This window comes from Mauremys reevesii, linkage group 4 (assembly GCF_016161935.1).
Source record: "Mauremys reevesii isolate NIE-2019 linkage group 4, ASM1616193v1, whole genome shotgun sequence".
NCBI lineage: Eukaryota > Metazoa > Chordata > Testudines > Geoemydidae > Mauremys > Mauremys reevesii.
In genome coordinates, this window is record NC_052626.1 from 125,180,645 (window position 1) to 125,320,592 (window position 139,948).

General features: G+C 53.1%; 5 protein-coding genes across 6 annotated transcripts; 2 read left to right on the forward strand and 3 right to left on the reverse strand.

The window, feature by feature from the left end:
* The first annotated feature begins 5,798 nt into the window (after positions 1–5,798).
* On the forward strand, positions 5,799–18,617 carry LOC120404742 (glutathione S-transferase 2-like). Its single transcript, XM_039537699.1, has 8 exons — positions 5,799–5,972; positions 8,886–8,964; positions 15,511–15,575; positions 16,089–16,170; positions 16,410–16,510; positions 17,120–17,215; positions 17,339–17,449; positions 18,378–18,617. The coding sequence occupies exons 1-8, from the start codon at positions 5,937–5,939 to the stop codon at positions 18,471–18,473; spliced, it is 666 nt and encodes a 221-aa protein (XP_039393633.1). The 5' UTR covers positions 5,799–5,936; the 3' UTR covers positions 18,474–18,617.
* Positions 18,618–21,862: 3,245 nt separating this feature from the next.
* Positions 21,863–31,489, forward strand: LOC120404743 (glutathione S-transferase Mu 1-like). The gene is made up of 8 exons (XM_039537701.1): positions 21,863–21,912; positions 25,632–25,707; positions 28,256–28,320; positions 28,535–28,616; positions 28,721–28,821; positions 29,215–29,310; positions 29,391–29,501; positions 31,184–31,489. Exons 1-8 carry the CDS (start codon positions 21,877–21,879, stop codon positions 31,277–31,279), a joined length of 663 nt encoding a protein of 220 aa, XP_039393635.1. The 5' UTR covers positions 21,863–21,876; the 3' UTR covers positions 31,280–31,489.
* A 2,387-nt stretch (positions 31,490–33,876) lies between these two features.
* On the reverse strand, positions 33,877–54,077 carry EPS8L3 (EPS8 like 3). Of its 2 annotated transcripts, XM_039537681.1 has the most exons (20): positions 53,964–54,077; positions 52,069–52,130; positions 51,571–51,644; positions 48,928–48,992; positions 48,374–48,532; positions 47,930–48,079; positions 47,505–47,581; positions 46,833–47,014; positions 46,398–46,483; positions 45,608–45,722; positions 44,330–44,394; positions 42,818–42,898; positions 41,941–42,089; positions 41,173–41,281; positions 40,158–40,189; positions 38,833–38,929; positions 37,630–37,749; positions 37,211–37,296; positions 36,409–36,541; positions 33,877–35,323 (listed from the first exon to the last, which is right to left on the reverse strand). In XM_039537681.1, exons 2-20 carry the CDS (start codon positions 52,107–52,109, stop codon positions 35,306–35,308), a joined length of 1,839 nt encoding a protein of 612 aa, XP_039393615.1. In that variant the 5' UTR covers positions 52,110–52,130; positions 53,964–54,077; the 3' UTR covers positions 33,877–35,305. The 2 variants fall into 2 exon arrangements, with proteins under 2 accessions (XP_039393615.1, XP_039393616.1); XM_039537682.1 differs by lacking the exons at positions 52,069–52,130; positions 53,964–54,077 and having other exon boundaries at positions 48,928–49,038; positions 51,571–51,641.
* Positions 54,078–56,353: 2,276 nt separating this feature from the next.
* Positions 56,354–75,777, reverse strand: LOC120404002. Its single transcript, XM_039536017.1, is given in 11 exon segments — positions 56,354–56,407; positions 58,807–58,954; positions 59,329–59,483; positions 61,732–61,832; positions 66,588–66,885; positions 67,669–69,497; positions 69,500–69,668; positions 70,455–70,586; positions 71,350–71,447; positions 75,350–75,443; positions 75,703–75,777. Coding segments are annotated over 11 exon segments (3,153 nt in total).
* A 4,938-nt stretch (positions 75,778–80,715) lies between these two features.
* On the reverse strand, positions 80,716–109,515 carry LOC120404003 (maestro heat-like repeat family member 5). Its single transcript, XM_039536018.1, has 16 exons — positions 109,460–109,515; positions 105,946–106,041; positions 104,622–104,701; positions 103,096–103,219; positions 102,379–102,465; positions 100,305–100,409; positions 99,009–99,144; positions 95,914–96,014; positions 94,707–94,856; positions 93,932–94,074; positions 93,394–93,538; positions 87,640–87,824; positions 86,546–86,660; positions 85,695–85,835; positions 82,066–82,221; positions 80,716–81,146 (listed from the first exon to the last, which is right to left on the reverse strand). The coding sequence occupies exons 2-16, from the start codon at positions 105,976–105,978 to the stop codon at positions 81,015–81,017; spliced, it is 1,833 nt and encodes a 610-aa protein (XP_039391952.1). The 5' UTR covers positions 105,979–106,041; positions 109,460–109,515; the 3' UTR covers positions 80,716–81,014.
* Positions 109,516–139,948: the final 30,433 nt, after the last annotated feature.

Consider the following 139,948-nt stretch of genomic DNA (forward strand, 5'->3'; position numbering starts at 1 on the left):
CTATTCCCCCCCCCCCCGCAGAGTCCTTCATGGGGATGTTTGGGCATGAAAATAAATGAATGGCTACACAGGGCTGGCTGTGGTTAAGTTACTTTAGCACCTGGCCAAGGGTAAACAGATGCTGGGAACTGGCAACAGAAACTCGCAGCCAGCTCTCAATGTTTCTGTAGAGCAGGTGGGAGTGTTCAGAGCAGCACGGCTCAGGGCAGATCGTGTGAGGGGGATGAGGATATTTCAGATGAAAAAGAGGAACAAGCCCCTTCCCCAGCCCCAGTGCAGAGCTGCTAGCTGTCTGGGATATCGTGACACACGCCACGCTCCCCCAGGGCTGGGTGCCCCCAGCTCCTCCTTGTGTCCCAGAGGCGATCACAAACCACACAATAGTGGATGTAACTCGCCAGCCCTTGGGATCTGTTTTGTCAAGTCAAAACAAGGAAACATTCACACTTTGCTCTGGCTGCCCAAAGCAAACTCTGCTCCTGCCTCCAGTGCCAGAGCTCCACAGATCAGTGCTCCCTTCCTAGCACTCACCCAGCCCTGGCCATTCACGGAGAGTCTCCCAGAACAGCCTGCTCCTTGCAGTCCTCTCTTCCAGGCCTTCCCCTGGTGGACGTGGGGACACTCCTCCCAGACTGTCACTGACCCCCAGGGTCTCTCCTGGTTTGAGAGCAGCAAACCCCTTTCCTAGCAGGCTCTGCTTCCAGCTGAGCCTAATTCTGTAAGCCTAGCCCTGGTCAGGGCTTCACCAAAGCCCAGGAGGAGCTGAGCCCAGACTCCCTTAAAAGTGCCAGATTGTGCTGAGACAGATGTAAGCTCAATCCCCTTCTCTTTCCCCACAACGTGGATGGAAGTTGTAATAGACAAAGTGACTCCTCTCCGCTCCTGGGTGATGGGTAGTGGTGGGTCAAGCTCACACGTTTCTGACGTTGGGATGAGCCCCTCAATGTCTGAGAGGCTTATTCCACCCTTATTAGAGCCTTTGAACCTCTTGATGCTCTTTCTCCAGTGAGGTACTGCCTGGGCGTAACTCCAGCGATCACAACAGCGCGACCCTGGTGTAAAATGGGTGTAACATAGTGGAGATTCGGGCCCCCCTGTCTGCAAATTAAGCCAATGCTTATCCATGGGCAGGTTTCCAAAGCAGCCTAGGTCCCATTCTGGCACCAAACGCAGAATTTCCAGCAGCGTCAAAGTGACTTGTGTTGCGAGCACGAGTTCCATTGACTCGTCCTTCCTGAAAGTCTTGGCCTCTGTCTCTCAAGGTATGTCTGTGGAGCAGTGAGTGGGCGCTTCCCAGCATGGGGAGACATTGACACCCACTAGGTCTGCACGAGCTAGCATGCTAGAAATGGCAATGTGGCTGTGACAGCACTAGCTGCCATGTATATCATAGAATATCAGGGTTGGAAGGGACCTCAGGCGGTCATCTAGTCCAGCCCCCTGCTCAAAGCAGGACCAATTCCCAGCTAAATCATCCCAGCCTGAGCTTTGTCAAGCCTGACCTTAAAAACTTCTAAGGAAGCAGATTCCACCATCTCCCTAGGTAACCCATTCAAGTGCTTCACCACCCTCCTAGTGAAAAAGTTTTTCCTAATATCCAACCTAAACCTCCCGCACTGCAACTTGAGACCATTACTCCTTGTTCTGTCATCTGCTACCACTGAGAACAGCCTAGATCCGTCCTCTTTGGAACCCCTCTTCAGGCAGTTGAAAGCAGCTATCAAATCCCCCCTCATTCTTCTCTTCCCAAGGGGTCAGGCAGGTTTGTATCCAGGTGGCTAGCCTGAGCTGCCAGCGAGGCTAACTTGAGCAGAACAGTGTGTCTGTTCGCCCATGCTGGGAAGCACCCTTCTCCCTGCTCTGCCAACATATCCTGAGGCACTTCTGAAATCCCTACCCTACAGTAGCTGGCTGATTTCCAGAAGTGCCCAGTAAGTTGGCAGCTGAGCTCTGGAATATCTGGCCCCATCTATGTAAGCTAAGGGTAGATCAAGCCACAGAAGCAGTCACCTACTCTTAAACCTACAAGAGTTCTCTTCTTTCTGGATGTGTGAGAAACTTTGGAGTAAGAGTGCAGAGGATTGTGGGTCATGGAATCCTCACTATTGGATGGTTCTGGGGTCACGTATGGAGACAGTTCGGGATCCCCTGCTCTATCCTTGCAAAAGACGGAGGAATGTGAATCAATAGGATCCTCTGACAGTCCTACTAACCCTGTCAGCAGCACTGCAAACGGGAGCCAGAGAAGCCATTGGGAATCAAAGGGCTTTCTGTGACCCCTGAAGGTCTTAGAAGGCTGCTCTGGGGTAGGATAGGATCTGGCAGTGGTACTGGAACAATGTTTATAGTGGGGCTGCTGAGAGCCATTGAACCAAACTGTAAATCCTGTATATAATGGAAAGCACTTCAATCAGGGGTGCTGCGGCACGCCCAGGGCCCCTACTTCCAGCACCCATGGGATCTGAACCCTCCATTAAAGTTCAGTATTAGGAAAACTTCATTTACCCCAAACACAGTCAATTATTCTCCCTTGGGAGAATCGTTAGTTAGTTTTCAGTTCAGCTGTAGCAAGCTGCCTATTACAATACCACCCACTACAGCTGGCTTAGTGTGGCAACAATGTCCGTGTCAGGTTTGACTCTGACAGAGCAGGGGGCTTGGATTTGTCTCTGGAAGAAGCTGAGCCAAGGAATTGAGTCCTAGAGAGATTGGAGAGAACTAAATACCTTTAGTCTGCAGAGCGTTAGAATCTGAGCAGAGTTAGGGTATGGCTACACTTGCAGCTGTACAGCACTGGGAGTTAAAGCTGTCTTCATACAGCTGAGTAGGGAAAGTGCTGCAGTCTGTCCACACTGACAGTTGCCAGCTCGCTGTCGTGGCCACATTTGCAGCATCTGCAGTGGCATTGGGAGCAGTGCATTATGGGCAGCTATCCCAGCGTTCAAGTGGCTGTAACGTGCTTTTCAAAAGGGGGGGGTGGAGTGTGACAGGGAGCGTGGGGGAGAGAGAGAGTGGATTTTTGAAGCACAGCAGCTGCAAGTTCTGTCCCCCTCCCCTACCACTCTCTCACTCACTGAAAGCACCAGATAAGCAGCCTCCCTGAAATGAACCCCACCCCCCGCTGCACTGCTTCTCTCCTTAAGCCCCCTCTCTTCAAGCAAACACTAGCTGTGAGCGTTCCTAAGGCAGCTCCCTGCCTGTTTGCTCATTCACAGCAAACAGTAGCTGAGTCTGTTTTTTTGATAAGCAGCTTCGGGAGCCTGGAGTTCACAACAAAATAAACAGAGGCATCACAACAAAACAAAGAGCGGCACCTTCACTTAAAAGGATTATGGGAAGCTTCCGGAGATCAGTCACTGCATACTAAGTTTATTCCCTGTTTACACTGGCACCCCAGCGCTGCAGCAGCAGCGCTATTCTCTTTATTCCTCTCGGGGAGGTGGAGTACATGCAGCTCTGTAGCCACGGAGATACAGCGCTGTATGTGCCTTGCCAGTGTGGACGGGAAGTGAGTTACAGCGCTGTAAAGCCACCACCAGCGCCGTAATTCTCAAGTGTAGCCAAGGCCTTAATATCTTAGCTCTAGAAGAGTTTAGACTAGGAAGCAGGGCTTCTCACTGCCATCTACGGAACCTGGACTCCAGGTCAGAGTCTTGGCTTTGGAAGTTGTACTATTTGATTTCCATTCCAGATACAACAGAAGAGTCTTTGGGTGAAAGTTCTAGTTCTCCACTGTTCCCCTGGCTCTTCACTTTATAGTTGTTGGTGTTCTGAACACCCTTCCACCCCTTGCCTTGGAAATCCGGGGTCAGGGCAGAAGGAGGCACTAGGATGTGGGGTTTTCCAATGGGCAGGATCAGACCCGTGAGCCATCTGAGCCAGTGTTCTGTCTGTGACGCTAGCCAACACCAGACATTTCAGAGCAATGGGGACAGAATCCTGAGCTGAGCAGTTCTGGAACTGCTCCAGAGGCAGTTTCTTCTCCCCCCTCAGTCAGAGGATGGTCTGTGCCTAGAAGCCGGAGGGAGTCACCCTGTGTAACGTAATTGTGGATGTTCTCACTATCCACAAAAATGGATAACCCTGGTTTAGGTCCTTCTGCAGTCTTGGCCTCAATTGCACATTGTGGCAATGAGTTCCATAGACTCATTATGCACAGTGTAAAAACACTATTTCCTTCACTCAGTTTCACATTTCATGCCTTTCAATAATAATTTTTAAAAGGTTGGGGGGGTGGAGTTTTAGGCAGAAAGTGGGGATGGGGGAATGAGATTTCAAAATCCCAGAAGGGAAGTATTAGGGAAACCTATATTATTTCATATGTAGTTGCCACTGGGGCAAACCATCTTCCACTGATGGCTGGCTAGGACAGACACCAGTGTCGGGGCTTAGCTGACATAGCAAGGCCTTAAATTTCCCACTGCAGAAACCGAGCCAAAGCCAATCAGATGAAGTTCTAACCTCAGGAAGGGGTAAGCAGGGGTCCCCTTCATTCATCCACGTTCACAGAGAGCCCAGGCTCCACATCAAAACCCCCTGGATTTTCTACACGTTCCTTCTCCATTTCATTTAAAGCAGAAAAAAGCCTCTTCTGGTCCTGGCCCAGAGGCTGCATGTTCTTCCATGCATCCCTGGCTAAAAGACTGTGTTGATAAATGCAAAGTAAGGCACATTGGAAGATATAATCCCAATGACACATATAAAATGATGGAGTCTAAATTAGCTGTTACCAAGCAAGAAAGAGATCTGGGAGTCATTGTGGGTAGTTCTCTGAAAACATCCACTCAATGTGCAGCAGCCATCAAAAAAGCAAACAGAATTTTGGGAACCATTAGGAAAGGGATAGATAATAAAACAGAAAATATCATAATGTCTCTATATTAATCCATGGTGCACCCACACCTTCAATACTGACCCAACAGAAATGAACAAGTAACAAAAAGCCTTCTCAGGGGCTCCAAACCACCATATTCCTTCGACCGCTACACTAAGGCCCTTTTCAGCAAGAGGTAAGGACCTAGTGCCTGCGGTGCCCCCTCTTCTCTGGTGCCAGTCTCACCACCACTCCTGTCTGCGATAGGAAAGGGGGCAGTGGTCATGGATGCCAGAGCCCCAAACAAACCCTCCAACAACCCGTGCAATGGGTGTGAGGGGCCGGTATCTCTGGCCAGCTCCCACCCTGAGCAGAAACATGGGGGGGGGGCAGAGAGGGGGAAAGTGTGCCCCGATCCAGTCGTGGCCTGCCAGACCCTGCCGAGCCAACTTGGCTTGTGCATGCCAACCATTCCTGCTACGCTTTGGCCCAGGAAGCCCGGATTTGGCCTTTGCAGGTTTGGTGACCGAAGCTGCCTCCTGGGGCTCTGTTTTCCACACCCAGATGAACCGAGCAAAGCTACTGCCCGAACCTGGATGGGCAGGGTGCGAATGATGGGGCCGAGGTGACCAGGGAAGGAAAGGTCACTCACACCAGGTCAGAGTCCTGCCAAGTCAACCCCCCCCCAAAACACAGACACTGCCCCACCGACCCCCAAGTACATGATGGAGAGGGCGCACCATCCTGGTGCCCGGAGTTCCGCAGGTTGGCTAGCACCAGGGCATAACACTGTAGGGAGCAGGCAGCTCAGCAATGAGCTAAATTAACCTCCAAGCCCCCCAGAGATAGTGGGAGGTCGGTCCCCCGCGGGGGACGGGGCAGGGGCGGGGGGGGCACAGGCGAGGGGTCTGTGGGGCTGCAGGAGTGCAGACAGCCAGGACAGGGTTAACAGGTAGGGTCCGCAGCCTTCGAGATCCGCCCCCCGCGACCCGCCAGGGCCTGGGGAAGCGAGTTTGGCCGGACGGGCAAGTATTCCGGATTCCGGGGCGGGAGCTCAGATCTCCGCCCCCGCAGCACTACCCGAGCCCATCGAGCCGCGGCGGGACCGGAGCGCAGGGGCAGCATGGAGATCACTCTGGGGTACTGGGACATCCGCGGGGTGAGTGCGGGCAGCGCCGGGCCAGCGCGCAGTGGGGCAGCGGCCCTCCAGCTATGGAGACGGGGTGGGGGTGCAGGAGTGGGGCAGTCGGCCCCCCCGAATATGGGGCAGGGTGAGGGTGCAGGAGTGGGGCAGGCAGCTCCCCAGCTATGGGGATACAGGAGTGGGGCAGGCAGCCCCCCAGCTATGGGGCGGGGTGAGGGTGCAGGAGTGGGGCAGGCAGCTCCCCAGTTGTGGGGGAGGGGTAAAGGAGAGGTGCAGTCGGCCCCCTAGCTATGGGACACAGGAGAGGGGCAGGCAGCCCCCCAGCTATGGGGGACACAGGAGAGGAGCAGGCAGCCCCCCACCTATGGGGTGGAGTGAGGGTGCAGGAGTGGGGCAGTTGGCCCCCCAGCAGTGGGGCTGGGGCGGCAGCAGGGCAGGCGGCCCCAGCTATGAGGGAAGGGTAAAGGAGTAGGACAGGCAGCCCCCCAGCTATGGGGGAGGGGTGGGGGATACAGGAAAGGGGCAGGCAGCCCCCTAGCTATAGGGGAGGTCTCTGTAGAGGAATGTATGGTTTGGTCCTATCAGGTTTGCTTGGGATCACATGTCATGGTAGCCAAGATTTGCCCGGGGCGGGGTATGGGGATGAGCTCTTGCAAACAGGTCAGTTGACAATTCAGCTGTGAGCCCTGGGAGCGCAGAGCTCCATCACCTGAACGTGTCTGTCCCCCACCCTTATCCCCTCCCCAAGGGTGGGGCTGGGGGAAGGTCATCCCTGTCTGGCAGCCAATGCCCATGTGCGTCCTTGCAGAAAGCCCTACACACTCCTGGCCCCTGTCCCTTTCTGCAGTGAAACTCCGATGGACCCATCCCACTGCCAGGCCTTGACTGGGCACTTTATTTGTAATCATCTTTAAAAGTTTTGTTTCCCAACAGCAGGTGTCTGGGGAGAGGGGAGGCATGCCATTGGTGGGTGTAGCCCCCCCCAGTGGCTGGTGGCTTGAAGGTCAGGAGCCCCATTGCAATTTTCCATTAGTTGCCACGTGGTCTCAGCAAGAAAGACCCTCTTGGGGTCCACAGTGCAATGCAGGGTTCCTAACTCAGGCTACTAAAACTCTCAGGAGCATGTGTAATGCTATGGGGCAGGTGTGTTGTCGGTCTCCCCTCACACACACAATGTGCGCTCCATGGTAGATTTGAGTCTGTTAGAGCTTTAGCTCAAGCTGCAGCAGCTTGTACTATTACAGTCCCACATGGGAAATTATTTGTTAAATTGGAGAAGATGGGGATTAATATGAGAACTGAAAGGTGGATAAAGAACTGGTTAAAGGGGAGACTGGAACAGGTCATGCTGAAAGATGAACTGCCAGGCTGGAGGGAGGTTACTAGGAGCGTTCCACTCAGGGATCGGTCTTCAGTCCAATCTCATTTAACATTTTCATTCATGACCTTGGCACAAAAAGAGGGAGTGTGCTAATAAAATGTGTGAGTGACGCAAAGCTGGGAGGTATTGCCAATATGGAGGAGGACTGGAATATCGTACAAGATGATTTGGAGGACCTTGAAAACTGGAGGAATAGAAATGGGATGAAATTTAATAGTACAAAGTGCAAGGTCATGAATGTAGGCACTAACAAGAATATTTGCTATAAGCTGGGGCTGTATCTGTTGGAAGCGACAGAGGAGCCAAAAGACCTGAGTATTGCATGATCACAGGATGTCTATGAGCCCCCAATGTGATGTGGCTGTGAAAAAGGCTAATGCCTCGCCTGATGCATCCTAGGACTGCATTTCTATTAGAGCCAGGGAAGTGTTAGTACCATTATACAAGGCACTGATGAGACCTCATCTAGAATACCGTGTGCAATTCTGGTCTCATGGTTAAGAAAGATGAATTCAAACTTGAACTGGTGCAAAGAAGGGCTACTAGGATAATCAGAGAAATGGAAAACTTACTGCGCAAGAAGCGACTTGAAGAGCTTGGCTTGTTTAGCCAAACCAAACGAAGGTTGAGGGGAGATATGATCGTTCTCTGTTAATACATATAGGGAGGGGGAGGAGTTATTTAAATTAAGTGCCAGTGTGGACACAAGAACAAATGGCTATAAACTGGCCAAAAACAAGTTTAGCCCTGAAACTAGATGAAGATTTCTGACCATCAGAGGAGTGAAGTTCTGGAACAGCCTTCCAAGGGGAGCAGCGGGGGCAAAAAACTAACTGGTTTCAAGACTGAGCTTGATGAGTTTATGGAGGGAATGATGTGATGGGAGTGGCTACAATGACATGTGGCCCATCTGTGACTGCTAGTAGCAAAAATCCCCAATGGCTGGAGACCGGATGTTCAATGAGGAGGGCTCTGAGATATTCCAGAGGATTCCTTCCCAGGTGTCTGGCTGGTGGGTCTTGCCCACATACTCAGGGTTCAACAGATTATCATATTTGGGGTTGGGAAGGAATTTCCCCCCGGTCAGATTAGCAGAGACCCTGTGGTTTTTTTTACCTTCCTCTGCAGCATGGGTCACAGGTCACTTGCAAGTTTAAACTAGTGTCAGTGGTGGATTCTTGGTAACTTGAAGTCTTTAAATCATAGTTCAGTTACTCAGCGAGAGGCTAGGGGTCTATTACAGGAGAGGGTGGGGGAGGTTCTGTGGCCTGCGATGTGCAGGAGGTCAGACTAGATGATAATGATGGTCCCTTCTCGCCTTCCACTCTGAGTGATGGAGGTTCCCTGGTTCAATCCCCTGTGCAGTGTTTGGCTAAGGTAGAAGCTGTCACGCGTGATCTGTGTATAGTCTTGGGCTCCAGCAGCTGTGAGCAGAATTGGGAGGAAGGTCAATTTATATTGCTTTCTGGAGAGGGGCAAGCTCTGGGCTCTCCCAGTGGAACTGGAGGGATCCTGGCATGTAAATGCTCTCATGCTCCTCTTTGCAGCTTGCTCATGCCATCCGACTGCTGCTGGAATACACGGGCACTCCCTATGAGGACAAGCAATACAGCCCCAGCGGGGAAGGTAAGGTGTCATGGCTGGAGATCACGCCCCGGGCTGCCTTGGCTTCTGGAGCGTGAGACGGGCACTTGCAAGGTGCATTGTCTTTTGCAATCTTGGCAGGGAACCTGTGTGAAGATCAGCACTGTGTTGGGGAGGGATACAGAAGTGGCTGGGTCTGTACCAATGCACTAGAGATCACATTGTGAGAGAGGGGTGCGCTGTTATCGTTAGGGCTAAGGAGGGTTTTAAGATCCATGCTCAACAGTGTTAAATAGCAATAAGTCTCCAGGTCATTTAACAGCACTGAATGGTCCCCTTGTTGACCTGACATATTGGCTCCCAAGTCACCGTAGAGCAGGCCCTTCACTTAGGGTCTATGCTTGTTGAAGGCAATAGAGAGGCTGATGCTGGATCAAGGCCAGATCGCAGTTGGAAATTGCAAGGAAATCATTGACTCGGGCCAGATTTTTTTTCACTGCAAAAATCAATCAAGTTGCAGTTTACAGATCACACCAGGCAGGAGAACAGCAGCTTTTGCTGCCACCCCTGAAATTTTCCAGGACAACTCTGCAGGACGAGGGGTAGAAACCAGTTCTGCGTAGGCTGTAACCTTAGACAATGAGCTCCCTGGAGGTGCTCAGGTTTCAGCAGCTGTGTTAGAAACTGCCTTTTACTCTCTGGCTGGGGATGGGATGTGAGGATTAGTCAGCTAGCGAGGTCAGTTCTGGAGGGCCGGCTGTACAGCCCCTCTGCATTAACGGGGAGGAGGGTCAGCCCTGTTACCTCTGTTCCCCTAAAAACCAACCCAGGGTCACACTTGTATTAGTTTTATTACGATGCCTCTGTTGGGTCAGATAGGAAAGAGATGGAGCTTATTCATACACGCACACATTCACTGCATTCATACCCTCATGCACCCCCCCACACACAGGCGGCGAGTTACCGGAGACAGCATGGAGGCCGAGAAGCCGAAGCGTGGTAGATCTGGTGTGTCCGCCTGCGGTCACGAATCCAGGCTGCTGAGCAGGTCAAGGAGCAACAGCTACTTGTGTGCGTGGCTGCTTCCTTTTGCTGGGTCTGGGCGGCTCCTGTCACGTACTCTGAGTTTTCCTTCTGTGTCCATCACTGAGAAGCATTCCCAGACCAGTTCCTTTCATGCATACCAGGTTCCTCTTTTCTTTACAGCAGTTCATGATTGCCTTCTCAGGGCAGATTATATCAGACACTCCTGGCTCTTCTCTCCTTGCAAAAAGAACAGGAGTACTTGTGGCACTTTAGAGACTAACCAATTTATTTGAGCATAAGCTTTCGTGGGCTACAGCCCACTTCATCGGACACATGCAGTTCCTCTCTGCCCAGTCCCACATATACTCCCTTGTTCACACTCCCTCATCTTCCCCACACACTCCCTTGTTCACATTCTCTCTGATTGCGTGATGGGATATTACACAGCTTGGAAGTTCGTACAAGTGGTAACTTGAAAAGGTTACAGAGTTTGCAAAGGTTACAAAACTCAAAAGGCTATGCTAACAATAACTGAAGTTACAAAGTCTGCAAAAAGGTTGCAGAACTTAGGCCTGGTCCACACTAAAAAGGGGGTTCGAATTAGGGTACGCAAATTCAGCTACGGGAATAGCGTAGCTGAATTCGAAGTACCCTAATTCGAACTACTCACCCGTCCAGACGCGGCGGGGTCAAACTCCGCGGCTCCCCCGTCGACTCCACCACCGCCGTTTGCAGTGGTGGAGTACCGGAGTCGACCGCGGCGCTTCCGGAGTTCGAACTATCGCGTCTAGATCAGACGCGATAGTTTGAACTCCGTGAAGTCGAACTCACCGCGTCGACCCGCGCGGTGAGTAGGGACCTGCCCTGAATGATACAAGTTACAGATCTTACAATTGCATTTGAGCGAAGGCTTTACATAACAAGACCCCCTGCCCCCTCCTGCCTTAGGTCACTCCTCCTCCAAAGTCTGGTTCTACCGGGCCTGTATCAGCTTCTATTTGCTGTTGCTTACAGGGCCCGGTCCCGCTCCTGTGGCAGTTGATAGCAGAACTCCCATTGCTTTCAGCGAGAGCAGGGATCTGTCCTATATTAAGACAACGCCCTCTGTCCGGAGCCGGCCTTTCTGCTGCTGTAAGGGACGGACTTTGAGGGGCCCGACGCCAGTTGGAGTCCATGGGAGCTGCGGGCATTGCTCAACCCTGGCCGGCCACTTGTAACAGCCACTTCCTATCTCCACTCTCCCAGGGGCTTGGGTTAACTCTTCCATGATTGTAGAGAGACTCTGTGACTCTCTTGGCTTGGACTAATTTCCCACCTTGTGGGGTTGTTTTTTTTGCTGAGTCATGCATCCCAAGATTTGGTTATATAATTCTGAAGGTCACGGGGCTGCTGTTTGTCACAGTGAGCGATAAGAAACCCCAGCTGTGTCAAAGCAATGCATTCTCCCCAAGCAGAAAGTGCAGCCAGATTAGTGCACGGGCAGGAAGTGGCGAGGGAGGGGGGTGATGAGGTCAGATTGCTTTTGGGCATGGATCCTTTATTACAATGACATTGCACATTTCTATCCCTTTAGAATCACGATAAAATTCCACCTCACAACTTCCCATGGCACCATGAAAGTAAAATTCCCCTTTTGACTGAGACTCAGAAAGGGTGAGTGACTTTGTGTTAAGGTCACCCCGGCTTTGTCCTCACTGCAAAAAGGTGTTTTTTACATAGTTATTTCTCTCTGTGTAAACTCATGGTGGAGACGAGAGACTGGAGTTTTTACCTTGATGCAGCTAGTTGAGGTCTCCCCTATCAATCAGCTACATCGGTGGTTCTCAACCTGTTTACCATTGTGGGCCACATCCCAGTACTACCTGTATGGCCCTGAGGATGGCACATGGGACACAGCTCTGTGCTGATTGGCTGCAAGCGGCCTGCGGGCCGCAGGTTGAGAACCACTGAGCTACATCAAGGTAAGAACCGCAGTGCCTTGGCCCCACCAGAATTTTACATCAAGATAGCTATCACAGTGTAAACACACCCTTTATTGCAGTGAAGACCAAGCCCTGGTGAGTGAGTGACAGAGCTGGGAGTGAAACCCAGGTGTCCTTATGCCAAGCCCGTGCTCTAACCACTAGACTATGCTCTCTTTATGGAAAAGAACTAGCTGTACACTGGACAGGGAAGTCCAGTTCCGGCAGATTGTCCTTACACTGGGCACAATCACAGAGCCGATCGTCTGGCTGGGACTCAGGACCCTGGCTGGAACCTGTACCAGGAGGTGCTTGTCACAAGCAATAGCATCATTTGTCTTGCTTAAAGACAGTAAGAATTACAATTCCTGCCTTTCATGGCTGGTAGAGGGAGATTCTCAGCTGGTGTAAATGGATCTGCCTGGATTTACAGAAGCTGAGGGTAAGACCTTAGGTTTGTATCAGGGTCAGGGGCGGCTCTAGCCATTTCGCTGCCCCAAGCACGGCGGAACGCCGCGGGGGGCGCTCTGCCGGTCGCCGGTCCCGCGGCTCCGGTGGACCTCCTGCGGACGTGCCTGCGGATGCTCCACTGAAGCCGCGGGACCAGAGGACCCTCCGCAGGCACGTCTGCTGGAGGTCCACCGGAGCCGCCTGCCGCCCTCCTGGCGACCGGCAGAGCGCCCCCCGCGGCATGCCACCCTAAGCACGTGCTTGGTGTGCTGGGGCCTGGAGCCGCCCCTGATAAGTGGCCCACGGGTACCTATGAATATTCTCAGGAACTCGTGCCCTGCGCCTCTCCTCTGATTCTGCTGGGTTTATACTCTCTCTGCCCTCCCAGTAAATCCTCTCAGGGTCTGTCTACACTGCAGTTGAGGTGTAACTGCAGCAAGCCTCTAGCTAGTTTGCATGCCAATAGCAGTGCTGGCTATACAAGCTCACCTGGGACCCTGGGTATGTACTTGGGCAGCTGGCCCATGCTGACACAGCTTCACTGCTACCGGTACCTGCACCATCCAGATCAAAGCTAGCTCAGGTGTGTCTACATGTGCTGCAATTACACCCCTAGATTGCACTGCAGAGCAACCCTATGTCCCCGGGGTTGGAGGACCCTGGGCTTATATCACAGTTCAGGCTGCACTAGTGGGGATGGATTTGCTGCACGTTTATTTCATAGCCAGCATGGCACCTGCAGGCAAACAGACCTTTGAGCACTGATAACCGAAATCAGATTGCATATGGCCAATGACACTTTGCTTATCGCCCTGTGTCAAACAGAAGTGGTGAGGATTTCATATAATTGGGGCTTGTGTGCGCCCTGCCTGATTTTAAAGGGGACCTGAGCCAGCAGGGAAGCAGGTAAATCCAGACACCGAGCATAGCAGTGAACTGGGCTATTGACACTAGCTGCCAAGTCCTAGGAGGAAAGTGCAGATTTAAGGTGGGCTAGAGCAAGGTTTCTATGGGGTCCAAACACAGCCGAGGTTTCTGTAGGATCCATAGAAAATCCCCGTTGATACCACCTATCCTAGGGGCCTATATGGCCCCCAGAATCGTCGTATCTGAGCACCTCACAGGTTTTACTGTGTTTAGCCTCACAATCCCCCAGTGTGGTAGGGAAGTGTGGTTAGTCTCGGATCCCGGTTTTACAGATAGGGAACTCGGGCTCTGAGCGACTTCGTGATTTCCCCAAGGGAACCCAGGGAGTGTATGGCAGAGCAGAGATTTGAACTTCAGTCTCCCAAATCCCCAAGCTCATGCTCTTAACTACTGGCCCATCTTATTAGAGACGGGCTTCCTGGCAGGAAAGGTCTTTGATTCTGTGTTTGTCTGACACCCAGCACCCCGTTCTTAGCTGGCCTCAGGCACTCCAGTAATAAACCCCATTTTGTGATCATGGGGTCTAGCCTTGGCACTGAGCTGTTTCATTGTGTTTCTGCAAGGTCGGTAAATGGAACCGTCAGGGAACGAGAGGCCAGCGTGGGCAGGAGTGTTGGCCAAAAGGATCAGATGTGGGGGCTTGATGTTAGCCATGTAAATGAGCAGCATGGCTTTCCTCAGAGGTGCTGAGCAGCTGCGGCTCCTAGGGATTTCGACAGGAGCAAGGGGTGCTTGGTACTTCTGAAAATCAGGCGTCTGTGGCCAGGTTTGGCATCTAAAATCAGAGGCCAGTGGTGAAAATTGTGGCCATTAAGTATCTATTGCTGCAATACTGCTCCTTTGTGTTTGGATATGAGGACGCTTTTACCTGTTTTTTTCTAGGCCCGGATGCCAAGCTGCATGTCCAGAATGGCACAGCTCAGGAACGAGAGGGGGAACACAGGTGGCTTTCAAAGTGGCCTGGCCCAGTGTTAGAGCAGCCCAGAGGGTGCTGTAAGCTACCACAGCCTTGAGTGGCTGCTCTGCTATGTCAGAACAGGCATGCCCCATGCCAGGAGCTGAGCAGAAGTGTGGTATAGGGCAGGGGTGGCGAGTTGTATGGGTCTATGGTGCCTGTGCTCCAGGAATATTCAGGGTCTGTGGTGCCCGTGCTCCACCAGTGTTCGGGGCCGGGTCTCTCCTCTGGCCCTGCCTGCTGCCCCCAGGTGATTTAAAAGAGCCTGGGGTGCCCTGGCTGCTGCCGTTGCCACCACCACTGACAGCGCAGTGGGGTTAAGGCAGCTTCCTGCTTGGCTTTGGTCCTTGCCACTCCTAGAAGCAGCTGGCATAGCTCCACGGCCCCGGTGGAGGGGATGGGGGTGGTCTCCGCGTACTGCCCCCGCCCCAAGCACCGACTCCGCAGCTTCCATTGGCCGGAAACTGTGGTATAGGGCTGTCCAAGGGTTTTGCTGGTGGGAAGCTCTGGGTTCTGGCCCTTTTCTGCTGCTAGAGTGGTGCAAAGGGGCCAGTATGTGGCCAGCATGGGGACCCAAGTTTTTTTTCCAGCCCTCCCCTCAGCTCCTGGGGTGTGGGGAGAGGGAGAGAGTAGGGGACTCAATCTCCAATTCTACCACCAGTCACTGTTTCCTTTCTGACTAAAAGTGTGGACTCTTGGCTTAAAGGCGATGGGGGTTGGGCAGGGGAGGGGAATGGGGAAGGAAGTAGATGGTGGAGGGAAGATGTAGGGTGGGGGATGAAGAGGATGGGAGGGAAAGGGACACAGTGTGTGGGTGGCGGGGGAGAAATGCAGTGGGGTGGGTGTTTGTGGGGTGACAGTGCTGGTTAGATATGCAGTGGAGGGTTTGGGATACAGTGCGGGGGAGTGGGGCTGGAGATGCAGTGGGTGGATGCGGTGAGGGTGGCAGGGGAGAGATGCAGTGGGGTGGATGTTTGTGGGGTAGCAGTGATGGTTGGAGATGCAGTGATTGGGGTAGGAGATGCAGTGAGTGGGTGTGGGGAGTGGGGAGGGAGATGCAGAGGGTGGGTGCGGGAAGGGTGGCAGGGGAAAGATGCAGTGCGATGGGTGTTTGTGGGGTAGCAGTGGTGGTTGGCGATGCAGTGAGTGGGGAGGTGATGTTGATTAGGAGGTGCAGTGGGGTGGGATTGGAGGATTGGTGGTGAGGGAAATGCAGTGGGGGGCAGATGTCCATGCCATAGGACTTACCATCCTGTTCTTTACCTCCAGGTCCTGATTATGATAGAAGCCAATGGACTAACGAGAAAGAGAAGCTGGGGCTGGATTTCCCGAATGTACGTAGCAGCCTCCTTTGCCGTTACCCATGTGTCACTGGGGAGGACAGGGTTAGAGAGGGAAGTGGTTGGAGACTAGCAGCTTTCACTGCTGGCTCTGAGGTGGAGCCAGGCTGTTGGCTGGGGAAGGGCTCCCAGTTCTCCAGTGCCCCCTTGGCTGGTGCAGGAGTCTCAGGCCTTGCTGTCTTTGCCGCAGTGAGCACGTGGCTATGCCCAGCCTGAGTGTGATCGGTGGTTGTGCATGGCCATAAGGTTAACTGCTAGGCACTGAACACTGAATCTGGGGCCCTGCTGTCCATCTGCTCCCCCAAGCAGGGTAAAAAAATGGGCAGGGAGAGGCTGTGTCTGAGTACAGGTGGACTCCAGCAATGTGCAGGGCCTGCTCATGAGACACTTAGCTCTGCTCTTTGACCTCCCGCCGACTAGGAGGCACAAGTAGCTTGATGCCCTCCGAGAGTAGGATAAATGGGTGGGGAGAACTTATCCCCTGACATCCTCTCTTTGCCCTCCCAGCTCCCCTATCTCATTGACGGCCAGACAAAGCTCACGCAAAGCAATGCTATCCTCCGCTACATAGCGCGCAAACACAAGATGGGTGAGTATTGCTGCGAGTCGAAGGCTTGTCTGCACGGGGAAATTGACTGGCCCCGCTCCTCTGGAATAGGTCCCTAGTCCAGAGTAAAAGTGATGGGCCATTATTCTAGAAGACCTAGGTCATTCCAGAATAGCTGTGCTGGTCAATTCACCCCAGTGAAGACAAGCCCTTAGAGTCTAGTTGAGATTTAAACCAGGGTTGCTGAGCCTCTCTGCCCCTGTGTGTTTTCTGGCTCCCAGCTGGCGAGAGCGAGGAGGAGATGCAGAGAGTGGACATGCTGGAGAACCAGGTGATGGATTTCCGCCTGGCCTTTGCAAGGATCGTCTACAACCCTGACTTTGTGAGTGCATCCCTGCTCCCCTGGGGGTGTGGGTCAGAGCTGGAGTGCAACAGATAGCTCAGGAGGGTCACATGGAGTTAACAGGTGTAGATATAATCCAGAGCTTTACAAGCCTCCATTAATTACCTGGGAAGAAGAGTAGTTATCCCCATTTTAGAGAGGCGTGGGAGAGAGAAGTGATGTGACTTGCCTGAGGTCCCATAGTAAACCAGTAGCAGAGGTAGGATAGAATTTGAGCCCTCCCTAGATTCAAAACTGCCTGTTCCCCCAACCCATGCTGCCTCCCAGACAAAGAGAGGTGGAATTGGTCAGGGATTATGTGTCAGAACAGACCAGTCTGTGAAGTCTATTACAGCTCCTCTTTAGCTACAGCCTCTTCCTTCAAAGGAAGGTGAATCATTTCTATCATGCACCAGACTAGTTACCTGATGCTGGCATGGCAGGGAGGAGCGTGTCTGGGACGGGAGTTCCCTTCAGATGATCAGTTTATGCCCCAAAGGTTGGGACTGAATTACCCGTCACTGCCTTGGGCCACCTGAGAACTCTGGGTGATGGGGATTGCGAGGATTTGACCCACAGCTCCCTTGCTTCTGTTTTCCCTTTTTGCAGGAGAAACTGAAGCCGGAGTACTTGGAGCAGCTGCCCGGGAAGCTGAAGCTGTTCTCCCAGTTCCTGGGGGACAGGAAGTGGTTTGCTGGGGAGAAGGTATGTGACTAGACGGGGACTGAGGACGTAGCTGCTCTGTGCTAAAGAGAGGCCAGAGATGGGAAGTGCAGATCGGGATGGTTCTGATCTGACGCTCTGCTTATTTTCATTCTGATTTCCAAGCTCACCTATGTCGACTTCCTCATGTATGATGTCCTGGATCAGCACCGCATGTTCGTGCCCAAATGCCTGGATAAGCTGAAGAATCTGAAGGATTTTCTTGACCGATTTGAGGTGAACTTGGCCCTGACTCCCCTATGACATGCTGCTCTCTGGATCTCCAGGGATGGCCAAGCTAGTTCCAGTTCTGCAGTGTCTGCAGCATGTGACCCTTGGTCAAGTTACTTTTGCCAATTAAGGTTGATAGATGGTTTCCATTCTAAGCCTTCTGCACCCTTTGTCTTGTCAAAACAATAACCTACCTCTTGGTCCTTTTCACAATATATGGAATCGGAGTTCACCTTAAACAGGAGCTGTTCACTATAGAAGACAATCATACAATAAAGACATACAAACAAGTTCCCACACAGCTCAAGTTCCAGCACTGACTCCCTTGTGAAGAGCTCCAGACAGGGAACTGGTGAACAGCACATAGTCACCTAGTAGCTGAATAATATATTACAAGTGCACATCATTACAGTCCTGAATTTCTCAAGCTTGGTTCTTGGGCAGAGGAGATTTTGAAGAGCAGACTGAGTTTGGAACCGAACAAACTTGTTTTTGAGAGATGGAGCTTTGAGAAGTTACAGGACTTCCGGCTTTTAGAAAGTGCTTTATCTGCTCCTAAATGTAGAGCAGCTCGGCAATGTAAGGGCCTGGCTTCCAGAAGTGCTGAGTGAAATCGATCGGAGCAGTGAGTGGTCAGCAGCTTTGAAAAATCACATCCTTGGGCCTGATCCAAAGCCTTTTGAAGTCTGTGTCAAGGCTCCCACCGATTTCAGCAAACTTTGGATCAGGCCCTTGGTCCTCCACAAGAACTGGGCCATAGGACATGTCTGACAAGACGTGGCTGCATGCCTTTCTGGTTTGCAATGGGGAACGATTCCCAAGCAGCTGTTTGGCTGCGGCCTGTGCTGAATTTCTGGCTGTGATGATGGGTAGGGGGCATGTGAAGAGCTGATGATGTCTCTTTACATTGATGGATCTTTTGCTTTCCCTGTAGGCCCTGGAGAAGATCGCTGTCTACATGAGTTCTGGCCGCTACATGAAGGCTCCCATTTTCTGGAGAGCTGCCCAGTGGAGCAACAAAAAGGAGTAGGCTCAAGTGGAGCTCAGCAAATGTCAAACAATTCTGTTGGCATTGACCTACTGCAGAATCTGAGAAGGAGACGGAGACCCCTGGGACCCCTCTAGCTTGCAAAGTCTCATTAAACAGCAAATAAGTAATAGCTGAAATCCGCAAGCCCTGTTGTAATCCTTCCTGCTAAACTAGCTGTGATTCCCACTTACTGGCTAATGGTGACTGTATAGTCATCTCAGCTTTTTGACTTTCCTGGTTTCTATTTGTTTTTTAAATATAGATCTCTAGGGAGTTCTGATTAGTAGACCCTTAGTTCTACTTTAAACCTCTTCTGAGTTTCAGCCTTTATCCCAGCATGCAGGCCAGTTCCTGCTTCCATTGGTGCTCTTCAGATGGCCAAGTGGCTCTTTGACAAAGGGCTCTGAATTTCAGAGGTGTTGAGCACCCACCACTCCTTTGAGCCCATGTGCATATGAAAATATAAACAGAAGGATAATTCTCCCCTCCCCTTAAACGTGCTCTCTCCTGAAGCACCCCCCACACACTGGCTTGTGATCATACATGCAGAAAGAACATCATGTTTCAAAGGGGACGGAAGATTTTCCTTTTGTAACTAGAGACGTATAAGAAGTTGGCTAGTTCCTGAGGGCCATCGGGAGAAAGCCCTGATGTCATATCCAATGCATAATCAAGGTACTAATTAAATCACCATCCTCCCCTCCGAAAGGACAGCTCAGCCAGGTAGAGGGGAGAGAAAGTTGGATGCACCCAATCAGGTTTCTAAGTGTGCTGCACCCTGCAGCCCCTCTTCTGATCCCCAAGAGAACTCAGTCTGGCCCCTCCATTTAGGTGCCTACAGCAGAGCTGAGCTGTCTGGAAGCTTGGTCCCAAAGCACTGAGCTGCTGGAGCGTTGCACACAGCTGAGAGAGCAAGTAATGCAGTGCTTGTATGTGCTGGGAGCCACAGCTGCGAGCAGGTTTAGGGAGAAGAAGTCTGGATTTGTGCAACTGCAAAGAACCCCTAGGGCATTAGTGGAGAATAGCAGAGAGGGACCCAGTCATTCCAATCGGGTGGAGGTTTTGAGGCTTATGAAAATCCCTGGCCTTTCAATCTCCAAAGCCACAGGCCTCTGCTGTGTAAGCTAAAGGAGATCTCCCTTAGCTGGCAGATGTAATAGGTCCTTTATCTACCTTGTGGGTTCAGCTACACGCTCAAGGGCGGGCAAACTTTTTGGCCTGAGGGCTGCATCGGGTTTCGTAAGTTGTATGGAGGGTTGGTTAGGGGAGGGGGTTGTGGCCCGGCCCCCACCTCCTATCTACCCCCCTGGAACCCCTGCCCATCCAACCACCCCTTCTCCCTGCCCCCCCCCCCCCATCCAACCCCTCTTCTCATTCCTGATGGCCTGCCCAGGACCCCTGCCCCATCCAACCACCCCTTCTCCCTGCCCCCTGCCCCCATCCAACCCCTCCTCTCATTCCTGATGCCCCCCCGGGACCCCTGCCCCCATTCAAACCATTCCCACCCCAACCCCTATCCATACCACCGCCCCAAACTCCCCTGCCCTCTCTCCAACCCCCCCTTGCTTCCTGCCCCCTTACCGCACTGCCTGGAGCACCGGTGGCTGGCGGAACTACAGCCGTGCCGCCTGGCTGGAGCCGGACCATGCTGCCACCGTACAGAGCAGGTCAGGCCGGGCTCTGCACCAGCAGCAGGGTGAGAGAGCTGAGGCTGCGGGGGAGAGGAGGGGCCGGGGGCCAGGCAGGATGGGGCCAGGGGCTATAGTTTGCCCACCTCTGTACTAGAGGACACCATCACACACTTGCTCCTATGTACACAGAGCCAGTACATTACACAGTGAGTGCCACTGTTCATGGCAATGTCTGTGACTATATCTCCCTTGCTGAGCAGCATGTGAGCCAGGGGCTCCCTGTGTGTCTTCCTCCAATCTCTGGCAAGCTAGGAGTGTATGCCCTTTGTTCCCCACAACGGTCACACAACACAGCTTTCCCCTGCACCTAAACCCAAGGGCCAGCTACCCTGACACGAGCATGGAGAAATGGTGACCCCAGGGGGGTCGAGGGTGAGGTGCCGATGGGGAACGAGATGGGGAGCAGCAGGGTGAGACAATGGGAGAATGGCTGACAGCACAGGAGAAAAGCTGGTGAAATGTGGCTAAGGGGTGGGATGGCAGGGGACCAAAGGGCAAGTGGAGGTATACAGGGGACATGCCCCCTGTCAGAGCAAATACAAAGATGTGATGATGGTGCGAGGAGGAGAAAACCCTGGAGGACTTAAGTAGGGCCTGGGCCTTTTGGAAACCCCTGCATGGGGAGGAGGAGGTAGCGATTGCCCACCCAGAGTACTGTTCCTGGAGTACTGCATTGGAAGGTTGCCAGCTCAGCCCAATCCCCTCTTTGCCCCTGCAGCTGATGCTCAGTGCAACCATGGCTGATGCCTGCAGGCAGTGCCCCTCTCAATTTCAGGAGCACTTCTTCATCTTGCATCTCCTGTTTGCAACACATGGTAGAGTCATCTCCCCTGGCAGGGAAGCAGGGGCCTGATTCTGATCGTACCCTGGTGTAAATCAGGAGTAACCCCACTGGGCCCAGTTCCTGTCTCACCCAGATGTAAATCAGGAGTAACTCCATTTAGGTCAGGGGAGCTGCACTGGTGTCAAACTGGGGTGAGTAAGAGGAGACTCGGACCCGTTGTTTTCTGGGAGGCTGAGCGTGAGCTTTGCTTTGGATTAAATCTCTTTGCGACCCCTTTGCTTAGACCAACATTTCCTAGAAACGTCTCTAGCCGTTTTCCAGCGGGTCCCTCCTCCTTCCTTTCTGCACAGGCTCCACCGCGCAGTCCGCCGGGCGGTGATTCATTTAAAGAGGCACTGCCCGGTTGAAAACAAAACCCGGGCTAGAACGAATCCGGGCCCCGGCCCGTGTGAATAGCACCTCGCACGCGAAACCGCTTTACTTGGGCACCTTCCCCCCCGCAGCGCCAACACCCCGCAAGCGGGCCGGGCTGCGCTGCTGGTCGCTTCTCAGCGGTGCATGTGCCCGGCGCTGCAGCGTCCGCCGTGCAAACCTCTGCACCGCAGCGCCGCGGGTTCGCCCCCCGCTGGGAGTCTGGGGCGCAGGGATTTGGGCTTCGCCTAGAGCCGAGTAGCCAGAACCTGCTTCCCCGCAATCGCCCGTTCAAATAAAACACCCCTGGGGGCGGGTCTATGGGTTTGGGCGGCGCGGCCCCTTTAACATCCCCCCCCCTCCCAATTGGGCTGTGCTCGGCAGGCGCGCCCTCTTGCCGGGCAGGTTATAAACCCGCCGCCGCGCTCTGGTCTGGACTCCCCGCCAGGCGCAGTCGCTGGAGCAGTTGCGAAAAGCACCAGGAAAAGCAGCGCAGCGCAGCGCAGCGCAGCGCACTATGCCGGTGGTTCTCGGGTACTGGGACATCCGCGGGGTGAGTCTGAGCTGCAGCGTAGGGGGCGCGCTGGCTGCTCGGCCCGTTCCGGCCTGGGCTAGGGCTGGCAGGAGCTGGCTAGCAAGCGCTGCTGTTTTCACTTCCCCCTGGGCTCGACTCTCTAGCCGAGCAGGGTCATGTCTCTGCAGGCTGCTGAGGCTGGGCGGGAGGGGCCCTACCAAATTCACAGCCCTGAAAAATGTGTCACCTATTGTGAAATCAGGTTTTGTCTGTGCTTTTACCCTCTGCAGATTTCAGGGGGGAGACCCCCATTTCTCAAATTGGGGGCCCTGACCCAAAAGGGGGCTGCAGGGGGTCATGCAGTAACTTTAGGGGTTTGTGGTATTGCCACCCTTACTTCTGTGCTGCCTTCAGAGCTGGGTGGCTGGCAAGTGGCAGCTGTTGACTAGCCACCTAGCTCTGAAGGCAGCTCCCTGCTAGCAGCAGCGCAGAAATAAGGGTGGTAAGACCATACCATGCCAGTCTTACTTCTGTGCTGCCGACTGACTCTGAAGAAGCAGTACTGCACCCTCCCCGCCAATAACCTTATAACTGCCCCCCCCAACTCCTTGTTGGGTCAGGACCCCTACAATTACAGCACCCTGACACTTCAGTTTTAAATAGCTGAAATCATTAAATTTGTATTTTTAAAAAATCCTAGGACTGTGAAATTGCTCAAAATGGGCCATGAATTTGGTTGGGCCCTACTGATAGACCTTGCCTGCCAGGCAACCGGCCTGCCAGGCAACTGGCCTGCCCCTCCTTGCAGCAAAGGCGGTGTGTGGACCTTGCTGCTTTCCTGCATTGTTTTCACCTGAGCCCTCTGCTATTGCAAGAGTCTCTGTAGAACAGTACGCAGAAAAACAAATTAAGGGTCCCCCTTGCTTTTGTCCCAGGGGGTCTCTAGGGATCTGTAGGTGGCTTCAGGGCTATGGGACAGGCACTGGGGAAGTGTCCTGTGTCAAGAGGCAGTGAGTTATATGGGCCCATGGTGCCCGTGCTCTATCAATATTTAAGAACGTGGGCCTGGCAACACCAATGTTTGGGCTTACCGTGCTTTGGGGAGGCACCACGCTTCAGGGGGACACAGGCCCCAGGGCAGCCTGGGGGGCTAGCGGGGAGCCTGGCGCCGGCAGCAGCAAGTGATTCGGCCCTGGCCCCCAGCGTCGCTTGCGGGAGGGGGCAGAAGTCGGAAAGAGGCCTGACGGGAGTTGGGGAAAGGGAGGGGATGGAACAGGGGTGGCTTGGGCTGCTGCCAGCGCCAGGCCCCGCACTAATCTCTCAGGCCGCCCTGGACCCAGAGCTATCCTGTCCACAGGATGGATTGGGGCGACTGCCCCAGGCCCTGTTCTTTGCGGTGCACTGCACTTCATGGGGACACAGGGTCCAGGGTAGCTTGGGGCAGGGGTGGGTGGTCAGTGGGAAGCCTGGCGCCAGGAGCAGCAACCTGGCCCCAGCCTGCCCTGCCCCACTCCCTCCCCGCCCCTATTCCACTCCTTCCCCAAGCTCCTGCCCTGCCTCTTTCCAGTTTCTGTTCCCTCCCCTGAGTGACACTGGGAGCTGGTGGGGTGGGCTGGGGCCGGGTCGCTCGCTGCAGCCAGCGCCAGGTCCCCTGCTAACCCCCTAGGCCACCCTGGACCCTGCATGCCCCTGAAGCACAGGTCCTGGGATGGTCGCCCCAGTCTGTCCTATGGATGTTCTGAGTGCCACCAAAAATTATACAAACCTGGCACCCATGCCTGTGTTAGCTCACCACAGTGAAGAGTGAGGAAGGGGCAGGTAGAGGGCCAAAGCCCCTGACTCAAGTATGGAGGTGGGAGGAATCTTGCTCCATTATTGATTTTTTCCCTTCCCTCCCCCGCTCAAGGGGACAACTGGCTGCTCAGAACAGGGATGGTCCCAAACTGTCCCAAGCCACTGGAAGGCAGAAACAGCCTTGCACCTGAGCATGCCATTGCCTGCTCCCATGCACATGGTGCTGCGCGCTGTAGCCCTTGTGCCTGGCACTATCCATGTGGGAAGGGCTGGATTGCAAAACTTACCCTTGCAAGCCCTGTGTGCAGCTGGGGGTGATAGGTTTTGGGGCTTGGTTGGCACTGGACACCAAACTGCTCTGCCTGCACTTGTTTGAGCCTGCCTTGGTGGGGAGCTCAGCAAGTTATGGAGCCTCTTTGGTATTAGTGGAACTGATGTAGTGTTTTGGGGGGAGCTGACAGTTGCCTGCCCCTGGGGGCAGGGGGCTGCTCCGGTGGTGGTGAGTTCTAATCCACCTCCTCTTGCTGACTATATGTTCGCAGACAGGACTATTGGCCTTATGCAGGGTTATTTCCATTATTTGAGTACCTGATTTGAGATGTCTGGGGCCTGGTCTTCAGGTGATGCCCATTGGGCACCCAAAGTTAGAAACCATTCTTTGAGGCACAGATTAAGATCTGGTTTCTAGTTTCCCTACCTGTAAAGGTGGTGTGTGCGATGGAAGGAGTGGGGCAAAGGAGACTGACCTGCTTTTTGTATGGGCTAAGATGTGTTTAAGCTCTTGAGAATAAGCGCTGTAGTGACTGTCACCAGGGAGGGCAGTGACAGGTGAAAGAGAAGTCACTGCTCCCTTTCATTGCTGCAACCACAGTGACCGGGCTCCTGAAAGACAAACCACCACCTTCATCAAGGGAATCTCTTGGGGTTAGGCTTTTTTTGGGGTGAGGGGGCAGGGGAGGAGGGATGACATTTGTTCAGTGAACTCCCTTGAGGGTGAAGAATTGCATAAGCCCAGTAAGACTTGCACTCAGGCTTGCAGGCGGCCAGTGACTCTTTATTGTGGCTCTTTGCAGCACGTTATTAAAACACTGATTTTAATTATTAACCAGTCAGGATGCTTATGATATGTTAGCCAATTGAAGCTGATAAATTAATACTTGTGCCATCACTTTGCTGTGAGACTAATATAGGCTCTAGATATTTCCTGCCTGTCATGAAGTCCCCGAGCGATGCTCTGGAACTGCTCCCTGCAAAGCCAGTCAGGACTTGGAGGAGCCTCCTCTCCTTTGGAGCAGATTGTCTGCAGGGCAAGAAGCTCACACACCTTCCTGGGTCTGACCTTGGAGCATTCAGCATCCTCTGCCCCTCCGTGCGCTTCCCACCGTGAGTCTGCCCAGGCAGGGTCCTGGGGAAGCTACAAGGTCCTGCACCCCCACTTCGCAGTCAGACGTGACTCTCAGCCAGCCAGTAAAACAGAGGTTTATTAGATGACAGGAACACGGTCTAAAACAGAGCTCGTAGGTACAGAGAACGGGACCCCTCAGCTGGGTCCGTTTTGGGGCCTAGCAAGCCAAACAACTGTCTGCCCTCACTTCCCGTCTCCAGCCAGTTCCAAACTGAAACACCCCCTCCAGCCCCTCCTTTCTGGCCTTTGTCTCTTTCCTGGGCCAGGAGGTCACCTGATCTTTGTTCACCTTTAGCCATCCCCTTGCAGAGGGGAAGGGCCCCAGCCACTTATGCATGCTGGAGACTTAAGAAAAGACATTAAGAACAGTCCCACTTCGTCACATCACCATACTGTTTAAATATGACTATATAGTAAATGAAATAATGAGTTCACACCCCTGTGGCTCTTTGGGGTAAAGTAGATGGCTAACTTGACTCCTGTATCCTGAGGTCGGAATCCCCCGGCTCTAACTCTGATACATGCAGACACTCACATTGCCATGGTCTTCTCCCTGCAGCTTGCCCACTCCATCCGACTGCTGCTGGAATACACAGGCACTGCATACGAGGACAAGATGTACAGCTGTGGGGAAGGTGAGTGGTGCAGGCAGGGAGTGAGCCTGCTGGTGGCTTTGAGGGCCTCTTGCCTGGCTGACTTGGACTAGTCACAGCTCTGTGCAGTCTGAGTCTCCAGGGAGCAAAGGGCTTCCTGGTCCCACAAGAAATTCTTAGCAAGAATCTACTTCAGTGGAGTGCCATGCATTCCAGAGGGTCATGTGCTGCTGCATGCTGACCTGGTGTTTGATCAGAGTAATGTTTTTCCCTAAGGAAGTAGAGAAGGGGTCCCACAGTCCTTGGTTGTCGGACTGGTATCTGACAAACCATGTAGTCAGGGCTGGATTAACCAACATACCAAAGAGTCCTGAGCCAGCCCAGGGCTGCTAATCCACCAATATCTGGCCTGTTAGACCTAGCCACAAGGAAATTTAGAGTTAACTCTTCATTCATGACAGGACGCAGTCCTGAAATGAACAACAGTCTGCTCAAACACCTGCTCCTAGCTCTCAGCAAATCCCATTGCACTGGATTCTCTAGAATCCAACTTAGTGAGTGTGCTAATAGTCTGTCTTTAAAGACAGCTAGAAAACTACCTGTTGCAAGGAACACTTTACCATAACACCCACCAGAAAGTTGCATGCTCGTTAGCTTGGGTTTCTAATCCTCCATCCCTGGCATGGTGCTCTGGATTCTCTTGGTGCCTGAGTGCTTTCAGCATAAAGGGTATTGCTCCAGATGACCTCCCCAAATATCTTCGCTGCTCTTTTGAGCAGTGGTGGCTCCAGGCACCAACACTCCATGCATGTGCCTGGGGCGGCAAGCTGTGGGGGGGGTGCCCTGCCAGTCCCTGCAAGGGCAGCAGTCAGGAAGCCTTCGGTGGCTTGCCTGGGGGAGGTCTGCCAGTCCCGCAGATTCGGTGGCAATTCAGCGGTGGGTACGCCAAAGCCGCAAGACCAGCAGACCCTCCGCAGGCAAGCTGCCGAAAGCTGGCTGGCTGCCATGCTTGGGGCTGCAAAAAAGCTAGAGCTTCCCCTGCTTGTGAGGCAGTTCAGCATCTAAATACTTGCTACCAGTGGCTTACGCTATTGCTGCCATGGAGAAACCCCCATTTTATCCTGTACCAAGCGCTTAGGTGTATATGTTCTGACATCCTCATTGCATGCAGCTCTAATAGGATCTGTCAGCTGTAGTCCATGCTACTGCTTAGCATCTGTTGCATGCAGCAATACAATCTTAGGTTGGGATCATGTAGGATCGGGGAAGTGAAGTTGGGTTGGTTCACTCTTCAGGGGTGGGACAGAACTTGGTACCGCTGACCTCCAGGGTGAACAGTGAAGCTGGGTCATTACCCCCGAGTGCTCCACTGAGCGCCAGGAGTAATTTAGGGCATGTCACCCTGCAAAATGTGTTCGCCTGGGCTGGCTAATCTAGTTGCCTTAACTTCCTGGTTAAGGCAGTTGTAGTTCTAGTGTAAGGTAGCAGGGAGACGTAAAACACCAGACTCCACTCTAGTCTTTGTCTTTGGTCAACAGATTGAGTTAAAATTGCAGCTGCCATGTCTGTGGTCATTAGGATTTTAACTTGTGATAAGGACACTTAGTGTTCTCATGCCATGGCCAAATCTTAACTTGTCACCACATTCTTCCAAGCTGAAACCGCAGAGGAAGACCAACTAGATAGAGAACTCTCCGCATTGTGCCCTAACGTGTTGCAGAGGGTTGTGGTGAGCTGATGGGGCTGCCCCATCTCACCCGAGGGGCAGTAAGTGTGCGTGGATCACTGCTCTTATCAGCCAAATAAAGCCCAAGTAGGCTGAGAAGTTGTGTATTCAACACTGCCCTCTAGAAACCAAGAAGGCTTATTTCCTCTTATCTGGTGTAGGCTTTTAACCTGTATCCCCAGCAGGTGTAGTTACAGCTCCCTGGTGTTATCCAAGCCAGAGTTTTTTGGACATGCTGCAAGTTGAATGGGCTGACAGTGGACTTTGAGTTTATTATTTACAACTCTGTCAATAACTTAACAGGGTGGACTCAAGTTAATCAGCAGCCGACTCAAATTACAATAGATCCTGAAACTGTGCACCTGTTCTAAAGAAAGCTGCACCTGGTTTAATTTAGGGTACAGTTTTTTAAAACTGGCTTAGCTATACTGGTGTGAAGGGCTGTGTAGACCTTTTTATTTCAGTTCAGACAAGGCTTCTAGTTAGGTGTATTTCATTTTAGCATGACTTAAACCAGAGTAAATGGGAGCCACACAGCTTTTTTTGCACCAGTTTAACCTACACCAGGTTAGAAATGTCACCTTAATTTAAACCAAAGCAGCTGCCTTGTGTAGACATGGCTACTTGATGATTGAGAGAGCTGGCCTGGAAGGATTCCGGCTCAGGCCCTCTTTGACTTAGGACCTGACTTTCAGAAGTGCAAAGCCCCTGGCATGTTCTCTGCCTTCAGTGAGCTGATGTTGCTCAGCACCATGGAGAATCTGCATCACAAGTGTGTGCCATGTTGCCCCAAGATGCCAGGGGGAGGAATTAGATGGATGTTTTGGCAGTGGCCTGGGATCTACCCTCTCTGTCTCCTTCCAGCTCCGGACTATGACAAAAGCCAGTGGATTAATGAGAAGGAGAAGCTGGGACTGGATTTCCCAAATGTATGTAGAGTTGTTCTAGGTGGTTGGGCAGGCAGGTCCTTCCTTGGGGTGTGGTGGGTTTGGGAGTTTCACTGATTAAGATGAATTTTGGGTGGGGACCAATGCTGGGGTATCAGTGGGGTTCTTGTGCAGTAGCAGCAGGGAGGGGGGAGTGTGGGAGCCAGAGAAGTAGGAAGAGCTTGCTTACTAATCTTGCCTCTGACTGCCCTTCCAGCTGCCCTACCTCATTGATGGCAAGATCAAGCTCACGCAGAGCAATGCCATCCTCCGGTACATCGCACGCAAGCACAAGTTGTGTGAGTATTGGTGGTGGCCGGTCTGGGTCTCAACAATGATCAAGGAGCTGGGATTTGGCTGGGTAGCTGCCAGTGAGCACTCTGACATTTGTTCTGTCTCCCAGGTGGCGAGACGGAGGAGGAGATGCTGCGAGTGGACATGCTGGAGAACCAGGCCATGGATTTCCGTATGAGCCTTGCAATGATCAGCTACAATCCCGACTTTGTGAGTTCGTCCATGCTGTCCCGGGGGGCTGCAACAAGACCTTGTTGATTTCAGGACAATCCCACTCCAGCACTATGCTATTGGCACACATGGGATTTTCCATATTAGACTGAGTCCATTTAGCGGGTATTCTGCTTCTGGCCTGATCCTTAATCCTTCAGGAGCAGGTGAATAATGGTCTGAGTCACTTGCATAATGCTGTACAGGGGGATTCCTTCCTGGCCCTCAGAGCTGACCTGCCCTGAAATATGATACTGCTCACCCTTAGATCCCTATTATGACAATGGCAAACTCCAGGTTCCTTTCCCACTAGAAGAATTTACTGTCCATTGGGTGGGCACAGGGCTGCCTTAGTCTAATCCACAGCTCTCTCTGATATCTTCCTCTTTGCAGGAGAAACTGAAGCCTGGCTACTTGGAGCAGTTGCCTGGGAAGCTGAAGCTGTTAACCCAGTTCCTGGGGAAGAGGAAGTGGTTTGCTGGGGAGAAGGTACATGGTGGGGGTGTGATTTTGGGGAAGGGGCATGGGAACAGACTTGACTACCCTGTGTCTCTCTCTCCTCTCTCCAGATCACGTTTGTTGACTTTGTCATGTACGACATCCTGGATCAGAACCGCATGCTTGAGCCCAAGTGCTTGGATCAGTTCCAAAACCTGAAGGATTTTCTTGACCGCTTTGAGGTGAGGTTTGCCCTTACTCCTATAATGCACTGCTCTGGTTATCCAGGGACAGCCCAGTCTGCTGCAGGGGCCTGGGACTGACACATTCCACTTGGTGTAACCAGTATTCTCCAATCCAGCTGCAAATATTAACTCCTTTGCAGAGAACTGGGCCTCCCAAGCTTCTAGCAACAGGCAAAGAATTTCATTCTCTAACAGATACAGCAGCTGCTGGGGCTATCGCTAACAAGTACTTGTTAGTACTTCTGGTGGTAATGGAGATGTCTGCCATATTGGTGCCAGAGAGGGGCAGTCTGACAACAACTGGAGAGAGTGAAGTCCCCTTTGCTATGTAACCACACAGGTTTTTCCCCTCCCAGTGCCCTGTAGATTTGCTTCAGCCCTGATTGAGGCCTTCCTCCTGAGAGAAAGGAGAGTGTCTCTCCTTGGCCATGTATCTGATGGGCTTTCTGCTGGCCTCTGAGGACTGGCTACCTCCTTCTCTAATGGAGAGGTAGCCACATCTTGGTACCCTGCTTGTTTGGTGATCTTGGCAGACACTCTTCAGGTGGCACTGGCAAGCTGGGATGGAACACTCCTATCCTGCAAGCCCTCCTAAGCAATGTCTCTTGGGATTCCCAAAGCACACTTGCTCCTGTTCTACTTTGTCCTTGCTCTGTATGTTGTTGGCCATGAGCTGCTGTGGAAATGGCTGGAGTGGCAGGCGCTGGCTCCAGGTGAAAATAGGTGCTGGGACAGAAAGGTAGCAAAGGCCATACTTGCCATTAGTAGTTTGCTATATTATCCCAGCCTGACTCCTGCCATAGCTTCAGTGAAGCAAGAGAGGGTCCTTGTATGTGGATCAGGGGAAATGGGCCAGTCTCCAGTCTGCCAAGTGTGAAAGTAGAATGAATTATATTGTAAAAATAAGAATGGATTAAAGAAAAATGTGTTTTTTAAAAGAAAAAAAAAAAAATGTTGAAATACAGGTGAAAGAAAAAGAAACAAACATAATAAACATAAAATAAATGCAAAACATTAACAGAACATTAAAAGAGTTAGTAAAATAGTAAGATATGCATGCCTAGGCCAGGTAAACTTATCTGAATCTGATTCTCCTTGTTACCTTGTTAAGTTCTCACCCTTTTATCTGTATAAATAAGATAGTTTGTGTCTTGCATGGTGCTCGCATTATCTGGGTGTTATTAGCAGAGCACTGTGCTAATAAAACAGAGTGGTCTGACAAACTGTGAGTCCTGAGTCTAACTTTGACACAAGATACAAGGCAGTATCTGGGAGCTGGTTATGGATTCCTCTGCTCTGGCCCAGGCCAAAGTTAGGGCAGCAACTCTGAGAATGTGCTCTGGCCACTCCTGCCCTGGGGACTGTAGGGAGGAGGTACAGGAGCCAACTTTGCACTCAAGGGATCACCACTCTTCAGTGCTGGGGGAAAGCCTAGCTAGTTGGAGGTGTGGCCATTCCTTGAGCAGCAGAAAATGTCCCACCATGCCAGCAGGTATCACTGATGGACATAACATTGATCAGACTCCTGACCAGGGGATGTGGGGGAACCTCCTTTGGTATGGCCCAGAAGAGGCTTAATGCTCACGTTTGAGGGTGTTGAGGCTGTGTTGTGAGGTGGTCTGGGAAGCAGACTGTTTCCCCTCTGCTTGACTTTTCCTCTCCTCTCTTCTCCTGCCCAGGCCCTGGAGAAGATTGCAGCCTACATGAGCTCTAGCCGCTTCATGAAGACTCCCATCAACAACAGGATGGCCAAATGGAGCAACCAGAAGAAGTAGATCTGTGTGGAGGGGAGGGGCTGGAGAGGAATAATCCAGAGCCCCCACTTGCTGTTTGTGTATGGACTCCCTCAGCTCAGATGTTGAGGAGGTGGATGGTTGAATATGTTAAGTGGCAGCTTCAGTGAATTGCTCTCAGTGGAACAATCACAAAATGTGTGTAGTAACCCTACTCTGAAATGACCAGGCAATAAATGTTTAGTAATTGCATAATGGCTCCCTCTTGCTGAGTTGCCATAGCCTCCCTGGGAGGAAACCAGACTCTCCAGTGCTGCCTCTTCCCAGTGTCTGTTCAGTTAACCAAGCTGGGAATAGCCAGGTACCCAGCACTGCATCACATCTCCTACAGGGCATCAAGGTCAAATCCTGTTTTGGCTTTGATGCCTCTGCAGGTGTCAGTGGAGTGGCACAGGTGGAACTTCCCCCTGCCCTGGTCATGTAGAATCATGCTGTTGATGTACCTCCCTTGGTGGCTAGGGTGAACTTTAGGCTGGCTGATGTCTGAACCAAACTAACAGCATCAGCCTGAGACTCAGTTGGTGTTGGTCAGTGTTGCTTAGTGGATTTAGAGGGCTGCTGTTACTGTAGATCCTCTTCAAGGGAAGAGGCCCTGGGCCTGTTTCCTGTTCCATCCTCATTGGTGCTTAAAAGCCCTGTCTCCTGGCAACCAATTACAGGTACTCTTCTTGGGTGCCCTACCCTGATGACCCTGGCCATAGAGGTTGTGTGGGGGAGTGATGCTCCAGGCTGGGTTGCCATGGCCCTGGCAACTCAAGGATCAGTATCCTCTGAACTTGCAGGGGAGGTTTCCTGTGCCCCACCAATTCCTCTGGAGATACTTAATGCTATTTAAACTAGGTAGCTCTAATAAACTAGGGGTTTGAGGGAAGTCCAGCTGTTGGTGAAAGACTTAATGCTACATCAGTAAACAGGTTGGCAGGGCCCCAGTGATCCTGATCTGCTTTAGTATTCTGGAAGAAGAGAAGCTGTAGATGGACTGGCCTAGAAACAGGGTGGATTTGATTTAAATAACTAGTCAGGAAGACTCAATTTAATCATGGATTTCTACATAAAAGTGCATTCTTGTTGGTCGTTATAACCTTAATACATTCTTCCCAACTCAGATAGATGTAGGTTTCCTTTTTAGAAGGTACACAATACATTTTTAAACAGTGATTTATTCTGAAAACTTGTCTGAGTTTTTTACAGTTGTATCAGAAAACGAATGATTGTTTGGTTATTTCATTTACCAAAGGTAGTTGAAGCAGATATTTGAGTCATCTCCCAGTGACTTATCTCCAATTCAACAGGTTAATCATTAATATTTGGAGGATTTTCTTCTCCTGCTGTATTGGGAGGAGAACATCACCAGACAGACATTTAAATTGTTTTATTTAACTAAACCCATGTTAAGTATTCTGGATTTTTTCAATAGCAAATAATATTATAACAAAGCGTATGTCCCTCACATTTATCTCCAGACTTCTTCTCCTTGTCCAGATCTATTCCACCCCCAACAATCTTCTATTCATTTAACGTTTTGAAACTTTGCACTTTTAGAGAGAGGTAAGGGATTGACTGTGTATGCAAATTTGCAGAGGGACAATAGTGTTGAGGTCTGTTTCTCACCGTGTGTAAAAATATTTTTGCTGTTTAAAAAGCATGTTTCCTCTGGAGAGACAAATCCACAGTTCAAAAACTGCAAAACTTAGCATCTCTGGTATCTTCTAGACTGAACACAGAGTCCCAGTGGGTAGTGTGATAGACCCAGGCCAGTTGGGTATAGCAGAAGGCACACATACTGGCCACTGGATTAACAGTTTTCTGTTCCCTGACTGACCAGAGCAGAGGCTGCTCCAGGCTAATGAGAACACCTTACTCTAATTAACCTGTAAAGAGTCAGGTGAGGCCATTCAGTTAATGTGACCACCTGACTCTAAGGCCCTGCTGTTACTATAAAAAGGGCTCACTCCAGTCTGGCAGGGGAGCCAGGGAGCCAGAGGAGAGGAAGTGTGGCTGAAGGGCTGGTTACTGAAGACACCCTAAAACATCGTTAAAGGAGCCCTAAGGTAAGGGTGAAGAAGGGAAAAGCAGGAGAGCTGTGGGGAAGTGGCCCAGGGAAATGTAGCAACTCTGGCAGTGAAAGGTTGGCTGCCAACAACTGCTACCATTAGGGTCCCTGGGCTGGAACCTGGAGTAGAGGGCAGGCCTGGGTTCCCCCCAACCCACCACTACAGGAACAGCTCCTGGAAGGGGAAGTCAGGTCCCTCTCAGGACAGGAGGCTGAACAGAGACTGTGGGAGTTCTCTCACCAACCTCCTTGCAGTCTATGATGAAAAGGGCTCAGTAGACTGTAACCCTGGCCCTAGAGAGAGAAGGGCTACGTGGAGGGTCACAGTGAGCCACTGAGGCAAGCATAAACCGCCTAGAAGCACAGGACCCACAGGAGCAAGGTCAGAGCTCTGCCACAGTAGATATAAATTATTTCAGTTAATCTTTTTACAGAAGCCCCTGGAACTCCATAAGATTGGGTCCCTAATCTATGAACTATTGGAACTCATTTACAAAACTTTTCTTAAACATTACATGAATATATTGTCTCATATTATAGAATTAGAATTCATAATCCCTATTACATTACAGCTCAAATATCTCATCATGGATCTTAACTAAAACTCTCGATACAGGTTTTTCCCCCAAAAGCATTTTAATCAAAAAAGCTGATTTTAAACAAATTGTTTAAAATAATCATTGATTTTTATCCACCCTGTCTAGGAACCATCAAGTGGCCTGTTTACATACTTCACCCTAATTCTCTAGAATCGTGCAGCTGGCTTAACAAGCAACCAGTGTTAGTGCATTGGGCACGGCCTTGCTTTGCACCAAGGCTCTAAGTAGTTGCATGGATTAAGGTTGCACAGATCATGCCCTCCTTGAAGAGGCTGCTGTTCACCAGTCACTGACTGGGTCTTCTGGTTATCATACACACAGCCAAGGGGGAGGGAGGTGACACTCATCCAATACAAAGTGCTTCACATACAAGGTAGTGTGTAAGCTACCCCAGCTTTGAGTGCTAGGAGGACTTGGGTCAGGTGCAGTTCATAACCCAGTTCTTTAGTGGCCTAGCTCCATATCTATCACTTCACTAGGTTGGGAATTTCCTCCAAACTGAAATGTTTAGCTTGGTGGATGCTAAACAACTTGACCACAGCCCCACACCCCCTTCTTTCCTCAAAACCATTTCCCATTCCCAGTATCAGGGGAAGAGCTCCTACCCCCTCTGGGGTCCCCTATTCCTAATACTCTGCCAAAGTCAGCCCCTAAATGGGGCTAGGAGAGAGAAGTTGATTCAATCACTTTATTTGTAGAGTCAAGAACTTACTTTACATACCACTGAACAAACTGCACCTGATAAGGGCTAGTCTTAAATTGCTCTGAGCTAGAAGAACCTGTGAGAACACAACACACATTTTGGGAGATCTTGGCCTTGCAAGCTTGATCTTAATGCATCTAAAAAAAATCTTTCTGCTTACGACTTAGTCAGCTCTGCAAAGGCATAATAGTAGGGAAAGAAAGCCAAGCATTCTCGGGGCTGTATCTGCTGGGGTTACATGTATTGTTAAACTCTAGAACTGGTGCTGTACAACTGGGAGAGTTGGACAAAGCCTGGTGGGGAGCTAAACTTATCTGCCTCTGATCAGAATGCTGAAGTCCATGTTTAGCTGGAGTGTATGTAGCCCTAAGAATAAATTAATGTTATCTGTAGTGCAGGAGAACCAAGCAGCCTGTCATGGACCAGGGCCCCCACCCTGTGCTAGGTGCTGTACAAACTGAACAAAAACAATGCATGATAGTTGGGTGACATATGGCTTCAGGGGATGTCTGCACTGGGTATAAGAGGCAGCGGAAGAGACTCAGAAGAATCCTCAAAGAGCAGTAGGGCTGATGCTAGAAGCGACCTGCTGTCCTTCTGTTCAGCCCCTGGGCTGCTTCTGCTAGACTGGAGATGGGGTAGAAGGGAGCCAGCTAATCATGAGGGCCAATCTGCAATAAGAAAGAGAAGTGCAGGGGGTTGAGGTTCCAGGCCTAGGCCTGGGCAGGGCCAAGCCAGCACTCCTCACAGGCTGACTACCCAGCATGGCTAGCACAGGTCAGTTAGTGCCACTCTCCAGTTTTCAGAGGAAACCCTTCATGGATGTGCCCTTCTTCTCCCCCTGCACATTTTTGGAAACTTCCTTCACCCCATCCCCTACTTTTGTGGGGTGGTTTTTTTTCCCCCTTCCTCTTTCCTCCCCACACCAATTGCATTTTACCACTGAAATGGGGGGTGGGGGAGGGGGGAATCAAAACAACTGAAAAAGCTGCTCTGTTGTTTCCTATTTTATCAAAATAAATTTTCTAAATGGAAACTTATTTAGGGGGTTTAAAAGGCCATTTTCAGGTTCTCTCCTCCCCACCCAACAAAACAAAAAACCTTTGAACATGTTGGTTCAGTTCCTTGCTATTGATCTTCAGCAGCTTTCAGGTAACGAGCTCTGGCACTTCTTGGGCCCCTAGCAGCAGAGGATCTAAGCACCCCACTCTTAGTGGATTTATCCTCACAGCCCCCTATGCGAGGTGCTCCTCTACCTGCCTTCCCTGGGTTTGCAGATGGCAGCGGGGTGCAGGCAGGAGCTAGGCCAGAGCATAGAGGGAGGCACTGCACGTGTGCTCAGGCAGACATGTAAAGGCCTAGGGAACTTTTACAGCAACCATTTAGGCTCGGAGTGAGTTTAGGTGCCTATGGGGTTTGGTGGCTGCCAGGCAGGGTTCTGTAGAGTGCAGGGGTGCTTAACACTGGGCCTGGGGCAAGAAGTACCTTTGTGGATCTGGGCTGAAGGGTCTCAAAAGGAACCCCAAAGCCCCCAAGCTTTGAAGACTCTGTCCTTCCCATAAGTCAGATATGAATACCTCAGCCAGCCCCCCCCCATGCTCATCTCTCCCCAACACCTAGACACCAGCCCCCTGAATGTTTAGGAAGTCCCCTCTCCCTGTGCTGTAGCGATCTCTGCAGTGTCTGTTCAGTGATGGCCCAGGTAGGGCCCTGGGATGCTGGCTTTGTGTATCTAATAAGCCTGTAGCAGACTCACCCCCAGGGATGATTTAACAGCAGAGAGCTTGAAGAAGACACGTCTCCCCTCTTCTGGGCAGACAGTTTTCATCTCCTCCTGGCTCATCCCCAGCAGCTGGTTGCCATTGAGCACACCAAGGCACTTCACCGTGCTGCAGGGAGACAGACAGACAGAGATGGTGAGGGAGGGGTAGCTGGGTGCACAGGGGATGAAGTAATCCCCGGAGATCAACTACCTGGTAAAGTGGGGACTGCAAAGAAAAACAATGGAGTGAGGAAATGGCAAAGCTCCCCAGCCAGACCATCAGCAGGGGAGACTGGCCTGGCAGGCGCAGTCTCTGTTCTAGCAGCAGCCGGGTCTGGACACAGGCAGATCTGCGCCAGGGGAGGTGCAGGTAGATGGTGGGAGGGAGGGGGTGTTTGCTGGAACGTACCAGCCAAGATGGTACCAGTACCATAGGGAAGCACTAAGTGGGGCAAGAGGCACTAGTCAGTTTCATGCCTGGGAGTGGCCACCTGCCCCTTCTAGGGCATAAGGATCCTGCTTTCTTCCCCTGGGTTGGAAGGGGGGTTGTTCTTCCCTCCCCCCCAAGGTATCAAAGTGTCCTTGAGTCCACCACGGTCCCACACAGCTCTAGGCTAACCCCAAACTACCCAACGGTGGCTTGGCCAATTCTGTGCCACTGAAGTCAGCGTTGGACACGATCAGCCCGCAGGGCTTCAGTATTGGGCCCGATGTGACTCAGGGAGACTAGTGGCAGGGAGGGGCCTTTCTCAGAGAGAGAGGCCAGTTTCCTGGGTTAGCAACTGAGACGACCTACATCTTGGAGAAGCCCATGTCCCGCAGCCAGGCCGTCACCTCCGCCGGCGTGGAGTGCTGTTGGAGACCAGGGGAGCCGCTTGGCGCCTAGATCCAAAAGAGAGGAGGGGACTGAGGAGTCTCACAGCAAATGAGCACGCTAATCACGTTGCCCCAACTTCCCTCTTCCCCCTTCCAGCCACCCCGCAAGCAAAAAGCTCTCAGAGCTGGTGTCTGCTGGATGGGAGATCGGGAGCCTTTAACTCAGTGCAGGGGATGAGATCAGGAAACCCACATTCTACAGCCAGCAGGTGCTGAACTGCTAGCAGGCTAGTTCCCATAACCCCACCCCCAAAGGGTATGGGGCCAGTGCCCCAGCACAAGGGTGGGGCAGCCAGGTCAGTGCGTTGCTGCATCTTGGAGTGGAACGGGGTGACCTACTTGGTTCATGCTGTTCTCCGCAGGCTCCTGATCCACTGGCCCCACGATGTTGTTCGGGATATAGCCCCTCTTGCCGGCGCTGTTTCTAGCAAGCCACCACTTCTTCCTCTGGTCTAGAATCTGAGCCAAGGGACACACACAGCGTAATTCAAATTAGCCCCCAGGAGCCCAGGTGGTGAATGAGTGAAAGCCGTCACCCCAGCCACCAGAGCACGGGATCACCCTCATGGCAATGCCAGACTCCCAGCATGCCATGGGGACTGTCTAGGGCATCTATTGGCAATTAAAGTCCTCGAGACTGAGGCCAGACAGGCCCATTCTGATCTCCTGCAGGGCACGGGCCAGAGAGCTGACACCAGCTGAGGATCAAACTAAATAAATATCACACCAGATTCTCGCCTGATTGGACTGGGTTCCTGGGGAGACAACTCCCGGTGCCTGCTGTGTAATGCAGTGCTACCATCCCACCCATGACATTGTGTGCTATATAGATCCATCAATCTGAAGGCCAGAAAGGCCCCTTCTCCCCATCATTTGACCGCCTTCATAGCCCAGCCCAGAGAATTGTGCACAGTGGCTAGTCCCTGCTGTAATGTGTCACGCTACTCGGCCATCAAGTCCAGTGTGCTGTTTCCAGATGAAAACAAACAGCCTTTCCCAAGATTGCATCTAGCCAGACGTGCCCAGGGGAGAGGCAACATTGCCTTCCTATCCCCAACTCACCTCCCCAAAAATCTGACACATCCAGCTTCCACTCTCATGAGACCGGAGCATACAGCGTTATAGTATGGGCATTATTAGCGGGCTTCATTTTAGTAGATGTCTGAAAACTCAACTCTGCTACTGGGCACAGTACTGTCGGTAAGAACAACCCGCCACAGGCCAACCCTGTGCATGATATTTAGTCCTTGTTCCCCAGCCGTGCCACTGTGCAGCCTCTGGGCTGGTGGCATTTAGCCATAGTCAGCAATCAAAGGTCACTCTATGCCTTGGTGCTGTAAGCCCTCTCTGCCTGTTTGCCAATCTCCGTTCACTTTGATCCACCGGTCCCTAGTAGCTGCCCTCCCTCTATGTCTGTAAGTCGTCCCAGAGGAATGCACTGTGCTTTAGAGAGGAATCCCAAAGGTATGTATGTTCTGATGCCAAGACTGCCTAGTAGAGACTGAACAACTCCCTGGCTTCACAGGACAGTTCCTGCCTTACCTCCAGCAGTTCCCCTTTCATGACAGTCAGCTCCTTGTTGTTCCTGGCCTGGAATTCGTACATGGCTTGCATGCGCTGAGGGGGACTAGAAGGAGCTCTGGAAGGAGACCATGTATGGAATTAGAGCCCAGGAGACTGGGAGATCTGTGACCCTCTCAGGCCTAGATCCCTAGTGAGCCAGCTAAGAGAGCCAGCTGCTTCTTACAAAAAGAGAACCCCATCCTGATCTCTCTCACAAAGCTCTGCATGGCATGTAACTGTTGATTTCAGTACTACTCCAATCACCAAGAGCAGGTCTAGACCCACAGGATTTTTGTCTAGACACAGCTAGAGGACCTGATCCTGAAGGGTGCTGAGCACCCTCAGCTCTCATCACTCCCCCATGGGAGTTGCGGGTGCTGCTGCCCATGCTCCTCCCCCCACCCCCCGAAGTGCTCAGCCCCTTCCAGGGTCAGGCCCATAGTCTGTTACTGTTGGGAGAACAGAGCCACTCAGCTACCCTGACACACTCAAGGGGAAAGAGCAACTGGCTGGGGCCAGGTGACCCAAAGGTGAACAGCAGGGGCTTGGGAGGGGCTGTGGGCTTTGCCTACAGAGATGGCATAGACAGCAGTCAGGAGTGGCAGGATGGCATGGAGAGAGCTCTCAGACCATGGGGTGGGGGGGCAGGACAGGGTGACCCACTTTCAGAGGCAATAATGCAGCGAGCAATTAAGATACTCGACAGGGGAGCCAAATGAGCTACTCATTTGCTGTCTCCAGCGGGTTTGACCTTCCTGTCTCACACAGACCCTCTTTTGTTCCAGGGATGCTTCCCCCACTTCTGACATAGCGTGAACCGCTGAACCCAAGGGTGGACAAAGCCCCCACCTTGGGTTTCCCTCCCTGGCATCACTGCAGCTGACAACAGGGCCCCTTTGTAATGAGCTGCCCTGGCCCCCACTCACAGGCTCAGAGACGGCCCAGGATGGAAGCACGGCTCTGCTGGCAGGCTGAGACCAGTCAGCTGTGACAGATTCTTCTGCCGGTAGGACAGAAAGAACCTTGTGTGTAGCAACTGCTGTGGAAGTGTGTGTGTGGCGTGGGTAGGATTTGGGGAACAGGACTGTGCTGAGCAAGGTGTGCGTGTGCACACTTGCGGTCTCAAGAGGTGATCCCAGCAAGTTCTGAGCAGGAGTTATTTGCCCTCATAGCCAGAGGCCCTGTGCTGCCCGTGTTCATTCATTCACACTGAAGTCCAAGGGGCCTTCCTGAATGCAGCGTATTGGGACATTTCTCAGAACCTCAATAGGAAGCCGGGCCAGCCTGGGGACAGGAGCACGTACCTGGACACGGCATGGTTCTGGCTTCCCAGGGGCTGCATGGAGAGATGACAAACATGCTTTAGTTACATCCTGGGGGGCATTCCAGGGAAGCTGAGGGTGGAACAGATGTGTGACAACCCCCAGAGCCACAGAGACAGCCTGGATAGGCTACGCAGCACGTGTGACCCCAGCAGCTTCTGCTCTGCAAACATAAACCTGTCTTTCCAAGCTACAGAAGAATCTCCCTCAGCTGTTAGCAATAGTAGGGCTTTTATCCCTGCTAGATCCTGGGTGGAGGGGCAGCAGTCCACACACAGCAAATTCTGCATGCACTAAGTCCCTGGTAGGGGACGTAATCCTTTCCCAGAGACTCACTCACTGCACAAAGTGCCAAGTCTGGCTACAACCTTCTGTTCAGTGTTTAAAGGGAAGGATGGGCTTACAGCAGTGCAAAGCATCTTCCCCTCCCCTGGACTCTGAGTTCCGATGTCTGGCTATGGTACACCTATGGCACTATAGCATCTGACCATCATAACCATTAATGCAGCTGTCCTAAGATTCCCCTAGTGAGACTTAGCAGTGCTACTAGTCCATTTTGCAGATGGGAAATTAAGGCACAGGTCCTCAAAGGTATTTAGGCACTTAACACCTATGGAAGTTAAGTACCTGAATACCTTTGAGGCTCTCTGCCTAAGTGACTTGCCCACGGTCATATGGGCAGTCAGTGGCAGAGCGGGAGCTTGACCCCCGGACTCCCAGGGCCCAGGCTAGTGCTCTAACCACTAGACAACCCCCTCTCTCTTACAAGGGGGTCCTGGGCCAAACTGCCTCATCAGTTTTGCTTCTGTGAGATGAGCCCATTAGATGTCCCTTGTGCTATTCCCCCTTCCCAAGTGGTCTGACAGTGATGTGAGGGGAATCCATCATAATCTGGGAGTAGCAGCTTTGGGAAGACAGTAGTTAAAGTGCGTCCCTCGGCCACCCAGCTCAAACTTTAATTTGTGCCGTCAGGAACAGCCTGGCAGTCAAGACTCACCCTCTCCACGTGAGTGGCGTTCTCCCTCTGGGTCGGCAGGGGGGGCACCCACCCATCTGAGAAGATGGGGATGTAGGGAGGGATGAACTGTCCACCTGGGTACTCTGTCCTGGGGTGGGGAAGAGAGAGAAGACTTTGCAATGCTGGTCTCCATACAGGACTGTAAACACATCTCTCTAACCACCGGCAGCTGCACAGGGTGGGTGGGAGCGACTCGAAGGGGGACTCATAGCCCTGACAACAAGCAAAGAACAGGTCAAGGAGCGCAGGCTGGGAAGGGAGGCACCTGCAGGAAGGTGCACGTGGGGGTGGAGGGGACGATGGAAAGCTCAGTGAATTGGTAAGGGGAGAACAGTGGAGGCTGCTGATTCCGAGCCGGCTCGGGCTGGTAGAGACAGACGCTATTCCTGGATGTCTGATGCCCATTTGCGAGGAGCTGACTCTGCCTTCAGCACAGCTTCTCTCCCCATCTCAGGGCTGAATGGGCAATGGAGCTTGAGCTCGCCTCTCAGACCAAGACAGAGCTGGGTAATGTGGGGAAGCTGTTGCCTGGGGCTAAATAGTGGACTTCAGACCAGCAACTACAATCCAGATTAACATTGAAGGGGGAGATGGCACCACTGGATCCCAGTTCGAGTTCTTTCCACGTTTGCCGGCTTAAGATCCTTCCTATTAACAGCAACGGACGGTGCACGTGCCAAGCAGCTGCTCCGCGCCCTGCTGGCTCAGCAGAGAGAATGGCCTGGATGGCCGAGGGACTCTCCTCACCTCGTTGTGTGCCAAGCCTTGCCCAGACTCTTCCAGGTGTCACGGTCCTTTTTCTCCAGAGATTCGTCCAGCAGGTCGATGGCTGCCTCAGTCAGCAGAGGGGAAACAATGGAAGAAGCCAGGTTTGGCCAGGGACAGTTGGATAAAATCTGTATATTGGGCAGATGGGGAGGAATCACAGCGATAAGTCAGGTCAGCCCAGAACCTCCCGCCTCTGACGGTCATGTCCGAGGGCAGCTGTGTTGTCAGGGTGCCCTGCTCACGCCTGCTTTGGGTGCAGCTGGGGGTGCTGAGATGTTTGCAGAGAGATCAGTAATGGTGAAGCACACAGCGCTGGGTGCAGGGGAACGGTTCACGCTATCACTGTGCAGCAGAGTTCCAAAGTGCTCTATGAACAGAGCCAATCACACAGCCCTTGGGGGCGGCGGGCGGATGCCGGTTTTACAGATCAGGACATGGAACCACAGAGAGGGGAAGTGACTTGCTCAAGGTCACAAAGCGAGCCAGTGGAAAAGCCAGGAGAACTGATTCCGAGGCCTGTGCTTTAATCACTAGCCCGTGCCCTCTCCTGGTAGCCATAAGACTATGTCCTGAGAATTTTACTGCCAGGGAAAATCCAGGGTCTCTCAGATTCCTGTGGTGGGGAAAAATCTGCATGCAACCCATTGTCCACTGTGAGCTGGCCCCCCTCTGTGCCCACATAGGACAAAGGGGCTTAGCTCTGGAATTCCTGGCAGAAGCCGCAATGGCTTAGTGCATGCAGAAGCCACAATGGCAGTCTTTACACCTACCCCTGAAGAATTGGATGCATGGATATGAGGGGAGTCAACCTGCAGCCCTATCAATGAGATGGATCCTAAAAGTGTGGGATACTCACGAAGGAGAGGGTGGAGAAGATGATTCGAACCAGTTCTGGGGCACTGGGCGGCTGCTGCTGCAGCTTAGGTTTCAGCTTCCCCTGTGCAGAGACAAAACATAGGCGAAGCTTTTCACCTCTCTGCCTTAGCCCTACTGCCAGGGAGGTAGCTGCATCCTGGGCAGCTAACGCAAGGAGGAGCAATGCAGAGGTGTTGCAAACTTGGCTGCAGCATGTGCTCTGTAACAAATGTGGCTGGCTCTGGTAGAGCAGGGGAGTCAGCAGCAGGGCCCCCAGCACCCAGGAACTCCCTGCTGCATGGATATGACAAACACGTACCTATGCTGTATGCAGTGTTCTTGCTATAGACCCCTGACTCCTGCAGATGCAAGGTCTGGGGGAGGCTGCAGTCTTGGTGGGGCAGAGCAGAGACACCTGGCCAGGACTGCGAGAAGGAAGAGGAGGAGCACACCAGCCATGGGGGAGTCCACCCCACTGCCGATTGGCTTTGTCCCAGGTCGGAGTCATTCAGCAACTGGATGGCTTGCCTCACGGCTGGGGACTCTTCCTCCTTGCAGGCCTGGCCAGGGATCTCTGCTCCTCCAGGCCAGGACGACTGCAGCCTTTCCGGCACCTTGCGCTCTGGTGTCTTGGACCCCTTGGCTGTGTGGGGAGCCCCCTGCAGCCCCACTGCCAGCACTGCCCTAGCCCTAACTCCAGCCAGACCCCCCCACTTGCTTTACAGCAACCTTAACAATTAAAATAGTTAAAAATAGAAAAAAATCAATATGAATCATCGAAATTAGAGACAATAAAACTTGAATTCTGCCAAGCCTACATACGCACCACCCAACCGTACCCCCACCACCCTGGCTCGGCATCCAGCAAGAGGGACAGCCAGGGGCATACAACACACACAGCTCCAGCTACTATTTTCTATATTTGTTCTCAGATCACACTCATCACCAAAGTTTCTGAGCACCTAAGCAGAGGAACCCCATGGGAACGGCCATGCAGGACCAGTCCCCCGGCCCTCACTGCTTGCGCCAGGTCAGCGACCAATGATTCCACTAGTTCCATAGTGGCTGATGGAAACTTCTTCAGCTCAAGCGATAGGGCCCGAGCAGTGCCAGGGGTTCCCTGGCTCTAAGAGGTTGCCAAGCAGCCATAGATTTTCCGGTGTTACAGGCACAGTGACCCCACCCTCCATCCCCAGATCCCTCCGTCCCTGATCCTGTTTAGTTTCAATAACTAACATGATTCCTTGGTGGCGTTGAGGGAAGTGGGACACAGAGGGTTGGGTGCACAGGGTGTCTGCATCCAGGCATTTATACCATGCTCATCTCCATTGTATCCCAGTGCTCAGCCTCTTGCGGGGAGGGGATAGGTTCCCCTGATGGACTTGTGCCCTCTGCTAATTGGGCCAGGCTATGTCTGCGGACGATACAATGGGCTCTGTGTGCTGCTGCGATGGGCACCCTCCTCTTCGACCCACAGCCAGCTCTGCCCACCCAGCCGGTAGCCATGACCTACCACCAGGTTTAAGGCGTATTTGATCTTCTGGAAGCAGGTCTCATACTCAGGCTCTGGGAGCAGCACTGTGAGGCAGAGAGAGGGAGAGACGAGAGGGAGCTGTCAGCCTGGTAGCTGGGCCCTTACACCCACCTCTCCCACACCGCAGCAAGCAGACAGCCAGATGCCGACAGACAGATCGGCCTCCCCACCCACGCACACTCAGGGCAGGTAGCTTCGCTCTCAGGAGTGGGCCCTGTCCATCGCCCCTCCTCCATCCCCATCCCCTCTCCTAACAGCTGAGCACAGCAGGGAGCCTCAAGAGATGGGCCCCAGCCCCAGCTCGGGAACTGGCTCCTGGAGAGGCAGCCCAGGCCTGGGGACTGATCTGGGGCAGGAGCCGCCCAGGCCCTGGGACTCCACCTAGCCATTAGGAAGGGGCAGAGGCTGTGCCAAAGAGCATGGAGCTCCGTTCATGGGGTAATTCCTCGCCCGCCCCAACGTCTGAATAGCCGCATGCTCTGCGCTACCCACTCCAGGCTGGAGATACGGATACACTAGCCAGGGGCACAGACTCTAGCCATTTCCTTCCCCTGGGGGCCAACAGAGACCTGCCCCCCAGATCCACCTCTCCCCTGGGGGCCCACCCAGAGTCCTGCCCCCCAGATCCACCTCTCCCCTGGGGGCCCACCCAGAGTTCTGCCCCCCAGATCCACCTCTCCCCTGGGGGCCCACCCAGAGACCTGCCCCCCAGATCCACCTCTCCCCTGGGGGCCCACCCAGAGACCTGCCCCCCAGATCCACCTCTCCCCTGGGGGCCCACCCAGAGACCTGCCCCCCAGATCCACCTCTCCCCTGGGGGCCCACCCAGAGACCTGCCCCCTAGATCCACCTCTCCCATCACAGGGTGTGTCTACACTCACTGCAGCTGGGACTGAGTGTCCCACCCTGGGTAGATGGACACACACTAGCTCTGCTCTGGCTACAATGCTATAAATAGCATTGTGGATGCTGCAGCACAGGTTGGGGCATAGAGTCCAGGCCTCTGCAACAGAGTGGGCAACCTGGGCCATGCTCATGCCGCAACATGCACACAGCTCCACTGAAGTGCGTTAGCCGAAGCACAGCTAGTGCGTCTGCCTACCGAGGCTGAGAGGCTCACTCCAGCGGCTCTGGAGACGTCCCCTCAGAGACCTTCCCAGGTCCCCTTTCCCCTGGGGGGGCTATGCAGAGATTTACCCCACTTCTCCAAGGAGCGCAAGACCCCCTTCCCTCCCGTAACCCTTCCCCCTCCCTCACCTCCTCTCTCCTTGTCCTTTTTCTTCGACTTCTTCTTGATGCTCAGCGAGCCGCTCGTCTCCTTCAGCTTCCCCACAAAGAGCTCGATGTCACTCAGCACGTGGTTCAGGATTTCCTGCCGACACAAGCAGCAGGGATGTATCTGAGGCAGTGCGGGGCCCCAGGCCAGCCTCTATCTCTGGGGAGAACACCCAGGCCTAGCCATTGCAGCCAGAGCACAGAGCACAGTCTGCCCATGGGGAACCTAATGCTGTATATTGGCTGGAGAAGTCTTGCATCGGGACCAGCCCGGCAGGTGTCAGAAGGTGGTGGAGCTCCTGCCCTGCCACAAACCCGGATCTCCCCAGCTCCCCCTCGTCCTCCCTTCGTCTCGCCGGCCAGCCCACAGCTCCTTCTGGGCAGGGCTGGGACACAACTTGTCCCCTAAGCCAGCTGGCAGAGCTGCAGAGGCTAAACATCCGCTGCTACCCCCCGGCTGCTGCTTCCCCTCTCTCTTCTGCCAGCTGCTCTCTAGGCCTTTCGAAGGCAGAGAGGCCTTTCTCCTCAGGCCTGGCAGGACACTTGGCGAGTTCCTTCCCACGTGGGTCCCAGCCTGACATCGCAGTCCCCAGGAGGGTCAGAAGTGTGTCAGTACCAAACAAGGTCTGTCCTACTGCAAGTTTGCCTGACGATGCACCAGGGGCCAAGCCTATCCTTGTGGGCAGGCTCCACCAGGCGATGATGGGGGCTGCAGCAGTCCCAGGAAAAGCTGGTATCTAGGAAGCAGCTGGAGCAGTCTTGGGGCACTTACAGTGTCTTTGTCGAAGTCCTGCGTCACCTGCAAGCCGGGATCTGTCCAATCGTCTCTCGGCTTTGGGGGCCGCGGCTGGTCAGGCGCTGCAATAGCCAGGAGGCTGGGGTCAGTTGCAGCAGGCAGAGGTTTGTGGTGGGGTTTCCATTCCACGCCCCTGTCTGCCAGGGCTCAGAGTTACAGATCCCATCCCCTCCACTGCCCTCTGCACCCTCCCACAGCACCTCTCCGCGCTCTGCAGACATCAGTGAACGCAGCCCAGCTAAGGGGAGTCAGTATCATGAGCCCCATGGTACAGAGAGTCAGTGGCAGAGCTGGGAAGGAACTCCATGAGTCCTGAGTCCAAATCCTGCTCCAAATCCCTGGCCTGCCCCTCCTCTGCGCCAACCCACCTCCATGCACCAGCCCCTCCCTGCCATACCAGAGCCTGTTTACCATAATCCATGGAGGCTGGGGGATTCTGGGGCACCTGGTCTTGGCTCTGCCACCCTCGTGGCGTGGCAGGAATAAAGGGGTCTGGCTCTGGCGGTCCAGCCCACCTATCCTGGCTGGTATGTGGAGGGTTACTGTGGAAGGACCCTCGGCTCTGCTGGGACAGCATGATCTCCAAACTGCTCCTGAGAAAGGGAACAAGGAGGCATGTTCTAGTAATGCACCATTAGGTGCTGTCCCTGCAGAGGGGCTGGCGGGAGACTTCTTCGGTCACAGAGAAGGGGCTGAATTGCGCCCCCTGGGGACACTGGAGGAGAAATGCCTGGTGATCCCTAGGAAGAGGGGTGAGGGAAACACATCCTATCCACAAGGGCTCTGTGTGACTCAACCCTAGGAGCACCCCAACTCTATGGAAGGACTGAGGGCCCCTGTCTAGAGCTGGGGTGTGGGCTGTATCCCTTGGGGACTTCAGAAGGTGGGGAATTTTCTTTGTACCTTTATGGGGGGGTTCCTTACTGGAAATCCAGGGTGTGTGGAGGCGGGACGGGGGCTCCTGGGAATCCAGGGTTGGGAGCCTGTGTCAGACCTGGAAGTGCCCCAGCAGGAGACAATGGTTGAGGGGCGGGGTTGCACATACGTTACCCTGCTGGAGACAGGCTCTCTGCACCCCGTTACCTGAGCACATCCTGACTCTCCCGTTCCCCTTTCCACTCCTTGACAGCCTTCTCCAGGTTGGCTTTCATTAGCTCTGCCTAATGGGAAGGGAAGAGGAACACAGCAGGACCATGAGTTCCCCTCCACAGCCCTGCAGCCGAGAGCAGCGGTCCCTATGCTGCCAATAGCAAGGGTAGACCCCAGAGCATCCAGCTCTGAAAGCAACTGCTACTGGAGCTATAGGAGACTCTCCCTAGCAGTGTGGGGACAATGACACACAATCATGATTCCATCCAGTACAGGGCTGCAGTGACACATACACCCCATGTTAATAAGTCTCCCATTCCCGTGCTCCACAGAGAGGGCCAAGCCGCTACCTGAAGCCGTCCTTAGACCTGCTGCCACCCACCGAGGCGGTACTGTGTAGCAGGGCCCGTGCTGCTCACCCCCAACTGCTCGCACTGGAAGAGGAGGATGCTGCTCCCGTGCTGGCTCTGCTCCCTCACGGTGATGGCCAGGATGGAATTGTAGACACAGCGGTTGAGGACGGCAGTGCACTCCTGGACGCTCTCCAGGGGGAAGCTCTCCAACTCCTCCTGCAGCGGGGGTGGGAGGAGATGGGGGGAACGGGGCAGATCAGCAGGACAGTGGGTGTCTCTGCTTTGCTGGGGATCCAAGCTCCTCTCCCACATGGACATGGGGTGTGTGTGGAATCCTATGGGCCAGAGGCAGCATTTCCTGCTAGCCCTATGGCAGGGGATGAGGGTAAGCCCCCCGAAGCACTCTGCTTTCTCCCCCAAGACCCCAAAGAGAGTGCATGCTGGGGGGGGGGCTGGGCCCTGTTGGGAGGAGGGGAGGTGGCTGAGATGGGCTGGGAGACCCCCATGCACCTTGGTCTCGATGTCACTCAACAGCAGCTCATGGCCCCTCACTTGCAGGACCATGTCCTGTCCCCAGACCCGTCCCTGTGCGTCCATCATCTTCAGCCGTGCCACACAGTCATCCACGCCACGGATGTCCTTGGAGTCCACGTGGACGGTGAGCAGGTGCTGGGGACACAGAGCACAGTGTCCAGGCCCTCCCCAGTGTCCCCCACCCCAGCCCCTGACCGCAGGAAAGGGGATGTGTGGGGCACCATGCAACCTGAGGTGAGGGGTCCCGCGTGACATGGCTGAGCAAGGTGGCAGTGGGTGGTACTGGCCAGTGCAGAGTACGAGGTGGGGACGTCTCGTCTGCATTCAGTTGGGAACCCAGCCAGAGTTCAAGCCCAGAGGAAGCAGCGTGCACCAGCATCACCAACCTGGCACACCAGAGCATGCTGGGAAGGCCCCTCCCCACTGGGGTGAGATGACAGCGTGGGGACAGCTGGTCGTGCTCTGATGGGTGGGTGTGCACAGGGCATTTTCTACAGGGAGGGAAAACAGGCCATTTGGGCTTCTCCTACCTCCACACGGTGCTGGAAGTCACTTTGCTGCTTCAGTGTGGAGAGGGTGTAATCCTTGCGCTGGCCTGCAGGCGGAGAAGGGCAAGAGGAATGAAAGGGAGAGGCAGAAATCTGGGGAGAAGAAGGGGCTGGCTGACGGGAGCAGTGGTGCAAGTAGAAATAATTTCTTGCCGGTGCTGCACTCATGGGAGGGACAGAAGGGAGGGCACTTGACCCCCCCCATGTGACTCCACCCCACCCCCAAACCGGGGCCCCCACACTCTCCCTGTCCCCTCTGACACCCCACTTACTTGTCTAAAATTTTACAACAAAATGATGCTTTTGGACCCCTGGTGCCACCTGTACTTCCACGTGTCACTGAGGATCCAGCAACACCCCACACTGAAAACTTCTTAATTGAAAGAAGGATAGGAAGTCCAAACTAAACTTCTGCCAGCTAGCCTTTATCTGAGGGTATGTTCACTACCAACCGTAAACGCTGTAAAAAAACCACCCCCCCATGAGGGGAGTAGCTCCCAGCGCTGGTGCTTTGTCTACACTGGCATGTTGCAACGCTGAAACTTGCAGCACTGGGGGGGTTCACACCCTGAGTGAGAACGTTTCAGCGCTGTAAAGTGGCAGTGTAGACAAGGCCTAAGTATTGCTCCTCGCCAGGCACCAGGAAAGCAGAGATGCAGCGCCATCTGGGTTTGATGGGAAAGAGGCACAGAACTGTGTGTGCCATGTGCATCTTGATAGAGCTACAGCCCACACTGTTGTATTATTTTCCTCAGCATGATGTACAGGAGGGGCAATTGAAATCAGCCCGGCAGAACGTGCATGAGAACTGCCTCTGGGCAGAAAAGCAATTGATCAAAATCACATTCTCTGATCTCTTGGGGCCAAATCCTGTTCCCACTGAAATCAAAAGAAGTTTTGCTATTGAATTCAATGGGAACAGGCTTTGACATTTGGAGAGGAAAGAACAAAACCACTCAAGCAATGGCTATGTTGCTTATACCACAGGTATCAAAGGCTGCTGACTCATGTGAGAAAGCCAGCAGAGATCTGATCTTTGTCTGTTGCAAGGGAGAAATCAGCAATCAATGAGGCTAGAACAGTCTTTGGACCATAACCAACTCATAAGTCCATCTGCAAATAGGGTGACCAGACGTCCCGATTTTATCGGGACTGTCCCGATATTTGCTTGTTTGTCCCACGTCCCGACCGATGTTCGGTCGGGACACTGGACAAACAAGCAATTTTGCCCTCTGCTCCCGCGCACAGGCGAAGCCCGGAGGGGCTCGTGCCCCCCCACCCCGACTCCGCCCCCTCCTTCCCCCATTGGATCCCTCCCCAAATCCTCTCCCTGGCCCCACCGCAGCCCCGCCCCCTCACTGCCCCATTGGATTCCTCCCCAAATCCCCGCCTCTTCCCCAAGCATGCCATTCCTTCTCCCTCCCAGGCTTGCGCCGATCAGCTGTATGGTGGCGCAAGCGCTGGAGGGAGGCCTGGGGGACACAGGGGAGTGTGAGGTCAGTGAGTCCAGCCTGGCCCCGAGCGCAGGCAGGAGGGTGGGACGATAGCTGCAGGGGCAGCCCCGGGTCTGGCCTGGGGAACTGGCTCCCTGTACGCGTCCATGGGTGGGGGTGGGGGGGCAGCAGCTGCCCGCGCGGGGACTCTGACGGGGCTTCACCTCCCGCCACATGGAGGCAGCAGCAGCCCCGTTCATTCTCCTGTGGGACCTGAGCGGGACAGGGGAGCTGGGGCCTGCTGTCCCCACTCTGGGGCCACCCGCGGTGCTCTGCGGGGCAGGTGGGCCTGGGCCAGGCCTGGGCACACTCAGGGTGATGGGATTTCACCGCCCCGCAGGGCGGGCTGTAGGGAAACCCCGCCCCAGGGCGGAGGCAGAGGCAGCCCCATTCATTCCCCTGTGGGACCAGAGCGGGACTGGGGGGCTGGGGCCTGCTGCCCCCACTCCGGGGCCGCCTGCGGGATTGCACCAGCTGGGCACCTTCCCCTACGGGGGGAGGTGGAGAGGAGGCGAGCTGGTGAGGGTGGGGGGGGGGGCGCGCTGGCGGCTTTTTTTTTTTTTCCACCATCCCCCCTCCCAACATCCCAATATTTTCAGTTTTGTCATCTGGTCACCCTAGCTGCAAAAGATCAAGGAAATATGAAGGCTCCAGATTATCTTAAAGTCCTCAGTCCCTTGATTAGAATGCTCCCATCAGTATATGTTTATAGTCCAGAGGCTGGAGCAGGAATCAAAAACACTGTCTAAACACCTTCCGTTCCCCCCACCCCTCCCCTCTTGAGAACTCCTGACCAACTTAACAGCACAATACATATGCTAACAAACTGAAACAAAGGCTTTGTTTAAATTTGTTAGCATATGTATTGTGCTGTTAAACCCATATAAAGAATAAATGCCCTCCCTAGCAGCATTCTGCTCCTTTAAGGAGCAAAGTGCAGCTCCATCCCTACTCCACAGGGGCGGGGCCAGTCTCCCCAAGTCTTTCCGGTACCCCATACCCACTAAAAATCTCTTGCCGGTACTGCATACTGGAGCATACCACCCTATTTGCACTCCTGCACGGCAGGTGCGGAGACATGAGGGAGGAGAAGGGGATGGATAGGCTGAAAGCAGGAGGACGCTGGTCTTACGATAAATGGCTTTGCTGCTGGGCCTGGATGTGCTGTTGGCTCTGATGAAGTCTGGGCTGCCATTGCTGAACTCACTGCAGAGAGGACAGACAAGCAGACACCTGGTGCATAAGATCTGCCAGGCTCCCAAGGACCCTCCTCTCTCCCCCCGAGTTGGACCCTTGCTCCCCAGTGCAGGGACCTGCTGGCATGTGCCAGGTTGTGCAGCGGAGCCGGGCGAGTGGGGTTTGATGACAGTCGGCCTTTGCCTGGCCCCCACCGGCCCGTGGGGAATCTCAGAGGGTGCCTCCCCACCCAGATGGGGAGATGCAGAGGGAGCAGTGCCTGGGCCCTGTTTGGAAGATGCCCCCTGTCCCTCAGGTAGGCTGCTCTGCCCAAGAGCCCTGGGGATGGTCAGAGAAGCAGCTGTCAAATGGAGCTTGATTATACTGTGTGTCTGTGGGGTGGGGGAGCAGGGTAGGGGACACCCCCAGAGCCCTAAGAGAGATGGGCACTCACTTGTACTGAGACTCGGTCCCGTAGTCAAAGTGTTCCATCATAATCAGCCCAGAGAGCAGGCCCTGCAAAACAGAAACTTCAGAGCCCACACCCAGGGGATGGGATCAGCTGCGGGAGGGCAGGACAGAGGGAGCTGAAAGGAGGCAGGCCACAGTAGTAGGAGGATCATATGTCCCATTTTGGCCAGGACAGTCCCTTTTTTAAGCCCTGTCCCGGTGGTCCTGACTTTTCTGGCAAGAGTGGGCATTTGTCCTGATTGCTACTGCAAAGCTGATTAGTGGCAAGAGCAAATGGGCCAAATGCCCACTCTTGTTAAAAGAGAGTGGGGTGCGGAGGAACGTGCATGGTGGTGATGCCAGCCCCGTGCAGGGGGAGAGGCAGGGCTCAGACAGGGGCAGGCAGGGCTCCCACCCCCCGCCTCTGCTCCCTCGGCCTCAGTGCACACCAGACACTGATGCTACCTGGCCCTCCCTCAGTATAGGGGCACACCCTGATCCTGCCCAGCCATGCAGCCCTGCTGCAGGGAACAAGGGGCTTCCAAAGAGTGAGGTTTGGAGACTCCAGGAGGGTTGGAGACTGGAGCCATCATTATCCAGTGGGGGAGCCCAGGGAGGAGAGCTAATGATTTAGCCTTCACTAAAGGGCTTCAGCTAAACTCAGTCCCTGTCCTCTTCCCCAGCTTCTGCTCCTCAAACTCTTACCTGCTCCACGACGGGCTGGATCTGCCCAGAAGGGGAGGGGACAATGCTAGGCCAGCTGTCCGAATTACCCCAAATGCCTTCCCTCCTGAAAATAGATCCCCAGGATGTTTGGAAGGACTATAACCTCTCCTGCTTCAGGGTGTGAGCTACCCTTTAACTAACGGGATCAGGTTATTTCACAATTATCCACTGGGGAGGGGGGTTTCTTGCACCTTCCTCTGAAGGGGCCAGCGCTTCCATTAGGCGACCCTAGGCAGTCACCTAGTGAGCCAAGATTCAGGAGGCGGCATTTTGTGCGCTCCCCACGCGGTGTGCGGGAGCTTCCGGTTCGCTCCCATCGCGCTGCCGAAGAAGGACCTTCTGCTGACATGCTGCGGAAAACAGCAGCAGGCAGTTGAGCAGCTCAATGACTGCCGCTGTTGCCTGCGGCATTTCGGCGGCGGGTCTGTCTTCGGCGGCGCGATGGGAGTGGAACCGGAAGCTCCTGCGCGCCCCGTGGGGAGCGCACAAAATGCTGCCCCCCAAATTCTGTCTAGGGCGCCAGAAACTCTGGCGCCGCTCCTGGGCGCTGGGCAGTGCCAGAGCCAGGACACTAGGCTAGATGGGCCTCTGCTCTGATCCCATATGACAATCCCTCTGCTCCTGTGTCACAAAAGCTTGGTCTCTACTGAGCCCCGTAACTAATCAGGCCTCCATTCTCGCCCGTTCCGTCTCCTCACAGCCACTGATGCCACTTATCAGACAAGCGCTGCAATCAATCCAAGCCCTTCCTGGCCAGCTGCCCTGGCTCTAGCAAAGAGCACCAGGAAGTTCGCGGCGTCACTGCCCTGCCAGCCATCTTGCTGTTAAGAAGCCCCAGATGAGGCATTTTCCCTGCAGGGCTTGAAATGCTGGAGGGAGGGCAACTCGCCTGGTTTGAGAGGGAGATTCCCCTTAGTAACCATGTGTCTGAATTGCTGCTGGTTAACTCCAGCTCATATCTTTCCCCTTCAGAGCCACGTCACACCACTGCCTGCCAGCCGGATTCAGAGAGCAGGGGCCTTTCTCCAAGCAATTAGCTGCTCCTCAGAGTCTTCTCCCTGGGGAGCCATCATCAACCTGGACCTGCCTGCTGCTTACTCCTCCCTCGCTAAGGGTTTGGAGCAGCACCTGGTGCCAGAAGCTGGCAGCTAGAGGATACTGCAAGTTGGTTACCTGGCAGGTTGTCGGGGCGATGGCAACTACCCGTTCTCCAGTGGGCGATCACAGGGGCATTCTCTCCTGGAGAAAGTCAGGGGAAGAGAAGGGGGCCCGGAGCTGCGGCTTGGACAATCTACAGCTTCAACTGCAGACTTTGATCTCCCCAGCTCTGGACTCGCTCTCTTGGTAACCGGACCCAGAGGGAGTCAATCATAATAATCTCGTCTGACGTGTGACACAGGGACCACGCCTGCTGCTCTTTGGTCTCTCACATAGGGAAATTAACCACCATGCAGGTCCCTGCTGATACACAGCAATCCTAGGCTACAGCAGCTTCAGAGCGGACCATCACTCAGCTCTATCCCTGGACCTCCACCCTCATTGTCAGCACCCTGACTAACCCAGCTATGGAGATCCCTGCACAGCAGACCTCCCCGCCCCGATATCCCTCCCCTCCCACGATGCCATGACCCTCACACACAGCTCTGCTGGCTCCCCTCCTGTGATCATCCTGCCCTCCAGCACTTCCTCCTCACGCAGAGCTGAGCTCCCGGCATTGCTCTGCCAATGGCGCTGAATCCTGACCCACTTTGCCACTCCATTACTGGCAGTTTCTGGATCACATGCTGGTTTCGTGACGCCACTGGGGATTCATTCACTAGACCCGTTTCACATGTGGTTTATTCTGCATTCGGGCTCACAGCCCTCTCCCTGGCAAGCTATTAACCGATGCTGGAGGGGGCTTCTCCAAACCAAACTTAGCCCCACCACCTGCTGGTTCTTCAGCACAACTCCCCCCTCACTCTGCCTTTCCCAGTCCCCTCCCAGCAATACGGTGTCTCCAGCACTGTCCTTTCCCGTCCTGGATAGGACCCCTCCTCTCCATTTACCCTCAGGCTCCTGGTCTCCACCCCTCAAGACCCGTCCAGGGCTCTTCCCTGGCCTTCGCTTCTCCACAGGGATGCCTTGTTGATAGTGTGGACCTTGGACAGACCTCCAGGGTTTAGTTGTGAGGACAGCACCTCCCTTGTTTTCCTGACAACCAGCAAATACAAACCCCAGCAACTCATCCCCCCGCCCCAGCACAGGCAGGGGCAAAGCACCACAGGAGCGCCTGGAGATTGCACAGAAGCATTGGCTTCTCCATCAGGGGCTTAGCAGCACCGCAGAGTGAGGGGAGGGCTGGCCTCAGACTGCAGACCCACACCCCTCTCCGTCTCCTCCTGCTGCCCCTCCCCAGAACACTCGCCCCCACCTCCCCCATCCCATCCCCTTCCCATTCTTATTTGCCCCTCTATTCTTTCCTCCTCACCCTCCTGTGGCTAGAGTAGTCAGGATGGGGTTAAACTAATAGCAAAAGGGGAGGGTAAAAAGAGTGAAGATATGAGCGCTCAGCTCAAAAATCAAGATGTTGAGAACAAAATGAATAAAGGCACCAAAGGGCAAAAGAGAATAAATTCTTGAATTGCCGCTACACTGATGCTAGAAGCCTGGGTAACAAACAAGAGGAATTGGAATTGCTCATTTATGAGCATAAATTCCATCTAGTTAGTATTACTTAAACCTGGTGGGATGAGTCACACGACTGTAATGTTAAAACCAATTGTTATAACCTACAGGCCCAGGGGATTAGCGGGGGGGCTGGGAGCAGCCCGCTCCACTTCCCTCACCCGGCCCCAGTCGTTTCACTCAGGGGAGGTGGCTTGGGGGAAGGGATTCCCCCCCCCACACACACATTCACTAGCAGCAGCAGGAAGCGGAGCAGCCCAGCCCCAGCCTGCTCTACTCCGCCAGCTCCCAGCCATGGTGCTCCGCTTCCCGCCGCCGGGGAGTGCTGGTCCTTGTGCCCAGCAGCCCATGCGCAGGTTATAGCTGATCGCCGTGTGTGGTGTCGGGGGGGAATTCCCCCCACCCCCGCAGTCAGACTGGCAGTGACTTGGGGGTTCTCACCTTCCCCAGCAGAGTGGGGTGTGGGTCACTTGCCAGGATTATCTGGGAGTCTCCCACTTAACCCTTTCCCTGCCATTGCAGAACCTCAGGCTCTGGTGCCCCTCAGCCCCTCCTGGTCTCAGCCTGTGGCACGTAACAGTCCAGTCTGCCGGGGGCTGTGGCACTTCGGTCTCATTTTGGGTGTTGGGTTAGTGTGGGGGGGCAGGGTGGGGCTGGTGATCTGTGACATACAGGAGGTCGGACCGGCTGAGTTGCTGGTTGCTTCTGGTCTGAAGCTCAGGATACAGCCGGGGCGGTATAGGGTCCAGGGCCCTGCCCCGGAACGTGAGGTGATGAGTCCTCCCAGAACTAGAGCCTGATTGACCCACATGAAGGATGAGCCATTTCTGTGCAGGGCCCAGCCAGTCCATGAGCCAGGCACTGGGCTGGTGCCTCTTAGGGCTGGTCTATGGGCCTCACAGCAGCTTCAACTGCCCAACGTCAGTCCGTGGCTTAGACCTGTACCCTGCCTGAGCGCAGGACAGACTCCACAGCCACAGGTTTCAGCTTGCTCTCACCCTGCCCTCACACTTGTCTGGCTCCCAGCACTGCATGTGCCTTGTTCTGACCTCAACTCCTGATTCCAGCTCTGAGCGCTGGCTCTGGGGGGTTGTTGGTAGTGGAATCCAGGCCCTATCAGTCCACCAGGCTCTGACCCCCGGCCCAGTGATCTAACAACTGGGGATGCTTAAGGCTGCCTTCCCTGGGCCACTTCCTACCACTCCCCTGCGATGATCCCAAAGTCTCCATCTGGGTCTGGGTGGTGTGATAGGTATCTGTTCACCACTAGGCACCTCCTGGCAGCTGCGGGCAGCAGGGCAACTTTCTTCCTTTCTCGGGCAGTCACTGCCTCCTCCCGTGGTATGGCCCCCATTCTAGGCCACCGCCATCTTAGGACTCCCCATGGAGTGTGATGAAGTGAGACAGTTCTTAATGTTTCCTCTGAATAGTGTAGGGGGTGCCTCAGTTTCCCCTATGTATTTCTTAAGTTTCTAGGTGGCGGGATAAAGGCCAGTGTGCATAAATGGCCAACACTCTGTCTCCTGGCAACTAATGCCCAGGGCCCTTCCCCCTGCAAGGTGTCAGCTAAAGGTGTTGGAGAACAAAGGAATCAGGTGACCTCCTGGCCCGGGAAAGAGACAAAGGCCAGAGAGCAGGGGCTGGAGAGAGTCAGTTGGGAGCTGGCTGGGGACGTGGAGTGAAGTGCAGATGTGGGTGTCTGGCTCACTGCCCCCCAAAATGGACCTGGCTAAGGGCTCCTGTTCTCTGTACCTACAAGCTCTGTTTTAGACCGTATTCCTGTCATCTAATAAACCTCTGTTTTACTGGCTGGCTAAGAGTCACGTCTGACTGTGAAGTCGGGGTGCAAGACCTTCTGGCTTCCCCAGAACTCTGCCTCGGCAGACTCACTGTGGGAAGCGCATGGAGGGGCAGAGGATGCTGAATGTTCCAAGGTCAGATCCAGGAAGGCGGAAGGTGTGTGAGCTTCTTGCCCTGGTGACAGTCTGCTCATAGAGAAGAGACTTCACCTGAGTCCTGATTGGCATCATAGGGAGCAGTTCCAGAGCATCACCCAGGGACTCCGTGAGATGGGGGTCATCCACAGTACAGGGAAATGAACAAAACTCAGAGCCCATATGCGAGGGAGAGGGAAACGCCTTCCTCTCAGGCTGTGTCTGTGTAAGGCCTTCCCTTCCCTCAGCTGTCACGGGCAGAGATTCTGCCTTTCCCTCCGCTCTCCTCTGCTGGAGATGAAGGTCACAGGTCTGCTCTCTTCCCTGGGCTGCCCCCAAACCAGCCACTGCCCTGCCTTTTAACTCCTCCTGCAGCTGGAGCATTTCCTGCAAGTGTGGTGGTGCAGAGAAATGGCTGGGCCCAGAGCAGCTCCTTAACCCCTGATTGCCCATTATGAGGTTTGTGCACCCCATCGCATCCCCAGTGGTTGTCTCTTCTCTAAAGTGACCAGTCCCAGTCTTTTGAATATGTCCTCATAAGGAAACCATTCCATATGCTTCATCGTTTCTGTCGCCCTTCTCTGCAGCTTTTCCAGTTCTAATAGATCTTTTTTGAGATGGGGCAACCACATCGGTACACAGCATTCAAGGTGCAGGCATACCATGAATTTATATAGTGGCATTATGATATTTTCTGTCTGATTCTCTATCCTTTTCCTAAAGATTCCCAACATTCTGTTCGCCTTTTTGGCTGCCGCTACACATTAAGTGGATGATTGCAGAGAACTATCCACAATGACTCCAAGATCTCCTTCCTGAGTGATAACAGCTAATTGAGACCCCATCATTTTATATGTATAGTTGGGATTATGTTTTCCAGCGTGCATTACTTTGCACTTATCAACACTGAATGTCATCTGCCATTTTGTTGTCCACCCAGTTTTGTGAGATCCCGTTGTAACTGTTCTCAGTCTGCTTTAGACTTAACTATCTTGAGTAGTTTTGAATCATCTGCAAACTTTGCTATCTCACCTTTTACCCCCTTTTCCAGATCATTTGTGAATACGATGAACAGCACAAGTCCCAGTAGAGAGGACAGGTCACCTCACCCGGGACACCCCACCCCTATCGGTCATATCTCCTCTTGGGGGTGGGTTAAACACAACAAGTCCTGCATCGTGGCAGGGGGCTGGATGAGCTGACCCTGCAATCCCGTCTCACCCTGAGGTTCTGAGTGCTGCTGAATAGCACCAGGAGAGAGTTTCAGCGTGTTCTGGCTCGACTATAGCACTGGCTAGAGTCACGCTGTCGCTCTTCAACCCAATGACTAGACCCAGTGGGAGGCTGAGAGACCCCCTCAGGCCGTGATGCGGACATACAGCGCTCCCTCCCTTGCTGCAGGGGCTGGTACTTACGGCCAAGGGGGCAATGCCAGCCTCTCTCTGAGAGATGTCATGATGCTGACACAGAGGCTGCTCCCGCAGCCTGTTGAGCAGCTCCCGTAGGAGCTTTCCCGTGGTCTCGGGGTGGGATGTCAGCATCCTCAACATCTCCGCAGCAATGCTGCAAAGGGAGAGAGCCAATGGCACCTGGTCAGAGTCCTGCCAGCCTCCTTCACCTTCCTGGCACCAATGCTGGGTCTCCCGCCACTGGCCAGCCCTTTGTTGCCCTCCTGCCGCAGTAAGGCCCCCATTGGCTGGTGCAAGCTTCATGGGGCCGGATCTGAGTGTCAGCCCCAGGGGAGGCCAAGGGATGCCGTACAGGGTTTTGCAGATTGGCCTGTCTCCAGGGCAAGCCAGCCTGCAAAACCCTCCAGGAGAAGCAGCAGCTCTGCAGGGAGCAGGAGATCTCTGGAGGGTTCTGCACTCCCCTGTCCCTGGCAACACGACCAGTCCAGGGGACCCAGAGTGCAAGCAGCGGCAGCCCCAGCCCTGTACCTGTCACATGACAGTAAGCAGCCCAGCAGGGTTCTGACCACCTCCTCGCTGTACTGGTAGCCCAGCAGGAGAAGGGCCCTGAGCAGTTCCTGCTGGGCCAGCAGCTCGCTGATAGAGTCCAGGTTGTGGTACATGCTCCTCAGAGCCTCAGACACCTGGAAGGGAAATGGGTAGAGGGGGGCCTTGGCTTCTTCGTGCTCCTATTGATCTGGGGTGCAAAAGACCTGCTGCACCTGAGAGCCATCTACCATCCCACATCCTCTTGTCTAGCCCCAGACCTAGAGCACAGGACCAGTTCCTGGTTTATCGATTCATAGACTGCAAGGCCACAAGCGGCCATGGTGATCACCTAGACTGACCCCCTCCTTCCCCCCCGCATAGCACAGGCCAGAGACCTGCCCCCCAGTAATGCCTAGCACCCAGAGACAGAGACACTCATGGATGGGCTCCCCCAGCAGGGTGTTCTCACTGCAGCTCTTACCCACTCCAAGTTTGGGCCGGGGACCCCCAGGATCACATGCAGCATGTGCCTGGCTGCCACGGAGTCATGGACTCTGATAGCATTGAGGAGGAAGTCCATGCACTCAGACGGGTGAAAGTACTTCCCAGACTTCTGAAACAAACCTGCCAGTGAAACCCCTTTTGCTGCCCAGCGCGGTTCCAGTCGGTGGCTGAGCAGCCAGGACTGGCTCAGCCAGGAGTGCAGGCAAACCCCACTTTGCTGGGACAAGGCTGGGTTACTGCACCTGGGCAGCACAGTACCCAGCCAGCAATCAGAAGCTGTAGTGTATGGCAGAGGCCAGCATGGCAGTGCACAGGGGCACAATACTGTGCAGCACGGCTACACTCTCTAGTGCTCAGCAGGGGTTGGCACTGATGCACAGATACAATGATGCCTTTTATTGCATTACTCTTTGGGGAAGCTCCCACCACACCTGACAAGGAGCGGGGAACACGTTTCGGTGAGCTTCAGTGCATCTTGGGATGTGGCATGTAGGCAGGCATATTGGGCTGCATTAGTAGAAGCATTGCCTGCAGATGGAGGGAAGTGATTATTCCCCTCTATTCGGCACTGGTGAGGTCACATCGGGAGTGTTGCATCAATTTGGGTCCCCCACAAGAGAAAGGATGTGGACAAATCAGAGAGAGTCCAGCAGAGAGCAAGGAAAATGATTAGGGGCCTGGGGCACATGACTTACGAGGAGAGGCTGAGGGCACTGGGCTTATTTAGTCTGCAGAAGAGAAGAGTGAGGGGGGATTTGATAGCAGCTTTCAACTACTTGAACAGTGGTGTAGCAGGGTGCACACTCAGCGACACAGAGCCTCCTGCTGGTTGTTCAGGAGTTAGCTCATCCCAGTCTTGGAGTGCCTCCTGCTGGCCGGCGCTGCTGTCCCTACTTCTCTTTCATTATCAGTCTCCACCACTATACTCCAGGCCCTGCATCCCTCCCATCCCATGGTGCCCTATCTCCTGGGTACTGCCCCATGGCAGTACCCCCACACTCTGGGTCTTCCCTCCCAGGGGAACCTGAATCCCCTAAGCCCACCTTGCAGCAGTGGCTACTGCCAGTCATCATCTAGTCCCCTCTCACTGGGGCAAACCGCAGTCTGTAATGGCCCCTCATCATTGGTAAGGGGGTTGGACCTACTGCCTTTCCCTGCAGCCCCAGTACCTCCCCTGGTCTTTAGCCTGGGGACTCACCTGACCCGAGCTTCCCAGCTCTGCCTTCCTGTCCCCAGCACTGCTCTGCTTGAGATACCCTGTGCTCCCAGGCAGCTAGGCCCTTCTCACTCCAGGGCTGGAATAAGCCTGACCCAGTGCCTCACTTAGGCCTCATATCAGGGCCAGCTGGGGCCTGATTGATTGTGGCCACAGCTGTGGCTGCCTCCCCAATCAGCCTACCTCAGCTGCCTTTAACCTTTTTCCCTGGGAGTGGGGTAACTGCCCCACTCTGGGGGGGGGGTCCAAAGAGGATGGAGCTCGGCTGTTCTCACTGATGGCAGATGACAGAACAAGGAGCAATGGTGTCAAGTTGCAGTGGGGGAGGTTTAGGTTGGATATTAGGAAACATATTTCACTAGGAGGGTGGTGAAGCACTGGAATGGGTTACCTAGGGAGGTGGTGGAATCTCCTTCCTTAGAGGTTTTTAAGGCCCGGCTTGACAAAGCCCTGGCTGGGATGATTTAGTTGGGTTGGTCCTGCTTTGAGTAGGGGGTTGGACTAGATGATCTGAGGTCTATGATTCTATGAGGTGGAGTGGGCCATAGGCAGGGCACTGGCCCAGCTGGATAGGGTCAGTCACATGCCTGGGTCTGTCTCTTCCCCCTGACTCCTAGGGTGTTAATTCCTGACTCCTGATAACTCTGGGCACAACAATCCCATGAAGCACTGACTGTAGTTACCATGGCGATATCGCTGGTGTTGGTGAACCAGAAGGTGTTCTCGACTTGCCAGTCCCTGAGAACCTGTAGATACTCTTCACTCTTCTTTGCCACCATCATACCTGCACCAGGGAGGGGAAACAGACAGGAGGCAATATAAATCAGATGTTAGGTTAGCAAACGGAGGAGTTTTGCAAGGAAGTTTAGAGAGGGTGTGTGAGAGACAAGTACATCTAACAAACATACTGTAAACTCAGGCCAATAACCCCCCACCCCCTCTCAACTAAACAAATTAATCTCCCCTGGAAGAGTAAAAATAAACCAGGCAGAAATGCAGCAGCAGCGTAGGGCTTTCCAGTTGATTGCACTGAATGCAGGATGTACGATTACCGTCCCTGTGGGCAGGTAGCATATGTGGGCATTTGGCCCAAGGAGCTACTGGCCCTCAGAGACCAGTAGGCCAGAGGGGCAGAACTGCTGGAGCCAAGAGAGACAGTGAGGTACATAGAGGAGACTTTTAGGGACGCAGTAGAGTGGTTCCACCCCCAGTCTGACAGCCTCTGTGCTGCTGAGGAGGGTGAAAATTTCCAGGAAGCAGAACATTGAGCTAGAGCAGAGGGAGATGATCCTGTAGTTGGGACCTACCTTCCAGATGAAGTCATGATGTCCTCTCACACTGAGGCTACCCCACCTGAGGGGGGAACCCCACTTACAAAGAAAAACCAGGTAATAGTAATTGGGGATTCAACCAATAGACATATAAGCAGTTGGGTTTATGATGACTGGGAGAACCGCATGGTAAATTGCCTGCCTGGTGCAAAGGTTGCAGGTATAACGAGACATTCAGACAGACTTATGTGCAGTGCTGTGGTATGTAATCTAGCGTTTAAATCGGCCTCTGTATGAAATAGCTAATGTGACAGTGAATTTTTAAAGAGTCTCCAGATGTGATCCCTAGTAAGCCTGACTTCAGTACCAGGCAAATTGCTGAAACTTCAGGAAAGAACAGAATTATCAGACACATCGGTGAACACAGTTTGTTTGGGCAGAGTCAACATGGCTTTTGTAAAGGAAATCGTGCCTCACCAATCTACTAGAATTCTTTGAAGGGGTCAACAAGAATGTGGAGAAGGGTGATCCAGTGGATATAGTGTACTTGGACTTTCAGAAAGCCTTTGACAGGGTCCCTCACCAAAGGCTCTTAACCAAAGGAAGCTGTCATGGGAGAAGAGGGAAGATTATCTCATGGGTCAGTGGTTAAAAGATAGGAAGCAAAGGACAGGAATAAATGGCCAGTTTTCACAGTGGAGAGAGGTAAATAGCGGGGTCCCCCAAGGATCTGTGTTGAGACCAGTGTAGTTCAACATAGTCATAAATGATCCAGAAAAAGGGGTAACCAGTGAGGTGGCAAAATTTGCAGATGATACAAAATGACTCAAGATAGTTAAGTCCAAAGCAGACTGCAAAGAGCTACAAAGGGATCTCACAAAACTGGGGGACTGGGCAACAAAATGGCAGATGATATTCAATACTGATAAATGCAAAGTAATGCACATTGGAAATCATAATCTCAACTATACATACAAAATTATGGGGTTTAAATTAGCACTCAAGAAAGAGATTTTGGAGTCATTGTAAATAGTTCTCTGAAAACATCCACTCAGCATGCAGTGGCAGTTAAAAAAGCAAACAGAATGTTATGAACCATTAGGAAAGGGATAGATAATAAAACAGAAAAATATCATAATGCGTCTATATAAACCCATGGTGCGCCCACACCTTGAATACTGCGTGCAGTTCTGGTCACCCCATCTCAAAACAGATATACCAGTATTGTAAAAGGTGCAGAGAAGGGCAACAAAAATGATTAGGGGGATGGAACAGCTTCCATATGAGGAGAGATAAAAAAGACAGGGGGCAAGTCTACACTTCAAACACTGTATCGCTGTAGCTGCACTGGCGCTGTAGTGTTTACGTGAAGATGCTCCTATGCCAACAAGCTCTTAATCCACCTCCCTGAGAGGCGCTAGGTGAGTCAGTGGGAGACATGCTCCTGCTGACATAGCGCTGTCCACGCAAGGAGTTAGGTCAGTAGAAATACATCGCACAGGGGTGTGGATTTTTCACACCCCTGAGCAACGTAGTTTTAACAATATAGGTCTGTAGTGTAGACTTTGGACCATTTAGTTTAGAAAACAGATGACTAAGGGGGGGATATGATAGAGGTCTATAAAATCATGACTGGTGTGGAGAAAGTGAAAAGGGAAGTGTTATTTACCCCTGCACATAACACGAGAACTAGGTGTCACCCTATGAAATTAATAGGAAGAAAGTTAAAAACAAATAAAAGAAGGAATCTAGTCACACAATGCACAGGCAACCTGTGGAAAGTGTTGCCGTGGAATATTGTGAAGGCTAAAAGTATAATTGAGTTCAAAGAAGAGCTTACCTAATCACACCAAGGAGGCACGGAAGACCAGGAAGACAAGTACCATTTAGCTTTATTGATCGATCAGCTGAGCGGGTGTTCTCGTCCCGGCTAATGCCCGAGAGAGACACACCTTACATGGCCGGATGGGTCTACCTTTATACCCCGAAACAAACAACTTTGTTGACGTCTTATTTGCGTTACTTGGCTGACCCTATAGGTCCTGTAAATGTATCTATAGGGAATATCGGAGTACATAGAATACATATATCAATCAAAAAGGAACAAGATATGCATAACTGTCACAGATACATCCATTATGATAAGAGTGCAGCTGTGCGGATACATTTATCATGTAAGGAAGACATAAGATATCTCCTTTGACCTACTATACTAATATACTAACTACTTTTGGCTTCACGCATGAGAAGGTGACCCATTAGGCTAACTACTTTTGGCTATAAGCATGAGAAGACAGCTGCACATATGTTACGCCAAGCGTGGGCCTAACTGATAAGCATGAACTAGTACAAACCAAGCATAAACTGATAATAGCTGACACAGGCTTTTCTCTCTACTTGTATATTAAGGCCTTGATTCCACTTATGCTAAGGCCTTGATTCTACTTATGCTAAGGGCCTAGTCTTGCTAACAGGCTTGTATTGGCCTATTTTTCTAACAGCTTTCCCCCCTTAAAGCATTTTAAGAGCTTAAACTTCCCCACTCCTCCGCTTCCTTTGGCCGATCCTCAGGCCGATATAAAGTCATTATCTGCTGATACGTAACATGGGTAGCCAGCCATCGGACTATAGCAACCAAGCAGGGGGTGAAGCAAGCGAAGGTTACAAGGGTAACTATGACAAGCATAAAAAGCAAAAAGCCCTTACGAAGCCATCCCATTTGTGGCAACCAGGATGTGAACCAGTCTGTGTCCCACCCACCCCAAGTTTGGACTGGGACGTGGGCGAGTTTTCTCATTTCTTTGGTCAACTGTTTCACTGTTTGCCCATTGTCATCTATTTGCAGGCAGCAATTAGATTCATTAAGTTTTGCACAGAGGCCGCCTTCCTCCACCAGCAAGTAATCAAGGGCTATGTGATGTTGGAGGATGGCATTTCGCATTTGGGTTGACTGATCTGCCAGCAGATCTAATGCTGCAGCCGTCTGGTTGGTTAATATTTCCAAGATAGCTTGCAGCCTGATAATGCGGTTCAGATTGTAAATTGGTTCCCTGGCCCCTGTGACAAGCTCGGTGGGATTCCAGGTGGCAGGCCCGTAATGTTTGATGATCCGCTCTGGGGGCCACTCCTGAGCTCCCCAGGCCTGGGAACTCCCGGCAGTTAAAGTGGAGTCCACAAACCGCTTTTCCCTAATGAGATCATCATACACTCTAATTCCTAGTGTGTTTCCCCGGTTTTGGGGCAGGAGAAAGAATAACGGCCGAATATACCCCACATAACATATCCCCGACCAATTTGGCGGTAGTCTGCGATAGGCATAAGAGCCACAGATCCAATAATGGCCCTTTAGGGCCCAAGTCCCATTAGCAAAAGGGCCATCCCAGGTATCGGGGTCCAAGGGTCGTTCATAGTATATGTGGTTGCCTGTTCCCAGGGGTCCTCCGAATGGCCCACCCATCACGGAGGACGGTACCCCATCAGGAGCACAGTATTCACATTTCCATGCTCCAGCTCCTGCTTTCCACACACACTTACAACCTGACCTGGGCCTGTCGGTATTAGACCAAAAGTGTCTGAAGTGAGTTACCCGAGTTCCATTAGAGTGCTGCCATGCCCACTGATACCACCGGATCACATGCTTTTTACTAGTGGTGTTATCGCATTGACAGGCTAGAAAGAGGGAATCAAAGAACCCATCTAGTCCCACTGCCTTACAACCCTCACCGGTATGGTGTTGGAAGGAACATCTTACCCAGCTACTATTGGTTAATTTCACATGGGTATGGTTCCATCGCCCTCGATATTTAGAGCAATCATAGGTGTGACAGCCAGGATGATGGTAGCAATCATATCCCCGGGATAGGGTCCAACTACATTTACTTTCCCCCACATACCGGCCCCCACGCCGTGTTCGATTAAGGCAAAAGATGCCCATGCCAGCAGAATAGAGCCGCCAGGGGCTACTATCTGTGGACCATTGGTCCGTGCCATTATGCACGATGCTGAGGTTACTCAGCAAGTACTTGGGCTGCACTGGCTGGGCCACCCAGGGCCATTCATCCAATTCCCCTGGGCCGCCACACACCCAGCAGTTAGTGAGGTTAAAGGAACTAGCAATTATTTCCCCTAACTGCAGAAACCTGTTTTCCCAACCATAAGAGCAAGCAAGTAAACAAAACAGAGACAGGAGGAACAACTTCATTGTTTCCTTCTTTTAAAGAGTCCCTTTAAGCCCTCCAGTCCTTGATACTCCCAGTTGGAGTCTTCACCTGTGTCACCCCGGGCGCCCGGAGCCAGGGTGAGCAGAGGGCTGTTGTCCTCCTCAGTGGAGTCGTCCTCTGGATCCGAGCTTACAAAGCGTTTAACTCGCGTGCAGTGTGTCCATTTGTCGCTTCCAAGAACCTTGACGGCAGCTTGGCTGATGAGCGAAACAGTATGTGGGCCTTCCCACCGTGCTGTGAGAGGATCACGCTTCCACTTCTTAATAAAGACCCGGTCACCGATCTGGAACGAATGCACAGGTCGATCCAAAGGAAGGGCCTGGAAGGGTGCTGCGTACCGGTGTAGCTGAAACAAGACAGATTGCAGCGCAGAGACCTGTTTCCACAAAGAGTCATTCCCTACCTCCCAGCTTACATTTTCCCGAAACCCAGGGATGAGTACTCAGGGAGGGAACCCGAAAACCAACTCAAAGGGTGAGAGTCTCAGACCCTTACGGGGGGCCCTTCGAATGCGAGTAAGCGCAAGCGGCAAGGCATCAGGCCACTTTAAACCAGACTCCATGCAGAGCTTTGTTAAAGTATCTTTGAGAGTTCTATTCATTCTTTCTACCTGGCCTGAGCTTTGTGGCCTCCAAGGAGTATGCAGCTTCCACTGGATACCAAGGGCCTGCGCTACCTGTTGGACCACTTGGGAGATGAAATGACTTCCCCGATCTGACTCAATTACTTCAGGGAGGTGGAATCTGGGAAGTATTTCATGTAGCAGGGCCTTAGTAACTGCTCGAGCCTGACAGTGTCGGGTAGGGAAACACTCCACCCACCAGGTAAGCTAGTCAACAAAAACAAGCAAGTATTTGTAGCCTCGGCAAGGGGGTACTTCAGCGAAATCCACTTGCCACCTTTGGAAGGGGTAGGTAGCCCAGGGTCGGCCTCCCAGTGGAACAGGGGGGCCAGATCCCTTCTGGTTAGTGCGCTGACAAACAGAGCAATTATTAACAATTCTCTGGGCCTCCGTGTGCATACCCACTGCCCTAAGAGATCGGGCGGCCAAGTCAACCATTGCTCCTGATCCTAAATGTCCCTCTTTATGCAGGGATTGAAGAATCTCCTGGAGCACCGGACGGGGTACGAATATTTCTCCCCCGGGTAGTTTCCACCACCCAGAGGGGGTTTGCCAGGCCCCTGCAGCTTGGGCGCAGGATACCTCCTCTGTCGTGTAACGGGGGACAGGAGTTTCGGCCTCAGTGTCCTGAACTAAAAGAAGCCACACAGTTCCCCTGCGTGCTGCCTCCTTCGCAGCCAGATCAGCCAGCCGATTATACTTGCGCTGCTCTGCTTCAGGAGCTTTTCCATGTGCACGGACATGGATTACGGCGACCCGCAGGGGAAGCATTAAGGCTTCAAGCAACAATTTGATAAGGGTCCCATGGGCAATTCTTTGGCCCGAGGCTGTAATGAAACCCCTTTCTTTCCACAAGGTCCCATGAGCATGTACTACCATGTACGCATAACAACTGCCAGTGTATAGATTTATGGTCCGCCCAGCCCCCAAGCGGAGTGCCTCGATGAGAGCTACTAGTTCTGCAGCTTGAGCGGATAGAGAGGGGCTGAGTTTAAAGGGATACACCATCTCTGTGCTTTTAATTATCACAGCAGCCCCTGTGTACCGCTTCCCATCGAGTACATAACTAGAACCATCGACATATGCCTCGAGATCAGGGTTGGGCCAGGGCAGATCCGAAAGATCGGGACGGGGTTTAGTCTCTTGCTGCAGGACTTCGACACAGTCATGGATCGGATCAACAACACCACTGGGAGCCTGAGGGTCAGGCAGTAAGGTAGCTGGGTTGAGAGAACTGACTGTTTTAAAGGTTAGGTTCGGGGCTAGTAAGAGTCCCACCTCATATTTAGAATGCCGACTGGGGTTCAGGTGTCTATCCCCCGCCCCTGTTCCTAGTATCTGAGGTACTCCGTGAGGCACCACAACCTCAGTGTCCCCACCAAGGGTTAATTTTTCGGCTTCCTGTACGAGGAGAGCAGTTGCAGCAACAGCTCGCAAGCAGGCTGGCCATCCCCTGGCAACTGGATCTAAGACTCTGGAATAATAGCCGATGGGTCTCCAGGTCGGTCCTGACTTTTGACAGAGGACCCCAGACGCTACCCCGGCTCTCTCGTGGACATACAAAGTAAATGGTTTCCGTGGATCTGGAAGAGCCAGAGCAGGAGGCTGAATTAAAGCTCTTTTAAGCTCTTGAAATGCTTTCTCTCTGTCCTTAGTCCACTTCCAATGCAACAGACCTTCTTTAGTAAGGGCTTCATATAGGGGTCTGGCTTTTCCCCCATAGTCAGGGATCCAGAGTCGGCAAAAGCCGGTCAGTCCCAGAAAAGCTCTTAATTCTCTGGGGTTCCGGGGCTGAGGGCTATCGAGTATAGCTTGGATTCTATCGTTACTTAAACTTCGACTCCCCTGACTAAGGCGGTACCCTAGGAAAGTGACCTGCTGTTTAACCAGTTGTGCTTTTTCCTTAGAGGCTTTGTATCCCTGTGCCCCCAGGAAGTTAAGAAGTTCTACAGTTTGTTCCTTACAAGTCTGCTCTGTCTCAGTACTTAAAAGTAAATCATCGCAGTACTGGACTACGTTGCACGCAGGGTGTCGAGCTAGGAAGGGAGCAAGGTCCCTCCGCAGCTGACTACCAAAAATTTCCGGTGCACAGGTAAGGCCCTGCGGAACAACAGTCCAGAGGTATTGGGCTTTGTAATGGGTATCGGGATCTTCCCACTCAAAGGCAAACAGCTTTTGAGATTCCTGATCAAGAGGGATAGAAAAGAAGGTGTCTTTTAAATCTATTACTGAAAACCAACCATGGCTTTTTGGTATCTGTCCTAGAATCGTGTGGGGGTTTGGGACAACAGGATAAGGCGCCTCTATTAGCTTATTGACCTGCCTTAGATCCTGTACGGCCGATATTGTCCATTGGGCTTAGGCACTCCCATTATCGGGGTGTTATATGGGGACGTGCCCTCCCTTAGCCACCCACATTGTACAAACTTTTGGATTAGAGGTTTTAACCCGATTTGAGTGGCCAACTTAAGGGGATACTGTCGGATTCGGACGGGGCAACTCCCTTCCTTAAGGGTGATGTGTACCGGCGAGGCGTTTCTGGCACGGGCATGACCTCCCTCCTCAGCCCAAACTCTGGTATTAATGCCTGGCAGGCAAGCCTCGTCAACCCCTTGGTGTGCTCGGGCAGGTTTCACAGCAGCATTAAGTAGGGCCATCTGATAGTTGGAAGCTTGTTGTTTTGGGAGCCTAACCTCCATAGTCCCATTAGTGAACGAAATCTCCGCTTGTAATTTAGTGAGGAGATCTCGTCCTAGCAGCGCAATGGGACAGGAAGGGCTGCAAACGAATTGATGGGATACTTGGCGGTCCCCTACTTTTACTAAGAGGGGGAGGATTTTCTTTAGTGTGATGTGTTGCCCCTCTATTCCTTGGACCGTAACACACCCTTGGGCTCTGGCTCGTGGTGCTGTGTCGAGGGGTAGTAAACTAAGAGTAGCCCCTGTATCAATAAGGGCTGTAATTGGGCGGCCCTCTACCTTAATTTTTACCGTGGGATCCAGACTGGCGGGTTGTGCTGCCAGGAGGGGCCGTTGGGTCCCCCGGCCTCCCTATAGGGTGGCCCCTTCCCCCGTGCTACCATAGAAAACAGGCACGGGTGAAGTTCTATCCTTGTGTCCCTCTCCTCTAACCTGTCGGCGGGGGCATTCATTTCTCCAGTGTCCCTCTTCCTTACAGTAGGCACACTGATTCCGACCCAACCGGGAGCCCTTTCCCCTGCCAATTGAGCCTGAGCGTCCTTTTCCCTTGCCCCCCTTTTCCTCTCTTCCTTCTCTCAGGGCCATAGCCAGTACGCGAGCCCCTTTCTTTTGCTCCTTGTCCTCCCTGCGATCATAAACCTTCACCGCAATCCCCAGGAGCTCTTCTATGTTTTTGCCTGCAGCTCCATCTAGCTTCTGTAATTTCCTTCTAATATCCTCATAGGACTGTCCAATGAAAAGGGGGATTAATACCTGCTTTCCATTGGCGCTCTCTGGATCAAGGTCAATATACCTCGTACAGGTATCGCACAAGCGCTCATAAAAGGCGGCTGGATTCTTGTTTTTCTCTTGTCTCACATTATACAATTTAGCCCAATTTGTGGTTTTCCGAATACAACGTTTCATTCCCTGTACCACTGCCGTAGCATAGTTATGGTGTTTTGTCAGGTCTGGAGCCTCTGTATGTCCCCAATTGGGTGGCGCAGTAGGGAGCCGTGCAGCTAGCTCCTCTTCCGGCACCCCCGATTCTCGTAAACACTTACGGGCTTGGGAGAAAACTAAGCGTCTCTCCTCTGCAGTAAGAAGGGTATTTAGGGCGACCCTCATATCCCCCCAGGTGGGCTTATGGGCTGTGACCAAGGTCTCAAAGACGGCAGTTAGCGGGGCAGGGTTTTCCGTAAACGGGGAATTCTGGTGTTTCCAGTTATACAGATCGCTGGTGGTGAAGGGGACATATACCATAGTCAGGACACCAGTACCCCCATCACCGCCAGGAAGCATAGTCTCCCGTAAGGGGCCCTCAAAACGCTGGGGTAGCTTCCTCTGGGGTATTTTTGTAAGAAACAACAAGCGTGGAGCTCCCTGTCCCCTGCGCCTTGAGGCTTGCCCTAGGATTCTGTTTAACTCGGTCTGCCACTGAGCCACTCTCATCAGAGTGCTCTGAAACAGATAGCTCACCCCCTAGCTCTGTGACCGGGTCTATCCTTACGGCCTCCTGTGTGGCAGGCAAGGATTCTACCTCTACAGCCGAGGCTTCCTCCTTCGAGGGAGGGGAGATAAGAGCTGGAGCCGGTGGAGCTGCTGCAGCTGCCAAAACCGGGAGACCAGGGTATACAGGGGGAGGAAGCATCGGGTCAGGGGCAGAAGGAAGCACGGCAGGCGGACGGGGGGTATCATAAGGGGGACAGGGCTTTTTAACAGGGGCGCGGGCTAATAAGGCTCTAATAGCTTGTGCTCTGCATTCCCGTAGCCATGGGGGGGGATTGGCCACGAGATCCTGCCAGATATCTATATAGGGGTATTGATCCCAATGCCCGTCCCGAGTGACAACGTTATGTGTAGCCTGCACTGTTTCCAGTTTGAGTGTTCCCCCCGCGGGCCACCCCACCCCAAACGTTGGCCATTCTAAGGTACAGAATTTTTCCAGATTATCTTTACACAGTACAATTCCATAATCTGCTTGGCGTCTAAACTCCGGCCAATTTTCTAACATACATCCTAGGGGTGTCCGGGTAGACATGCTTTGTCCGGACCCCATTACACCTAGATATCAGCCTGGTCACGGGTTCGGCCAACTCCCCTTGCTTTCAAGATATTCCGGTCCCGGGGGAAATTCCCCTCGCGAAAGTCTTGGGGCGGCTAGAGTTGGCTTAAGTCCTAGACCAGGCTAGCGCAACCGCGGTTTCCAAGTTGTCAGTACAATGTAAAACACAAGTATTGCTATCAAAAACAAACACAAGAGGGTAGTATTTACATTCCAATATTCATTCAGCACGGTCCACGAATCAGTGGAGTTAGTAAAGTTATACATTTGCCGTGCCTGAACCTAGGTACCTTAGTCAGAAAACTTTTACCCACACACCTTCCTATCTGTGGGTTCCTTTACCATTAGGGGCCCAATGTCCCAACCCTCACTCTTCGGGGGCGTTAATCCTCAAACCCAAGAGGTAAACGCACTTACCGCGCCCGGAGTGGCCGCGTCCGGCAGGTGGACTCCCCTCTTCTGGTACTGTCTTGCTTCCGTGTCGGCTGGAGTTCTCTGTGGAGGGGGCGTAGCCGTCCCGGCCGATTGCGGTGACCCGGAGCTCGAGCAAACCAATAGCTCAAGGTGGCCACTCTCCTAAGCCGTCCTCGGCCGCCGGTCAACGCCCCCAACAGGGAGAGAAGTCCCGGCGTGGAGTCGCCATTTGTTAGCCAAAAGGGCTCGTTCTCCCCGGAGCTTACCTAATCACACCAAGGAGGCACGGAAGACCAGGAAGACAAGTACCATTTAGCTTTATTGATCGATCAGCTGAGCAGGTGTTCTTGTCCCGGCTAATGCCCGAGAGAGACACACCTTACATGGCCGGATGGGTCTACCTTTATACCCCGAAACAAACAACTTTGTGACGTCTTATTTGCGTTACTTGGCTGACCCTATAGGTCCTGTAAATGTATCTATAGGGAATATCGGAGTACATAGAATACATATATCAATCAAAAAGGAACAAGATATGCATAACTGTCACAGATACATCCATTATGATAAGAGTGCAGCTGTGCGGATACATTTATCATTGTAAGGAAGACATAAGATATCTCCTTTGACCTACTATACTAATATACTAACTACTTTTGGCTTCACGCATGAGAAGGTGACCCATTAGGCTAACTACTTTTGGCTAACAGGGGTAACAGGAGCCTATATATGAAAAAGATCCCCAAATCAGGACTGTCCCTATAAAATCAGGACATGTGGTCACCTTACTCTCCCCTAACATTCACCTTTGTGATCTGGGGAGGAGGAATTAAGTTGTCTGCATGACTGGGCTGCTTTTGGCTAATTTTTTTCTTTTAGTTAAAATACATTTTTCTTTGGGGGCAAAAAGGAGTTCTAACTGGCAAGGGACATGAGACAATCAGAAGCAGCTCTATAAATGCATTAGGAGCAAGAGAAAGACAAAGGAAAGTGTGGGGCCTGTTATATCCTTGGGGGCAGCCGGTTTAGGAAGAAATCACTTGAGGCCAGAGAGCAGACAGCTAACAAAACCACCATTTTATTTACAGACACAGAGCTCACCCAACCGGCCGAAACCGGCTGGGCTATCCCCTAATAATCTAACTCAGTTGCCATAGGAACAAAAACCATGACAACCAAATACACAACAGGGCCACTACTCAGCAGGGAAGGAGAGCAAATAATGGATGACACAGACAAAGCCAAGGTGTTAATGCCTTTTTTGCTTCAGTTTTCACTAAAAAGGTTAATGAGGACTAGATGCTTAACACAATATTAACAACAAGGGGGAAGGAATACAGGCTAGACTAGGGAGAGAACAGGTAAAAGACAATTGAGGTCAGTTAGATGTATTCAAGTTGGCAGAGCCTCATGATATTCACCCTAGATGGAGCTAGGCAAAGCAATCGCTGCATCTTTAGGAGGGCTGAGGCTCCAGAGGACTGGAGAAGGGCAGACACAGAACCTATCTTCAGAAAGGGGAACGAGGAGGCCCCAAGGAATTATAGACCTGTCAGCCTAACATTGGTACCCAGAAAGATACTGAACAAATTATTAAACAGTTTGTAAGAATCTAGAGGAGATAATAGGGTAATAACCAATATCACCATGCCAAACCAATCTAATTTCCTTCTTTGACAGGGTTACTTGCCTAGTGGATGGAGGGAGGCAGTATATGATGATGTATATGAAGTTTAGTAAGGCTTTTGACATGGTTCCACAAGACATTCTCATAAGCAAACTAAACCAGTCTGATCCAGATGAGATTACTATAAGGGGGGCGCACAACTGATTGAAAGACAGAACTCAAAGAGGAGTTATCACTGACTACGAGGCAAACTGGGAGGGTGTCTCAAGTGGGGTCCCCCAGGGGTGTGCCTGGTCCAGTACTAATCAATATTTTCATTAAGAACTTGGTTAATGGAGAGGAGATTATGCTTGCAAAGTTTGCAGATGACACCAAGCTGGGAGGGGTTGCAAGCACTTTGGAGGACAGATTAGAATTCAAAATGAGCTTGCTAAATTGGAGAGTTGGTCTGAGGTCAACAAGATGAAATTCAGACAAAACAAATGTGACACTTGGGAAGAAAGAATCAAATGCATAAAAACAAAGTGGGGGATAACCGGCAAGGTGGCAGTGCTGCAGAAAAGGGTTTGGGGGTTATCATGGATGTCACACTGAATTTGAATCAACAGTGTGATGCTGTTGAGAAAAAATGGGAAATGTCATTCTGAGGTGTATTAGCTTGGAGCACTGTGTCCAGTTCCGGGCACCACGCTTTAAGAAAGATGTGAACAAACTGGAGCCAGTCCAGAGGAGAGGCAAAAAATGATCAGCAGTTTAGAAAACCTGAACTATGAAGAAAGGTTGAACAAATTCAGCATGTTTCATCTTGAGAAGATGGAAAGGGCACCTGATAACAGTCTTCAAATACATTAAGGGCTGTTATACAGAGGATGGTGACCAATTGTTCTCTATAATCGCCTGAAGATAGGACAAGAAGTAATGGGCTTAATCTGCAGCAAGGGAGATTTAGGTTAAATATTAGGAAAAACTAAGGGTGGGTAAGGACTGGAACAGGTGACCTAGGGAAGTGGTGGACTCCCCATCATGGAGGTTTTAAAAAGCAGGCTGGACAAACACTCATCAAGGACGGTCTAGGAATGCTTGGCCCTGCCTCAGTGCAGGGAGTGAAGTAGATGACCTCTTGAGATCCCTTCCAGCCCTACACTTCTATGATTCCCTCTTCCCGGGCTCTGGAATCGAGGAGACCGAGTCTCTGCCAAGGACATTTCCCTCTTTTTGGGCAACAAACCACCCACAGAATCTACTTTCTGTGGCCCCAAAACTAGAACATTGGGGGAATCTAGCTCTGGGCTCTGGCCAGGTTGGTGGGGCCCATGGGTGGTGCTCCAGGCCCACCGCCTAGGGATCCCAGTGTGATTGCTGGGTGGGGGTCTCTCAAGCCAGGAAGGGCTACGAGAGCTTTACCATCTCCCTGCAGTCCCACCACGCCTGCAGGCAGCTCAGTTGTGGTGTTGATGGGCTCTGGAGGCAAGGACCTGTGCACAGCCAAGGACACGGCCTGAGTGCCAGGGTCAGATGGGGGCTCAGTGGAGAACACAGCAGATCCCGTGCTCCTCCATCCCCACCCCATGCAGACGTCTCTTAGATATAGCTAGGGCACTTGGCCCTCCAGCCCAAGAACCTTTCTAGAGAGCTTACTCTGAGGAACAGAAGAAGAGGGGTGAGGTGTCCCATGCTTGGGATTCAATGAAGCCTTGGTCACCGAGCCCCACCCAAACTACAGGACTAGGCCCCTTCCTGCACTCATGTCTCCAGACCTCCAAGATGTTCTGCAGCTCCACAAGGTTGGGCTTCTCATCCTCAGACATCAAGGTCTTCAGCACCTCACTCATGGCTTTCAGAGTTTGCATGCAGAGCAGAGGAGAAGCTGGAGGAAGTGGTGTTACCCAGCCAGGCGATGAACCAATGCCTTGTGTGACAAAGTTCCTCCTCTACCTTGGTGGGTCCTGCGCTTATTGGTGGATTTCCTCACCTCAGCGATCTTCCCCTCTGGTGGAACCCACATTCTGGGTCAATTCCTCCTGTGTCTGATGAGGAGTTGGGAGGTTTGGGGGGAACCCGGGCCCGCCCTCTACTCCGGGTTCCAGCCCAGGGCCCTGTGGATCGCAGCTGTTTATAGTGCCTCCTGTAACAGCTGCATGACAGCTACAACTCCCTGAGCTACTTCCCCATGGCCTCCTCCAAACACCTTCTTTATCCTCACCACAGAACCTTCCTCCTTGTGTCTGATAATGCTTGTAATCCTCCAGCAGTACACCCTCTCACTCTCAGCTCCTTGCACCTCTTGCTCCCAGCTCCTCACATGTGAATCTTATTGACTAACTGGGAGGCTTTTAACTAGTTCCAGCCAGCCCTTGATTGGTTTCAAGGTGTCCCAATCAATGTAGCTATCTCCACTGCCTTCTAGAAAGATCTTAATTGGCCCAAGGTGTCTTGATTAACCTGGAGCAACTGCCATTTGGTTACCATGGTACCAGGGATTTGTGTAGCTTGGGGCTAATATACCTGTTCCTCACTACTTTATTGTAGCCATCTGGCCTTGCCCCATCACACCTGGCGTGTGACACCTCCCAGGCCATGGCAGCTCCTGGTATTCCAGCTCACTCAGTCACTTGTACCCACAGGGGACCTACTGCAAACTCCTCCTGGCAACAGGACCCCACCTGCCTTTGCTGTCCCCAGGGAGGCCACTGCACGCAGTCCAACCCACTGGAAGAGTCAGACAGGATTCCGCATTTGGAGGGGGAGGGGAGATTTCCAGCCAAGCTTCGGTTCCCCTGGCCTGTGTGCGTCTGAAGCCGCCAATCTCAGGCCTGTGCCCCCAGCCACACACTGAGGATGAATGTGCTTGTGAAGGGAGTGTCTGTTCCGCAGTAATTGCAGGTGCATGTGAAGGATAAATGCCTACTACTGCTACCCTAGGAGGGAGTTACTCTTTTATCTCGGGCAGTGGGGCCTGTGCTTTGGTGCTGCAGGTCCTGAGCTGAAGTCCTGCCAAGGAGCTGTGATCATTACACTCTTATGCTAGTGCCAGGTAACTTAGGGGGCAGGTACATAAACAACGAGCAGGATTCCCACTCGGTTTGGGGCAGCTCCGCACGGCCAGTTTGGGGCTTACCTTGGCATACAGAGCAGCCTCCACTCCCTACATGGTACGGGGTCCCAGTGCTACAGAGCTCTGTGCCAGGGGCCGGATTTGTGGGGGTTTCGCAGCTCATCTCTTCAAGGCCTGTGTGGTAGCAGCCGCAGCAGAGAATCCCAGGCCTGATTCCCCCCACGCTGGGTCTCCTGAATGGCCCCTGCCCTGGGGGGACTCCATTCCTCCCCCTACCAGCAGACATGACAGGGTGAAGGGGCAGCTGATCAGGAGTTTGGGGATCTACATTTAACATCCCTTTGCAGCTCTCGCCCGAGATCACATTGCTGGCGTCGGAGATTGAACCCAGTCCCATAAAGCAGGAGGCCTTAGAAGGTGATGGTGACTCTGATCAAAGACAGAGCGGTGGTAATACCTGGGTCTGCCAAGCTGCAGGCTGTGTGACAGAGATCTTAGAGAAAACTGTTGCCCCCTCACTCCCGCCCCAGCAGGGGAGCAGCCCCGATGCACAGCAGGGTCTGGCACAACGATTCCTGGATTCCCCACCTCTTTGTTGCCCAGCCCAGCAAAGATCCAGTTGGAGCCCTGGTTCCCAGCGGCCACCCCACTTCCCTGCCTAGCATGCAGGCTCAGCTTGGGGATTTGGGGAGCACCACACCTGGAAGGAGGGACGATGTCAGGTCACGAGTGGTGTACCTGCTCTCCGGATCATTGCTGAAGGGGTCAAAGGGACCAGCAGTGAATCGGTCTGGTCTTCGCTGCAGGAGAGGGAAGAGGTTCCCAGTCTGCATGGGATCCAGGGATCCAGGGCCTGCCTGTTCTGCTTGCTCTGACTGCCTCTCCTGCCACCAACAGACAGCCAGAGCCATCGGGTGTAACCTGGGCAGGCACTGGGCTCCCATCATCAACCCACCCCTGAAATGCCCTGTGCTTCAACATGCGTGGCCCCCCTGCAAAGGAGCCAGCAGACGGGGCTGCAACACCAGGGGGCATCTCATGCTCTGACCAGTCCCCTGCAATCCTAGGCTTTAACAACCCACCGTGCACCGACCATCCCCTTTGATGAGTGGAAAACATCCTCCAATCCTGCAGCGTGATGGATCAGGGTGGGCAATTCAGTCAGTCTCCACCTGATGCTTCTGCTGCCACCCGTAATGCCCCAATCAGCTCTAGAGGCTGCAGCTGCTGCCAGCAGGAGGGGCCATTCCCCCCGCCAGGGTTTTCCTGTCTCTCCATCTCATGGCAGCCCAGAGCAGTACAAGGTCTATGGAGTTTTCTCCCCCCAGTGACACCGTGATCTTGCCACCCAACCCCCAGAGGGGCCAGGCCCCACCACAATGCAGGGCCATGGCTCCGGCCATTTTTACAGCCCCCTCTGTCCACTCAGGAGGCGCCACTCACAGGCACGAAAGGGCTGAGGCACACACAGCTCCTGCTGCTGCTGTGGGCTCTTCCGCCAATTCTTCCCTGGCTCCAGGAGGCACTTGGCTCCCAGCCCCGCTGGGGAACTGACATGCCAGGCACCCCAGGGCCTTATCACCAGCTCATTCCCAGGCTTGGCATGGCAGTACATTTCCTTCCCAGTCACCGTCCCCTGGCATTAAACAAGGGACTCCGCGCTGGGCATGTGCACCTGGCAGCACACAGCCCTTGAGAACAGACAGGCCAGGCTGCAGGGCAAGGGCTCCCAGAGACAAACGGCAGGAGGGCAATGCTGGGAACTCCCAGGCCGCCTTCAGCTAGAGCATGAGGGCGCCCCGGCATCCTGGAGAGCATGAAGCTAGCTTCAGCTCAGTCTTTGTCCCCCCCCAGTTCTCTGCACTAGATGGGTCGGACTCCTGGAGGGACGAAAGTGTCGATCAGGAGTTCCTGGCTTATCCAGTGTCGGTTTCCAGCTCTTGTAAAAAACTGGTGACTTCCCTTACACAGGAGCTGGCGTTCTTCAGGCTGTGCTGAGCCCGTAGACGTTCCACTGTAGGGGCGTGTGCACCCAGGGCATGCGAGTCGCAGACGTTTGCCAGCAGTACCACGGAGCAGAGCCTGCGCCCGCCCCCCCGCCCCAGCACACAGGCACGGGCATCAAAAGGGCACATCCGCCACCTCCCTCTCCAGTCCTTCACACCTGCATGCTGCCAGGTGAACATCCCTATTTCTACTGAGACCTCAGGGGCAAGGTTTATAGAAACTGGCTGGGGTTGGTTCCCCGCCCGTGTTTCACCCCTACAGCTCGCTGGGGATCCAAACTGCCACTCACCGGTTTGAGCCTCTACCTAGCCAGGGCCTGTTCTCTCCACCCAGGCAGTTGCTAGCCCTGAACCCCTGCAGGAAGCCATGACACACAGGTGCTTGGGGCTCGTGAGAAAGGCTATCGCCGGCTGAATGATCCCTGCCTGTATGGTGGGGATTGAGGCCACTTTGCCAGCAGGTGCCCCCAAGTCCTGTGCTGTGGTGAGTCATTAGAGGGGATGCGGCTGGACAGAAAGGCAGAATTGGGTCCCCAAGCAGAGCCCCTCTATTACCTGCCTGTGTCCTAACCGCCAGGATAGTGGCCAATCCCACCTTCAGGTCAGGTTCCAGCATCAGGCCCTGTCGATACCCACAGCTGTTGCACCCAGCGTGTGCTGATAGACTCTGGAACATCCAGTATGTTTACAAACACTAGAAACTGCCTAACACCAGGCACGGGGGCTGGGAGACGGGGGATGTGTAGGGTACAGAGCATAGCTCCCCCAAACACTGAGAAGAGGGGCTGGGAGACAGGGGATGTGTAGAGTACAGAGCACAGCTCCCCTAACGCTGGGCAGGAGGCTGGGAGATGCATAGGATACAGGGCACAGCACCCCTAATGCTGAGCAGGGAGGCTGGGGATGTGTAAGGTACAGAGCGCAGCACCCCCTAAGTTGGGCAGGGGGGGCTGGAGATGGGGCAATGTAGGGTACAGAGCACAGAACCCCTAACGCTGGGCAGGGGGGCTGGGAGATGCGTAGGATACAGAGCACAGCGTCCTCTAACACCTGGCGGGGGGGGGCTGAGAGATGGGGGGTGTAGGGTACAGAGCACAGCACCCCCTAATGCCTGGTAGGGGGCCTGGAAGCTGGGGGAATATGTAGGATACAGAGCACAGTGCTCCCTAACACCAGGACACGAGGCCTCGTCCATGTCAGGGCAGAAATGATCACACCCTTCGAATGGGGAATCTGGCAGGAGCACTGCTTTACATTAAGGTTCTTTTGGTGATAGGCTAACCTTACCCCTGTCCTGCATTTTGAGTGTGAACAGCTGTAGATGGAAACCCAGATGGCAGAGATGGAGCAGGACTAACCGTGATCACTTAGTCTAGCCCTCACCCTGTGTCTAGCCTGTACAAGTGTTGAAAACAGCAGGTGCCTTTTCTTGCCCTGAGATGATTTTGGAGATGTCAACGCTTGCTACGGCTTTCTCCCTGTATGGGTTGTGGGATCCAGTGGAGCGGTCTGTGTTCTGTTTACAGGACAAGATGTGTAAATCTTTTATACCTCTATGTACTACTGTAAATACAGTTATTTAATATATCAAAGAAATAAAATAAATAAAAGCATAAAAATACATCAGAAAGCACCAAATTGAAACAGAGGATTGCTATGTACAGGGGGGATTGCTATGTACCAGGAGGGGAGGGGGAGCACATGACTAGTTAACTGCTCAATAGCTTTATTCAACATGTACTTTTTGACATGTTCCCACACCTGGTGTAGGGTTTATGTTCTACCCTCCGTTCCCATTTCCAGTCGTGTACATTTTTGGCGCTGTACCTGGTGACTGGACAGGGCAGGAAGCCAATGGGGAAGAAGTCATGGTCTGGCACGAAGTGTTCCACCTTGCTCCAGGCGGGGTCTGATGCCAAAAGCCCCCAGAGAAGGGAGGCTGGCTTTTACCAGAGCTAGGGCAGCTGGGCAGCTTCAATGACCGGGCTCTCCGCAGTGCACATGGTGGTCATCCTATGGACAAATGTCCATAGGCCGCAGCAGGCTGGAGGCTGGATCTTGAAGGCCTCCAGGATGAAGATGGTCTGAGAAGCCAGGCATCAGACTGTGGACTTGCTGTCCTGCTGCAAGCCTTTGAGGTCTAAGATTGAAAGGAAGGAAATGGAGGTCAGAGCTATGGCACTCTGGAGAGCCCCGGCAGGCCAAGCCAGCTCTGTACCTCTCGGCCCACAACAAGGAGGCAGCAGGCTGGGTGGCAGGAGGCAGGGGACTAGTGGGAACAACCGCAACCCTCACTAAACATCCCCGCCACCCTCCACAGCTGGGGGAGCCTCCAGACACAGGCAAGAAGTCCCAATGAACCCCATTCACTCACTATTTCTAGGACTGCCTCATCCCTGCAGTATCTGAGAGCTCATCCCTGCCTGTATTTACCCTTCCCCTTCCCCCACAATGCACAGATGGGCACTTAGGCCTAGAGAGGGGGAGAGTCACAAAGGGGGCTTGGGCATTGTTAGGCGCCGCCTAACTTCAGGTGCCCTGCTGCCCTCCAGGAAATGCCGAGGAGGGAGCTCAGCCATTCTCTAGCTCCGGTTGGGAGGCCCAGCTGTGAACCTGCTCTGGGAGTGAGGAGTCTGAGCTATGTCACCCACCCTTCCCTTTTCCCGAACAAATGTGGTGGAAATGCTGCTCTGCCCTGGTAGGGGCCATGGCCAGGGTTGTGCTCTTCCCACCAGCACAGCCAGGGGAGTGTGCGGAGGCCAGTGGCTGTAGGAGTGGTGAGGCAACTCCTCGCCCCACCCAATCTCTCAGCCTGGCTGCAGGGGGGTGTTGAGCTCAGAGGATGCAGAGAAGACTCAGCAGTTGGGTGGGGCACCATGATCATGGCACTACTGGACTCAACATTCAAGTGATTTTGAATGCCTGATTGTCACAGCACTGAGCACCTGCCCTCTACCGGCCAGACCCTTTAAAGGGGGGTGTCACATGTTGCCCCCCCCAAACAAATTACTGGTCGCTCTGTAACTATCTCAGCCGCAGACTCCAGTTCGTGGCCTCACCTGGGACACGTTGGGACACTCATCATGCACAAGTAGGAGCAGTGGGACCAGGCTCTGGAGCACATGCTCCTTCATCTGCCTCCGGTTGGGCCCCCTTACAAGCTCCAGCAGGTCTTTAAAAAGGGTGATGGAGAGCACCCGGAGCTTGCTGGACACCTGCAAGAGACGATATAGGGAGGGGAGGAGACACTGTGACAGTCATTCTCATCCAGCGGGGCGAGCGCACACTGTGCCAGAGATGTCTGCCCTGCAGGGGGTATTGGTAACTCACCTCCAGCCATACAGCCACAGCTGGGGCCAGAGTCTCATGGGCATAGCGCCATTGAAGGCAATAGAGATGCAGATTTCCACCAGCTGAGGGGCTGGCCTGGTAACTTCTTGGCCAGGGAGAGCAGTAAGCTGGGGTGAGACTGCCACTGGGCTCTCACAGCCAGCTCTGGGTGCACTGACATCAGCACCCGCCTTTGTCAACCAAGGGGAAACGTTCAGGGTGGAGCTGCGCCAGGACAGGGGCGGCAGAGAGGGAGCGATGAGGAAAGATTCAAAGAGCGAAGGGGGGGTGTAGTTTGTCCACCCGCTTTGCAGGCGCAGCTCACACTGGTGTTGACCCACAGCGGCCCTCTAGCCAGGCCAAGGGGGCCAGGCATGGGGGGCAAATTCCTACATTGGTGTTTGTTTGGGCCATGCTCAGGGACCTGGGGTGAATTTAACCAGGGCCAAGGGGTGGTAAATGTGCAGGAGCTCCCAGATAGGGGGCCTTGGAAGCCATGACTGGAAGCCACCCAGCCTCCAGCGGTTTGGGGTGGGGCGAGGGGTCAGCTCAGAACAGCTGGGCAGGCTCTGTACAAAACACGTGGGAGGGGTATAGGGGCATCAGGGTTGCACTGCAGCGGGCACAGGCAGATGTTGAACTGGCACCTCTCTGGTCTTCCCTCCAGTTGTTGAGGCCTGTTTGCCTTTCCCTGGTGATGGGTGTAGTAAGTGCAGGCCATGATAAAGGCCCAGTATGAGGCCTGAGGCCTGAACTAAAGTAATGAACAAGACTTTGCTAATATAAAGCAAAGTTAAGCTGTGAGCCAGAGGCAGGCCCTGCTCACAGAAGCTGGCAAGGAAAGGGCTGATACGTATCTAAAAGGTACTGAACATTCACATACTTGCACATTCCACACAGATAACAAAGAACAGGCTGGCCCATCCCAATGACAGGGGCAAAAGGGTAAAATGATGGATAGAGTTGTTTTGATCGAACCAACATGTACAAGGTAGAAGGCGGCACCTAAATACGTAGAAAGGTTGTACCGTGCTACGTGGAGGGGTTGTACCTCATACGTCAGGTGTGATGTGTAACTTGTTTGTGTCTGTGTATAAGAATGCATCCCTGGGGCGGTGCCTTTGTCCGGCCGAGGGGGCAGTGGAAAGTCCCGCCACTGAGCCGGGTCCATTGCCAAGAGGCACTTTCTCGTAGTATGCCCTGAATTAGGCTAAGAAACCTACAGGGAACTGCAATTGTGTCCGAGGTCGCAATAAACCTAGCCGACGTGGCTTTGCATCTTACTGGACTCTGTGGTTATTGGGGGTTCTCGTTGGGTCTGCTGTGTCAGCTATCTGCAGAGCTGGGGCAGCACACAGAGGGAACACACGCACGCAGCCGAGTGATATCAACAAGGAGAAAGCAGAGCACCACACCGGTAGCACTCTGACAACACACTTCTGACAACAATGGGCGTTGTGTTCATTAACACTATTTGGATATAACCCCTGCCCCATAAAGAACCTGTTCTGTTCCCCCCGGGCCTGAGAGGGGTTTGGTTTAAAGGGCTCGCCCCAGGGCGAGATCCTGCATCCTTGGTCCAGGCTGCCCTGTCCCTTTGGCCAGCTGGGGATCCAGGAGACCCTGGGAACAGCTTTAGCCAGGCCTGTGCCACTACTAAATAAAGAGCGGCAGGGTCCCAGCAGAATTCGGGAGGGCTGAGAGTAGGATTTACCGTTATGAGAGCTGGGGAGTCCCTCCAGGAGCCCCCACTGGGGCATTACCCCTGGAAGGCAGTAAGGGATGGGCCCCTTTCCCCTGCCCGCTTGCTGGATCTCGCCACCCAGTGTGGGACTGAACATCAGTCTGGTGAATGCGCCGCCGGGGGCTAGTTTGTGGGTACAAAAGATCTGAGGAGAACTTTCCCCTCCTTTGACACTGCCCTGCCATGAGAACGAAGGGGAGAGGAAAGGGCGGTAGGTGCAGAACCTACAGACAGCCATTTCCTTATGGAGCTGACAGGCCAGCTGTAGGATTCCTGGCCAGGGAAAGGAGGGGCAGATTTTCACCAAGGTACCATCACTTGTCACCCTGGAAGCCAGCAAGAGCATTGCAGCACCCTGTGCTGCAGAGGCCCCCTCGCTGCATGCAGGCTCAGGAATGCACGTCCTTCCCCAAGGGGAGCCTCGTCCCCAGGCTGCCCTCATCCTTGTCAGTAGGCCTGCGGGACACCAGGGTTCCCATCCTTTCTGCCATGTGCTCTCATGGAGAGTGAGAGGAAGGCGGGAATGGGCTCATGATTTATGACAATCCGTTTTCTGGCTAGGACCATAGCACAGGCCCTGCTAGCCCACCCCCTAGCCCCCATTCACATGTCCGCAGTTTGATGGGATCTCCTGTGAGCTGCCAGGCCTTACATCATCAAACAACGGCAGGAGTTGCTCAGCCACTTGCACAGCCGCGCGGCTGGCGCTCTGCCTGTATTTGGTTTTTCAACCTTTCAAAGACAGCCCCACAAAATCTCAACCGGCATCAGGGAAAAAATAGGTCATATACAGGCTAACCGTTTCCAGAAAGGAAAATGAACCACAAGCAAGTGAAAACCAGGCTGAAGTGCATGGAACGATGGGAATGGTGTATAACAAAGAGAATTACAGTCACGCCCTCTCCATGTCTGATCTAGTCATAGTCCGGGTTTAATAAACCGGACTGACCCCCTATTCTCAGGCGAAGTAAATTATCATTAATGAGAGTTGCCTTCAGATTGTCTCCTCTTTACCAGGCTGTCAGATCTGTGTATTTAAGCCCCAAGGGCTTTCTCTGCCTTCACTATATTGTGGGTATCAAACTTGTTATGAGATCTTAGCAGCAAAAGGCCCTTCCAGAGCTCTTCAGAGGAGCGAGTGCTGCGGGACAGAGCCGTGACGTCAACAGTTAAAACCTATGAGGCTTTAAAAGGGGATTTGTAGGAAAAAATGGTTCCTAATTGTAGTGAAATGGCTCTATCCAAGCGTCCCTGATCACTGGGGTCGCCAGCATTCCCTGGGGGTCTAGAGTCTGCAGCTCTGCTGCTACTCTAGTGCTAGGGTTCTTTGGATCACAGAGACCCCAGACACAATCAGGCCCAGCTGTGCCAGATGCTCCACACACCTAGAGACGCACCCTGCAGGAGCCAGGCCCTGCCCTGCAGAACAGCAGACAAAGGCCAGGCAGGGGCTTGCCCAAGGGCACCCCGCAGGTCAGTGGCAGAGCCAGGAATAGAAGCCAGGGCTCCTGACTCCAGGCCAGGGCCATACCCCCGGGAAGGTTTCAATGACCCCAGCCCTGCAGCAGCTCCCTGCGGTTCTGGGTTTATCCCCCAGCCCTCCTCCCCTCTCACCTTCTCTGGGAGAAGGGCCAGATTGAGGAGGCCTTTGAGCGCCAACCAGCGCACCACGGTCTGGGGGTCTCTCAGCTGCCTGCTCATCTCCTCCACGATGGCGTCTTCCAGCTCGTTGCCAAGGTCAGGGCACTGGAGGAGCTAACACAGCAACAGCAAATCAAGCTAGAGAACGGGGCTGGCCTCTCGCGCCTCATCTCTGCCACGGGGCCCTTAGCTCCACTGGCCAAGGCCCAGCATGGGCTGCATGCAGGGCATCGCGATTGGTCACCGTGTGGGCCCCACTGAAACGCTGCTAGCGCGACGGCCCCTCGAGGCTCCAGCTGAGATCAAGGCCTGCCCTGCTCCCTCACTAAGGCTCAGCTGCACACGGAGCAGTGGTGTGGGGCGGGGGGGTCTGCAGCCTTGTGCTCCAAAGGGTCGCCCGGTCTGCAGGGGGCAGGTGAACTGGCCATGAATGGGCAGGTGGCTGCCCGGCCTGCGCATGGCACACGGATGTCAGAGGGGGCTCGAGGGCCAAGGTCACACAAGGGACCATTCTATGGAACTGAGCCTTGGGGAACAAGAGACACCTGACCCTGGGCCTTGCTCCAGCCCCGTGACACCAGCTGGGACAGGTAACAATGCCCAGACTGAGTGACTCCACCCCTAAGATTGTAGGAGCTTTCCCTGCCCCTGCTTAGGCAGGTTGGGGGCAGAGTTTAGGGGGGCAGAGTTTGGAGGGGCAGGTTCTGCTGAGCACCACCAAAATTTCTACAAATCTGCTGTCCCTGGCCATAGGTCAGCCCCATGCCCCAGTCACCGCTGGGCCGGGGCTCTTCTCACGACCCTCACCCGCTGGTGAGGCTCACCTGAATGAAGAGCGCCACGGCCGGGACGTACCGCCTATCGTCCCGATCGTTGAGGATGGCCATGAGATGGTGGAAAATCCAGTTTCGCTCCTGGAAATTGAGCGAAACCATGGCCCTGGCATAGGAAACACAAACACCACATCATCAAGGTGGGCAAGGACTGGTCCTCCATTTACGAATCTAACCAGACCAGTGCCACAGGACAGGGGATCCCGGGCGACTAGTCACGCGCAGCTGGCACGGACTAGTTCCTGCTGGCTTAAAATGCCCAGCGGCTTATGTGCTAGAGACCCAAACCCTTAATCACTCGACAGGGAGCCCTTCCATGAGGCCAGCTCTGAGCACGTAGTGCTGGGGCTGCAAGAGAACTGCAGACACAGAAGGGTGTCGGTGGGGTCGGTGGTCTTCCTCATGTGCCCAGATATTGGGTGATGAGAGACAGAAGGGTGGGTGAGAGAATATCTTAGATTCACCCAAGACAAGCGCTGGAGCTTTCTGTGTTAGCTTCTCTCTCACCCACAGTCACTGGGCCAACCAAAGACATTCCCTCCCCCACCTTGTCTCTCTCATGTGCTGCGCCTGACAGGGCTACAACAACGCTGCGGAAAGACATGGCAGAGGCTGTCTTTGCCCAGCCATGCCTGCCAGAGCCACGCAGGAAGCGGTTTACACCAGGCAGCGCAGGGTGGAGAAGTATCCGACTGACCCCTTGGCCAACAGCACAGAGGCTGCAGCCTGTTCCATGCAGGCGATTGGGAGCCGCGTCTCACCCAGCAGGGAAGGCAATGTGGCCGTGTTCTGGGCCAGGGAGGGGAGCTGCTGCTGTGATCGGTTCTGGGCAGCACTCTCCGGGCAAGCAGGCAGACACCTTTGTGGTGCGTGTCAGAGCTCATGAGCAGGTCCCAGCTGCCCTGCTTCAGGATGAAGGTGACCTGCTCCTTGTAGCCAGCGCATAGAAGCAAAGCTTCCATGGCCTTCACCGCGAACCTGTGTGCAGAGCGAGCCTCTTGTTACTGAGTGAGCCCAGGCCAGGCCCTGCTGCGTGCCTGCGGGCGACGCTGCAGAACCCAGGCTGGGTGTCGGGCTGGCGGTACCTGACGGGGCTGAGGGGTGCGGCCGTGTCCTTCTTGTTATGCTCCGTCTCCTGCGAAGCAGGGTACTGCACTGTGTGTGTGACGTGGAAGAGCAGCACGACGTAGAGCTGAGGGAAGAGCTCCTTCACCTCCTCCCTGCAGGCCTGCTCCTGCAGGATCACATACAGGGCTCTTGTGGCCTGCAACTAAGAACAGGAGACAGACATCGCTGCAGGGATTTCGTCCTTCCCACGCTCCCCCAGGGCACCTAGAGGGGTGGGGTGGGGTGGGGTGGGGTGGGCTGGGGGCTAAGGCCTGGGATGCTGGGTTCAATTCCTAGCCTGTGAGACCTTGGCTAGAACCACACAAGGGACTTCGGCCCAGCGTGGCCATGCCTAGCTTCATGTGCCCTGCTGCCCAGTGGACTCACAGCCCTGGGTTAAGTGCCCAGGCTCCGTATACGCTCAAGAGAGAGAGTCAGTTGGGCCAATTGTTAAAGCGGGTGAAAGGGATGGCCTGGGTAATTTCAGGCCTGTCAGCCTGACATCGATCCCAGGCAAGATAATGGAGCAGCTGGTATAAGATTCAATTAATAAAGAATTCAAGAGGATAATTTATTTAATGCAAATCAACAATTTTTTGATGAGATTACAAGTTTGGTAGATAAAGGAAATGGTATTGACATAATGTATGTAGACTTCTGTAAGGCGCTTGAGTTGGCACTGCACTCCAGTTTGATCAGAAACCTAGAAGTTACAAAAGTAACGTGGCACACATGAATTGGATTATAAAGTGGCTGATAGGTCTCAAAATGTAATTGTAAACTGGGAATCAGCATTGCACAGGTGTGTTTCCAGGATGGTCCTTGCAGGGATCAGGTCTTGGCCCTACGTGATTTAACATTTTCATCAATGACCTGGAAGAAAACATCAAATCATCACTGATAAAGTTTGCAGATGACACAAGAATTGGGTGAGTGGTAAATAATGAAGAGGATAAGTCACTGATACAGAGCGATCTGAATCACTTGGTAAACTGGGGAGCAATCAAACAGTATGTGTTTTAATATGGCTCATTGTAAATGAATACATCTAGGAACAGGATGAGGGACTCTATCCTGGGAAGCAGAGACTCTGTAAAGGACTTGGGAGTCCTGGTGGATAATCAGCTCATGTGATCCTGGGATAAATAAACAGAAGAATCTACAGTGGGAGTATTTGGCACTGGTGTGACAATTGCTGGGATCCTGGGTCCAGTTCCGGTGCCCCAATGCAAAAAGAATGTTGATGAATTGCAGAGGGTTCAGAGAAGAGCCATGAGAATGATTAAAGGACTAGAAACCATGTCTTATAGTGATAGGGTGACCAGACAGGACAGGGGTTGGGGGTAATAGGAGCCTATATAAGGAAAAGACCCTAAAATCAGGACTGTCCCTATAAAAATCAGGACCTCTGGTGAGAGATATAGTGAGAGACTCAAGAAGCTCGATCTATTCATCTTAACAAAGACAGGGTTGAGGGGTGACTTGATTACTGTCTATAGGTATCTCCCTGGGAAACAAATATTTAGTAATTGGCTTTTCAGTCTTGCAGAGAAAGGTCTAACATGATCCAGTGGCTGGAAGTTGAAGATAGACATTCAGACTGGAAATAAGGCATAAACGTCACAGTGAGAGTAATTAATCATTGGAAGAATTTACCCAGGGTGGTGATAGATTCTCCATCACTGACTGTTTTTGAACCACGATGGGATGTTTTTCTACAAAGACCTGCTCTAGGAATGATCTGGGGGCAGTTCTCTGGCTTGTGTCAGGCAGGGGATCTGACTAGATGATCGCAGAAGTCCCTTCTGGCCTTGAACTCTATGAAGCTAAGAGTGAGGAGCTGCCTAAACCAACCAATAGGAAATGCGGAGGAGAGGGATGTGGCCTAAGCCCCACCCCTAAAGGGAATTTGGTATCTATCTCTACTTGGGAACACTTAAATAGTCATTGGAGCAGAGTTTTGACCCCAGGTCTCCCAGTTGGGTACCCTAACCACTGGGCTAGAGACAGTGGTGTAGTCGAAAATATGAAGGTCCTGGAATGCCACTAAAATACTGATTTTCTTCAATATGAATTATAGAAATTCACATTTTATTTGTCTACTGAATTTCTGGTACAGTAATCCTTGGCTAAACCAGGCATGGCTGGAGACAGGCCAGCTGTCCAAAATAACAAGGTATTGGATTTTTTTTTAATTGTACACCCCCCCCCCCATAGTAGCTATTCAATTTATTTTAAATGTTGAAATCATTGTGCTGAAATGCCATTACTGTGTATGCAATAGAATACAATAGAAATGCCATTACTGTGTCTACAATAGAATATGTAAAAGATATAACTCTGGACAGTAGTGTACAGTACAGTGGTAAAAACCCAATGAATGCGTAGCAAGTTTTCTTTTTACTTTAGCCTATAGGCTAATGAAAATAGAAAATAAATCATGCTGCTGCACTACAGACATTACTGTATCAGGCTGAAATAATAAAAGTTTATTTTAAATGTAGCTAGTAGGCTACACAAGTAACACAAAATACATCAAGGCATAACGGACTGGAGTAGCAAAGGCCTGCTGTAATGCATTGATCTAATTTTTACAAGTATTTCCACAAAGCGTCTTTCTCCATATTGTATTTTCTGTGTCTGTGAATCAGAGGGAGAACAAGGATGTCTGAGCCAACTTCTGGCACAGCTGAGAGGATGCCACATGGAAAATGAAGGGCCATGTAGCTTGCTAAACATGAGTGATGACGTATGCGGAATAAGCCCCTTGCTACATTTCCATTCACAATCATAGTCATGTGGCTGAGGGTATGGCTACACTTGCAGCTGTACAGCACTGGGAGTTAAAGCTGTCTTCGTACAGCTGAGTAGGGAAAGCACTGCAGTCTGTCCACACTGACAGTTGCCAGCGCGCTGTTGTGGCCACATTTGCAGCATCTGCAGCGGCATTGGGAGCAGTGCATTATGGTCAGCTATCCCAGCGTTCCAAGTGGCTGCAACGTGCTTTTCAAAAGGGGGGGTGGAGTGTGACAGGGAGCGTGGGGGAGAGAGAGAGTGGATTTTTGGAGCCAACACTGTGTCAGCAGCTGCCTTGCAAGTTCCAACCCCCTCCCCTAGCCCTCTCTGACTCACTGAAAGTGAACAGCACCTCTTTGTTTTTTCCTCACAGACCAGATAAGCAGCCGCTCACCGAAACAGACCCTCCTCCCTCCCCCTCTATTCAAGCAAACACTAGCTGTGGGCCTTCCAAAGGGAGCCCTCTGCCTCTGCTCATTTACAGCAAACAGGAGCTGTGTTTGTTTTTTTGATAAGCAGCTCCCGGAGCCCAGAGTTTACAACAAAACAAAGAGCGGAACCTTCACTTTAAAAGGTTATGGGAAGCTTCCGGAGATCAGTCACTGCATACTAAGATTATTCCCTGTTTACACTGGTGCCCCAGCGCAGCAGCAGCAGCACAATACTCTTTATTCCTCTCGGGGAGGTGGAGTACAAGCAGCGCTGTAGCCACGGAGATACAGCGCTGTATGTGCCTTGCCAGTGTGGACGGGGAGTGAGTTACAGCGCTGTTGGTGGCTTTATTGCGCTGTAATTCTCAAGTGTGGCCAAGACCTTAGATAAAGTGAAAAGGAGGTAGGGCAGCTGTGTAACCAATCTGGTCTGTCACTGACAGGAATTGTCAATGCCTAGCATGACTCTCTTGATTATACTGGTCAGAAGTGCCAGCTGAGCTGAAACCACTGCTCAGCTCCACGCGTGTGATTTCATGCAGCATGGCTGAAGCCTGGTCTACACTACAAAGGGGGTTCGAATTAGGGTACGCAAATTCAGCTACGTGAATAGCGTAGCTGAATTCGAAGTACCCTAATTCGAACTACTCACCCGTCCAGACGCGGCGGGGTCGAACTCCGCGGCTTCCCCGTCGACTCCACCACCGCCGTTTGCAGTGGTGGAGTACCGGAGTTGACCGCGGTGGTTCCGGAGTTCGAACTATCGCGTCTAGATCAGACGCGATAGTTCGAACTCCGAGAAGTCAAACTCACCGCGTCGACCCAGACGGTAAGTGTAGACTAGCCCTGAGTGTGAACGTGGATTTAGGCCTTGGCTACACTTGAGAGTTACAGCACAATAAAGCCACCAACAGCGCTGTAACTCACTCCCCGTCCACACTGGCAAGGCACATACAGCGCTGTATCTCCCTGGCTACAGCGCTGCTTGTACTCCACCTCCTCGAGAGGAATAAAGAATGTTGCACTGCTGCTGCTGCTGCTGCGCTGGGGCACCAGTGTAAACAGGGAATAACCTTAGTACGCAGTATCGACTCATCCCACCCCCCTTTCTGGCTCAGGTTACAGCCTCAGGTACTGACCCTCACCTAAAGTCATCCCCTGCTCTCCCATCCCCCATGCAGACAGTCCCAGTAAAACTAAACACCATTTCCAGGTCAATCCATCCCTCTCCCTACAGCGTCACAGGGCTATAGATAACAAAATGAAATTCACCAAAGACAAATGTGAGGTGCTACATTTAGAGAAGAAAAAGCAAATGCACAGATACAGAATGGAGGATAACCAGCTGAGAAGGATCTGGGAGCTGTGGTGGATCACAACCTCAGCATGAGTCAGCAATGCAATGCTGTTGCAAAAAAAGCAAATGCAATTTTAAGTTGCATTAACAGAGGTATAGCCAGGGCCGGCTCCAGACGCCAGCGTGCCAAGTGCGCGCTTAGGGCGGCAATGAGAGCCGCAGGGGGCGCTCTGCCTGTCGCCGGGAGGGCAGCAGGTGGCTCCGGCGGACCTCCCACAGGAGTGCCTGCGGAGGGTCCGCTGGTCCCGCGGCTCCGATGGACCTCCCGCAGGCATGGCTGCGGATGCTGCACGTCTGCAGCAGGTCCACTGGAACCGCGGACCAGCGACCGCCAGAGCACCCCCCGTGGCGTGCCGCCCTGCTTGGGGCGGCGAAATTACTAGAGCCGCCCCTGGGTATAGCATGCAAGTCATGGGAGGCGATAGTACCACTCTACTCAGTGCTGGTTAGGCCTCAGCTGGAGTACGGTGTCCAGTTTTGGTCACCAATGTCTAGAAAGGATGTGGAGAAACTGGAAAGGATCCAGAGGTGAGTGACAAAGGTGATCAGAGGGATGGAACACAAGCCATAAGAAAAAAAGGCTGAAGGAACTGGCTATGTTTTGTTTGGAAAGGAGGAGATTAAGGGGGGACTAGATAATGGTCTTCAGATACGTGGAAGGCTGCCATAAAAAAAGATAGAGAAAAGTTGTTCTCTCTTGCCACAGAGGGCAGGACAAGAGGCGATGGGGTCAAACTACAGCACAGCAGATATAGATTAAGCCTCAGGAAAAACTTCCTAACTGTAAGAAGAGTAGGACGATGGGAAAGATGCCTAGGGAGCTTGTGGAAACTCTTTCGCTGGAGGTTTTCAGAAGGAGGCTGGAGCCATCTGTCCAGGGTGGGTTAGAAACAAGAAGTCCTGCATTGTTGCAGGGGGCTGGACGAGCTGACTTTGCGATCCCTTCTCACCCTGTGATTCTATGAGTGCTGCTGAATAGCACCAGGAGAGCGTTTTGGCGTGTTCCGGCTCGAATATAGCACTGGCTAAAGTCACACTCTCTCTCTCTTTGGCCCAATGACTATACCCCGTGGGAGACTGAGAGACCCCCTCAGGCCATGATGGGGACACACGGCACTCCTTCCCTTGCTGCAGGGGCTGGTACTTACGGCCAAGAGGGGGAAGCCAGCCGGTCTCTCAGAGAGCTGATGCCGTCGCCGAGCCGGCTCCTGCAGCCTGCTGACCAGCTCCCCAAGGATCTTTCTTGTGGTCTTGGGCTGGGATGTCAGCGTCTTCCACATCTCCGCAGCAACACTGCAAAGGGAGAGAGCCAGTGGCACCCGATCAGAGCCCTGCCAGCCTCCTGCACCCCTCGGCACTGACACGCCTGCTGGGTCTCCCCTCACCGGCCAGCCCTTTGTTGCCCTCCTGCTCCTGCAAGGACCCCGTTGGCTGGTGCAGGCTACATGGGGCCAGGTCTGAGTGTCAGCCGCAGGAGAGGCCGAGGGATGCCGTACAGTGTTTTGCAGATTGGCCTGTGTCCAGGGCAAGCCAGCCTGCAAAACCCTCCAGGAGAAGCAGCAGCTCTGCAGGGAGCAGGAGATCTCTGGAGGGTTCTGCACTCCCCTGTCTCTGGCAGCGGGACCAGTCCGGGGGACCCAGAGTGCAAGTGGTGGTAGCCGCAGCCCCGTACCTGTCACATATGACAGTGAGCAGCCCAGCAGGGTTCTGACCACCTCCTCGCTGAACCGGTAGCCCAGCAGGAGAAGGGCCCTGCGCAGCTCCTGCCAGGCAAGTGGCTCGCTGATGGAGTCCAGGTGGTTATGAATGCTCCTCACAGCCTCTGACACCTGGAAGGGAAATGGGGAGGTGGGGGCATTGGCTTCCTCACATGGCTATTGATCTGGGGAGCCAAGGACCTGCTGCACCTGAGAGCCATCTGCCCTCCCAGAACCTCTTCACCAGCCCCAGGCCTAGAACACAGCACTAGTTCCCAGCCTATCGATTCATAGACTGCAAGGCCACAAGCGGCCATGGTGATCACCTAGACCAGGGGTAGGCAACCTATGGCACGTGTGCTGAAGGTGGCACGCAAGCTGATTTTCAGTGGCACTCACACTGCCGGGGCCTGGCCACTGGTCCAGGGAGATCTGCATTTTAATTTCATTTTAAATGAAGCTTCTTAAAAATTTTAAAAAAATTATTTACTTTATATACAACAATATTTAGTTATTTATTGTAGACTTATAGAAAGAGATTTTCTACAAACATTAAAATGTATTACTGACACGTGAAACCTTAAATTAGAGTGAATAAATGAAGACTTGGCACACCACTTCTGAAAGGTTGCTGACCCCTGACCTACACTGACCCCCTGCATTTCACAGGCCAGAGAACTGCCCCCCAAGAATGCCTAGCATCCAGAGACAGAGTCTCCCACGGATGGGCTCCCCCAGCACGGTGTTCTCACTGCAGCTCTTACCCTCCCCAAGCTGAGGCCGGGAACCTCCAGGATCGTATGCAGCATGTTCCTGGCCGTCACTGCGTCATGGACGCTGGAGTCTCTCATGCCGTTGATAGCAGTGAGGAGAAAGTCCATGCCTTCAGACGGGTCGAAGTACTTCCCAAAAATCTGAAACAAACTGCCAGTGAAACCCCTTTTGCTGCCCAGCGCGGATCCGGTCAGTGGCCTAGCAGCCAGGACTGGCCCGGGCAGGAGTGCAGGCAAACCCCACTCTTCCGGGACAGGCCTGGCTTACTGCACCTGGGCAGCACAGTACCCAGCCAGCAATCAGAAGCTGTCATGCATGGCAGAGGCCAGCGTGGCAGTGCACGGGGGCACAATACTGCGCAGCACGGATACACTCTCTAGTGCTCAGCAGGGACTGGCGCTCATGCGCAGATGCAATGATGCCTTTTATTGCATTAATCTCTGAGGAAGCTCCCACCAAACCTGACAAGGAGCTGGGATCAGGTTTGGATGAGCCCCAGTGCATCTTGGGATGTGTCATGTAGGGAGGCATATTGGGCTGCATTAGTAGAAGCACTGCCTGCAGATGGAGGGAAGTGATTATTCCCCTCTATTCGGCACTGGTGAGGTCACACATGGAGTATTGCGTCCAGTTTTGGGCCCCGCACAAGAGAAAGGATGTGGACAAATCAGAGAGAGTCCAGCAGAGGGCAATGAAAATGATGCAGGGGCTGGGGCACATGACTTGATAGCAGCCTTCACTACCTGCAGCGGGGTTCCAAAGAGGATGGAGCTCGGCTGTTCTCAGTGGTGGCTGATGAGAGAACAAGGAGCAATGGTCTCAAGTTGCAGTGGGGGAGGTTTAGGTTGGATATTAGGAAACACTATTTCACTAGGAGGGTGGTGAAGCACTGGAATGGGTTACCTAGGAAGGTGGTGGAATCTCCATCCTTAGACGTTTTTAAGGTCAGGCTTGACAAAGCTCTGGCTGGGATGATTTAGTTGGGTTGGTCCTGCTTTGAGTAAGGGGTTGGACTAGATAATTTCATGAGGTCTATTATTCTATGAGGTGGAGTGGGCCATAGGCAGGTCTCTGTCCCAGCTGGATGGGGTTAGTCACATCCTGGGTCTGTCCCTTCCCCCTGACTCCTAGGGTGTTAATTTCTGACTCCTGATAACTCTGGGCACAACAATCCCAGGAAGCACTGACTGTAGTTACCAATGTGATATTGCTGGTGTTGGTGACCCAGAAGGCTGTCTCAACTTGACTGTCGTTGAGGGGCTGCCAATACGCTGTACCAAGCTTCTCCGAAATTTTGGCTGACCCAGGGAGGGGAAACAGACAACAGGCAATATAAATCAGACCTTCGGTTAGCAAACGGGAGTTTTGCAAGGAAGTTTAGAGACGGTGTGTGAGAGACAAGTACATCTAACAAACATACTGTAAACTCAGGCCAATAACCTGTTGCCCCATCCCTCCCCCAAACTAAACAAACTAAACCCCCTGGAAGAGTAAAAATAAACCAGGCAGAAGGGCAGCAGCAGCATGGGGCTCTCCAGTTGATTGCACTGAATGCAGCATGTACGATTACCAGCCCTGTGGGCAGGTAGCATATGTGGACATTTGGCCCAAGGAGCTACTGGCCCTCGGAAACCAGGAGACCAGAGGGGCTGAACTGGTGGAGCCAAGGGAGACAGTGAGGTACATAGAGGAGACTTTTAGGGATGCAGTAGAGTAGTCCCACCCCCAGTCTGACAGCCTCTGTGCTGCTGAGGAGGGTGAAAGTTTTGGGGAAGGAGAACATCGAGCTGGGGCAGAGGGAGATGATCCCATAGTTGGGACCCACCTTCCAGATGAAGTCATGATGTCCTCTCACACTGAGGCTACCCCTCCTAAGGCGGGAATCCCACTTACAAAGAGAAGCCAGGAAATAGTAATGGGGGATTCAATCAATAGACATATAAACAGTTGGGTTTGTGATGACTGGGAGAACCGCATGGTAAATTGTCTGCCTGGTGCAAAGGTTGCAGCTATCACGAGACATCCAGACAGACTTATGTGCAGTGCTGTGGTATGTAGCCTAGCGTTTAAATCAGCCTCTGTATGAGATAGCTAATGTGAGAGTGAATTTTAAAAAAGTCTCCAGATGTGATCCCTGGTAAGCCTGACTTCAGTACCAGGCAAATTGTTGAAACTATAGGAAAGAACAGAATTATCAGACACGTCGGTGAACACAATTTGTTGAGGCAGAGCCAACATGACTTTTATAAAGGGAAATCATGCCTCACCAGTCTACTAGAATTCTTTGAAGGGGTCAACAAGGATGTGGAGAAGGGTGATCCAATGGATATAGTGTACTTGGACTTTCAGAAAGCCTTTGACAGGGTCCCTCACCAAAGGCTCTTAACCAAAGGAAGCTGTCATGAGATAAGAGGGGAGGTTCTCTCATGAGTCAGTGGTTAAAAGATAGGAAGCAAAGGACAGGAATAAATAGCCAGTTTTCACAGTGGAGAGAGGTAAATAGCGTGGTCCCCCAAGGATCTGTGTTGAGACCAGTGTAGTTCAACATAGTCATAAATGATCCAGAAAAAGGGGTAACCAGTGAGGTGGCAAAATTTGCAGATGATACAAAATAACTCAAGATAGTTAAATCCAAAGCAGCCTGCGAAGAGCTACAAAGGGATCTAAAAAAAATGAGGGACTAGGCAAGAAAATGGCAGATGAAATTCAATATTGATAAATGCAAAGTAATGCACATTGGAAATCATAATCCCAACTATACATACAAAATTATGGGGTTTAAATTAGCACTCAAGAAAGAGATTTTGGAGTTATCGTAAATAGTTCTCTGAAAACATCCAGTCAACGTGCAGCGGCAGTTAAAAATGCAAACAGAATGTTGGGAACCATTAGGAAAAGGATAGATAATAAAACAGAAAAATATCATAATGGTTCTATACAGTGGTGAGCTGGAGCCGTTTCCCACAGGTTCCCAAGAACCGGTTGCTAAAATTAGACCTCCGTGGAAAACCGGTTGTTAAAGGGCCAGGAGGTGGACAAAGAACTCCGGTCCGCCGGCCGGACCATCCTGTTGCTCCCAGGATTCCCAGCTGGGGAGGCTGAGGTTCCCCTGGCCCCTCCCCCGCTTCCCACCAGCTGCAGCGTGGCCAGCTGCCGGCACCAGCTGGGCAGCTCAGCTGAGCTCCAGAGTCGTCCTGCTGCCGCTTTTTGAGTAGCCCGGCAAGTGTGGGGGGGAAGGGGGCTGCTGCAAGCTCCAGGGCTGGCCAGAGGGGAGGGAAGGAACAAGTGGGGCAATTGGCCCAGGCCCTGCAGGGGCCCCCGGCCCCACGAGGATGTCTCCCCCGGGCTCTCCCCCGCTTCCCCCACCCCGCAGAGCCGCAGCATGGCCAGCAGCTGGGCAGCTCAGCTGAGCTCCTGAGTCGTCCTGCTGCTTTGAGCTGCTGGCAAGGTAAGGTACGGGGGAGGCTGCAAGCTCCAGGGCCGCGGGGGGGAGGGCAAGTGGGGCAATTTGCCCCAGGCCCTGCAGGGGACCCCGGACCCTCCTCTGCTTCCCTCCCTTAAATCAGAACTTTTTATAGGGAACCGGTTGTTAAGATTTTGGCAGCTCATCACTGGTTCTATATAAATCTATGATGCGCCGAAACCTTGAATACTGCGTGCAGTTCTGGTCGCCCCATCTCAAAACAGATATACCAGAATTGTAAAAGGTTCAGAGAAGGGCAACAAAAATGATTAGGGGGATGGAACAGCTTCCATATGAGGAGAGATAAAAAAGATGGGGGGCAAGTCTACACTTCAAACACTGTATCGCCGTAGCTGCACTGGCGCTGTAGAGTTTACGTGAAGATGCTCCTATGCAAACAAGCTCTTAATCCACCTCCCTGAGAGGCGCTGACTAGGTGAGTGGGAGAGGTGCCCCTGCCGACAGGGGTGTGGATTTTTCACACCCCTGAGCAATATAGTTATAACAATATAGGTCCGTAGCAGAGACCTGGGACTATTTCGTTTAGACAAGAGATGACTAAGGGGGGATATGATAGAGGTCTATAAAATCATGACTGGTATGAAGAAAGTGACTAGGGAAGTGTTATTTACTCTTGCACATAACAGGAGAACTAGGGGTCACTTTAAGAAATGAAGAGGCAGCAAGTTAAAAACAAACAAAAGAAGGTATCTGTGCACACAATGCACAGGCAACCTGTGGAAATTGTTGCCGTGGGATGTTGTGAAGGCTAAAAGTATAATTGGGTTCAAGATAATCAGGGCATAACAAGGGTCTCCAGTGCTCTTACATTTTAGCTGCAGCATGAAGGAGTAGAGGTGGTGAAGTCCCTCCACAGCCGATTGGCAGATCTCCTGCTCCTGCTCCGCACAGCACAGAGTGAGACACCCCACCAGCTGGCCCAGGACTCTGAACTCCTCCACTTCCTGATGGAGAGAGGGAGCAAAGGGAGTCACTCGCCCCTGCAGACCTAGCGCAGCGAGTCCCCCTGGCATTGCCCTAGCAATGGGTTAGAACAGGGGGAGGCAGAGGCCACCGCAGAGAGACTGGAGACAATGAGAGCAGGAGGAGCTGTGGGGCCCATCACCAGGGGCTGAGGAAAGCTCAGCAGGGATGGAGAAATCTGGGCAGCAAAGTCAGCAAACGTTACCCCCGAGTGGGGACCCAGGTAACGAATGAACTAACGTCCAGTCTCCATCTCAAGGGCAAGTTCCTAATCCCAGCCCCTTCTGCCATCCCCCTCCCTTCTTTGACCTCAGGCCCAGGAGCTTGGAGTCACCTTGGACTCCTCTGCTCTGCATCCTGCCTCTCTCACTCCATCCTGGAGCTCCCCAGAGCCCTCCCTTTCCGCGCCATCCCCAGCCTGCCTGCTCTCTCCTGCCGGCTCTCTCCTGCAACCTTGTCCTCTCGTCTCCCCCTCCTGCAGCCCCTGCACTGGCTCCCTGCTCTTCCCCACCTGGCACCAAGCCCCTTGCCCTCCTCTCCCGGGGTCTGCACAGCCTCCCCACTCCCACTCCCCAGTTCTCTGGCGCCTTTGGCCCCGCCCATCCCTTTCACTGTGTCCCCTCCCACCTCCCTCCTTCTGTTCTGCTGCCCCAGCCTCTGGGGGCACATCATCCGAGCGACCCCCTCCAGCTGCCAGAGGGGAAGCCCTTCCACAGTGGGGATGGAGCAGCTGGAGCAGCTCAATGGCCCTGAGCATGCAGAGCAAGGGGCGTTCATCTGGCAGCCTGGCAGGAGCTGATGCCAAAGCATCCCACAGGCATCTGACAAAGGGGGTGAACAGATACCTGGGTTCACAGGCTGCTCTCAGGGCAATCCTGTGTAAATGCACTGACCCTTCGGAGCAGACTTTGGTGCTAGGGGATCAGCGGGGAGAGTCCTTGGAGACAGAATGATGGGACTCGACCCAAATCCCACTGGAGTCAGAGGACAGACCCATCGACATCAAGGCTCGTTAGATTGGACTCCTACTGAGGATCTTGCTAAGTCACTATTCTAGGCCTGCGTTTTCCATGCCAGGGCGTGCTGCACCACGAGGCTGCTCAGTGTAGTTAGGAGGTGGCCAGGGTCACAGGCTGCTCACCTGGAATTTGCGCTGAGACCCCATGAGTTCCATAAGCCACCTGATCCTTCCCACTGCCCTCAGCCGCTCATGTACCTCCTTGGATGTAGTCCAGGGGAGCAGGACCTGAGAGAAACAAATTGGGACAATAGATGCTTAACACAATATTAACAACAAGGGGGCAGGAATACAGGCTAGACTAGGGAAAGAACAGGTAAAAGACAATTGAGGTCAGTTAGATGTATTCAAGTTGGCAGAGCCTCATGATATTCACCCTAGATGGAGCTAGGCAAAGCAATCTCTGAACCTTTAGGAGGGCTGAGGTCCCAAAGGACTGGAGAAGGGCAGACACAGAACCTGTCTTCAGAAAGGGGAACAAGGAGGCCCCAAGGAATTATAGACCTGTCAGCCTAACTTTGGTACCCAGAAAGATACTGAACAAGTTATTAAACAGTTTGTAAGAATCTAGAGGAGATAATAGGGTAATAACGAATAGCACCATGGATTTGTCCAGAACAAACCATGCCAAACCAATCTAATTTCCTTCTTTGACAGGGTTACTTGCCTAGTGGATGGAGGCAGGCAGTATATGATGATGTATATGAAGTTTAGTAAGGCTTTTGACACAGTCCCACAAGACATTCTCATAAGCAAACTAAGCCAGTCTGATCCAGATGAGATTACTGTAAAGTGGGCGTCCAACTGATGGAAAGACCATACTCAAAGAGGAATTATCACTGACTCGCTAGCAAACTGGGAGGGTGTCTCAAGTGGGGTCCCCCAGGGGTGTGCCTGGTCCAGTACTAATCAATATTTTCATTAAGAACTTGGTTAACGGAAAAGAGAGGATGCTTGTAAAGTTTGCGGATGACACCAAGCTGGGAGGGGTTGCAAGCACTTTGGAGGACAGATTAGAATTCAAAATCAGCTTGCTAAATTGGAGAGTTGGTCTGAAGTCAACAAGATAAAATTCAGTCAAAACAAAAGTGACGTAACACACTTAGGAAGGAAAAATGCATAAAAACAAAGTGGGGGATAACCAGCTAGGTGGCAGTACTGCAGAAAAGGATCTGGGGGTTATCATGGGTCTCACACTGAATATGAATCAACAGTGTGATGCTGTTGTGAGAAAGGGAAATGCCATTCTGAATTGTGTTAGCTTGGAGCTCTGTGTCCAGTTGCAGGCACCATGCTTTAAGAAAGATGTGAACAAACTGGGGCCAGTCCAGAGGACAGCAACAAAAATGATCAGCAGTTTAGAAAACCTGACCTGTGAAGAAAGGTTGAACGAACTGGGCATGTTTCATCTTGAGAAGACAGAGGGGGCACCTGTAACAGTCTTCAAATACGTTAAGGGCTGTTATACAGAGGATGGTGACAAATTGTTCTCCATGTCCCCTGGAGGTAGGACAAGAAGTAATGAGCTTAATCTGCAGCAAGGAAGATTTAAGTTAAATATTAGGAAAAAGTCTAAGGGTGGCTAAGCACTGGAACAGGTGACCTAGGGAAGTGGTGGACTCCCCATCATGGAGGTTTTAAAAAACAGGCTGGACAAACACTCAACAGGGACAGTCTAGGAATGCTTGGCCCTACCTCAGTGCAGGGGGTGGAGTAGATGACCTCTTGAGATCCCTTCCAGCCCTGCACTTCTGTGATTCCCTCTTCCCAGGTTCTGGGATCGAGGAGACCGAATCTCTGTCGAGGACATTTCCCTCTTTTGGGAGCACAAACCACCCACAGAATCTACTTCCTGTGGCCCCAGAACTAGAATGTTCGGGGAATCTAGCTCCGGGCTCTGGCCAGGTTGGTGGGGCCCGTGGTGAACACAAAGAAATACCAGGTTCACATGAGGGCTCAGTGGAGAACACAGCAGATCCCATATGGGGTGGGCGCTCCTCCACCCCCACCCCATACAGACGTTTTTCAGATATAGTGGGGGCACTTGGCCCTCCAGCCCAAGAACCTTTGTAGAGAACGTACTCTGAGGAGCCGAAGGCACGGGGGTGTCCCATGCTTGGGATTAAACAGAGCCTTGGTCCCTGAGCCCCACCCCAGCTACAGGACTAGTCCCCTTCAGGCACCCACGCCTCCAGACCTTCAAGATGATTTGCAGCACCACAAGGTTGGGCTCTTTATCCTCGCACACCAAGGCCTTCAGCATCTCATCCATGGTTTTCAGAGTCTGCATGCAGAGCAGAGGAGAAACCAGAGCAAGTGGAGTTACCCAGCCAGGTGATGAACCAATGCCCTGGCGTGTGACACCCCCCCAGGTCATAGCAGCCCCTGGTATTAAAGCTCACCCACTCACTTGTACCCGCAGGGGACCTACTACAAACTCCTCCTGGCAACAGGGCCCCACCTGTCTTTGCTCTCCCCAGAAAGCCCACTGCACACAGTCTATCCCACTGGGAGAGTCAGACAGGACTCCACATTTGGAGGGCAGATTTCCAGCCAAGCTTTGGCTCCCCTGGCCTATGTGCACCTGAAGCAGCCGATCTCAGGCCTGTGCCCCCAGCCACGCATGGGGGATGAATGTGCTTGTGAAGGGAGTGTCTGTTCCCCACTAATTGTCGGTGCATGTGAAGGATAAATGCCTACTACTGCTACCCTAGGAGGGAGTTACTCCTTTATCTGGGCCTGTGCTTTGGGGCCTGTGCTTTGGTGCTGCAGGTCCTGAGCTGAAGTCCTGTCGGGGAGCTGTGATCATTACACTCTTATGCCAGTGCCAGGTAACCCAGGGGACAGTACACGAGCGAGTGGCAGGATTCCCACTCGGTTTGGGACGGCTCAACATGGCCGGTTTGGGGCTTACTTTGGTGTAGAGAGCAGCCTCCACCTCCTCCATGGTGTGTGCTGGAGGCAGGGAGAAGATGCTGGAGAAGCAGGTGGTGAGCAGGCTGGGTCGTGTCAGGATCCGCACCGGTAGCTTCACTTTGCTAAGAGAAGAGACACATGCGGATTTGGGGTCTGAGGCGGGACTGACGTGCTAATATTGCCCTCAGGCTCCCAGGACATGGAAACACCTGCGGGGGCTCCAGCTGGCGGGTGGCAGATGAGAACAGGCCAGGGGGTGGTGGAAGGAGTTGGTGCTGCCTTCTCCCATACCAGCAGGCAGGGACTTAGTGTAGCCTGCAGCTGTCTGCTGTGACCCCACCAGCACTCACCGGCTGGGGCAGAGATCACTGCGCTTCACCGAGAAACAACATCCTGCAAATGGCATGGACGGGAGACTAGAGCCTGCTGGCACCAAAGCGCCTCTGAACCCAGCGGCCACAGTGCAGAGGAGCCTGCCAGTCCTGCCCCGCTGGGGGCAAGAGACCCTCCCACCACAGCCGTCTGCACTGCGGCTGCACAGTCCAGGCCAGCACAGAGATGCTGCATCAGCCCGCTGCCGGGCAGAACCGAAGCAAGGATCTAAGCCCTGCCCCTGCCCATTGCTCTCAGCCTGCTGGACAGGGCACACAGCTGTGTGCAGGGGGGCAGGAAGGTGGGGACAGCCCAGACAGCATTAACCTCTTCACCCCCACTGCCAGAGCATGGCCCCAGCACATGCAATGAGGTGCCAGGTGACTACTTGAGCTGCCCCTGCAGGACAGAGCTGCGCCCCTTGTGGCAGGCGGCAGCCAGTGAGGAACAGCTACGCCCAGTGCTGACGCAAATCCCACCCCCTCTCACCCCCGCAGAGACGCAATCATGGCCAATGCCGTTGCCTGCCCCATTGTCAGGAAGCCAGTGCTCAGTGGGGAGAGTTGCTCCAGCTCCTGCCCCACCTCCGCTTGCCATTCCTGGGGAACTAATTGAGCCAACAGCGAGAGCCCAGCTCCAGCCCGCAGCATCCATCACCTTCCAGACGCCTGATGGGCAGGCTTCTGGGAAGCTCAGAGCAGGGCACTAGCGGCACTGAGAGAGAGCCCCCCATGGCACAGGCAGTGCCAAGTGCCAGGGCTCAGCCTGCCCAGCCTCTCAGCCACTGGGAGTTGCTGAGCTGCCAGTGTGACGCAGCTGGCACTGACTCCAATCGCTCCGCTCCAGCAGCACCTAACTGCCCCTCTCCCCTCAGAGGGGACTGGTCCTGCCTCCCACGCCCCCTCCCCCATATCTTCATAAGGCCACGTGGAGAGGTCACCAGGCACCGAAGGATCCTCCACCACCTACCCACTGGTGCCAGTCCACATGCACCAGCACCATCATCTGGTGCCACATTTCCTGGGGGAATCAGAAGATGGGGGAGGAGCAGAGGGGGGAATGCCCTGGAAAACTGGCCATGCCAAGTGGCTGGCATGTCTGGCTGCATGTAGCACTGGCTGGGGCTGGGGCTGGGCCGGGCAGGCTGGGTACCTCAGCTTCATGATGGCAAGCATTGCTTGCTGACGCATCACACCGGTCAGGGAGTCGACGGACTCGTGATCAATCAGCTCCTGAGGAGACAATGTGGGGAAATGCCAGCTGGGCTCCAAGCTCCTGCAAGGCTCCGACAGGGGAGCAAAGCGCAGGGCCTGCAACACGTGGGCTCAGCAGCCAGGTCGTCCTACTGCAGGCTTGATGGTGTGCAGGGCTCCAGCCAGGGAGCGAAGTGCAGGGCCTGTGCTCAGTGTCCCAGTGTCACGTGCCAGTGCTCTGCAAAGGCTCCATCAGCATTAGCACCCAAGGACTCCACCTGAGATCAGGCCCCCTTGTGCCCGGTGCTGCACACACACAGTGAGAGCCAGTCCCTGCCCCAGAGAGCTCACGAGCTAACTAGACGAGACAAGGCATGGGAGGGAAATTGAGGCACAGAGGGGGAAGTGACTTGCCCAAGGTCTTACTGCAGAACTGGGAGTAGAACCCCGGTGTGCTGAGCCCAGCCCACTGGACCACCCACCAGCCCACGCTGTCCCACGTTCAGGGAAGGGAGGTTAGCTCTGGAAAGCTTTCTGCAGCGCTGGAGAGCAAAGACTTTCCAAATCTACGGAGCAGATTTGTTGCTAGTTCCCTAGTGGGCACTGACTGCGGAGTGTTGGGGCTCTGGGCAGGGAGACTGGCATACACAGAGCGACCCGGTGACTTGGGAAGCTGGGTGCAAGGGAACAATCTACATTTCAATACAGTTATATGTTTAGGAACAAAGACGGCAGGCCACACCCACAGCATGGGGGGCTCTAACCTGGGAAGCGGTGACTCTGGAAAAGACTTGGCAGTCATGGTAATCAGCTGCCCATGAGCGCCCAGTGCGAAGTTGGGGCCAAAAGGGCTAATGCCATCCCGGGATGTACAAACAGGGCAATCTCCAGTTGTTAGAGAGGTTATTTTCCCTCTGTATTTGGCACTGGTGCGACCGCTGCTGGGATCCTGTGTCCAGGTCCGGTGCCCACAATTCAAGGAGAATGTTGATAAATTGGAGGGGGGTCAGAGAACAGCCCCAAGAGTGACTGAAGGACTGGGAAACATGCCTGATAGTGAGAGACTCAAGGAGCTCAATCAGTTCAGCTTAACAAAGAGAAAGTTACAGGGTGACTTGATGACAGTCTGTAAGTACCTACAGGGGAAGCAAATACTGGATAATGGGCTCTTCAGTCTGACTCAATCCAATGATTGGCAGCTGAAGTTCGACAAATCTGCAAAGATCTCCAGGCCAGTCACTAAACCCACCAAGTAACACAGCCCCAGTGTGTGTTTTACTCACCGTTATCTTCTCCACTAGCAGGGCTTTGTTCATAAAAGCAGGCAGGCTTCTGAGGGTGCTGATGGAATTCAAGAACTTGAGTTTCTTGGCCTCGTCCTACGCCCCGCAGAGATTAGACACAAACAGGAAGGTTAGCGTGGAAAGGAGCTGCTAGTGGAAGAGATGTCAGAAAGCTTCCCCCCAGTGCTGCTCAGGCTTTGATATGCCAAATGGCAGAAGGCCATTCATCTGGCAACAGGAGTGACTATCTGGGGAGGGCAGGGCAGCTCTGTATGAAACCGGACCAGAGAGGGAGCAGATCTCACGGGGTAGGTGTCCAGAGAGGAACTGCAACATGGCAGCTAAGCAGCCAGACAGTGTTAGCAGGGGCTTGACAGAATGGGAGGAACATCTGGGTGGGACACCCTGACACCCCAATATTCGCCACTGTCATGTCATTAGGATATGTTTTGTACAAAGTACATATTGTAAGAGATTCCTAACCTGTGTAAGAAAACCTGGGAAATCCAAGCTGCACAGCAAAGAATCTTAAGAATCTGCCAGCCTGAGAATTTGCTAGTGTAGATCCTATCTATCTAGTGTGGAAAGCTTAGTTTGTATGTTGTGTTTATTTACTAAGGTAATCTGCTTTGTTCTGTTTGCTATCTCTTAGAACCACTTAAAATCTACCTCTTGTAGTTAAGAATCTTATTTCTTGTTTGTACCATAACCCACTTTGTACAATTAGTAACTGGGGGGAGGGGCAAAGAGTTGTGCATGCCTCTCTCCACATCAAGGGAGGAGGCAAATTTCATAAAACCTTTGGGTCTGTACTCCAAAGGAGGTGGGCACCAGAGTACTGGGACAAGCCCCTTCAGCTGAGTCTTCCCAGAGCTGATCTCAGGGTCTGTGTCTTTCTGCAGCTGGGCGTGGCCCTGCCTGAGTGTATGGCTGAAAGTGGCTTGTGAGCCGAGCCCAGGGCCACCCAGAGGATTCGGGGGGCTGGGGCAAAGCAATTTCAGGAGCCCCTTCCATAAAAAAATAGTTGCAATACTATAGTATCATGTATTTGGAAATGTAAAAAATAACCAGTGAAATACATTCAAAAATTAATTTTTAATAATTTGAAAATACACCTCTACCTCGATATAACGCTGTCCTGTGGAGCCAAAAAGTCTTACCGCATTATAGGTGAAACCGTATTATATCGAACTTGCTTTGATCCACTGGAGTGCGCAGCCCCACCCCCCGCAGAGCACTGCTTTACCGCGTTACATCCGAATTCGTGTTATATTGGGTAGTGTTATATCGGGGTAGAGGTATACATGAAATACATGATTTTAAAACATTCAATGCTTTAATGTGTGTGTCATAACTATAAAGGGAAGGGAACTGCCCTCCTGTGTACAATACTATAAAATCCCTCCTCGGCAGAGACACTAAAATCCTTTTACCTGTAAAGGGTTAAGAAGCTCAGGTAACCTGGCTGACACCTGACCCAAAGGACCAATAAGGAGACAAGATACTTTCAAATCTTGGGGGCGGGGAGGAGGCTTTTGTTTGTGCCCTTTGTTTTGGTGGTGTTCGCTCTTTGGACTAAGAGGGACTGGACATCAATCCATGCTCTCCAAATCTTTCTGAACAAGTCTCTCATATTTCAAACTTGTAAGTAACAGCCAGGCAAGGCGTGTTAGGTTTAACTTTGTTTTCTCAACTTATAAATGTTCCTTTTTGCTAAGAGGATTTACCTCTGTTTGCTGTAATTTTGAACCTAAGGCTAGAGGGGGTTCCTCTGGGCTCTATCAAGCTGATTACCCTGTAAAGTTATTTTCCATCCTGATTTTACAGAGATGAGTTTTACCTTTCTTTCTTTAATTAAAAGCCTTCTTTTTAAGAAGCTGATTGATTTTTCCTTGTTTTAAGATCCAAGGGGATTGGATCGGTGTTCACCAGAGACTTGGTGAAGAAGTCTCTCAAGACTATCTAGGGAAGGGAGTTAGTATTTAGGAGTGGTGGCAGCAAAACCAGATCTAAGCTGGTAGTTAAGCTTAGAGGTGTTCATGCAGGTCCCCACATCTGTACCCTAAAGTTCAGAGTGGGGAAGGAACCTTGACAGTATGTATACATTTGCAATTACATAATGGGCTGTCGCTGGGTGATGGTGATGGTTGGTGCCAATGGGCCGGCGCTGCCTGGGGGTGGCGCTGCTGTTGCCCAGGGCTGGGTGGGGAGCTGGGCTCAGGGCTGGGGGGGCCTGTCAGGAGGGTGTCCAGCTCAGAGGGGCTTACCATGCTGCTTACTCCCACCTCCCCACTCTCCCAGAGCCTCAGAGCGCGCCGCGTCCAGGAGCTTTCCTGGCCCCTGGACAGCACTGCAGCAGCCTGGCTCCATCGGGACCTGAGCTCACAGCCCCGCCCCCTTACCATGCAGCTCTGAGCAGGAGGTGCTCAGGCCATGCCTCCTTACCACGCAGCTCTGAGTGGGAGGAGCTCAGCCCCGCCCCCTTACCATGCAGCTCAAGCAGGAGGTGCTCAGGCCATGCCCCCTTACCATGCGGCTCTGAGCAGGAGGTGCTCAGGCCATGCCCCCTTACCATGTGGCTCTGAGCAGGAGGTGCTCAGGCCATGCCCCCTTACCATGCAGCTCAAGCGGGAGGCACTCTGGCCCCGCCCGCTTACCACATGGCTCCAAGTGGGAGGAGCTCAGGCCCCGCCCAAGCCACGCTGCTTTAGCTCTGTCCAGGGCCACTCCTGGAGGAGGTGCGCTGAGGCGCTGGGGGATGGGGGCAGGCGGAGGGAGCCTCCGGCATTCTCGTGGGAGTCTCTGCGTGGCCCGGGGCCTGGTGCAAATTGCCCCACTTTTCCCCCCCTTCTGGGTGGCCCTGCCCAAGCCCAGCAAGACAAGGTAAAGGGGGCCCAGGCTGGCAGAACAGGTGGGCTTAGTGGTATCCCGATACACCAGGTGGCACCTCAAAGGGGCTGGAAATTGAAAGTAGACAAATTCAAACTGGAAATGTATGTTTTTAACTGAGAAAGTAATAGTCCATTGGAACAACTGAGTAAGTGGCATGGTGGGTGACCTTTTGTAACTCAAGGCAGGACATTTTTAAGATGCTTTAGTTTAAACAGGAATTATTCGGAGGCTGGTCTCTGGCCTGTGTTATACAGGAGGTCACAGTGGTCCCATCTGGCCTTAGAATCCATGCATCTCCCGGAGAAGGGCGGATGGTGCATGTGGACAGGGCACTAGCTGACAGGTCAGAGGAGGGCTCTTAGTACCTGTTCATTGCTCCTGAGAAAGGTGTTGATGTACTCCCAGGGCCTCTTTCTCCTCCCAGTCTAGCCTCTTAAAGCAGGCGTTACAATAGGATGGTGAATCTGATCAAAGACAGAGCGGTGGTAATACCTGGGTCTGCCAAGCTGCAGGCTGGGTGACAGAGATCTTAGAGAAAACCCTTACCCCTCACTCCCGCCCCAGCAGGGGAGCAGCCCCGATGCACAGCAGGGTCTGGCACAGCGATTCCTGGATTCCTCACCTCTTTGCTGCCCAGCCCAGCAAAGATCCAGTCAGAGCTCTGGTTCCCAACAGCCACCCCACTTCCCCGCCCAGCATGCAGGCTCAGTCTGGGGATTTGGAGCGTCACATCTGGAAGGAGGGATGATGTCAGGCCATGAGTGGTGTCCCAACTCTCCAGGCCATTGCTGGAGGGGGCAGAGGGACTGGCAGTGAATTGGTCTGGTCCTCGTGTAGGAGAGGGAACAGTTGCCCAGTCTGTGTGAGAGATGGGGACCCAGAGCCTGCCCGTTCTGCTTGTTCTGACTGCCTCTCCTGCCACCAACAGCCAGCCAGAGCCATCGGGTGTAACCTGGGCAGGCACTGGGCTCCCATCGTCAACACTCCCCCCCAAATGCCCTGTGCTGGGACATGCAACAAGGGAGCCAGCAGATGGGGCTGCAACACCAGGGGGCATCTTATGCTCTGGCCGGTGCCCTGCAATCCTAGGCTTTAACAACCCACCCTGCACCAAGCAGCCCCTTCGACGGGTGGAAAATATCTTCCAACCCTGCAGCGTGACAGATCAGGGTGGGCGATTCAGTCAGTCTCCACCCCATGCTTCAGCTGCCGTTTCTAATGCCCCAATCAGCTCTAGAGGCTGCAGCTGCTGCCAGCAGGAGGGGCCATTCCCCCCTGCCTGGGTTTTCCTGTCTCTCCATCTCATGGCAGCCCAGAGCAGTACAAGGTCTATGGACCTTCTCCCCCCAGTGACACCCTAGTCCTGCCACCCAACCCCCAGAGGGGCCAAGCCCCACCGCAATGCAGGGCCATGGCCCCGGCCATTTCTGCAGCCCCCTCCGCCCACCCAGGAGGCGCCCACTCACCGGCACGGAAGGGCTGAGGCACACACAGCTCCTGCTTCCGCTGTGGGCTCTTTCGCCAACTCTTCCGTTGGGGAGGTTTCGTCTCCTCCCAGGCACGGATGGGCTTTGAGGGGCCCTTGGGGACTTCCTCAGCCATCCTGAAAGAAGCCAGGACAAGGCATTGCTTGTGAGTGACGAGAGGCGACTGCCCCGTTCAGCATCAGGGCCAGCCCAATTATTTCTGTTCCACCAGCGCCTACAGATGCCAGCTGAGATCAGGGCCCTGTTGCACCAGGTGCTGCAGACAATCCCTGGGCCACAGGGCTCAGACTCTAACTAGCCAAGGCAGCCAGCAGGGAAACAAGTGAAGGGATGTGCTCAAAGTCACCCAGCCAGTCAGCAGGACAGGCAGGATTAGAACCCAGGTCTCCTTATGCCCAGCCAGCACCCCATCCCGCAGGCCAAACGGCCTCCCTGGGTCACTCCCACCTCTCCTTCTGCTGGTTCACAAGCTGCACAGCAGATAGGTTGGATCCAGCCATTCAGGATTCTTCCTGCCCAGGGAAATTACCCTAATCCCTTCCCCCAGGAATATTGGGGCCATGGCAGTTCCCAGGTGGGCGAGGCCAGGGGGGTGGGGCAGCTGGGGCGGGCTCGTGAGCAGCAGGAGTTGCTCACCCCCCCCACCCCGTGAAAGGGCAGGAGCAGAAGGTGGGAGAGCAGCAGAGAGGCTGGTACCTTCTCTTCCAACGTGCCCAACCTCAATTGCATTTATCCTGACCACCCCCTGCAGGGCAGGGCCTGGCTGCTACCCCCACTGAACAGACAGGGAACTGTGGCACAGAGGGAATAAGGGACTTGCCCAAGGCTACGCAGACTATCTCTGGCAGAGCTGGGAAATGGCCATGGGTCTCCTGGGTCCCAGGCTGGCACCTTCTCTTCCAACCTCCTGCCCCCTTTGTCCCTGGTTCAGTGTGAGCTGTGAGAGCTCTCTGGGGCACAGGAGCTGGCTAGTGCCCAGATGGAACAACGTTGCCTATTGCACAGATCTCACTTTTCCCGAACATTGAAAATGCTGCTAAAACCATACCAGGGCCCACCAGGATCCCTGCAGCTGGTCATTGCAAAGTTGTGAACTGTTCCCTGGCCTCCCAGAGTGGGGCAGTGGGAGAGGGTGGGGCTGGCCCAAGGCCCTGCTGGATGGCGGCTCATGTGTATGGGGTCCCAGTGCTACAAAGCTGTGTGCCAGGGGCCACGCTTTCTGGGGGTTTCACGGCTCATCTCTCCAAGGCCTGTGTGGCAGCAGCCGCTGGAAAGCATCCCAGGCCTGACTCCCCCCATGATGGGTCTCCTAAATGGCCACCTCCTAAACGGCAGGTGTCCTAATGCAGCCCTAGCCCTGTCCAGAGCTCAGGGGCACTGTCCTGGCATCGGACTGTCTTGGTAAATAGAACAATGGCTCCTGGCAACCTGAGAATGCCTGTTCCCCTGGCATCCTCAGTGCCATTCCCTATGGAAGTGATGGGGTCAGCAAAGGTGATGGAGGTGGTCAGGCCTAGCTTGCTAATGACATTCCAGGTGCAGGGGGCGAGGTGCAGAGCCAGGGAGGAGATTGGGGAGGCAGGAGTGGGACATTGTGATGTGGCGCGGGCAGGAACTAGCTCCCCACAGCTGAACGCTCCGCAACACTGGCGGATTCAGATCCAAACCTAGATCAGGCTCCAAATTCACAGCTGGCCCCTCCCCCCGATCCGGAGCGGCTGAGACTCCAGCGCTCTGTGGAAGAGACCAACAAACACCAGATCCTGGGGTGGGCTTCCCCCAGAGACAATCTCGTGCTTAGAAGGGAGATGCCCAGAGCCGGCAGCTCCACCACTCACGCTCGCAGCTGCCTGGGAATGAGCCAGGATCAGAGCATCGGATAGCGTGCAAAGCCCAGATCAGCACCCCCAGGCCTGCGAGGGACCCGCACCGTCTTGGGGTGGTTGATTTCACCAGAGAGGGAGCTTCCCACGGACTCTCCAGCTCCCTCACCTCTCATGCTTCTTCCCGTTTGCCTTTCATCACTGCCACATGGACCAAGTTGGCCACCAGCTGCCTCCCTGTCTGGACACTTACCTGGCCCCATCATGGCAGTGGCTGAGCAGAGGTGGCCAATAGAAGATTCTCCTACCTGGAGTCAGGGGTGGGCAGAAGACTGCGTGTAAATGGGCCACCCACTTTCTGCTGCCGGTGGCAGAGCTGAAACGGCTGGCTCAGCGTTCCTCAGCAGCACGTGCCGGCTCTCGCTCTGTCAGAGCCAAGCCTGGCAGTGAGGGGATGAGGCTGTGCCAGCCAGCAGGGGGCATGTCACAATGGGCAGGCGAGTCACAAGCCAGCCAGTGTGTGACTCCCCAGAGCATGGCCCCAGCACATGCAATGAGGTGCCAGGTGACTACTTGAGCTGCCCCTGCAGGACAGAGCTGGACCCCTCGTGGCAGGCGGCAGCCAGTGAGGAACAGCTACGCCCACTGCTGACGCAAAGCCCTCCCCCTCTCATGCCTGCAGAGACGGGATCATGGCCAATGCCGTCGCCTGCCCCGTTGTCAGGAAGCCAGTGCCCAGTGGGGAGAGCGATGTCTGTCTCCTGTTCTTAGCTGCAGGCCACAAGAGCCCTGTATGTGATCCTCCAGGAGCAGGCCTGCAGGCAGAAGATGAAAGAGCTCTTCCCTCAGCTCTACATCGCTCTGCTCTTCCACATCACCTACACAGTGCAGCACACTGCTTCGCAGGAGAGGGAGTATATCCAGGAGGACACGCCCAAACCCCTCAGCCCCGTCAGGTACTGCCAGCCCGACACCCAGCCTGGGTTCTGCACCGTCGCTTGCAGGCACGCGGCAGGGCCTGGCCTGGGCTCACTCAGTAACAAGGCCAAGGGGTCAGTCGGCTACTTCTCCACCGCTTCCTGCGTGGCTCTGGCAGGCATGGCTGGGCAAAGACAGCCTCCGCCATGTCTTTCCGCAGCATTGGTGTAGCCCTGTCAGGCCCAGCACATGAGAGAGACAAGGTGGGGGAGGGAATGTCTTTGGTTGTCCCAGAGACTGTGGGTGAGAGAGAAGCTAACACAAAAAGCTCCAGTGCTTGTCTTGGGTGAATCTAAGATATTCTCTCACCCACCTTCTGTCTCTCATCACCCAATATCTGGGCACATGAGGAAGACCACCGACCCCACCGACACCCTTCTGTGTCTGCAGTTCTCTTGCAGCCCCAGCACTACGTGCTCAGAGCTGGCCTCGTGGAAAGGCTCCCTGTCGAGTGATTAAGGGTTTGGGTTTCTAGCACATAAGCCGCTGGGCATTTTAAGCCAGCAGGAACTAATCCATGCCAGCTGCGTGTGACTAGTCGCCCGGGATCCCCTGTCCTGTGTGTAACCTCTCTGGGGTTTAGAGAGCATGGCCCCTTTAAATCTTTTTCCCACGGAAGAGGAGGAGCCCTTCAGCTGGGGCCCAGGTGCAAAGCAGCAGCCGCGTGACCAGCTGTGCTGGGACCCCCCAAGCCGTGCTTGCCGAGCCCCCAGACACCGCGCCATCCCCCAGCTGCTGGGTGACGATGCAGACTGCCCCCTGCGCAATGAGGCGACCCAGCAAGCCGAGTGGTGGGTGTACGCCGACCGGGCCGTCCCGTGGGTCCCTGCTGGGCCAGGGCCACCTCCCCCTCTTGCCTCTGGCTCCAAAGGGAAGAACCCAGGCTGATGTCAGGCTGACAGGCCTGAAATTACCCACGCCATCCTTTTCACCCGCTTTAACAAATGGCCCAACCGACTCTCCCTCTGGAGCATATACGGAGCCTGGGCACTTAACCCAGGGCTGTGAGTCCACTAGGCAGCAGGGCACATGAAGCTAGGCATGGGCCAAAGTCCTGGATCCCCAGCTAGCCAAAGAGACAGGACAACACAGACTGAGGATGCAGCCTCTCGCCCTGGGGTGAGCCATTTAAACCAAACCCCTCTCGGGCCCAAGGGGAACAGAACAGGTTCTTTATGGGGCGGGGGTTAAATCCAAATAGTGTTAATGAAAACAACACCCATCACCAGGGAAAGGCAAACAGGCCTCAACAACTGGAGGGAAGACCAGAGAAGTGCCAATTCAACATCTGCCTGTGCCCACTGCAGTGCAGCCCTGATGCCCCCAGACCCCTCCCATGTGTTTGTGCACAGCCTGCTGTTCTGAGCTGACCCCTCGCCCCACCCCAAGCCCCTGGAGGCTGGGTGGCTTCCAGTCATGGCTTCCAAGGCCCCCTATCTGGGAGCTCCTGCACATTTACTACCCCTTGGCTCTGGTTAAATCCACCCCAGGTCCCTGTGCGTGGCCTGAACAAACACCAGTGTAGGAATTAGCCCCCCATGCCTGGCCCCCTTGGCCCGGCTAGAGGGCGGCTGTGGGTCAACACCAGTGTGAGCTGCACCTGCAAAGCGGGTGGACAAACTACACCCCCCCTTTCGCTCTTTGAATCTTTCCTCATCGCTCCCCCTCTGCCGCGCCTATCCTGGTGCTACTCCACCCTGAACATTTCCTCTTGGCTGACACAGGCGGGTGTTGATGTCAGTGCACCCAGAGCTGGCTGTGAGAGCCCAGGGGCAGTCTCACCCCAGCTTACTGCTCTCCCTGGCCAAGAAGTGACCAGGCCAGCCCCTCAGCTGGTGGAAATCTGCATCTCTATTGCCTTCAGTGGCGCTATGCCCATGAGACTCTGACCCAGCTGTGGCTGTATGGCTGGGGGTGAGTTACCAATACCCCCTGCAGGGCAGACATCTCTGGCACAGTGTGTGCTCGCCCCGCTGGATGAGAATGACTGTCACAGTGTCTCCTCCCCTCCCTATATCGTCTCTTGCAGGTGTCCAGCAAGCTCCGGGTGCTCTCCATCACCCTTTTTAAAGACCTGCTGGAGCTTGTAAGGGGGCCCAACCGGAGGCAGATGAAGGAGCATGTGCTCCAGAGCCTGGTCCCACTGCTCCTCCTTGTGCATGGTGAGTGTCCCAACGTGTCCCAGGGTGAGGCCACGAACTGGAGTCTGCGGCTGAGATAGTTACAGAGCGACCAGTAATTTGTTTGGGGGGGGCAACATGTGACACCCCCCTTTAAAGGGTCTGGCCGGTAGAGGGCAGGTGCTCAGTGCTGTGACAATCAGGCACTCAAAATCACTTGAATGTTGAGTCCAGTAGTGCCATGATCATGGTGCCCCACCCAACTGCTGAGTCTTCTCTGCATCCTCTGAGCTCAACACCCCCCTGCAGCCAGGCTGAGAGATTGGGTGGGGCGAGGAGTTGCCTCACCACTCCTACAGCCACTGGCCTCCGCACACTCCCCTGGCTGTGCTGGTGGGAAGAGCACAACCCTGGCCATGGCCCCTACCAGGGCAGAGCAGCATTTCCACCACATTTATTCGGGAAAAGGGAAGGGTGGGTGACATAGCTCAGACTCCTCACTCCCAGAGCAGGTTCATAGCTGGGCCTCCCAACGGGAGCTAGAGAATGGCTGAGCTCCCTCCTCAGCATTTCCTGGAGGGCAGCAGGGCACCTGAAGTTAGGCGGCGCCTAACAATGCCCAAGCCCCCTTTGTGACTCTCCCCTCTCTAGGCCTAAGTGCCCATCTGTGCATTGTGGGGAAGGGGAGGGTAAATACAGGCAGGGATGAGCTCTCAGATACTGCAGGGATGAGGCAGTCCTAGAAATAGTGAGTGAATGGGGTTCATTGGGACTTCTTGCCTGTGTCTGGAGGCTCCCCCAGCTGTGGAGGGCGGCGGGGATGTTTAGTGAGGGTTGCGGTTGTTCCCACTAGTCCCCTGCCTCCTGCCACCCGGCCTGCTGCCTCCTTGTTGTGGGCCGAGAGGTACAGAGCTGGCTTGGCCTGCCGGGGCTCTCCAGAGTGCCATGGCTCTGACCTCCATTTCCTTCCTTTCAATCTTAGACCTCAAAGGCTTGCAGCAGGACAGCAAGTCCACAGTCTGATGCCTGGCTTCTCAGACCATCTTCATCCTGGAGGCCTTCAAGATCCAGCCTCCAGCCTGCTGCGGCCTATGGACATTTGTCCATAGGATGACCACAATGTGCACTGCGGAGAGCCCGGTCATTGAAGCTGCCCAGCTGCCCTAGCTCTGGGAAAAGCCAGCCTCCCTTCTCTGGGGGCTTTTGGCATCAGACCCCGCCTGGAGCAAGGTGGAACACTTCGTGCCAGACCATGACTTCTTCCCCATTGGCTTCCTGCCCTGTCCAGTCACCAGGTACAGCGCCAAAAATGTACACGACTGGAAATGGGAACGGAGGGTAGAACATAAACCCTACACCAGGTGTGGGAACATGTCAAAAAGTACATGTTGAATAAAGCTATTGAGCAGTTAACTAGTCATGTGCTCCCCCTCCCCTCCCGGTACATAGCAATCCCCCCTGTACATAGCAATCCTCTGTTTCAATTTGGTGCTTTCTGATGTATTTTTATGCTTTTATTTATTTTATTTCTTTGATATATTAAATAACTGTATTTACAGTAATACATAGAGGTATAAAAGATTTACACATCTTGTCCTGTAAACAGAACACAGACCGCTCCACTGGATCCCACAACCCATATAGGGAGAAAGCCGTAGCAAGCGTTGACATCTCCAAAATCATCTCAGGGCAAGAAAAGGCACCTGCTGTTTTCAACACTTGTACAGGCTAGACACAGGGTGAGGGCTAGACTAAGTGATCACGGTTAGTCCTGCTCCATCTCTGCCATCTGGGTTTCCATCTACAGCTGTTCACACTCAAAATGCAGGACAGGGGTAAGGTTAGCCTATCACCAAAAGAACCTTAATGTAAAGCAGTGCTCCTGCCAGATTCCCCATTCGAAGGGTGTGATCATTTCTGCCCTGACATGGACGAGGCCTCGTGTCCTGGTGTTAGGGAGCACTGTGCTCTGTATCCTACATATTCCCCCAGCTTCCAGGCCCCCTGCCAGGCATTAGGGGGTGCTGTGCTCTGTACCCTACACCCCCCATCTCTCAGCCCCCCCTACCAGGTGTTAGAGGACGCTGTGCTCTGTATCCTACGCATCTCCCAGCCCCCCTGCCCAGCGTTAGGGGTTCTGTGCTCTGTACCCTACATTGCCCCATCTCCAGCCCCCCTGCCCAACTTAGGGGGTGCTGCGCTCTGTACCTTACACATCCCCAGCCTCCCTGCTCAGCATTAGGGGTGCTGTGCCCTGTATCCTATGCATCTCCCAGCCTCCTGCCCAGCGTTAGGGGAGCTGTGCTCTGTACTCTACACATCCCCCGTCTCCCAGCCCCTCTGCTCAGCGTTTGGGGGAGCTATGCTCTGTACCCTACACATCCCCCGTCTCCCAGCCCCCGTGCCTGGTGTTAGGCAGTTTCTAGTGTTTGTAAACATACTGGATGTTCCAGAGTCTATCAGCACACGCTGGGTGCAACAGCTGTGGGTATCGACAGGGCCTGATGCTGGAACCTGACCTGAAGGTGGGATTGGCCACTATCCTGGCGGTTAGGACACAGGCAGGTAGTAGAGGGGCTCTGCTTGGGGACCCAATTCTGCCTTTCTGTCCAGCCGCATCCCCTCTAATGACTCACCACAGCACAGGACTTGGGGGCACCTGCTGGCAAAGTGGCCTCAATCCCCACCATACAGGCAGGGATCATTCAGCCGGCGATAGCCTTTCTCACGAGCCCCAAGCACCTGTGTGTCATGGCTTCCTGCAGGGGTTCAGGGCTAGCAACTGCCTGGGTGGAGAGAACAGGCCCTGGCTAGGTAGAGGCTCAAACCGGTGAGTGGCAGTTTAGATCCCCAGCGAGCTGTAGGGGTGAAACAGGCGGGAACCAACCCCAGCCAGTTCCTATAAACCTTGCCCCTGAGGTCTCAGTAGAAATAGGGATGTTCACCTGGCAGCATGCAGGTGTGAAGGACTGGAGAGGAGGTGGCGGATGTGCCCTTTGATGCCCGTGCCTGTGTGCTGGGGCGGGGGGGCGGGCGCAGGCTCCGCTCCGTGGTACTGCTGGCAAACGTCTGCGACTCGCATGCCCTGGGTGCACACGCCCCTACAGTGGAACGTCTACGGGCTCAGCACAGCCTGAAGAACGCCAGCTCCTGTGTAAGGGAAGTCACCAGTTTTTTACAAGAGCTGGAAACCGACACTGGATAAGCCAGGAACTCCTGATCGACACTTTCGTCCCTCCAGGAGTCCGACCCATCTAGTGCAGAGAACTGGGGGGGGACAAAGACTGAGCTGAAGCTAGCTTCATGCTCTCCAGGATGCCGGGGCGCCCTCATGCTCTAGCTGAAGGCGGCCTGGGAGTTCCCAGCATTGCCCTCCTGCCGTTTGTCCCTGGGAGCCCTTGCCCTGCAGCCTGGCCTGTCTGTTCTCAGGGGCTGTGTGCTGCCAGGTGCACATGCCCAGCGCGGAGTCCCTTGTTTAATGCCAGGGGACGGTGACTGGGAAGGAAATGTACTGCCATGCCACGCCTGGGAATGAGCTGGTGATAAGGCCCTGGGGTGCCTGGCATTTCAGTTCCCAGCGGGGCTGGGAGCCAAGTGCCTCCTGGAGCCAGGAAGAATTGGCGGAAGAGCCCACAGCAGCAGCAGGAGCTGTGTGTGCCTCAGCCCTTTCGTGCCTGTGAGTGGCGCCTCCTGAGTGGACAGAGGGGGCTGTAAAAATGGCCGGAGCCATGGCCCTGCATTGTGGTGGGGCCTGGCCCCTCTGGGGGTTGGGTGGCAAGATCACGGTGTCACTGGGGGGAGAAAACTCCATAGACCTTGTACTGCTCTGGGCTGCCATGAGATGGAGAGACAGGAAAACCCTGGCGGGGGGAATGGCCCCTCCTGCTGGCAGCAGCTGCAGCCTCTAGAGCTGATTGGGGCATTACGGGTGGCAGCAGAAGCATCAGGTGGAGACTGACTGAATTGCCCACCCTGATCCATCACGCTGCAGGGTTGGAGGATGTTTTCCACTCATCAAAGGGGATGGTCGGTGCACGGTGGGTTGTTAAAGCCTAGGATTGCAGGGGACTGGTCAGAGCATGAGATGCCCCCTGGTGTTGCAGCCCCGTCTGCTGGCTCCTTTGCAGGGGGGCCACGCATGTTGAAGCACAGGGCATTTCAGGGGTGGGTTGATGATGGGAGCCCAGTGCCTGCCCAGGTTACACCCGATGGCTCTGGCTGTCTGTTGGTGGCAGGAGAGGCAGTCAGAGCAAGCAGAACAGGCAGGCCCTGGATCCCTGCTGGGGCGGGAGTGAGGGGGCAAGAGTTTTCTCTAAGATCTCTGTCACACAGCCTGCAGCTTGGCAGACCCAGGTATTTCCACTGCTCTGTCTTTGATCAGAGTCACCATCACCTTCTAAGGCCTCCTGCTTTATGGGACTGGGTTCAATCTCCGACGCCAGCAATGTGATCTCGGGCGAGAGCTGCAAAGGGATGTTAAATGTAGATCCCCAAACTCCTGATCAGCTGCCCCTTCACCCTGTCATGTCTGCTGGTAGGGGGAGGAATGGAGTCCCCCCAGGGCAGGGGCCATTCAGGAGACCCAGCGTGGGGGGAATCAGGCCTGGGATTCTCTGCTGCGGCTGCTACCACACAGGCCTTGAAGAGATGAGCTGCGAAACCCCCACAAAGCCAGCCCCTGGCACAGAGCTCTGTAGCACTGGGACCCCGTACCATGTAGGGAGTGGAGGCTGCTCTGTATGCCAAGGTAAGCCCCAAACTGGCCGTGCGGAGCTGCCCCAAACCGAGTGGGAATCCTGCTCGTTGTTTATGTACCTGCCCCCTAAGTTACCTGGCACTAGCATAAGAGTGTAATGATCACAGCTCCTTGGCAGGACTTCAGCTCAGGACCTGCAGCACCAAAGCACAGGCCCCACTGCCCGAGATAAAAGAGTAACTCCCTCCTAGGGTAGCAGTAGTAGGCATTTATCCTTCACATGCACCTGCAATTACTGCGGAACAGACACTCCCTTCACAAGCACATTCATCCTCAGTGTGTGGCTGGGGGCACAGGCCTGAGATTGGCGGCTTCAGACGCACACAGGCCAGGGAACCGAGCTTGGCTGGAAATCTCCCTCCTCCAAATGCGGAATCCTGTCTGACTCTTCCAGTGGGTTGGACTGCGTGCAGTGGCCTCCCTGGGGACAGCAAAGGCAGGTGGGGTCCTGTTGCCAGGAGGAGTTTGCAGTAGGTCCCCTGTGGGTACAAGTGACTGAGTGAGCTGGAATACCAGGAGCTGCCATGGCCTGGGAGGTGTCACACGCCAGGTGTGATGGGGCAAGGCCAGATGGCTACAATAAAGTAGTGAGGAACAGGTATATTAGCCCCAAGCTACACAAATCCCTGGTACCATGGTAACCAAATGGCAGTTGCTCCAGGTTAATCAAGACACCTTGGGCCAATTAAGATCTTTCTAGAAGGCAGTGGAGATAGCTACATTGATTGGGACACCTTGAAACCAATCAAGGGCTGGCTGGAACTAGTTAAAAGCCTCCCAGTTAGTCAATAAGATTCACATGTGAGGAGCTGGGAGCAAGAGGTGCAAGGAGCTGAGAGTGAGAGGGTGTACTGCTGGAGGATTACAAGCATTATCAGACACAAGGAGGAAGGTTCTGTGGTGAGGATAAAGAAGGTGTTTGGAGGAGGCCATGGGGAAGTAGCTCAGGGAGTTGTAGCTGTCATGCAGCTGTTACAGGAGGCACTATAAACAGCTGCGATCCACAGGGCCCTGGGCTGGAACCCGGAGTAGAGGCGGGCCCGGGTTCCCCCAAACCTCCCAACTCCTCATCAGACACAGGAGGAATTGACCCAGAATGTGGGTTCCACCAGAGGAAGATCGCTGAGGTGAGGAAATCCACCAATAAGCGCAGGACCCACCAAGGTAGAGGAGGAACTTTGTCACACAAGGCATTGGTTCATCGCCTGGCTGGGTAACACCACTTCCTCCAGCTTCTCCTCTGCTCTGCATGCAAACTCTGAAAGCCATGAGTGAGGTGCTGAAGACCTTGATGTCTGAGGATGAGAAGCCCAACCTTGTGGAGCTGCAGAACATCTTGGAGGTCTGGAGGCATGAGTGCAGGAAGGGGCCTAGTCCTGTAGTTCGGGTGGGGCTCGGCGACCAAGGCTTCATTGAATCCCAAGCATGGGACACCTCACCCCTCTTCTTCTGTTCCTCAGAGTAAGCTCTCTAGAAAGGTTCTTGGGCTGGAGGGCCAAGTGCCTAGCTATATCTAAGAGACGTCTGCATGGGGTGGGGGTGGGGATGGGGATGGAGGAGCACGGGATCTGCTGTGTTCTCCACTGAGCCCCCATCTGACCCTGGCACTCAGGCCGTGTCCTTGGCTGTGCACAGGTCCTTGCCTCCAGAGCCCATCAACACCACAACTGAGCAGCCTGCAGGCGTGGTGGGACTGCAGGGAGATGGTAAAGCTCTCGTAGCCCTTCCTGGCTTGAGAGACCCCCACCCAGCAATCACACTAGGATCCTTAGGCGGTGGGCCTGGAGCACCACCCATGGGCCCCACCAACCTGGCCAGAGCCCAGAGCTAGATTCCCCCAATGTTCTAGTTTTGGGGCCACAGAAAGTAGATTCTGTGGGTGGTTTGTTGCCCAAAAAGAGGAAATGTCCTTGGCAGAGACTCGGTCTCCTCGATTCCAGAGCCCGGGAAGAGGGAATCATAGAAGTGTAGGGCTGGAAGGGATCTCAAGAGGTCATCTACTCCATTCCCTGCACTGAGGCAGGGCCAAGCATTCCTAGACCGTCCTTGATGAGTGTTTGTCCAGCCTGCTTTTTAAAACCTCCATGATGGGGAGTCCACCACTTCCCTAGGTCACCTGTTCCAGTCCTTACCCACCCTTAGAGTTTTTCCTAATATTTAACCTAAATCTCCCTTGCTGCAGATTAAGCCCATTACTTCTTGTCCTATCTTCAGGCGATTATAGAGAACAATTGGTCACCATCCTCTGTATAACAGCCCTTAATGTATTTGAAGACTGTTATCAGGTGCCCTTTCCATCTTCTCAAGATGAAACATGCTGAATTTGTTCAACCTTTCTTCATAGTTCAGGTTTTCTAAACTGCTGATCATTTTTTGCCTCTCCTCTGGACTGGCTCCAGTTTGTTCACATCTTTCTTAAAGCGTGGTGCCCAGAACTGGACACAGTGCTCCAAGCTAATACACCTCAGAATGACATTTCCCATTTTTTCTCAACAGCATCACACTGTTGATTCAAATTCAGTGTGACATCCATGATAACCCCCAAACCCTTTTCTGCAGCACTGCCACCTTGCAGTTATCCCCAACTTTGTTTTTATGCATTTGATTCTTTCTTCCCAAGTGTCACATTTGTTTTGTCTGAATTTCATCTTGTTGACCTCAGACCAACTCTCCAATTTAGCAAGCTCATTTTGAATTCTAATCTGTCCTCCAAAGTACTTGCAACCCCTCCCAGCTTGGTGTCATCTGCAAACTTTGCAAGCATAATCTCCTCTCCATTAACCAAGTTCTTAATGAAAATATTGATTAGTACTGGACCAGGCACACCCCTGGGGGACCCCACTTGAGACACCCTCCCAGTTTGCCTCGTAGTCAGTGATAACTCCTCTTTGAGTTCTGTCTTTCAATCAGTTGTGCGCCCCCCCTTATAGCAATCTCATCTGGATCAGACTGGTTTAGTTTGCTTATGAGAATGTCTTGTGGAACCATGTCAAAAGCCTTACTAAACTTCATATACATCATCATATACTGCCTCCCTCCATCCACTAGGCAAGTAACCCTGTCAAAGAAGGAAATTAGATTGGTTTGGCATGGTGATATTGGTTATTACCCTATTATCTCCTCTAGATTCTTACAAACTGTTTAATAATTTGTTCAGTATCTTTCTGGGTACCAATGTTAGGCTGACAGGTCTATAATTCCTTGGGGCCTCCTCGTTCCCCTTTCTGAAGATAGGTTCTGTGTCTGCCCTTCTCCAGTCCTCTGGAGCCTCAGCCCTCCTAAAGATGCAGCGATTGCTTTGCCTAGCTCCATCTAGGGTGAATATCATGAGGCTCTGCCAACTTGAATACATCTAACTGACCTCAATTGTCTTTTACCTGTTCTCTCCTAGTCTAGCCTGTATTCCTTCCCCCTTGTTGTTAATATTGTGTTAAGCATCTAGTCCTCATTAACCTTTTTAGTGAAAACTGAAGCAAAAAAGGCATTAACACCTTGGCTTTGTCTGTGTCATCCATTATTTGCTCTCCTTCCCTGCTGAGTAGTGGCCCTGTTGTGTATTTGGTTGTCATGGTTTTTGTTCCTATGGCAACTGAGTTAGATTATTAGGGGATAGCCCAGCCGGTTTCGGCCGGTTGGGTGAGCTCTGTGTCTGTAAATAAAATGGTGGTTTTGTTAGCTGTCTGCTCTCTGGCCTCAAGTGATTTCTTCCTAAACCGGCTGCCCCCAAGGATATAACAGGCCCCACACTTTCCTTTGTCTTTCTCTTGCTCCTAATGCATTTATAGAGCTGCTTCTGATTGTCTTATGTCCCTTGCCAGTTAGAACTCATTTTTGCCTTAGCCTAGCTGATTTTCTCCCTATGTGCTTGAGCTATTTTTTGGTACTTCTCCTTAGCAATTTGTCCCAATTTGTTTCTCTCAGGTCCTGCTCCCCTGAACCGTGTCCTAAGAGGTGCATGGGCAGCTGACAACAATGGAAAGGATCGCCTAGCTGATCAAACTCATGGTCTGGTCATCACAGATTCAACGTGACTCTGTCTGCCTCCTAACTGCACTGAGCAATCTCGTCATGCAGCACTCCCTGGCAGGGAAAATCCAGGCCAGGAATAGTGACTCAGCAAGGTCCTCCGTAGGAGTCCAATCTAATATGACATGATGTTGATGGGTCTGTCCTCTGACTCCAGTGGGCTTTGGGTCAAGCTCCATAATTCTATCTCCAAGGACTTTCCCCGCTGTTCCTTTAAGAACACCAGTCCTCCAATTTACCATGATACCTCTGAATTTTAGCTCTATCCTCCAAAGTGTTGGCAACTCCTCCTAGCTTTTTGTTATCTGCAAACGTGACCAGTCTACTCTCTCTACCTACATCCAGGTCATTAATAAAGATGTTAAACAACACCAGACAACAATAATGTAGTCCAGCCAGAACACACATAGTAGGCAAGCTAAATCACATCTCCAGCACAACTGTCTGTTACAGCCAGCACTCCTCTGATGCAGTGAAAAGAGCATTAGGAAATTGTTCTATTCCTAACTACTTCTTTGAGAAGGCTAAAGATGCTGGTGTTATTGCCATAGGTTATGCTATTCAATGTCCGTGCTTAACTCAAGAACATTTAGTGCAAGGGATAAATGTTGTGCAATTCAGTGGAGACCTTGACCGTGTTTTAAAGAACATGACCAAACTGGACATTGCCTGCTTGCAGTGTTATATTGACTGTCTGGTCCACGGAAAATGTTACAGAACCCTGCTTAAGAAAAAGACTATTTGTAAGAAATCTAAAAGGATTAAGTTAGAGAATGGTGAGGGGATAAACATGCAATATTGTCAGGGTTCCCTCCCCACTCTGAACTCTGGGATACAGATGTGGGGACCCACATATAAGACCCCCTCAGCTTATTTCTACCCGCTTAGGTCTAAAAACTTCCCCAAGTCACAAATTCTTCCTTGTTCTTGGGCAGTATCATTGCCACCACCAAGTGAGTTAGACAAAGATTCAGGAAAAGGATCATTTGGATTTCCTGTTTCCCCAAAATATCTCCCCAAACCCCTACACCCCCTTTCCTGGGGAGGCTTGAGAATAATATACCAACCAAATAGATAAACAAGGTGAACACAGACCAGACCCTTGGGTTTTTAGGACACTAAAAACCAATAGGTTCTTAAAAGCAGAACTTTATTATAAAGAAAAAAAAGTTAAAGAAGCACCTCTGTAAAATCAGGATGGAAGGTAATTTTACAGGGTAATAAGATTTAAAACACAGAGGATTCCCCTCTAGGCAAAACTTCAAAGTTACAAAAAACAGGAATAAACCTCCTTCTTAGCATAGGGAAAATTCACAAGCTAAAACAAAAACATTTTTACAGTAATGTTAAGGGTTGTTGTGATGGTGATTTAATGTTTAATACTTTAAGAAGGCCTCAAAGAAAAATGTATTTTAACTACAAGAAAAAAAATTAGCCAAAAGCAGCCCAGTTGTGCAGACAACTTAATTCCCCCTCCCCAGATCACAAAAGGGAATGTTAGGGGAGGAGGGCCTAAAGTCCTTAAGTATCTATTAATTCAGAGTTGTGATGATCGAATCTACCTGCTAACTACAGACTTTTGAAATCTGTTTGAAACAAAGAGTTAGGCTGGTGTAAAAATCTCAGTTTTTTGGAGACTGTCCTCTTTCAACAGAAACTATCTTGAACTGAATTTGTGCTGGACTGCAAGAGGAGGTGTGCTCCCTGTTTTTAACTTTGAAAATATATATTACATAATGTCACTCTTTGGCCATTCTGTCCTTACTAAATAATGGCACCAGTCTTATTGCAGTGTGATCTGTTGTCTTTGTGTAAAAGATACCCATTTAGAACAAAAAGCTGAAATATATGTTGTAGAATCGTGGCTGGGGGGGGGAACCTCCCTAAAAATCTGTTTACCATTTAAAAAAACCAGGGATGGTTCAGACATGTTTGAGTACAATAGAGCTGACCCACTCTGTTGAACTGAATGGTTTTAACCACACCCCCAGGTCATAGCCAAAGTGACTGAGATTACCCACCCTTGTTGCCATGGGGTTAATGGTATAAGGGATCAGTAATTAAATTTGATGGGTGTACACCCACAGTAAGAGAGGAGAGTGAGTGAGGATGGTGAGCTTTGATTAATATGCAACTGAAATAAAACCTCAGGAGTTAGCAGAAGCTATTGGACAGTTTAACTATAACCTAGGAGTTGGTTGAATTCTATTGGACAGTTTAAATATGACCCCAGGAGTTGGTTGAATTCTATTGGATAGTTTAAATATGACCCCAGGAGTTGGTTGAAAGCTATTGGACAGTTTAAATATAACCCAGGGGTTGGTCAAATGCTATGCCTCACTCTTTCTAGCAACTCAAAGTCATTAAAATAATAATTTACAAAAATAAACATGGGTCTAACCCAAAACTGAAATGTTTCCAGGGTTCACAAACCTCCACAATACTTTAGAACAAGCATTTGTGCTAAAGAAAATCAAACATGTAAAAGCTCTGGGTATTTCTAGGGTGCTTACTATGGTTGTGATACACCCATTTTATTTCAAAAACAGCCCCCAAATTTTAAGCATGAAAGAAACATGTTTAAAAAACAAACAAACAATCCCCAAGACATTCGTTGATATCTGCAAGGGGCCCTACACTTGGGAATTGGTAGAGTAACATTAAGGTTCCATTCTATGCATCCGAAGAAGTGAGCTTTAGCTCACGAAAGCTCATGCTACAATAAATTTGTTAGTCTTTAAGGTGCCACAAGTACTCCTGTTTTTTTTGCGGATACAGACTAACACGGCTGCTACTCTGAAACCTGTCATTAAGGATTGTTGTGTATGGTGATTTAATGTTTAATACTGAAAGGCCCCCAAAGAAAAATGTATTTTAACTAAAAGAAAAAAATTAGCCAAAAGCAGCCCAGTCATGCAGACAACTTAATTCCTCCTCCCCAGATCACAAAGGTGAATGTTAGGGGAGAGTAAGGTGACCACATGTCCCGATTTTATAGGGACAGTCCTGATCTGGGGGTCTTTTTCATATATAGGCTCCTGTTACCCCCCACCCTGATTTTTCACACTGGCTATCTGGTCACCCTACTCTCCCCAAAAAATGGAGGGGTCAAAATGGTTTTTAAAAGCAGTTTCGTTTTTATTCTGAAAAAAAAATAGTTTTGCTTTTTTAAATGGGGTTGTCTTCTTAGAAGAGTTGGCTTTAATGTTTAAATGGTTAGCGATTCAGGGGCCCAAGCTAGAGAGACGTGTGGGTGTTTAAAAAGGCTTTCGGGGGCCCCCTCACCTCAGGGGTGACTCCCGCCAACGGATCTCGCCTCCCCCCCCCCCAGCGTCCCCGCGCGCCACAGAGAGTCTGGGCACAGGCAGCGCAGCTCCGCACGTTGCTTCCGTCCCCCTCCCACACCAGCCCTGACCCTGCTGCCAGCCCATTGGCCGGGAACAGCAGCCAATGGCAGCTGTGGAGGGCGTTGCCAGAGCTGCCTGGCCACGCCTCCACACCAGGGAGCCGCCGGACGAAAGCAGGAGGAGCCTGTCACTGTGAGACAGACGCAGCCCTGGGGGTGGGGGAGCAGCAATGGGCACTCAGGGGCTGATGTTAAATACAAAGTACAGAGGGGGTTTCCTTGGGGGGGCTATAGCAACCCCCACAGAGCAGACCTGGGCTGCAGCTGGTTCTGTCCATCACCCCCCCCCACCCCACAGAGACCCACACAACCCTCTGCCCCCCAAACCGCCCCCCCCGGGCCCCTTTGCCCCCCTCACCCCTCCCCCGAGAGCCCCCGCTTCTGCCTCCAGTGACAGCTCCCCTCCCCCTCGGCTCCCTACCATCTCCCACTTTGCCTTCCCCCACCACCCAAGTACAGTGGCTGGAATGCTCCCAACCACCAGGGCTAAGGGAGCTCCATCTGTAGCAGGGTGCCTGCTTGCAGATGCAGACATGCCTGGCTGTGCCTCAACAGCCCAGGGAGGGGGAGCCACAGGTGAGCAAGCCCCTGTCATCATCATTGCAGGCCCAGCAATTCTCTGGGTATTTAATTTCACTTAGGCAAGTAATTCAGTCTTCTCTTTCTTTCCAGACAGTTTGTGGCTTTTCCTGTAAGAAAACTTACAATTTCTTTGCAAAGTTTTTCACTTGAAACTATAATTGTTCATAAGCTCATTTATTTTGTTAACTCGGTTTCATAGGCAATTTTAAAAGTCACTTGAATTGTACCTAGTTTTTTCCATTGGTCCAAAACCACATGAAAGATGTGCGGATTTTTATTTCTGTGGGCCAAAGCACCCTAAGTAGAAATATAAATGTTGAAGCTAGAAAAGATGGGTAAGGGTCCCTTCAGGAAACTGTCCTCAAGTCATTCATTCTTCTGGGCATTCCATTTATTGTTCCCTCCTATAGTGATAGAAATCAGTGTTTCCGGAGGAGATGCAGAAAACTGGGGCAACCCTGCAGCAACTCTGTCTCTACCCCTGTTCTCTGCCTGCTCCCTCTACCAGCCCCTTTGGTCTCCCTAGGATTCCCCCTACCATTACTCCTTCTGGGTTTCTTTCCCTGATGCTTCTCATGAAATAAAGTTTGTCATTACAGCTTCTTATCTTTGTACTATATTTAATTTTGATGTATTTATTAAGTGTTAATTAATGCACTGTGGGAGTCCCCCTTCAACCCTCTGTACAAATTGATCCCCTTCTTTCCATATATTTTGCCCATAAGGTTTTCTGCAGCCCTAGGGCAGCCAGCAATAACCCCTGTGCCTTTGCAATGGGGTGAGGGAAGGTGACCGTGGGTTCCTAGTTATGTGATTTGCAAGAAGTGTTATCATTACTCAGGGTACCAAATGTGTTTAAATGATATAAGTGCCTTGTAAAAGCCCAAAGTAAGCTCATTTTCATTTTTCATGTAATAATCTCATATACAGTCTACACATATTTTTCATTATTAGTTTAATTTATTTTTATTGTTGTTGTTATTAGCTAGATTACTGTGGGGTTTTCAGTGTGAAAAATGGTGTGCTATTTTAGGGGTTGAATGACATAATACACCCCCGCCCCTTCCCCAGTGTTCCTCACTAAGTCCGGTAATTTTGTCAAGTATCCGTTGTGCAACATGGTGGTGTCTACCCTGCCCCGCTTCAGAGGGATGCGGGTCCAGGGTGGCCTGGGGGCAAGAGGAGCCTGGTGTCCCCCTGAAGCGTGGGGTCCCCCAAAGCACAGAGCCAGCCCCCCAAGCAAAGAGCCTGGGACAGTTCTCCCGGTCCGTCCTATGCACAGCACGGCCCTGCTTGGGCACCAACAAAAATTATACAAACCTGGAGCCCCTGACAGAAGAAGGGAGGTGAGAGGGGACAAAGTGAAAGGACTGGGAGGGGCCAAAGGAGCCAGAGCACTAGGGAGTGGGTGGGGGGAAGCTGTGCAGACCCCAGGAGAGGAGGGCAAGGGGCTTGGGGCGACATGGGGAGGAGGAGGGAGCAAGCTGCAGGAGGGAAAAGGGAAGGGCTGGCAGGAGGGGGAGTTGAGAGGACAAGGCTGCAGCCTGGGGAGAAAGCCAGCAGGCTGGGGACAGCGCAGAAAGGGAGGGCTCTGGGGAGCTCCAGGATGGAGTGAGAGAGGCAGGATGCAGAGCAGAGGAATCCAAGGTGACCCCAAGTTCCTGGGCCTGACGTCAGAGAAGGGAGTGGGGTGGGAGAAAGGGCTGGGATTAGGAGTTTGCCCTTGAGATGGTGACTGGACATTAGTTCAATTGTTACCTGGGTCCCCATTCAGGGGCAGCATTTGCTGACTTTGCTGCCCAGATTTCCCCATCCCTGATGAGCTTTCCTCAGCCCCTGGTGATGAGCCCCACGGCTCCTCCTGCTGTCATTGTCCCCAGTCTCTCTGCGGTGGGTCTCTGCCTCCTCGGTTCTAACCCATTGCTAGGGCAATGCCAGGGGGACTCGCTGCGCTAGGTCTGCAGGGGCGAGTGACTCCCTTTGCTCCCTCTCTCCATCAGGTAGTGGAGGAGTTCAGAGTCCTGGGCCAGCTGGTGGGGTGTCTCACTCTGTGCTGTGCGAAGCAGGAGCAGGAGATCTGCCAATAGGCTGTGGATGGACTTCACCACCTCCACTCCTTCATGCTGCGGCAAAAATATAAGAGCACCCCTTGTCCTCCCTAAATACACTGACATGGGGTTTCCAAACATGGAAAACATATTTATTGAACACTTCTGCCTTTTCTGAATCCTTTTAAACAGTCTCCGTCTAGTAATAGAGCCTACACCATTCCTAGGATTTCTTTTGTTCCTAATACCCTTTTTTAAAAAAACCTCCTTATTATCCTTAGTCCTGCAAGCCATGACGTTTCCCCGGATGGCTTTAGCATCCCTTATCCATATTCTACTTGTCATAACTTATATAGAATGGACATACTGACTCAGACCAATGGTTCATCTAGCCCAGTATTGTGTCTTCTGATAGTGGCCAGTGCCTCGTGCTTCAGAGGGAATGAACTGAACCGGGAAATTTTGAATGATCCATCCTCTGTCATACAGTTCCAGGTTCTGGTAGTCAGAGGTTTAGGGACATGCAGAGTATGGGGCTGCATGCCCTGATCATCTTGTCTAATGGCCACCGATGGACCTATCCTTCACAAACGTATCTAATTCTTCTTTGAACTCAATTATACTTTTAGCCTTCACAATATTCCACGGCAACACTTTCCACAGGTTGCCTGTGCATTGTGTGACTAGATTCCTTCTTTTATTTGTTTTTAACTTTCTTCCTATTAATTTCATAGGGTGACACCTAGTTCTCGTGTTATGTGCAGGGGTAAATAACACTTCCCTTTTCACTTTCTCCACACCAGTCATGATTTTATAGACCTCTATCATATCCCCCCCTTAGTCATCTGTTTTCTAAACTAAATGGTCCAAAGTCTACACTACAGACCTATATTGTTATAACTACGTTGCTCAGGGGTGTGAAAAATCCACACCCCTGTGCGATGTATTTCTACTGACCTAACTCCTTGCGTGGACAGCGCTATGTCAGCAGGAGCATGTCTCCCACTGACTCAGCTAGCGCCTCTCAGGGAGGTGGATTAAGAGCTTGTTGGCATAGGAGCATCTTCACGTAAACACTACAGCGCCAGTGCAGCTACAGCGATACAGTGTTTGAAGTGTAGACTTGCCCCCTGTCTTTTTTATCTCTCCTCATATGGAAGCTGTTCCATCCCCCTAATCATTTTTGTTGCCCTTCTCTGCACCTTTTACAATACTGGTATATCTGTTTTGAGATGGGGTGACCAGAACTGCACGCAGTATTCAAGGTGTGGGCGCACCATGGGTTTATATAGACGCATTATGATATTTTTCTGTTTTATTATCTATCCCTTTCCTAATGGTTCATAACATTCTGTTTGCTTTTTTAACTGCCACTGCATGCTGAGTGGATGTTTTCAGAGAACTATTTACAATGACTCCAAAATCTCTTTCTTGAGTGCTAATTTAAACCCCATAATTTTGTATGTATAGTTGAGATTATGATTTCCAATGTGCATTACTTTGCATTTATCAGTATTGAATATCATCTGCCATTTTGTTGCCCAGTCCCCCAGTTTTGTGAGATCCCTTTGTAGCTCTTTGCAGTCTGCTTTGGACTTAACTATCTTGAGTCATTTTGTATCATCTGCAAATTTTGCCACCTCACTGGTTACCCCTTTTTCTGGATCATTTATGACTATGTTGAACTACACTGGTCTCAACACAGATCCTTGGGGGACCCCGCTATTTACCTCTCTCCACTGTGAAAACTGGCCATTTATTCCTGTCCTTTGCTTCCTATCTTTTAACCACTGACCCATGAGAGAATCTTCCCTCTTCTCCCATGACAGCTTCCTTTGGTTAAGAGCCTTTGGTGAGGGACCCTGTCAAAGGCTTTCTGAAAGTCCAAGTACACTATATCCACTGGATCACCCTTCTCCACATTCTTGTTGACCCCTTCAAAGAATTCTAGTAGATTGGTGAGGCACGATTTCCCTTTACAAAAGCCATGTTGACTCTGCCCAAACAAACTGTGTTCACCGATGTGTCTGATAATTCTGTTCTTTCCTGAAGTTTCAGCAATTTGCCTGGTACTGAAGTCAGGCTTACTAGGGATCACATCTGGAGACTCTTTAAAAATTCACTGTCACATTAGCTATTTCATACAGAGGCCGATTTAAACGCTAGATTACATACCACAGCACTGCACATAAGTCTGTCTGGATGTCTCGTTATACCTGCAACCTTTGCACCAGGCAGGCAATTTACCATGCGGTTCTCCCAGTCATCATAAACCCAACTGCTTATATGTCTATTGGTTGAATCCCCAATTACTATTACCTGGTTTTTCTTTGTAAGTGGGGTTCCCCCCTCAGGTGGGGTAGCCTCAGTGTGAGAGGACATCATGACTTCATCTGGAAGGTAGGTCCCAACTATAGGATCATCTCCCTCTGCTCTAGCTCAATGTTCTGCTTCCTGGAAATTTTCACCCTCCTCAGCAGCACAGAGGCTGTCAGACTGGGGGTGGAACCACTCTACTGCGTCCCTAAAAGTCTCCTCTATGTACCTCACTGTCTCTCTTGGCTCCAGCAGTTCTGCCCCTCTGGCCTACTGGTCTCTGAGGGCCAGTAGCCCTTGGGCCAAATGCCCACATATGCTACCTGCCCACAGGGACGGTAATCGTACATCCTGCATTCAGTGCAATCAACTGGAAAGCCCTATGCTGCTGCTGCATTTCTGCCTGGTTTATTTTTACTCTTCCAGGGGAGATTAATTTGTTTAGTTGAGAGGGGGTGGGGGGTTATTGGCCTGAGTTTACAGTATGTTTGTTAGATGTACTTGTCTCTCACACACCCTCTCTAAACTTCCTTGCAAAACTCCGTTTGCTAACCTAACATCTGATTTATATTGCCTCCTGTCTGTTTCCCCTCCCTGGTGCAGGTATGATGGTGGCAAAGAAGAGTGAAGAGTATCTACAGGTTCTCAGGGACTGGCAAGTCGAGAATACCTTCTGGTTCACCAACACCAGCGATATCGCCATGGTAACTACAGTCAGTGCTTCATGGGATTGTTGTGCCCAGAGTTATCAGGAGTCAGGAATTAACACCCTAGGAGTCAGGGGGAAGAGACAGACCCAGGCGTGTGACTGACCCCATCCAGCTGGGCCAGCGCCCTGCCTATGGCCCACTCCACCTCATAGAATCATAGACCTCAGATCATCTAGTCCAACCCCTTACTCAAAGCAGGACCAACCCAACTAAATCATCCCAGCCAGGGCTTTGTCAAGCCGGGCCTTAAAAACCTCTAAGGAAGGAGATTCCACCACCTCCCTAGGTAACCCATTCCAGTGCTTCACCACCCTCCTAGTGAAATATGTTTCCTAATATCCAACCTAAACCTCCCCCACTGCAACTTGGCACCATTGCTCCTTGTTCTGTCATCTGCCGTCAGTGAGAACAGCCGAGCTCCATCCTCTTTGGACCCCCCCCAGAGTGGGGCAGTTACCCCACTCCCAGGGAAAAAGGTTAAAGGCAGCTGAGGTAGGCTGATTGGGGAGGCAGCCACAGCTGTGGCTACAATCAATCAGGCCGCAGCTGGCCCTGATATAAGGCCTAAGTGAGGCACTGGGTCAGGCTTATTCCAGCCCTGGAGTGAGAAGGGCCTAGCTGCCTGGGAGCACAGGGTATCTCAAGCAGAGCAGTGCTGGGGACAGGAAGGCAGAGCTGGGAAGCTCGGGTCAGGTGAGTCCCCAGGCTAAAGACCAGGGGAGGTACTGGGGCTGCAGGGAAAGGCAGTAGGTCCAACCCCCTTACCAATGATGAGGGGCCATTACAGACTGCGGTTTGCCCCAGTGAGAGGGGACTAGATGATGACTGGCAGTAGCCACTGCTGCAAGGTGGGCTTAGGGGATTCAGGTTCCCCTGGGAGGGAAGACCCAGAGTGTGGGGGTACTGCCATGGGGCAGTACCCAGGAGATAGGGCACCATGGGATGGGAGGGATGCAGGGCCTGGAGTATAGTGGTGGAGACTGATAATGAAAGAGAAGTAGGGACAGCAGCGCCGGCCAGCAGGAGGCACTCCAAGACTGGGATGAGCTAACTCCTGAACAACTAGCAGGAGGCTCTGCGTCGCTGAGTGTGCACCCTGCTACACCACTGTTCAAGTAGTTGAAAGCTGCTATCAAATCCCCCCTCACTCTTCTCTTCTGCAGACTAAATAAGCCCAGTGCCCTCAGCCTCTCCTCGTAAGTCATGTGCCCCAGGCCCCTAATCATTTTCCTTGCTCTCTGCTGGACTCTCTCTGATTTGTCCACATCCTTTCTCTTGTGGGGGACCCAAATTGATGCAACACTCCCGATGTGACCTCACCAGTGCCGAATAGAGGGGAATAATCACTTCCCTCCATCTGCAGGCAATGCTTCTACTAATGCAGCCCAATATGCCTGCTTACATGCCACATCCCAAGATGCACTGGAGCTCACCCAAACGTGTTCCCCGCTCCTTGTCAGGTGTGGTGGAGCTTCAAAGATTAATGCAATAAAAGGCATCATTGTATCTGTGCATCAGTGCCAACCCCTGCTGAGCACTAGAGAGTGTAGCCGTGCTGCACAGTATTGTGCCCCTGTGCACTGCCATGCTGGCCTCTGCCATACACTACAGCTTCTGATTGCTGGCTGGGTACTGTGCTGCCTAGGTGCAGTAACCCAGCCTTGTCCCAGCAAAGTGGGGTTTGCCTGCACTCCTGGCTGAGCCAGTCCTGGCTGCTCAGCCACCGACTGGAACCGCGCTGGGCAGCAAAAGGGGTTTCACTGGCAGGTTTGTTTCAGAAGTCTGGGAAGTACTTTCACCCGTCTGAGTGCATGGACTTCCTCCTCAATGCTATCAGAGTCCATGACTCCGTGGCAGCCAGGCACATGCTGCATGTGATCCTGGGGGTCCCGCCCAAACTTGGAGTGGGTAAGAGCTGCCGGGAGACCCCCCTGCTGGGGGAGCCCAGCCCTGCGTGTCTCTGTCTCTGGGTGCTAGGCATTACAGGGGCGCAGGTCTCTGGCCTGTGCTATGCGGGGGGGAAGGAAGGGGTCAGTCTAGGTGATCACCATGGCCGCTTGTGGCCTTGCAGTCTATGAATCGATAAGCCAGGAACTGGTCCTGTGCTCTAGGTCTGGGGCTGGAGAAGAGGATGTGGGATGGTAGATGGCTCTCAGGTGCAGCAGGTCCTTTGCACCCCAGATCAATAGGAGCACGAAGAAGCCAAGGCCCCCCTCTACCCATTTCCCTTCCAGGTGTCTGAGGCTCTGAGGAGCATGTACCACAACCTGGACTCTATCAGCGAGCTGCTGGCCCAGCAGGAACTGCTCAGGGCCCTTCTCCTGCTGGGCTACCAGTACAGCGAGGAGGTGGTCAGAACCCTGCTGGGCTGCTTACTGTCATGTGACAGGTACAGGGCTGGGGCTGCCGCTGCTTGCACTCTGGGTCCCCTGGACTGGTCGTGTTGCCAGGGATAGGGGAGTGCAGAACCCTCCAGAGATCTCCTGCTCCCTGCAGAGCTGCTGCTTCTCCTGGAGGGTTTTGCAGGCTGGCTTGCCCTGGAGACAGGCCAATCTGCAAAACCCTGTACGGCATCCCTTGGCCTCCCCTGGGGCTGACACTCAGATCCGGCCCCATGAAGCTTGCACCAGCCAATAGGGGCCTTACTGCAGCAGGAGGGCAACAAAGGGCTGGCCAGTGGTGGGAGACCCAGCATTGGTGCCAGGAAGGTGAAGGAGGCTGGCAGGACTCTGACCAGGTGCCATTGGCTCTCTCCCTTTGCAGCATTGCTGCGGAGATGTTGAGGATGCTGACGTCCCACCCCGAGACCACGGGAAAGGTCCTACGGGAGCTGCTCAACAGGCTGCGGGAGCAGCCTCTGTGTCAGCATCATGACATCTCTCAGAGAGAGGCTGGCATTGCCCCCTTGGCCGTAAGTACCAGCCCCTGCAGCAAGGGAGGGAGCGCTGTATGTCCGCATCACGGCCAGAGGGGGTCTCTCAGCCTCCCACTGGGTCTAGTCATTGGGTTCAAGAGAGACAGCGTAACTCTAGCCAGTGCTATAGTCGAGCCAGAACACGCTGAAACTCTCTCCTGGTGCTATTCAGCAGCACTCAGAACCTCAGGGTGAGACGGGATTGCAGGGTCAGCTCGTCCAGCCCCCTGCCACGATGCAGGACTTGTTGTGTTTAACCCACCCCCAAGAGGAGATATGACCGATAGGGGTGGGGTGTCCTGGGTGAGGTGACCTGTCCTCTCTACTGGGACTTGTGCTGTTCATCGTATTCACAAATGATCTGGAAAAGGGGGTAAAAGGTGAGATAGCAAAGTTTGCAGATGATTCAAAACTACTCAAGATAGTTAAGTCTAAAGCAGACTGAGAACAGTTACAATGGGATCTCACAAAACTGGGTGAACAACAAAATGGCAGATGACATTCAGTGTTGATAAGTGCAAAGTAATGCACGCTGGAAAACATAATCCCAACTATACATATAAAATTATGGGGTCTCAATTAGCTGTTATCACTCAGGAAGGAGATCTTGGAGTCATTGTGGATAGTTCTCTGCAAACATCCACTTAATGTGTAGCGGCAGCCAAAAAGGCGAACAGAATGTTGGGAATCATTAGGAAAAGGATAGAGAATCAGACAGAAAATATCATGCCACTATATAAATCCATGGTATGCCTGCACCTTGAATGCTGTGTACCGATGTGGTTGCCCCATCTCAAAAAAGATCTATTAGAACTGGAAAAGCTGCAGAGAAGGGCGACAAACGATGAAGCATATGGAATGGTTTCCTTATGAGGACATATTCAAAAGATTGGGACTGGTCACTTTAGAGAAGAGACAACCACTGGGGATGCGATGAGGTGCACAAACTTCATAATGGGCAATCGGGGTTAAGGAGCTGCTCTGGGCCCAGCCATTTCTCTGCACCACCACACTTGCAGGAAATGCTCCAGCTGCAGGAGGAGTTAAAAGGCAGGGCAGTGGCTGGTTTGGGGGCAACCCAGGGAAGAGAGCAGACCTGTGACCTTCATCTCCAGCAGAGGAGAGCGGAGGGAAAGGCTGTTGACCGAGGGGTCAGTCGGCTACTTCTCCACCCTGCGCTGCCTGGCGTAAACCGCTTCCTGCGTGGCTCTGGCAGGCATGGCTGGGCAAAGACAGCCTCCGCCATGTCTTTCCGCAGCGTTGGTGTAGCCCTGTCAGGCCCAGCACATGAGAGATACAAGGTTGGGGAGGAATGTCTTTGGTTGGCCCAGTGACTGTGGGTGAGAGAGAAGCTAACACAGAAAGCTCCAGCGCTTGTCTTGGGTGAATCTAAGATATTCTCTCACCCACCCTTCTGTCTCTCATCACCCAATCTCTGGGCACATGAGGAAGGCCACCGACCCCACCGACAACCTTCTTTGTCTGCAGTTCTCTTGCAGCCCCAGCACTACGTGCTCAGAGCTGGCCTCATGGAAGGGCTTCCAGTCGAGTGATTATGGGTTTGGGTCTCTAGCACGTAGGCCACTGGGCATTTTAAGCCAGCAGGAACTAGTCCATGCCAGCTGCGTGTGACTAGTCGCCCGGGATCCCCTGTCCTGTGTGTAACCCCTCTGGGGTTTAGAGAGCATGGGCCCTTTAAATCTTTTTCCCACGGGAGAGGAGGAGCCCTTCAGCTGGGGCCCAGGTGCAAAGCAGCAGCTGCGTGACCAGCTGTGCTGGGACCCCCCAAGCTGTGCTTGCCGAGCCCCCAGACACCGCGCCGTCCCCCAGCTGCTGGGTGACGATGCAGACTGCCCCCTGCACCATGAGGCAGCCCAGCAAGCCGAGTGGTGGGTGTACGCCAACCAGGCCGTCCCGTGGGTCCCTGCTGGGCCAGGGCCACCTCCCCCTCCCCTCTCGCCTCCGGCTCCAAAGGAAGAACCCAGAGGGGTTACATGTGGCACTGGTCTGGTTAGATTTGTAAATGGAGGATCAGTCCTTGCCCACCTCGATGATGTGGTGTTTGTGTTTCCTATGCCAAGGCCATGGTTTTGCTCCGTTTCCAGGAGCGTAACTGGATTTTCCACCATCTCGTGGCCATCCTCAACTGTCGGGACGATAGGCGACACATCCTGGCCATGGTGCTCTTCATTCAGATGAGCCTCACCGGCGGGTTAGGGTCGTGAGAACAGCCCCAGCCCAGCGGTGAATGGGGCATGGGGCTGACCTATGGCCAGGGGTGGCAAGTTTGTAGAAATTTTGGTGGTGCTCAGCAGAGCCTGCCCGTCCTAACTCTACCCCCCATACTCTGCCCCCCACCTGCCTAAGGCTCGCACGAGAAGGAGCATAACCAGGAGGACACGCCCACACCCCTCAGCCCCGTCAGGTACCGCCAGTCCGACACCCAGCCTGGGTTCTGCACCGTCGCCCGCAGGCACGCAGCAGGGCCTGGCCTGGGCTCACTCAGTAACAAGAGGCTCGCTCTGCACACAGGTTCGCAGTGAAGGCCATGAAAGCCTTGCTTCGATGCGCTGGCTACAACGACCAAGTCACCTTCATCCTGAAGCAGGGCCGCTGGGACCTGCTCATGAGCTCCAACACGCACCACAAAGGCGTCTGCCTGTCACCAAGCCTGCAGCTTGGCAGCCCCAGGTATTACCACCGCTCTGTCTTTGATCAGATTCACCATCCCCTTGTAACGCCTCCTGCTTTATGAGGCCAGACTCGGAGGAGAAAGAGGCCCTGGATTACATCGATGCCTTTCTCACGAGCAATGAACAGGTACTAAGAGCCCTCCTCTGACCTGTCAGCTAGTGCCCTGTCCACATGCACCATCCGCCCTTCTCCGGAAGATGCATGGATTCTAAGGCCAGATGGGACCACTGTGACCTCCTGTATAACACAGGCCAGTGACCAGCCCCCAAATAATTCCTGATTAAACTAAAGCATCTTAAAAATGTCCTGCCTTGAGTTACAAAAGGTCACCCACCATGCCACTTGCTCAGTTGTTCCAATGGTCTATTACTTTCTCAGTTAAAAACGTACATTTCCAGTTTGAATTTGTCTACTTTCAATTTCCAGCCCCTTTGAGGTGCCACCTGGTGTATCGGGATACCACTAAGCCCACCTGTTCTGCCAGCCTGGGCCCCCTTTACCTTGTCTTGCTGGGCTTGCGCAGGGCCACCCAGAGGAGGGGACAAGTGGGGCAATTTACACCAGGCCCCGGGCCACGCAGAGGCCCCCACGAGAATGTCGGAGGCTCCCTCCGCCTGCCCCCATCCCCCGGCGCCTCAGCGCACCGCCTCCAGGAGTGGCCCTGGACAGAGCTAAAGCAGCGTGGCGTGGGCGGGCCTGAGCTCCTCCCACTTGGAGCCACGTGGTAAGGGGGCGGGGCCTGAGCGCCTCCGCTCGAGCCGCATGGTAAGGGGGCGGGGCTGAGCTCCTCCCACTCAGAGCTGCGTGGTAAGGGGGCGGGGCTGTGAGCTCAGGTCCCGAGGGAGCCAGGCTGCTGCAGTGCTGTCCAGGGGCCAGGAAAGCTCCTGGACGCGGCGCGCTCTGAGGCTCTGGGAGAGGGGGAGGTGGGAGTAAGCAGCATGGTAAGCCCCTCTGAGCTGGACACCCTCCTGACACGCCCCCCACCCTGAGGCCAGCTCCCCCACCCAGTCCTGGGCAACAGCAGCGCCACCCCCAGGCAGCGACAGCCCATTGGCACCGACCATCACCATCACCCATTATGTAATTGCCTCTGCCATGCATGACAGCTTCTGATTGCTGGCTGGGTACAGTGCTGCCCAGGTGCAGTAACCCAGGCCTGTCTCCAGCAGAGGAGAGCGGAGGGAAAGGCAGAATCTCTGCCCATGACAGCTGAGGGAAGGGAAGGCCTTACACAGACACAGCCTGAGAGGA

Coding starts and splice junctions, on each gene's coding strand:
- LOC120404742 (XM_039537699.1), top strand. CDS start 5,937: ATGGAGATCACTCTGGGGTACTGGGACATCCGCGGG. Junction 16,171..16,409: donor AGCGCGCAAACACAAGATGG/GTGAGTATTGCT, acceptor TCTGGCTCCCAG/CTGGCGAGAGCGAGGAGGAG. Junction 17,216..17,338: donor AGTGGTTTGCTGGGGAGAAG/GTATGTGACTAG, acceptor CTGATTTCCAAG/CTCACCTATGTCGACTTCCT.
- LOC120404743 (XM_039537701.1), top strand. CDS start 21,877: ATGCCGGTGGTTCTCGGGTACTGGGACATCCGCGGG. Junction 25,708..28,255: donor GATGTACAGCTGTGGGGAAG/GTGAGTGGTGCA, acceptor GTCTCCTTCCAG/CTCCGGACTATGACAAAAGC. Junction 28,617..28,720: donor CGCACGCAAGCACAAGTTGT/GTGAGTATTGGT, acceptor TCTGTCTCCCAG/GTGGCGAGACGGAGGAGGAG.
- LOC120404003 (XM_039536018.1), bottom strand. CDS start 105,978: ATGAACAAAGCCCTGCTAGTGGAGAAGATAACG. Junction 104,702..105,945: donor TGCTAGTGGAGAAGATAACG/GTGAGTAAAACA, acceptor TTGTCTCCTCAG/GAGCTGATTGATCACGAGTC. Junction 81,147..82,065: donor AGTGTCCCAACGTGTCCCAG/GTGAGGCCACGA, acceptor TTTCAATCTTAG/ACCTCAAAGGCTTGCAGCAG.
- EPS8L3 (XM_039537681.1), bottom strand. CDS start 52,109: ATGATGGAACACTTTGACTACGGGACCGAGTCTCAGTACAA. Junction 42,899..44,329: donor AATACGCCTTAAACCTGGTG/GTAGGTCATGGC, acceptor GTCTCTGCACAG/GGGAAGCTGAAACCTAAGCT. Junction 38,930..40,157: donor CAGAACCATGCCGTGTCCAG/GTACGTGCTCCT, acceptor GTCTCCTTCCAG/AGCTCCTTCTAGTCCCCCTC.